The sequence below is a fragment of the Hyperoodon ampullatus genome (genome assembly GCF_949752795.1).
Source record: "Hyperoodon ampullatus genome assembly, chromosome: 17".
Lineage (NCBI taxonomy): Eukaryota > Metazoa > Chordata > Mammalia > Artiodactyla > Ziphiidae > Hyperoodon > Hyperoodon ampullatus.
In genome coordinates, this window is record NC_136930.1 from 62,408,077 (window position 1) to 62,552,255 (window position 144,179).

At 40.5% G+C, this 144,179-nt stretch overlaps 2 protein-coding genes across 4 annotated transcripts; one reads left to right on the forward strand and one right to left on the reverse strand.

The window, feature by feature from the left end:
- Positions 1 to 7,690: 7,690 nt before the first annotated feature.
- ATAD2 (ATPase family AAA domain containing 2) lies at positions 7,691 to 75,642 on the reverse strand (the record flags this gene model as incomplete). Of its 3 annotated transcripts, none has more annotated exons than XM_079722617.1 (28): positions 7,691 to 7,797; positions 8,583 to 8,711; positions 9,575 to 9,708; positions 11,410 to 11,802; positions 12,980 to 13,123; positions 13,245 to 13,367; positions 15,796 to 15,955; positions 16,495 to 16,691; positions 17,829 to 17,964; positions 24,046 to 24,231; positions 25,156 to 25,342; positions 25,692 to 25,824; positions 26,168 to 26,482; positions 27,540 to 27,630; positions 28,732 to 28,891; positions 33,301 to 33,389; positions 34,265 to 34,439; positions 41,395 to 41,510; positions 41,752 to 41,860; positions 44,638 to 44,745; positions 52,487 to 52,604; positions 53,254 to 53,403; positions 54,122 to 54,209; positions 54,464 to 54,563; positions 55,188 to 55,353; positions 57,331 to 57,377; positions 63,653 to 63,801; positions 75,460 to 75,642. In XM_079722617.1, the coding sequence occupies 28 exons, from the start codon at positions 75,625 to 75,627 to the stop codon at positions 7,753 to 7,755; spliced, it is 4,116 nt and encodes a 1,371-aa protein (XP_079578743.1). In that variant the 3' UTR covers positions 7,691 to 7,752. The 3 variants fall into 3 exon arrangements, with proteins under 3 accessions (XP_079578743.1, XP_079578741.1, XP_079578742.1); XM_079722615.1 differs by having other exon boundaries at positions 63,653 to 63,783; positions 75,460 to 75,627; XM_079722616.1 differs by lacking the exon at positions 44,638 to 44,745 and having other exon boundaries at positions 75,460 to 75,627.
- An 11,102-nt stretch (positions 75,643 to 86,744) lies between these two features.
- Positions 86,745 to 99,903, forward strand: NTAQ1 (N-terminal glutamine amidase 1; the record flags this gene model as incomplete). Its single annotated transcript, XM_079722203.1, has 6 exons — positions 86,745 to 86,833; positions 88,450 to 88,549; positions 89,334 to 89,384; positions 93,795 to 93,943; positions 94,565 to 94,689; positions 99,794 to 99,903. 6 exons carry the CDS (start codon positions 86,745 to 86,747, stop codon positions 99,901 to 99,903), a joined length of 624 nt encoding a protein of 207 aa, XP_079578329.1.
- Between the last annotated feature and the right edge of the window lie 44,276 nt (positions 99,904 to 144,179).

Genomic DNA, 144,179 nt, shown 5'->3' on the forward strand with positions numbered 1-144,179 from the left:
TAGCCTAAACATGAAGCTTCCAGATTTTTCCTCTTAAAAACAGAGTAAAAACATAATTGAACATTGCTACAAGATAACTAAGATAATCTTTAAAATGGGAAGGAATTTGAAAATAAAATTGTTTAGGCTATCACAATAAATATTGAGGAAATTAATGTTGTTTTGTGAGGTTCAATAATAGTTGAGAAGACTAAAAAAATTTTATAGCTATTGTTGGGGCATTTCACATTTTTCTCCTTTACTTTATAAATGGAGCGAGTGTCTTATGTTGGATTCTTCCTAAAGCAGACTTGGAGTAAAGGCTGTGGGTAAGTGGTTATTTGGGAGGTGATGCCAAGAAGTACAGGCAGGGGAGTGAAGTGAGACAGAGAAGGGAAGAAAGCTAACAGAGTCAGTTTCAAGCAGGTTATTGCTCTGAGACCTAGGGCTCAACCTCCATGGAGAACTTAGAGACAAAGTGTAGAACACACCTCAGAGTTGTCCACCCAAGGGGCAAGGGAGCTGGGGTATTATTCACTGACTCCTACTTCTGTCTGGTTGGCAGCTATTCCCAGGGATGTTAACTTCCTGTCACTTCCAGCCTACATCCAGCATGGATCATGACAACACCCTCAGGTGGGGTTATAGATATTTGCAGGTTGCCAACCATGGCATATACCAGAATGTTGAATGCCAAGAGCCTATGAGTAGGGCACCTACAGTATGTGTTCAGGGAAAGTGATTAAGAACATGGATTTCGATCAAACAGACCTAGTGGAGTCCTGCTTCTCCCACTTACGTGTGAAATTGAATAAATTACCTAATCTAAGCCTCAGTTTCTTTATTCAGTTTCTTTATTCTGACTATGCAAAGCTAAGAATATACAATCATTAATTAGACAGGTTTCAATCTCACTTGAAAATCTGAGATTTTCAAGTGAAAATCTGTTCTTTTTATAGCCTTGAAATTGCATAAATCTAACAGAAGCAGCTTCTAAAAATCTAAACATGATTTTATCTTTCTAAAAATTAGATGCTATTAGCTAGATCCCTCTCCTTTTCTGAAGTGTAGGCTTCCCCTTACCGTAGCCCCCATGGGCCTCTATTTCTAACAACTTCATATCTTCCTATTCTGCTCTTTAATCTTCTGCTCTGCTTATCCATTACACAATCATTAAGTCAACTGATTATTTATTGTCAAACATGAACCTATTATGTTAAATGCTAGATCTATAATCATAAAAACAAAACAAACATAGCTCCTGACTTTAAAAAGCCTATGATCTTGTGGTGAGATAAACATTAAATAAACATTAGAAAATATACAGCAAAAATTGTAAGTGTCATGTAAGACTATTAGAGATTAAATGATAGATTAACATAGGAAACTGCATTTAGATTGAGGGGGGTCAGGAAAACTTCTCTAAAACAGTTACTTTCATGCTGAGAAGTAAAGGATAGGAGTAGGAGTTAGACATGCACTGGGGAAGGGAGGGGCATTCTAGACAAAGGGAACAATACATGAAAAAGCCCAGAGGGCTTCCCTGGTGGTGCAGTGGTTGAGAGTCCGCCTGCCGATGCAGGGGACACGGGTTCGTGCCCCTGTCCGGGAAGATCCCACATGCCGTGGAGCGGCTGGGCCCGTGAGCCGTGGCCACTGAGCCTGCGCGTCCAGAACCTGTGCTCCGCAACGGTAGAGGCCACAACAGTGAGAGGCCCGCGTACTGCAAAAAAAAAAAAAAAAAAAAAGCCCAGAGGTAGGAAAAAAGAAGTGAAAAAAGTCTAACTGTGGCTAGAGTGTCGTGAGCCAGGGGAGGAGTGGAGAGAGGAAGCTGAGAGGCAGGCAGGAGCCATAACAAGGATCTGCAATGGGAAACATTGAGTATGAAAAATGATGGTATCAGATTTGAGTTCCTTAAAAGAATATTTTGGCTACTGAGTGGAGAATGGATGGCAGGGGGCAAGATTAGAAGCCAGACCAATCAGGAGGCTCTTGCAGTAGTACAGGCGTGTGATTTCAGTGGGTTGAGAGAGCTACTAGAGGAAGTGGAAAGAATTGAGAGATATTTGGGAGGCAGACAATCAGGACTTGGCAATGGACTGGAAGCTGAAGGGGAGGGAAGCTTGAGGTTTCTGGCTCTGGCATTTGGATGGATGCTAGCGGCATTTATTGATAAAAGGAACTCTGGAGGAGCAGCAGGTTTCAGGGAAAGATCAAGAGATATTGAACTTTAGTTCAGAAAAGTGATACAGCCTGGAGATATAAATTTGGGAGTAGCTGGTAGTATACAGGTGATATTCAAAGCCTTAAGAGCAAGGAACACCATGTGGAGAAAGAGTGCAGAGTGAAAAGAGAGCCTGGGACCAAGCTCTAGAGAACAACATGAAGACTAAGGGTGGAGAAAGAAGGCCACCACAAGGGAAAAAAAAAAAAAAAAAAAAAGGAGCAGCTCTGGAATCTGGAAAGAAAACCACATGGGTGTAGTGTCCAACAGGCAGGAGAAAAAAATTGTTTCAAAACATATACATGTTCTATCACATAGAATGGTGCTGAGAAATAGAGTAAGAAAAAGACCAAGAAGTGCACATTTGATTCAGCAAAAAGACAGTTACTAGTCCCCTTAGTAAGTGCAGTTTGAAGAAGCATTTTAGCAGCCAGCTATGCCCTATTCCAATCATGCCCTTCTCCCTGAACAAACATTTTTTTAAAAAGCAAAAACCTCCTTCCTTTTGCTTTGAAACTTGTAGCACTCCTATTTCCAAGGTGAGAAATTCCCCTTCATATAAAATTGATTCAGAACCTCTTTAATTTCCTTCCTCATCCTACTCTCATATGACCACCTCATCTTCTGAGGAAGACTCATCTCAAGGGGAGATGAGTTGTTCTTTCTCACCATCATTTTCTTTTTTTTTAATTCTACTTTAGTTTTGGCTGCATTGGGTCTTCGTTGCTGCGTGCGGTCTTTCTCTAGTTGTGGCGAGCGGGGCCTACTCTTCATTGAGGTGAGCGGGCTTCTCACTGAGGGCTTCTCTTGTTGTGGAGCACAGGCTTACATGCTCCGCAGCATGTAGGATCTTCCCGGACCAGGGCTCGAACCCGTGTCCCCTGCACTGGCAGGCGCATTCTTAACCACTGCACCACCAGGGAAGCCCCTCTCACCATCATTTAATTATAACTCCTACAATTTTGGAGGCAAGAAGAACAAAATCAATATCACTAGGCCAAACTCAAAATGTTGGCAGGGCTGCACTCCTCTAGAGGAAGGAGGGGAGAATCTGTTCCTTGCTTTGTCTAGCTTCTGGTGGCTGGCTGCCAGCATTTTCTTGCTTGTGGCCACATGATGTCAATTTCTTTCTTTTTTGTTTTTGGGATGCGCTGGGTCTTCATTGCTGCACGCGGGCTTTCTCTAGTTGCGGTGAGCAGGGGCTACTCTTTGATGCGGTGCGTGGGCTTCTCATTGCGGTGGCTTCTCTTGTTGCGGAGCGCAGGCTCTAGGCATGCGGGCTCCAGTAGTTGTGGCACGTGGGCTCAGTAGCTGTGGCTCACAGGCTCTAGAGCGCAGGCTCAGCAGTTGTGGCGCACGGGGTTAGTTGCTCTGCCGCATGTGGGATCTTCCCGGACCAGGGCTCGAACCCGTGTCCCCTGCATTGGCAGGCAGATTCTTAACCACTGTGCCACCAGGGAAGTCCCTGATGTCAATTTTTGACTTGATGGTCACACTGCCTCCTCTTTAAAACCTGCCTCTGTCTCCCTTTCATCAGGATACATAACTGCATTTAGGGTCCACACAATCGAGAATAATCTCCCCATCTGAAGATCCTTAATTATATCTAAAGAACCCTTTCCTTTTTTGTTTTGCCATAGAAGGAAACATTCACAGGTTCCAGGGATTAGGATGAAGATATCTTTCTGGTGGCCATTTTTCAGCCTACCACAACAATTATGTTCAAAATATGGACTATAAAGACTGTACTCTCTTCTGCCTCCCCATATTACCTGAAAATCAAAATGTTTTCAATTGTATTCAACTCATCTCTGAAACTGGCAACTTTTCTGAATTACTATGAATATCCCCACCAATCTCCAGGGGGCTTAGGTATACTACTATGGAATTATCTTTAATATGTACTGTACTACTAATCAAGGTCTTACTAAGCCTTTACAAATATGCCTTCTAAGTCTTTCTTTTGACTTTCCTGCCTCTAGCCTGTCACTTTTCTAGACCACCTAAGAAAAGCTTTCAAGTCCATTTGACCATGCCACTTGTGTGCTCAAGGACTCAGTGGCTCCTTACTTTTTCAGCTTTTACTTCCTATAAGCAACAAGTCCTGAATTTAAAAATATTATAGTCCCTGAATCTTTCCATCTTTAAGGTCACCTCACAGTCCAAGATAGCTTCTGGAATTCCAGCTATTTCCTTTCTCCCTCCCTCTCCCTCTCTCTCTCTCTCAACAAAATGGGGCCATGTGACTAAGTTCCAGCCAGTGAGATAAAAAAGGGAAGTGTGCACAATTTCTAGGAAAGATCTCTGGAAGGAAAGGGGTGAGAACATTTTCTGCCTTTCTCTGCTTATATATATATTTAATACATATAATAATATATAAATATATTTTAAAACTATAAATATTAATTTTTTCCAGGCACCAGGTAAAAGGAAACACAGATGTGCAGAAATATATGTATAACTGAATCACTTTGCTTTACACCAGAAACTAACATAACATTGTAAATCAACTCTATGTCAGTAAAAAATAGAGTTTTTACCCCCACATATAGTATCTCTCAGCAAGTAGTTACCTTACACTCAAGTCCTAATAAAGTCCCTCTTATTATGGGGAAATCTCTCAATTGCATTACTTTGAGCAAAAATGTATTCTGTGTGTGTGTTATGTGGCAGGGAGGTTGTACTGAAGAGAAGGTAAGTGAGACTGAAATAATCTCAGTTGATCCCATGGTGTACACTTATAGGGATCCCTGATAGAAACAGTAAAAAAACAAAACAAAACAAAACAAAAAAGGCGAAGCGGGAGTGTAACTTCTCGTTCCTTAAGTCTGGGCTCTATACAGTGATCTTCCTCCAGAGCTCAGTACCCAAAGAGTAATTTTACAATGGAGAAACCTGAGAAACACTGCTTCTGCCAGGTGATCAAGGTCAATCAACAGTCATAACTCACCATGATAGTAAGTAACCTTGATATGATCACTTTACTTCTGTGATCTTCCTCCCCAAAACCCATAATCCCAGTCTAATCATGAGAAAAACAGACTAATTCCAACAGAGGGAGATCTTCCAAAATATCTGACCAGTACTCTTCAAAACTGTTAAGTCATCAGAAACATCCGTTGCTGGATTGTCTTTTTCTTGTTGAGTTTTAAGGTAGTATCATATTAAATTACATAATTATATAATAATTATAGTATAGATACTATCTGCAGAAGCACTATGAAGGTTTTTAATTTTGATGAAATACCATTTATCCAATTTTCCTTTAGTTGCTAGAGTATTTTTTGTGCCATCTTCAAGAAATCATCGCCAAATTCAAGGTCATGTTTTCTTCTAAGGATTTTATAGTTTTAGCTCTTAAATTTGTCTGTCCTTTATGCCAGTACCACACTGTTTTGTGAATGTAACTTCGTTTAAGTTTTGGAATAAAGAAAGTATGAGTCTTCTAACTTTCTCTTCTTTTTCAAGATTGTTTTGGCCAGTCAGGGTCCCTTGAAGTTCCGTTATGAATTTAGGACTGACTTTCCCATTTCTGCAAAAAGGGCCATTGGGACTTTGAAAGTATTGCACTGAATCTGCAGATTGCTTTGGGGAACATTGCCATTTTAACAACATTAAGTCTTCCAATACATGAATACAGGATCTCTTTCCATTTATTTAGGTGTTATTTAATTTCTCTCAACAATATTTTTTAGTCATGAGTGTACAAGTTTACACTGCCTTGGTTAAATTCATTCCTAGGTGTTCTATTGTCTTAGGTGTTATTGTAAATGGAACTGCTTTCTTAGTTTCCTTTTTGGATCATTCATTGCTAGTACACAGAAATACAACTGATTTTTATGCTGATATTCTATCCTGAAACTTTGCGGTATTTATTGGCTCTAACCGATGTTTTGTGGATTCTTTAGGATTTTCTATATATAAGATCATCTGTGAATATGCCTTTTATTTCTTTTTCTTGCCTAATTACTATAGCCTGATTGTACTTTTAAGCAAAAAAATGAGAAAAAAAATTCTAGGTTTGCAATTTCAGCATGGTTTTGAAAGTCTACATAGGACTGTAGATATATTACTTCCCACGTCTGCAGACAGTATGTCATGAAAAGGACAGGAAGCAGATTAGTCTTTGTAGCTTAAGAATACACTTTTCAGTGTCAACAGCATTTTAAATTATGCACAGTAATAAAACAGATTTTTGCAACTGTTTTGCATTGAATTATTTTAAAATAATTAAGAAACAGAAACAACTTTGAGAAGCAATTTTCACCTTTAAAATTTATTATAGAAGCTATACATATAAAATAAAATCCTAGTTACAAAAAATGCATCTAGAATAAGTTATAATAAACTTCACTAAAAATGAGTACGTGTGTGTGTATGCGAATCCAGGAATATACAGATACTTAAATGTTTTCAGTGACTCGCATTGCATCACGCATTACATAAGACAGTATCTACTAATTAAGGTATCTGAGTTGAGTTTTAAAAGCCTTTAAATACAATATCCAGATAAAACGACAACGAAAGGCAGTTTAACTCAGAAACTGTATTAGAATCCAGAATCTCTCATATGAGATCATTATCTCCTATTCCCCTCAAAAGAAGTTTCCAACAGAAGCTGTTTCACAAACTAATAGTAGAATGTCTCCTAAAAAGAAAAAACATGGGCGGGGGGCGGAAGGGAGTGAATATGCATGGCAGTCAATGTTTTTATTGCTTTAAGAAAGAAATTCATTTTTGGTATCATTAATACAAAATTTATAATATTTACATAACTGTATATAAAAGGTATCTATAGAATACAACCTAAACACATTTAGAAGGATATAAATAGTTTTCAAATATAAAAATTTCATGCTATTAAAAAGATGTTTAACAAAGTAGTCATTAATACATTTGTTGTATATATAATCATAAAAGTAAACCAAAAAATATTTAAAATTTTTATTAATCCAAATGAGAATTATAAAAAATGTTTATCTAAAAAGCATTAATTTTGACCTTCAAGTACAAAATTGTGGTGCAGCTAGAAGTTGTTCAAGGGCCCTCCTGCGAATCACTACTCGAACACTAGCTTTTAAGTGAACAGGCGGGGACGCTAAAGGCAGATGGGCATTGAAGAAAACAAAGATGACAAAGGATGGCAAAGAGACAATGGTTAAATAAGTTTCTAGTCTAACACAATAAACTATTTTTAGGAAGGATAAAATTAAAAGTGCTTAAAACAAAAGAATGTCAATGTCACTAATTACTCTTAAGTGCCATAAACATTAGTTATCAAAATAACTTTATTAAGAGTTGGCCACACTTTAACTACTGATAACCACAGGAATACTATACTACAGTGACTCAATGAAAATTCCAATATTTATCAGTTATCTCTGTAATTTATCTTACACATGTACATAAATACCAGAAAAGTTTAAATATTATTTACTATTTTAATCTTTTCCTTAAAGATGCAGGATTTCATCCTGCATCAGTTATGCCAGCATGACAAAGGTGAATTAAATAGGAATGGAATATAAAGAATATTTGGTACCATGACATTATGATCTGGAACAACTGAAGTTTTCTATCTCTTGCTCCATTTTCTAGATAAAGGATAGGAAGGAAAAATAGTAAGTTTTAATATGGAAAAAATCAAAGAAACATGACTCCATTGCTGGGTTTTTTTTTGCAGTAAACAACCTTAAGGATATTATTATCCATGTATATATCTGATAGTGAAACAGAAACTTTGTTCAGTGTTTATGACTATCACATAGAATGGTATCACTGATGGGACTTCATTATTTAAACCTCTTTGAAGTAAGTCTGAGATGCTTTCATCTTACATTAAACTCATACAGTTATTAATCAAAGCACTGGTGTACATATAGATATTAATACTTTATATTTTGTAGGTACTACTGTTACATATATATTATTCTGTATAGGTACCATAGTATACTTTATTAGATATACTAAATACTATATATATTACATGCTAATGGGTATATAGTAGATACCAGTTATAATATATATATATATATATATATATAGTACTATATAGGTATCAGCCAAACTCTATTTTTAAACATTAGTACTTGAATCCCCACTATAAAGCAAGATTAAGTAAAGACAAATAGGTCTATGTTAAGTCTGTCTTAAAAAGGAACTATATATCTTCATCAATATACACACAAAATAGATTTTTCATAGTTTACAGATACTACAGTGTTCCACTGCTTATTAAAGAAACACAAACTAATTTAAGTGCTAGATTTAAAAAAGCACAGAACACAGTTATACCTAGAAATAATCCATAATCCACACATTAAAAAATGGTATTTAAAAGTTTTCATAATGTGTTAACTTCTCATATATATTAGTTTACCTGAATAAGTGTTGTTTTGTCATAATCCCTGCGATGCTGATAAATACATTGGCTGATTACAGCATACAAATTTTCCAACTGAAAAATATTGTATTCTTGACTTTTTCTAACAACAGTCTTCAAAAGATTCTAAAAGAAAACGTAAGTGTTACATATGTGAGAGAAATTCCCTGAGATATTTTAATTTTGAAGATGTGGGGGCATTTTTAGCATATAAGCCAGAGAGAAGGCAGACCAAGTCATCTAATGAGACACTGCAGCCTCTGATAGTGACTCTGACATTCAGCTGTAAGTTAATGTTATCAACATTCTATGACTCTGGCCTAAGATCCTGTATTCTATGACTCATCCTAAAAACTACAGCTGAGGAGGTTGCCAATTTCAATTCTAGCCATACATCACTAGAGACAAATTAAAAAATAATCTCAAATTAGACTAACAGGAAAAAAGGCAACATTTTTGCAGAATATTTTATGGCACTATGAGTACATTATAATCAATTCTGTTATGTGAAATAAAAAGAGACAGTGCATAAATGATGAACTACCTCACAACATCAGGGTTCTTTTCTTACAAAAAGGAATTTCCATCCACTCAGTGTTTTTTTGTCATGACTGAAATGGACTTACTGTTGATAAATTTCTGTGATTCTTCAAGTCTGGTCTTACCTTGATATTCCATTACCTCATAGTTAACCACGGTTGCATGTTTTTATTAAGTAAAAATCAACTAAAATGGCCATATGTAATGGTCATAAAAACAATGTATGGGATCAGTGACATAGACAAGTATGTTAAAAACAATAATATCAACATACTAGCCATCTCCAACCACTGCCTTTATGAAAGTTATTCTATACCAAGTTTATCCTTTCATAAAAGATCATTATTTATTACATGCCAAATTTATACAATGTACTATTACAATCCCTCTTTTGGTGGGTTATGTTTCTAATCTGCACAATGAAAGCATTATGATCTCAATTTACATACTTTTAATCGTTCATGGTCCACAACAAGTGAGGGTGTAGGCTGAGAAAGAATTGCCAAAGCCTTTTCAACACTGACGAGCTGCTGTTGCTCTACTTGGGAACGTCTAGCTCGAGTCATTCGCAGAACACACATTTCTAGAATGAAAAAATAAATAACTATTATTTGTTTCATAGACATTTTATAATACCTAAAATAAATATTAGGCAGATTAAATAGCAGGTCATATTTACTTAGACACAAACCCCTGTTCTGGTTTATTGACTCTGCTGTAAGATTAAGATGCTGCCATTTACACACTCAAAAATTAAGGACAGGGAATTCCCTGGTGGTCCAAGTGGTTAGAAGTCTGAGCTTCCACTTCAGGGGGCACAGGTTCAATCCCTGGTCGGGGAACTAAGAACCTGCATGCCGCATGGCACGGCCAAAAAAAAAAAAAAAAAAAATTAAGGACATTTCAGAAATATTTTCTCAAATAGAGTATTTCAAGGGATCCTCAACAGATTAGACTGTCTCCTACTTAGGCATAAAACTCAGAATTTAAGAGCTGGAAGGGGCTTCAGTAATCTCGAATAGGAGTTGCAAACTACTATGCATAGGCTAAATCTGGATTTAATTAATCCATAATTAAAGTTTTCTTAGAACACAACCATGCCCATTTTACATATGTGTGTCAATGTGGCTTTTCCAGCAGGGTTGAATAGTTGTAACTATCTGGTCCTTTACAGATAAAGTTTGCCTATCCCTGATCTAGAACAATCTACTCACTGAGAGATGAGAAAAATGAGGCCAAAGAAAGGTGAAGACTTTTCTATGGTCAACATACCTACCTGTTCTAAGAGCCAGGACAAGAACCCAAATCTCCTGACATGTAAACAGGTACCTGCCTCACTAAATAGTGTCCTTTTAAAAAAGATAATGATAAAAGAAAAAATAAACTTTGAACCTAAACAAAACATACTAAATTATACAGCCAGAGGATTAACATTTAAAATATCCACGTTGGAAAGGCTATATCCTAGACCATTCTAAGATTACTCAAACACACGAAACTCATTTTAAGGAAGTCCTTGGAAAAGATTTATCTACAGCATATAAGCCACTGAAGAAAACCAGTCTCATTAACTTAGTCAATACTTGTTTTTGACCAAAATAAAGTTTTGACCCTGTTACCCTTTTTTTGCTTTGTAAGACTAAATAATGTTTGGCTTTTCCAAAAACCAAACAAATCTAATGCCAAAGGTCCAGAAAGGTGCAGACAGGAAACAATTCTACATGAAAGACTTTGGGAGCAGGATCATTAGAATAAATATAAATAACCTTGGGCTAAACCTACAGTAGGGATAGAGGAATGATGGGGGTGGGTAACAGTTGTTCTACATCACTCAGCAAGAAATCACAAGATAAACTGCTTATCTTGCTTAAAAATGAGAGGGTATCCTGCCAGCTTTTAAAAATTGTATAGCCAAGCACTTTGCTACATGCTTTAGATGAATTACTTTATTCAATTCTCAGAATATCTTATTACCCAGCAACTATCTACCCCAATTTTGCAAATGAGAAAACTGACGCTGATGGGTCAAGAATCTTGACCGAGGTCACAAGCTACTAAGCAGTAAACTAGAGGCTCAAGTCCAGGTCTGTTTGATGCTATAGTGTGCTTTTAACAACAGTGATTTACTAGCTCAATAGTTATTAAAGATAATGCTATTTTCCCTAATTAACTCCTGTACTCTGAAAGACAAGGAAAAAGGAGTAAACTGAGATGGTAATTGACTGTTTAAGGACTTTGAATGAAACATCTTTTAAAATTAGTAAGTTCCTTGACTGAGACTTACCTTTTGCTTCATTTTCATCAGAAATATCTGTTATCTGAGAGCCAGAAGCATCTCCATTGCAAGTGATCTTATCTTTCCTCAATTCTGTACATGCTATAGTCTTTCTAGATCCTTCAAGTTGATTTTCAAAACAAGTACTTGAATTATTATTTCCCAATTCCATTTTGCTTTCAGAGGCATTTTGCTGCTTTTCATTTTCCTCCATTGAAGACTCCCCTGTGTTTCCAGCCTCATTGTGGTCTACACTTGTATCTTGATTTTCCTCTGTATCACTCTCAATTTTGTCATCTACGACATTTTGGCCATCATGTTTTGCCTGTGAAATCCTCCTTCGTTTGGTTATGGTGCCTAAGTACCATTTCGACTTTTTGCGGACTTTTCTCTTCAACTGAGCTTCAAATAATTTAAAGAAAAAGGGTAAGAGAACATTCAACAATTTTTTAAAGTCTAAGTAAGTGGGAGAAAAAAATACCTCCTGCGATATTAAGAGGAGAATCTGAGATATAACCATAGTATTGTATGGTTAGAATATACAAACAAAAGTAGAGAATTCTGTGAGAAGGTAGAAAGTGGTCAATGACCTGTCATTCTAAGGAATTTGGATTTTATCTTGAATAATTTTTTAAAAAATCGAATAACTTTAAGGAGGGCAATGACATGAATTGTCTGATGCATATATTACAAAGGTCACTTTGGCAGTAGTATAAGGAATGAACTGAAGGAAGGACAAGACTAAAAATAGCTTACACTTACTGAGTGCTTACTGTATAGTAGGAACTCTTCTAAGGCCTTTATATGTACTAACTCACTGAAATTCCACTTTAACCTGATCAGGTTTGCTACCATTATTGACATCATTTTACAGATGAAGAAACTACAGTATACAGAGATTCAACATTCTGCCTAGATTAGACGCAGTATAACCACACTGCAACCTTATGTTTGGGAGACTCATCCATACTGTTGTATGTAGTTGAAGTTTAATAATTTTCACTTTTGTATAATAATCCGTATTTTTCATTCTACTGTTGACCTGCATTTGGGTTGCTCCCAAATGAATACTGTCTCTATGAACATTCTGTTTAAAAGCATTGAGGAATTATGGCACCAAAATCTGGGAAAACAAATGAATAGCTGAGAGGCTAAGAAGCTGAGGACAGTCTGAAATTCATGGAGCTTAAAGAGCAAAAACTGGAATTAAGAGCTTGCCAAAGAGGAGAGGCCTCAGGAACCCCGCAGGATTTGGGTTGGTACTCCATGGAGTTATACTCTAAGAATAAAGAGGAACAGGAAACAGACTAGGATTTATAGGAAATAAAAGTCAGTTTCAAATCAAGTCATACCACAATTAGATTGTGACCTGAGAGGTGAAAGGTGAACTGGGATTGCAAGTGGTACTTTATTGCAAGCCTGGATTTATTTCAAGAATGAAAAGTTGCCTTACTGTTAATGAAATCAACATAATTCGCGGCATCAATATAGACAAAGGAAACTGATGGAAAAAGTAAACAGCATTAGAGGAGAATAAAGGCTATAGTTTCGTAAGTAAAAATTACATAAGTGCACTTACCAGGAGTGCTGCAAGCCATAGGAGTACTGGGGGTCTTCAGCTTTTCATTTTTCTCTGGATCTGGTCTTCTATCACCAGCAGGAGTGGAACTTTGCTTTGGCATTACATGGTAGTAAGATGGGGCATATTTGGAAGAGCTACAACCTTATAACAGACATGTGGAATATCAAATCAAATTTTCAGATTTGAAAATTACATGAACAATTAATTAAAAGGACTCAATACATCTAAAGCATCTTTTTCTGATATCAAATCATTTTCCTACCTCTCTTCTTCCTAGATTCCTGAATTTCTTCACAAAGCCGCTCAAAGTCTTCATCAAGTTCTTCTTTAATTATTGCATAGGCAGTATCTCTTAAAGCACAGGCTCTATGTCTAATAAGACGATCTATGGAATGAATAAAGAATTTTAAAATGTTTTCCATTTGCTAATGTAACAAAAATTAACACCATATGTTGGGCTAAGATTATAGCCATTACAATTCCTTTTTTACTTCCACCATGAATAGTAAAAGTTACTGGAATTGTGTTATTTCTGTTTTTGATGTTAATCTAATGTTCTGGACATCTGATTCAACATGGCAGACTAAACCTAATTTCATTGCCCTGTCTTATCCTATCCAGATCCCTTTGAAATACCAGAGGAAATATAAGAATCAATCAGTAGCAAAACTAAACAACATAATGACACAAAAACAGCAAGGAAGGCTATCAGTGTCATGAGTGAACCAGGGATGTAAAACAATTTTGGAAGAGATATAGAGGATGTTATTACATTGACAGAGAAACTAAACAAAGACAATGAAACAGCAACCCTACATAGGAAACACTAGAAAAAAATCCAAAACTGAGCCTAAGCACTGTAAACTGGAAAATGCCTTGAGGCAACAGGCAGAATTTGCTTGAACGGCTGGACTAGTCCCCCTCACAGGGCAGTAGGCTGCAAAATTCACACAATATTCAGTTTATAGTTGACAGGAACAGCTATAATAACAGAAGGGATGTTGCTGGGGACTTCTAACATGGCCTGAAGAAAGGCCAGGCAAAGTTCATTGGTTCCTGGAGTGTGGCAGCATGGGCAAAACCTTGGAATTTGTCAGAATGCACATCATTCTCAGGCCCTGCATCTACAGAATCAGAAATTGTGGAGGTGAGGGCCAGCAAGCTGCATCTTAACATGTCCTGTAGGAGATGCTGATGGTAGCTAAAGTGTGAACACCACTGCTCTAAAGTAATTTTAGATTGTCACAGAGGACGAAAAGGGAAACAGCGGCAGTATGACTGCAATGAAACAGAAAAAGCCCTCTTTCTCCAGGATAAATGCTTCCTTCTTTCTACAGTTAAGGGGTATTCCCAACTTGGTAGGCTGTTTCCCACTGCTTACCTCCAGAACTCTGAACTACAGAATAAAGTCTAGGGAAGGTGTGGGCCGAAGACTGCCGAGGGAAGAACAGTGAGCTTTTAAATTGTTGAGGAGGGCTTCCCTGGTGGCACAGTGGTTGGGAGTCTGCCTGCCGATGCAGGGGACACAGGTTCGTGCCCCGGTCTGGGAGGATTCCACATGCTGCGGAGCAGCTAGGCCCGTGAGCCATGGCCGCTGGGCCTGCGCGTCCGGAGCCTGTGCCCCGCGACAGGAGAGGCCGTGGCGGTGAGAGGCCCGCGTACCGCAAAAATAAATAAATAAATAAAAATAAAAATAAATTGTTGCGGAAACTCTTAGTGGTGGAAATCAATCTAATTTATAAGCGCTACAAACTTAAAAACAGAATGCCAATGTACTGGAGGAGAGAGCCAACGCAGGAAATAGAACTATTAAAAAAAATTATCCACGAAGACAGTTAAGGGCACAGCATCCATAAAGCAAGAATAGGAAGCTAGGAAAAAGCACCTGAGAGAATATTTTTTGGAAATGAACACGTTTATAACAAACATATAGATATTTGAATATATCATTATAAATATGAACAAATATATTGCTTAAAAATCCCTTACTTTATACATTTTATTCAATGGACTGGGTATGTGAGGTAGAACGTGAATGCATTCTACGCATAGAAAAGGTCTGGAAAGATAACCCCAAACTTAACAGTGTCCACCCTCGGAGAAAGGAAATGGGTGACTTAGTTTTTTAAGTATTACTGTTAGCAAGTATTATGCTATATTACTTTTGTAATAAAATTTATAATGGTCTTAACTAAGAAAATCCTTTCAAACTTATTTTATTACAGAGAGCATTAATTTTTCTACTTTGAGAAAGAACATTGATAAACAAAGGAAACAAGCTAAGTTGTTATGCAATTTTGTGTTTCATTAGAGGCTATATCATATAATTGTTTTGGAGCGAAAGAAACCTGCATTTGAATTCTGCCTCTGCCACTTCCTGATAGTATGACCTTGAGTAAGTTTTTGTTTGTTTGTTTGTTTGTTTTTTGCCGTACTCGGGCCTCTCACTGTTGTGGCCTCTCCCGTTGCGGAGCACAGGATCCGGATGCGCAGGCTCAGCGGCCATGGCTCACGGGCCCAGCCGCTCCGCGGCATGTGGGATCTCCCCGGACCGGGGCACGAACCCGTGTCCCCTGCATTGGCAGGCGGACTCTCAACCACTGCGCCACCAGGGAAGCCCCTGAGTAAGTTTTTTAACCTCTCTAAACTTCCATTTTTCTCAACTGTAAAATGAGGATATCGTTGTTGAGGGCTGAATGGCACTGTGAATATAAAATGTTTATTTAGCACCTAGTATGAAATCACCCGCCACTAAGCATTAGCAGCCCCCATTCCACCCTCTGAGGAAGAAAAACAAAACCAGTAATGCTCACCTCCAGGATCTCTATCTGGATTGTATTCTAAAGCATTACTACAGATTAGATCGATATCACTCAAATAGTCTTTCACAGTCAGATACTTGTGGAGATCAATTTTACTGATTACAGATGAAAGGTCCATTGGTTGCTTTATTACAGTGACATAATCAGGAACCTAAAATTCAAGCAAATGACCAAATCACTAAATTAACTCTGAACAGTAAGAACTTTGAGTCAAGTTTTTCTACCAGGCAAAATAAAGGAGAGAGAATAAATACATAAGATATAATGAAAATATATTAATACAAAACTGTGACTCTATTTAAGGCGAGTTATGTTTTGTATTCATTCTTATTCTTGGGCACCTATATCTCCAGTAACATCCTAAACCTCTTTCCTCATCCAAATGCCACCCACCCTTCAATGTCAACTTAGGACCTCATTCTTAACCGTGTAGGTCACAGTAATATCACGTAGCATTAAGACATTCTCAAAATTACTTCTACAACATTTGAGTTGGGCAAAGTTAATTGTCTACACTCTGCAGGAAAGGAAAATGCTTTACATGGCTCTTGAAGCCTCTATGTGCTTAGGACACTACTTGGTATGTTTCCAAATACAGAAAACAAGATCACAGTATACAGAGGGAACCACATTAACTAGTCAAATAGTCTCTAATTCTGAAGCATTTTGATCCAAAGATTAAATTAATACCTCATCAGGGTCAACAGGTTTAGTAAATATTCTGAATCGCTTGTCAATAGCAAGCCTATGTGTAACATTTCTTAAAAAAATCCTTAGTTCTCTAAATGTATCTTCTTCTTGTTCTTCTAGTCGTTTCACTTCTTCTGCTGTCAATGGTCTTGGTTCAGGTGGTGGTGCTACAGGGAGTACCTCCAAGGCCTGCAAAACTTTACATGAATGGAAGATTTTAGTTACCACTCTCCCACCGTATCAAGGGTGACAAACGATTCAGTACACAAAGTAGACAAGCTCTCAGGGATTATCCTCTTTGTATTTGCCAGGAATCAGAGGATTTGGAATACTAAACAGCTACCATAATCTCGACCTCTACACCCCCCCACAAGCAATAATTGCTAACTTGTAATTTGGAGTGCTAATTCCTAAATCATTACCATTTTAAGATCATTTAAGAGGCTATTAAAATTTTGAAAATGCGTATTTCCAAGACAAGAATATTCTAATTTTTTAAAAAGTCATTTTTACTAGTTAATTTTTAAACTAACGAAAAATTGTGGTATGTTTCAAATATAACAAAAATTTAATTTTGTTTAAACAGATATGCACTAATAAGTAATAAGGATAAAAAAGGGAATATGAGAGTGCTGCCCCAATAAGTTGGCAATCAATTAAGGGAGTAAGAGATATAATTATAACATCACTGTAATATCATATTAGTAGTATGAAAAAAGTACAGTGCATCATAAAGGTAATAAATTAATTTTGTCTAGATGTTAGGGAAGAAAGAATAAGTTATACTAGAAAGAAGCATGAATGAAATTATGAAAAGACACAATATGCTGTATATGGTTTAAAGATAGAGTGCTTTGGAAGGAAAAAGGTGGGGGAGAGAAAAGTGCCAAAGGTGCGCTTGGAAAGACAGCTTGGGGCTATGCTATGAATTCTAGCCCCAATTCCACATAGATTAGGGCTATACTGTGAAAGGCCTTGTATGCTTTAAGAACTTTAGTCTAGGGACTTCCCTGGTGGTCCAGTGGGTAAGACTCTGAGCTCCCAATGCAGGGGGCCGGGGTTCAATCTCTGGGAACTAGATCCCGCATGCATAAGGCAACTAAGAGTCTGCATGCTGCAACTAAGACCTGACGTAGCCTAAATAAACAAATAAATAAATAAGAACTTTAGTCTATTTTAATGGGAAACATAGGGATTTTAAGAAGTAAGTAAGAGGTATCAACCTCAACTGAGGTTTTGAGCTTCTGATATTAGAAGATGGCAATGCCATTAACTGATATTTTATTTCCACTTTCTCAAAATTATTATATATTAACTTTGATACAGGAACTAACCTGCTTTCTTTTTTGATATAGGAGGCTTAGCAGCTTGCTTTAGAATTAAATCTTCAAAAAAGTGTGCCCGTTCTTCTTTACTAGGCAACTGGACATTAAAAATTTCTCCATAATCATGGATAAATAATTCTTGTACCTTAAAAAAGAAAACAGATGCATTTTATACACATATGTATGTATACACACACATTACTATGTATCAATCATTCAATGCCACAGTAGGTTACTGTACACGTTTTTAATGACAATCTAAATTGTGTAATAAAGAAATAATTTCTTAAATCTTTTACTTGCATTGAATTTATGTATTATATAAACCATGTATGCAATAGATAAGGAACTAAAAACATGAGATCTTCTTTAGAACTCAAGGCTCCAAACTATAATTCATACAATAACTGATATGGTAATGTTTTACTTAACGGGTTTTGTTGAGATCAAGTAATTCACCTTCACAACCCAAAGTGAGATATGAGAATGAGTGGTTCTTCAGTAAGAATAAAGGCTGGAAAATAATAAGTATTGGTAAGGATGTGGAAAGGTTAGACCCCTTGTGCTGGTAGGAATGTAAAAGGGTGCAGCCACTGTAGAAAACAGTATGATGGTTCCTCAAAAAGTTACAAGAAAAAAATAAAAGACTCAACAGATACTTGTATACCAATAATCATAGGAGAATTATTTACAGTAGGCAGGAGGTAGAGACAATCCAAATGTCCATCACCAGATGAAGAGATAAACAAAATGTGGTATGTACCTACAATGGAATATTATTCAGCCTAAAAAGGAATGAAATTTGAACACATGCTACAACATGGATGAACAATGAAAACATTATGCTAAGTGAAATAAGCCAGTCACCAAAGGACAGATACTTTATGTTCCACTTATATGAGGATACCTAGAATAGGTAAATTCAAAGAGACAGAAAGTTACTAGAGGTGTCCAAGGGCTGGGAGAGGAAGGAATGGGGAATAATTGTTTAATGGATACAGAGTTTCTGTTTGAGATGATGAAAAAGTTCTGGAAATGGATAGTGGTGATGGCTGCACAACATCATGAACGAACTTAAAGCAATGTACTTGATGTCACTGAACTGTACACTTAAAAATGGTTAAAATGGTAAATTATGTATATTTTACCACCAAAAAAAGAATAAAGGCAAAACAGGTCTCAAAAGGATGTTTCTAAACAAACCTCTAGATCTTTCCAAGAATTATTAGAGGATAATAATGTTTATTCCTTGTATGATGTTTGTGTACTTGGTTCAGCCTACCTCTGATACAGAGAAATTTACATTCACAGCTTTTGCATTTTCTGCTTTGTAGGTTCTTCCATGCTCCAAACTTATGAAACCTACATACACAACATCATTTATGAAATAAGTCTCTCCTTTTGCTAATCCATTTACTAAACTACTATGTATACAAGAGTCTACTAATGAACTGTATTACATTAATTTGTCATTTCTGGCCCAAATTCACATTTTAATTACTAATGTTGTGGTATGCTTTACCATATTTGGTAGGCTTTTTCAAAATTTTCTTGGAAATTCAAGAACTTTTTTTTTAGCCATGCCACGTGGCATGCAGGATCTTAGTTCCCCAACCAGGGATTGAACCTGTGCCCTGTACAGTAGAAGCAAGGAGTCTTAACCACTGGACCAGCAGCGAAGTCCCTCAAGCAGTTTTTTCTTCTACATTACATTTTAGAATCTATTTTGTTGATATTTCTATTGAAATTTGTACCTTTTCCCCCTTTCTGGTGGCCTGGAAGTTGTATGCTGTATTTCTAGTCTTTTATTGTTACAAGTTTTAACAGACATATCTCTAAGCTTCTTTTCCTACCAAACTGTGAAGTTAATCAATATCTACATATCAGATACAAAATCTGAATGTGCTTTTACTTCCTCATTCTCCTTCACTATGTCTTTCCTGCCATTTTGAGTTCAGAACCAAGATTAATGTAGATTTACAGTCCTTAAAAAAATGTTACTAGCACAGTTTTGTGACGAGTTTTACTGTTTTCTTTGCTCACTGCTTCTTATATGCAACTTCTGCAAAAAAAAAAAAAAAAAAAATCCAAGAGGAGAAATAATCCCTTAATAATTATTTCAGTCAGGGCTTTATGGGTAATAGTTTCTTAGGCACTGCATGTTCAAAAATATCTTTATTTTGCTTTTTCACTCAAATGCTAATAACTTTGCTGGGAAGAAAATTACAGGTTCAAAATTACTTTCCTTCTAACTTTGAAAATATTGCTCAGTTGCCTCCTTAGTAGCTGGTATTATACCAGTGAGAATGTAGAAGCAATTTGATTTTCAGTCCTTTCTAGTGATGTTTTATTCTATTGGAAGATTTTTAGATTTTTCTCTATACTTTTGGAATTCTGAAATTTTATCTAGATGTGGGCCTTTTAATACCCATCAGTTAGAACAGGGGACCTTTTAAATCTGAACATTATGGTATTCTTTAATTCTATGAAATGTTCTATTATGTGACTATTTTTCTCTTGTACATTTTTCTCGTCCCATAAATCCCATTAAACAGATGTTAGACCTGAATCTATGTCCTCTGTTTCCTTTAACTTCTTCCTCACTTTTCAAAACTTTGTCTTGTTTTTATTATTTACTATAAGAATTTCTGATCTCATGATCTTCCATCTTGCTAATTCACTCTTATCTGTGTCTGCTTCTTTTTAGCCCTGTGGGGTTTTTTATTATATTTGGGGGGAGTTATTTCATTTATAATGTCTTCAGTTGGTTCTTTTCCACAACAATCTGTTGCTGATGCATGGATATGATTTTCCATGGAGCTGTCCTTCCTCAAAAGCTTATTTATAAATTTATCTTTGCCTTTGAAATCTTCAACTGTCCACAGATGCCTTTTCTGTTTATTCTAGCTTCTACTTCCAGTGATTATGAAAGAAGCTTGCCTATATTAGACACAGAATGTGCCTGTAATTTGTCTTCTGGGCACAGGACCTCCCTACTCCTCCCATTCAGTACCTATACATAAGTCACTGCTCTGCCACACTAGTCCTTGGGCCCACCTTCACTGCTCTAGCTGAGGACAAACAACTCAGCTGACTGCTGTCTGGCATGGCCAGAAGTGAAGAAAGCCAAAAACTCCAAAGTTGTCCAAAGGCTCTTTCAATTCCCTCCTAGCACTGAACCAGAGCTAGAAACCACTCCCATCTTTCAAAGCAGTCCTTTCATGAACATGCTTTAAAATGTGGTTACCTGGATCAATCTAATCCCCACTGCTTGTCTTTCACGATTCATCAAAGTTTCTAATCCACTAATAACTTTCTTTCTCATTTTTCCATACTGCTGTGTTGTTAGGGTCCACTAGTACTCACGCATATAGATACTCTGACTGCAGTTTTGAGATGGACAAACTTTAATGTAGCTAATAATGGTATACACAGTACTTCTCACATATTATAGTCCAGTGCTATATAGACAATATCACTGGATCACTAAGGACTACATAGACTATATAAGGCTCAAAGCGGACTTGCTTATTTGTATCCACGTAGACTATTCATTTTATAAAATTAGCAATTCCTGGTCCAGTGCCCATTCCACCCTACAGTACAGTGTGATACTGGGATACTTTACTTAGTTTACAGTGATATGCTTAGGAAATACTACCATGAGAAAACAAAGAAGCTATCTTTAAAAAAAATTTTGAGTACAAAATTCCCACATTCTTGATAAAGTTGTCCAAGATTAAACTGATGACAGCTTTTCAACCTCCCTACATCTTTATAAAGTTGGGCTAGTTTGCCTTACTTATTACCAAGAGTATAAACTTATCTTTGTTTTAAACTTTGAAATAATTAACAAAGTTTCAATTGACAGTGAGTACAATAAATCAATGGTTAATGTGGCTACTAAATAGCAATTCTTCTTTACTCTGTTAATCAGAACATTGCTAGAGTACTTAATTCATTCTGAGTACAGCCTTTCAAAAGGAATATAAAGAGAAAGACATTCAAGAGAGTGACTAGAATTTTGAAGAAACTAAAAATATGTGTGACATGTAGCAGAGCCTGCTATTATCACACTCCATGCTCTCTTCCTTTTGGGCACACTGCTATATCATATTTCCTAGTCTCCTTTGCAGTTAGGTACGGCTACGTGAGTTTTAGCCAATGGAATGTGAAAGGAAATGATATGTATCACTTTCAGACCAGGCACAAGAAGGCCAATCCTTTCAGCTGGGTGGAATGAAAGTAACCTGGAAAGCCACATGATGAAAATGAGAAAGCTCTCTCAGCCTGAGTGTCTGGTATGACTACATGGTGGAGGGTGGACCCGCCAATCTAGTCATCTGCCTGGTATTGTTAAGTGAGCAAGAAATAAACTTTTATTGTATTTAATATTCCTAAGGAATATACCTTATCATAGAAGAAGAAATTTTTAGTGTGAAGAAGACTGGGTCAGAGTGAGGAGATAGAAATGAACACAAAACCATATTCAAACATACAAAGAGCTTGTCATGATGAAGACAGAATAGACTGGCTCTCTATTTTATGTGGGAAACAAATGGAGATTAAGAAATGGAAGCCTCTCAAAATAAGTTGATTTTTCTTAGGAGTCAGAACTAACAAAATGAATTGTGAAGGTGTTCTACACAAAAGAAAGACCTAGAGTCCAGAACTAGATGACTAAAGTAGAAAACTTCAAGGACTCTTCCCACCCTAAGAATCTGTAATTAATATATACTTAATGTTCACTTCCCAGTTTGTTTAAGTTTTAGTTGAAGAATTCACAACTACAAAACTGCCATCAGGGACACAGTCTGGCCCTTTGATAACTCCCTGACATCATTTCCTTCTACTCTGTCCTTTACTCACTCTGTTCCAGCCACTCTAGACTTTCTGCGATTTTTCCAACACACCACACTTTTCCTTCAGGGCTTTTGCACTTGCTTTTCCTCTGCCAGGAACCTGTGTCCCTCAGATACTCAAATGGGTCACTACCTTACCTTTTCCAGGTATTTGCTCAAATGTCATCTTCTTGGTGAGGCTAACCTAGTGGATTAATAAACACTGTGACCCTACCACACTCTTTTGGCATTGCTTAGCTAAATTTTTCTCCATACTGGTAGGTTGGTATTATATTTTATTTTTGTTTATCTCTCCCTCAACTAAAATGTAAGCCCTAGGAGGACACAGATTTTTCTCTATATTGTTCAATGCTATATTCCCAATGCCTATAACCACGTCTGTCACAGAATAAGTGCTCAGTAAATATATTTAAAATAAAATATTTGAATTCTCTTCCTACTAATGTTCTAAAAACACACACACAAGACTACAACATGCTTATTATGTACTCTGGGGACACACAGGTGGAAAAATGCCCCTGATTTCATGTATTTTACATTCTGCTAGTAGAGATAGAGTCAAACAAATTAATATTTAATGTCAAGTAGTGATAAAAACAAAGCAGAGTAAGGGAGAAGAGAGTGATAGGCAGGGGTGTTACTGCTGTAATTGAGAAACTGATCAGGAAGACCTCTGAGGTGATATCTAGGCAGAAATCTAATAAAAATAAAGGATCACGCCTTTATTTTCTATGTATCTAGGAGAAGAGTATTACAGGAAGAAGCAGAATGAACTTTGTCACTGGTAGTTGTCTAAATTGGCACAAATTTGAAGGACAGTAATGTGGTACTATCAAAAATGTCAAATGTGCATACTCTTTGGCTAAGCTATAGTTATTCCACTTCTAGGAATGCATGTTAAAAAATCCACATAGTAATGCTCATATAGCTTAAAACCCAAGAATGCTCACTGTAGCAGTTCAACAGGAAAAGAACTGGAAAATAACTAAAATCCTATTAATAAGGATTTGGATAAATAAATTATGGTATATCAAGAAAACAGAAAAGGCTATGCTGCTCTTAAAAGAAATAAGACTTATGTATTAAAAAACACATAAGATATATAAAGTAAGTTATAGAATAGTATGCATCATATTCCATTTAGAGAAAAAAAATTTACAATATGGTCTTACAATATACATACACATATACATATACCATCCTGCCCAACAAGCACATGTATCAAATAGCTAACACTGGTATCTTTAATAGGAAAACTTTTCCTTATAATTTTATTCACCTCTGTAGCATTTGGAATTTTTTCCATAAATTCTTATTACTTAAGTATATCTCTTTTTAAAATATAATAATTTCTCCCAAATTACCTCTTCTGGTAGAGTGGAATAGAGTTTGTCAGAAGTTGCAAGTAGTAAAACTGGAGCAAAAGAAGGAATATTCTGTAATAATGTGGTAAATGTGGCTTTAAGTGTTGGTCCAACTATTTCCCACCACAAGTGAATATGAGGAACATATACTATACTTGGTGCTGTTTTCTTAGCTTCACGAATCATCTAGTAGAGAGAGAAAAAAATTACGTTCAATTAGAGAGTCAGCACATTAGTTATATGCTTTATTAATCTGGAACAATGTTTAATTTCCTGGAATTGTCATATAAAACCCTCAAGTTTTAAAAATGCTTCCCCAATCCCACAGTCTTGTTTTTAAATGTTTTATAAAAGTCTCATTTTTAGAAAAACATAATTGCTTCAAGCAATTAGAAAACAGCTCAAGAAATCTAGAAGACTTTTCTGTTATGGCAACCAAGGTTAAATATAAAAATACAAATATAAAACACTTTTACATTAAAAAAATTTTAATATAGCAAAAACAGAAGCAGCAAGGTTCATATGGTTTTTGGAAACAATCAACCCCTACAGATTTTTAGGAATACTTTATACAGTATAGTTTCTACCATCATGACAACTGTAACAACAAAAAATTTTCTAATATTTTAACTTAAAAAAAAATCAATTAGCTGGCATCTTTTATCTTTTCAAACATCATTTCATTTAGTTTTAGGGAATTTACACACAAAAAATATATATATACTAATTTTCAAGGGAAATGTACCTATTCAAATGAAGAAAATTAAAATTTTATTCTGCATAGCAGTCACTGTTTTAAGTATTTTACTCATTTCTCACAACAGCCATACAAGGTAAGGACTATTATTATCTCCATTTTGCAAATGGGGAAAATGGGGCAGAGAGGTCTAATAACTTTCCTAAGTCACATAGCAAGTAAGTGGTGGAAAAGTGATTTAAACTCATACTCTTCAATAACTAAGCACTTATGCATAGTTCTATTTTGAAAACCTGAAGTTAGAAATCAGAAAGACAAAAAACACAATACAAAAAGAATGAGGCAATTCTAGATTTTGTCTTTGGAAGACTACTTTGACTTACAGCTTATTTGTCTGGGCAACAAGGAATTACCTGGGCACATGTTTCTTCAGGAGATGTAGCACTGACTCCAAAAAGAACAGGAATGTCTAATGTGTATACTGCAAATTTTTCCAAAGCATGGATGACAGCTGGTGCTAAATGAGAACCTTGCCCAAATCCTGGTTCTCCTACTATCAATATTCTTGGTCGAAAAGACATAGGTTGACAACAAGCATTTCTGAAAGAAATGAATAATAACCTATGATTTAGGAAAAAAAGTTTAAATTTCCCTCCCAATTACCAACTATGAACTTTAGAAGTCAAAAGTTTTGACAATATGGCCAGTCATAACATCATGGTTCATATCGTTTTTGGAAACAATCAACCCCTACAGATTTTTAGGAATACTTCATACACTATAGTTTCTACCATCATGACAACTGTAATAACAAAAAATTTTCTAACATTTTAACTTTTAAATAAAGTCAATTGGCTGGCATCTTTTATCTTTTCAAACATCATTTCATTTAGTTTTAGGGAATTTACACGAGAAAAAATATATATATTAATTTTCAAGGGAAGTGTACCTATTCAAATGAAGAAAATTAAAATTTCCTTTTGCCTTATTAAAGGATTTTTGAGAAAGTCCATTTTCATATACGGATGGAACATCATCATCACTGTATGCCAAGTCACTTTCTAAAAGAGGACAAGAAATATCTATAAAGTAAACAAAAAAGTGTGCATTAGTAACTTTTCTGAATTACAAAGCAAATCTTCATGTAATGCCTCAGTTAGCAAACCAAGGAACTTCAATGACATTTTTTTTAAGAATCAAAAATGTTTGTGTAGATATAAATAACAAGTAAATTCAAATAATGCATTCCAAACTTAGATTAAGTCTAGGGCAATCCGTGAAGTAAATTTCTTTCAAATATCTAGGCAAAGCATGACCAAATTCCTTTCAAGAGGCTCCTTTATAAAGAAACATTACTGTACAGGGATGTACAAACCATTTAGTTTTACTGATTATGAAAACTAAATGGTCAATCAAGTCTCATACCTGAGTCTAATGCCTTTTTAGTTCTGATTTCCGCATGTGGAAATACTCTCTGCAGACCTTCTAAGATCTTTTGAACAGTGTTTTGCAGGAGTGGTTTCACAATGGTGCACAGTGCCTGGCCAGGTGATGTCACAGCTCTTTGGGAGGCTGGTATCATCTTTTGCATAGCTACCTCGAAGTCCTTAGCTGAGATATTAATTGAAGAGAGATCCAACTGAAGTTTCTCACTGGTGGTATAGATCTGTGGGTAGCGTCGACGCAGAGCACACAAAGCAGCCTCAGAACATATTGACTTAATATCTGCACCACAGTATCCTATCCAAGGCAACCAAAAAAAATTTTTTTAAGTAAACCACCACCCTATTAGCTTGACCATGGTTAAAAGAAAATTAAAAATCCGCCTAGCAATATAGTAGCAAAATATTTAGGAGTAATAAGGCTAAAATGTCTCTCATTCCCCCAGTGAACTTACATGGTTGACAATAACCCTTAACAAATCAATCAACTTTTGAGAGTGAAATATGCAGGCATGAAGTAGAGCACAGGGGTCAAGAGCACGACTTTTAAAATCAATCAGGTTCAAATTCCAGTTTGTCATTTACTAGACGTGTGATCTTTAGAGATTTATGCTCTCTTTATTCATTTATGATCTCTCAGCCATTTCTACATCTGTAAAATGGGGATAAAGCTACCTACTTCGCAGGACTGGTGTAAGAATTACCTGAAATAATACATGTAGAACGCTTAATAGGATAATTAGGAAAAATGTGAACAATTAGTAAAAGATCTAACTTCATTCTGAAATTCCCTGACAGCCAAAATATCAATTACCTCTATGTAATATCTAGGATTTTATACGAAGAAAACAGGACTTCCCTGGTGGCGCAGTGGTTAAGAACCTGCCTGCCAATTCAGGGGACATGGGTTCGAGCCCCAGTCCAGGAAGATCCCACATGCCACACAGCAACTACACCTGTGTGTCACAACTAATGAGCCTGTGCTCTAGAGCCTGCGAGCCACAACTACTGAGCCCACGCACCACAACTACTGAAAGCCTGCACGCTCGCATGCCACAACTATTGAGCCCGCATGCCTAGAGCCTGTGCTCCGCAACAAGAGAAGCCACCGCAATGAGAAGTCCGTGCACCACAACAAACACAACAAAGAGTAGCCCCAGCTCATTGCAACTAGAGAAAGCCCGCGCACAGCAACGAAGATCCAACACAGCCAAAAAAAAAGAAAACATGCCAGAAACTATAAATAAGAAACAAATATAATTTGCATTTCTTTAAACATAACCTTGGCAAAACTACAACTTATTCCGTCTTTGAAATGCATTAATATTTCTTTTAATGCTTAAAGCAATGTTTACCAACACAGTTTTCTGCTAGTTCTTCTAGAAATATGTCCAGTGGTTTAGGATTCCAATCCCTTGTGTGAATCTTTAGAATTTCTTTTCGAGCCTACAAATAAAAACAGTTAAATTTTTCTATAATAACAAAGCACTATTCAGATTAATTTCAATTTAAAATAATTTATCTAAAATTTTAAAGATTTTAATACCTAATATAAACAGAAATATGAAACAGTAAAAATGAAGAAAAAAGATGTATTTGTAAGAGCTTGAGGATTTTATGTTAAACAGATCTACATTTATAGCTCAAGCTCTGGTCATCATAAATGTGAATGAGAGATATTAAGTAACTACTGGACTATTGTTTATTCTGGTACATATTAAGAACTGTTTTTAAGAGTACTGACAGCTCTACCCATATTTTCTACTTGGTTCTCAAAATATTAGGCAGCTTTAAAATAACTGCATAGGATTATATGGTTGTATTGTGAAAAAAGCCAAGGCTAATGAATTGGCTGAGGATTGACTGTTAGGCCACGTGCTCTGAATCAAAATAAAGCTGTATAATTAACATGCAGAGGTTGTGCTCAAATTGAAAGAATTTTAAGAGTATTTCTAGGGAGGCACTATTTTATTAAAAAAAAAAAAAAAGGGGGCATGGGGTGGGGAGTTCCCTGGTGGCCCAGTGGTTAGGACTCAGAGCTCTCACTGCTGTGGCCCGGGTTCATCCCTGGTCGGGGAACTAGCATGCCACAAGCCGCGGGAACCAAAAATATAAAAAAATAAAAAAAGAATAAAAAATTATCCAAGTTATTTTCTTTAAATAAAATAATGCCTCCCTAAAAATACATACATACAGGGGCTTCCCTGGTGGCGCAGTGGTTGGGAGTCCGCCTGCCGATGAAGGGGACACGGGTTCGTGCCCCGGTCTGGGAAGATCCCACATGCCGCAGAGCGTCTGGGCCCGTGAGCCATGGCTGCTGAGCCTGCACGCCTGGAGCCTGCGCTCTGCAGCGGGAGAGGCCACAACAGTGAGAGGCCCGCATACAGAAAAAAAAAAAAAAAAAACATACATACATATTTGAATGTTAATCATACAACTTCGTTTCAGAACATACAAAACTCAATCTTCAATTTTTCCCTGTACCAAGACTTGTTCATGATAAAGGCAATCAATTTTGTCAAAATGTGAGTGATGTTAAATTCTTACATCTTTATCAGGTAGGCTAAAAAGGAATTCTCTGTCAAAACGACCAGGCCTTCGTAAAGCAGGATCGATAGAATCCAGTCTGTTGGTAGCACCAATGATGATCATTTCTCCTCTGCTGTCCAATCCATCCATAAGAGCTAGCAGGGTGGAAACAATTGAACTAAATTTAAAAATAAGAGAGAAGAGATTAATTGTATGGAAGCTGAACACATCATTTCTTTTTTTTGCTAAGATTTAATACATTAACTGTGTGACTGAATTTTCTCAGAGCATTCCACTACTTTCAATAAGCTTTTTAAAAAGAAAATCTGTAAAATAACATACTACATGGCACATAGACATTTAAAGTCAATGGAAAACACAGTTTTTAGAATGCTACAAATGGATCCTGGAAGCCATTTCATAAAGCATAATTTCACATAGGAACTTTAGAGTTCTCAAACAGGGATACAACAGCAAAAAAAATACAAGTACTAGGCAGACAAACAGAAAGTAAAAATCATAAAATGGTTCATTGTGTACACATTATCAAAGGACCCCCAAATAAAACAGAATATACATAAAGCATAAAAACATAGGATTTGGACTTCCCTGCTGGCACAGTGGTTAAGAACACCCCTGCCAATGCAGGGGACATAGATTCAATCCCTGGTCCGGGAAGATCCCACATGCCGTGGAGCAACTAAGCCCGTGAGCCACAGCTACTGAGCCTGCGCTCTAGAGCCCATGAGCCACAACTACTGAGCCCACGTGCCACAGCTACTGAAGCCTGCATGCCTAGAGCCCGTGCTCCACAAGAGAAGCCACTGCAATGAGAAGCCTGCGCACCACAACAAAGAGTAGCCCCCGCTCGCCGCAACTAGAGAAAGCCCGTGTGCAGCAATGAAGACCCAACACAGCCAAAAATAAATAAATAAAATAAATAAATAAATTTATTTTTTTAGAAAGGGTTTTAATTATATTTTAAACTTTTCATTATGGAGAGAGAATAGTAAAACAGTCTCCACATCTTCATCACTCAGTTTCAACAATTATCAGTATTCCTTTTTTGTCTTCACCCAATAGCTTTTAAAAAAAACCACCAAACAAAAAAACTCAGATCATTTAACCCATAAATATTTCATGTTAAGTACTTCACATGTATATTTCTGAGGATAAGGACTTTAAAAAACTCCCACAATACTATGTCACCAATGTAAATGACACTAATTCCAATTTCCCTGATCGTCTCAAAATATCTTTTTACATTTGATTTGTTCGAGCCAAGATCTACACACATTACACTTGGTCAAACATCCCTCAAATCCATAACAGTTCCCCATCACCCTTCCCTCACTTTTTTTTTCTTCCTCCATGCCATTTATTTTTTGAAGAAACTGGTTCATTTGTTTTGTAGAATTTCCCTCCCACATCTGGATTGAGCTGATTGCTTCCTGATAGGCTCATTTAACTTGTCCTCTAGCTTTCATATTTCCTGTAAACTGGTAGTTACATCTACAAGCTTAATAAATATAGATTAAACTATCTGGGATAGCATATTTCACAGGAAGATACCATGTATTTCCTACTGTATACCTCAGGAGGCAAGTGATACCATATTTTCATTTTTAAGATCAGTAGGTTGGGTTTAGTTGAGGTGTTATCAGCTTACTCCACTCATCATCAACTTTACTATTAACGTTTTCACCTTATCTGCTTTCATAGCAGCCACTGATAATTATTGCTTAGATCAAGGTTTCTCAATCTTAGCACCATTGACATTTTGGGCCAGATAATTCTTTGTTGTGGAGAGCTGTCCTGTCCACTGTAGGATATTTAACAGCATCCATGGTCTTCACCCACTTGAAGCCAGTAGAGCACCCCCCCCCCCAGTTGTGACGATCAAAAATATATCCAGATGTGTCCTCTGGGGGGCAAAATCACTCCCAGTTGAAACCCATAGGTCTTGATCCACTATTTCATAAGGGGTTGCAAAATGGTTATTTTTCTAATTCAATAATTTCCTTTGTGTTTATTAACTGTGATTTTTCCATAGAGAACAAAGTTCTCTTTATCATTATTATTAAATTACTCTGAATCATGGTTACAGGACAGGATAAAGAAATGGTTGATTCATTCTCTTCATCAATTTTCAGAGTAATGAGTCACTGTCTTAGCAACCTTTGGAGTGACCAATTAAGTTCTTTTTTTTTTTTTTTTTGCGGTACGCGGGCCTCTCACTGTTGTGGCCTCTCCCGTTGCGGAGCACAGGCTCCGGACGTGCAGGCTCAGCGGCCATGGTTCACGGGCCCAGCCACTCCGCGGCATGTGGGATCTTCCCAGACCGGGGCACGAACCCGTGTCCCCTGCATCGGCAGGCGGACTCTCAACCACTGCGCGACCAGGGAAGCCCTAAGTTCTTTTTTTAAAAGAGATCATTAAAAACTGATGATTTCTGTGTACTTGATACACTTCAATATACTGAGTCTCTTAAATATGAGACTCAGTATACTGGGTCTCAAATTGTCCCGTCTTTGGCCAATGGAAACCCCTTCAAACTGGCTATGTCACTCTGATATGACCCCAGTAGTCTTTGATTGCTTCTTCACTTCCAGGAATTACAATATGTTCCAGGCTTGTCTTGCTATTTCCCATCTCAGTTCTGCCTAACACCTCCTCTGCTAAAGAATCCTAGTATTTAGAGATCACACTCTGAGTGCTAAGGGTATGAATTGCCGCTGGATTGTGATTGTTTCTAGGCCTTTTTAGTGCCCAGATATAGGAATCATTTTTTTCTTTACAAATAAAATTCATCATAAGTTCATACTGGCATTTCTAATTCAAGTAAAGGTTTGAGGGGTTTAATTTAACTTACTTTATATTTGTATCCTCTTTTCTTAGGCTAAAAATCTTATTTTCTAATGCATTCACATAATACCTTATTTGAATTATCCTACAATTATTACCAACAATAAGATAAAGAGGATAGTTTAATCATGTTCAATGTGCTAACTTCTAAAAAAAGCTAAATTTGGACTTCCCTGGTGGCGCAGTGGTCCACCTGCCAGTGCAGGGGACATAGGTTCGAGCCCTGGTCCAGGAAGATCACACATGCCACGGAGCAACTAAGCCTGTGAGCCACAACTACTGAAGCCCGCGCACCTAGAGCCCGTGCTCCTCAACAAGAGAAGCCGCCGCAATGAGAAGCCCACGCAACACAATGAAGAGCAGCCCCTGCTCGCCACAACTAGAGAAAGCCCGCGCGCAACAACAAATACCCAACGCAGCCAAAAATAAAAAATATAAATAAATAAATAAGTTAAAAAAAAAAAGATTTACTCTCTTAAAATAAATAAATAAACAAATAAGCTTAATTTAACAAAAATGTTTTTCTCTCAGATTTTTTAAGTCTTTGGAAAAAACAAAAAACTAAATTTCTCTTTAAAATATATATTTGAAATGATAAGTGCTTGCTAAAATTATTCTATATTTCTTGTTAAAATTTCTTCAATCCCTTTTAGAACTGTTCCAAAATACGGTAAGTAGTCAATTACTTGATTGCAAAGTGATGGTCATATTGTTAAATATATTTTTCCCTATCAACACAATGAATACAGTATGGCTGATAATGAAATGTGTCATATATAAAAAGTGTGTATGATTATTGGTAGGGTATGTGCACACACAACTATTTTTACCATATAGGAGTAAACATTTTAATTTACTCAGAACAACAAATAAAATTTTATAGTATCAAGTCAAAGAAGGGGACCAGAATATAGTAAATGTTGTTAGGTGTTAGAAAAGCCAAAGCCTACCTATCACTCATAATTTTATGTCTCGTTTCTCTTTTATATTATCTACAATAAAAAACAATACTGGCATAATGAAAACATGCAAACATTTGCTTTTGGGTATCCCAAATTAATTAAATAATTACATTTAAAAAGAAGCTGTGAAAAACTGAAGATGAACTAGGATTAAAATGAATTTAGATTCAAGTTGAGTCAGTGGTACTAGGGAAAACTGCTCCCTTGGGTAAGCAATTATCACAGGGGAGATGTAACTTTGCCATTCTGAAAATCAGGAAGTTGGGCTAGTACTAGGGGGGAAAAAAGCATCTGAATTAGTTGGCAACATCTAAAAGATATTCAACACAAAAATTTGAATATAAAATTTAAGAAAGAAAATTTATTTTTCAAGTCTGAGTCAGCTTTTGCACTTCAGTAATAGGCTGGAGCTAAAAACAATTGGCTTTGCTCTTCATGATTGGGCACTCAGCCACATTTCCCAGACCCACCCTTATCACTGGCCTGCCTCACTCATTTTATTTGCCTTACCTCACTGGCCAATGGGCATTTAACTCTGTATCACAAGTTAAATCTATAACCAATACTGTGCTTGAGAACACCCTACCCTTTAGAACAGGTTCACTTTTTCTTTTTCTTCTGTACTATACATTGGTTTCTACTACCAAACAACACTGGTTTATAAACTTTCTTTCACCATCTAACATTCCGTCCCTCATGCAACATCAATACTGCTCAGAATATAGGAAGAAAGGCAGAAGTACCATCAAGCAAGTTTTACCTGTGAATTTGATCTTGCCTGCTTGACCGTACTGGAGCCAGACCATCGATTTCATCAAAGAAAATAATTGATGGGCGCATCTGATAGGCCTAGGAAGCAAGTCCAGTGATTGCATGTTATCATGAAAAGCTTCAAATACACAGAGTTAATATAAACCATTTTAATCCATTTTCATTCCTACTTGCTTATAAGAAGTTTTTAAAAATATAAACTCAAGAACTATGTTTTAAGGATTCAGACATAATAAATTATAACAGCATACAATTTAAGTTTATTTGCATTTTCAGCTGGAAACATTCAATATACTCCACTGGTTATATCCCTCAGATTTCATACAGCTACAATTATTGGGACACAAAAAATATCTACTGAAGACCAATTGTCGAAACAAGACAAAGAATAGAAGACAGTGACATAGCTTTCCTCCATGTCAGGATGAAAAAAACATTTAATAAGATGCCATAGTTTAAAATCTATTTCAGTAAAGTCAAAAGAAAAAAAACCTCAGTGAATCTACAAAGAGATATAAAAGCATTTGCAAAAATATGCCTCAGTAGCTAAGAATGTTATTATCTCACAACTTACTGTCAATACAATTGGGATATGAAACTGAAAGCCGCTCTAGGGCAGAGCTAATCTTCAGCTCGTATACTGAAACATAACTCACTACTGTCGTCTCTTTTAAGTGTGAGACTACCACTCTGTCTCTAGTCTTTAGATATGAGACCTAAGACTCCAAAGAACTTAGACCCAATTATTCCTTCCTCTTTTTACTATAAAACTGTTCATCATATGTTGGTGTAATCATGACATGACAAAGGAAAATAATCTAGGAAGAGTATATATTTGGTATAATTATTATGAGTTTATTTCTATGAAAAGTGATTAAATGCAAGGTTTATCCAATCCTTATACTCAATCTACACTGATTACAGATCTATATAGGTAAATTTTAATATCATACCTGATCAAATAGCAATCGCAGCTGTCTTTCAGATTCTCCTACCCACTTACTCAGACAATCAGCACCTTTCCTCATGAAAAATGCTACTCTTTTATCCCCTTGACTGCATTCATTGGCAAGTGCTCTAGCAACCAGAGTTTTTCCAGTTCCAGGTGGACCATAAAACAAACAACCTCTGTAAAAGAATAAGTATTATTTTAGTACTACACTGAAAAATAGACCAAACAAAAAATTAGAAACCAATTTCATGAATACATTTAATGAATAAGAATGTAAGTAAGACAAGTGAAATATCATTTCAATCCACAAAGCACAACTTAAAACCTAGGAATTAATATTCATACTATAAAATTAATATTGAAACTAAATAAAACCCTTTATGTGAAACATATTTTCTTTCATTCATTCATCATGCTCATCATATTATCTTATCTTGCATAAAAGTTATGATTGAAAAGACCTGACTGTTTAATTTTATAACATATCAGGGGAAAGAATAGCAGATTTCATGTATAATCTTCGGTCTGAGCACCAGTAACATAACAGCAAAAGTTTTGCAAGAAAACAGTGGGAATGAACACAAGAGAAAATAAGATAAAAGAAGAGAGAACTTGAAGTAGTGGCTGGGTGACAGGGACTAGGACAACACAAAGAAGTCAAGATAATTTTTGGCGACATCACTGTATTGTCATAGGGTAATGTACAGCTTTTTCACATATTTCCAAAGTTATTCACTGTTCTCAGGACAGAATTCTGAGAAAATGGGTTATATTCATAATCTTACTAGAAATGATCATCAAATAACTGCTCTTGAAAAGTTAAGGAAGATCCCAGAAAAACAGAAATGACAAAATAAGAATGGCAAAAAAAAAAAAAAAAAATCACAAGTGATGGATACAATCTATTCAAGGGCTTCCCTGGTGGCGCAGTGGTTGAGAGTTTGCCTGCCGATGCAGGGGACACGGGTTCGTGCCCCGGTCCGGGAAGATCCCATATGCCGTGGAGCGGCTGGGCCCGTGAACCATGGCTGCTGAGCCTGCACGTCCGGAGCCTCTGCTCTGCAGCGGGAGAGGCCACAACAGTAAGAGGCCCACATACCGCAAAAAAAAAAAAAAATCTATTCAAAGTCAAGAAAAAAATAAAAGAAAAATAAGGGAATTCCCTGGCAGTCCAGTGGTTAGGACTTGGCGCTTGCACTGCCAGGGCATGGGTTCAATCCCTGGTCGGGGAACTAGTATCCCACAAGCCGTGCATCGCAGCCAAAAGAAAAAGAAAAATAATAAGAAACGAACATAATCAAATGCAGATGGTAAAAAAACAAAGCAATTGTTAAGAAAACAATCAGACAAGTAAGTGAAATAAACCAGAGATTTCAATGTACAAAAGTCAAGACAGAAACAGATTTTTAAAAATATATCTATGTTTGGGCTTCCCTGGTGGCGCAGTGGTTGAGAGTCCGCCTGCCGATGCAGGGGACACGGGTTCGTGCCCCGGTCCGGGAGGATCCCACATGCCGTGGAGTGGCTGGGCCTGTGAGCCATGGCCGCTGAGCCTGCGCGTCCGGAGCCTGTGCTCCGCAACGGGAGAGGCCACAACAGTGAGAGGCCTGCGTACCACAAAAAAAAAAAAAAAAATATATATATATATATATATATATATATAGTTTTTTAAAAAATATATCTCACAGTAATCTTATTTGTGAGACGGTATCTTAAAGAAAAAACTTAATGATTCCCATAAAGAGGAAGCAATGAGATGTTCATGATATTGACATCTGTGATAAAGAAAACAGGAGAAAACAAAATAGCCAAAAATAGCAGAATCAATTAAATAAAATGTGATACATCCACAAAATGGAATATTATTCAGTCATTAAAATAGAAAGAGAACATACCATATGAAAATAGTTTAATGTAGTCATATATTGATTTTTTATGAGCAGAAATGTAAGAAAGGGGAAATGTAAGGAAGGGGAAATGAAGAGAAAAAATTGAAGGAATCTGTTGTTTAATTTTTTTACTTTAATTTTTAAAATTCAAGTATAGTGGATATAAAATATTAACTAAGCTACAGGCATACAATATAGTAATTCACAATTTTTAAAGGTTATATTTCATTTATAGTAATTAGAAAATATGTGCTCTATTCCCTATGTTGTACAACATATCCTTGTAGCTTATTTTATACCTAATAGTTTGTACCTCTTAATCCCCTACCCCTATATTGCCCCTCCCCAATTCCCTCTCCCCACTGGTAAGCATTAGTTTGTCCTCCATATCTGTGAGTCTGCTTCTTTTTTCTTATATTCACTAGTTTATTGTCCTTTCATATTCCACACATAAGTGATATCATACAGTATCTGCCTTCCTCTGTCTGACTTATTTCACTCAGCATAATGCCCTCCAAGTCCATCAGTGCTGCTGCAAATGGCAAAATTTCATTCTTTTTCTATGGCTGAGTAGTATTCCATTGTGTATATACATACCACATCTTCTTTATCCATTCATCTGCTGATGGACACTTAGGTTGCTTCCATAACTTGGCAACTGTAAATAATGCTGCTATGAACATTGGGTTGCATGTGTCTTTTTAAATTAGTGGGTTTTTTTTTTCAGGTATGTACCCAGGAGTGGAATTACTGGGGCATATGGTGGTAGTTCTATCTTTAGTTTTTTGAGAAACCTCCATACTGTTTTCCACAGTAGTGTACCAATTTACACTCCCACCAACAATGTATGAGGGTTCCCTTTTCTACACATTTTCCCCACATTTGTTATTTGTGTTCTTTTTAAAATAAATTTATTTATTTATTTATTTTTGGCTGTGTTGGGTCTTTGTTGCTGCATGCAGGCTTTCTCTAGTTGTGGCAATTGGGGGCTACTCTTCGTTGCACTGCATGGGCTTCTCACTACAGTGGCTTCTCTTGTTGCGGAGTACAGGCTCTAGGCGCATGGGCTTCGGTAGTTGTGGCTTGTGGGCTCTAGAGCGCAGGGTCAGTAGTTGTGGTGCATGGGCTTAGTTGCTCCATGGCATGTGGAATCTTCCTGGACCAGGGCTCGAACCCATGTCCCCTGCATTGGCAGGTGGATTCTTAACCACTGTGCCACCAGGGAAGCCATATTTGTGTTCTTTTTGATAACAGCCATTCTGACAGGTGTGAGGTGATATCTCATTGTGGTTTTGATTTGCATTTCCCTGATGATTAATGATGCTGAGCATCTTTTCAACTGCCTGTTGGCCATCCGCATGTCCCCTTTGGAAAAACATCTATTCAGTTCTTTTGCCCATTTTTTAGTCAGGTTGTTTGTTTTTTAATGTTGAGCTGTATGAGCTGATTATATATGTTGGATATTTACCCCTTATCAGTCAGTCATATCATTTGCAAATATTTTCTCCCATATGTTGTCTTTTTGTTTTGTCAATAGTTTCCTTTGCTGTGCAAAAGCTTTTAATATAACTAGGTCCCATTTGTTTATTTTGCTTTTATTTCCTTTGTTTTAGGAAACAGATCCAAAAATATATTGCTATGATTTATGTTAAAGAGTGTTCTGCCTAGGTTTTCCTCTAGGAGTTTTATGGGTTTTGGTCTTACATTTAGGTTTTTAGTCTATTTTGAGTTTATTTTTGTATATGATTTTAGAGAATGCTCTAATTTGTTGTTTCTTTTAAAATTCACTAAATCAGTTTTTTTTTTTTTGGCCACAACCTACAGCTTGTGGGATCTTAGCTCTCTGACCAAGGATTAAACCCGGGCCCCCAGCAGTGAGAGCTTGGACTGCCAGGGAATTCCCTAAAATTCACTAAATCACTTTAACTAGGTACTTTCAACATTTCCTGTAAGCAGTAGATTCTATTATTTATTATTCATATCTTTTACATTTAAAAAAATTTTTTGGAATTTACTCAATGTTTAACTGTAATTGATTTATGGTACATAACTTTTATAATGGAAAAGGGGAAAAGCCTACTAATTTTAAAACGTTTACTTAGGGACTTCCCTGCTGGTGCAGTTGTGAAGAATCCTCCTGCCAATGCAGGGGACACATGTTCGAGCCCTGGTCTGGGAAGATCCCACATGCCACGGAGCAACTAAGCCCATGAACCACAACTACTGACCCTGCGCTCTAGAGCCTGCATGCCTAGAGCCCGTGCTCCGCCACAAGAGAAGCCACTGCAGTGAGAAGCCCACGCACTGCAACGAAGAGTAGCCCCTGGTTGCTGCAACTAGAGAAAGCCCACGCACAGAGCGTAGCAATGAAGACTCAATGCAGCCAAAAATAAATAAATTAATTAATTAAAGATAAAAGTTTACTTAAATCAATGTTTCCATAGAGCCTGATTCAGGGAGAAAAATTATATAAGGAAAAGGAAATCAGGGACTTCCCTGGTGGCACAGTGTTCAAGAATCTACCTGCCAATGCAGGGGACACGGGTTCGAGCCCTGGTATGGGAAGATCCCACATGCCACGAGAACCTAAGCCCATGCGCCACAGCTAAAAAAAAAAAAAATTCCACAAACAAGAAAAGAAAAGGAAAAGGAAACCAGGAGCTAGGGTTTAAAAACTGGTTGGTAAGTAAGGTATAAAAACTAGAGGAAAAAGGAAGGGGATAAAAAAGTATGGTGATATAGAAAGTTCAGGAGTGGACTTCCAGTTAAACATGACAGACTGACCACATGGTTTTATCTGTGCGCTCTCCATTAATTCTGCTAAAGCACATAAAACAAAGTGAACAACAAAAACAGATGATAGTACTTGAGATACCCCAACAAAATTTTGTAAGTTAGAATGCAGATGACATTAGAGACCTGAAAAAGCTAAAAATCTAGAGAAGCACCCAAAAAGAAAGCTAATTTGCAAAACCCCTTTCACAATTTAGAGGCAGCTTATCTCAAGGCAGGAGTGAAGGGTGGGGGTGAAAACAGGAGGAAGTAAAACATTCTTAAAGAACAGTGAGACCACCCTGATCTCCCTTTTCCGTACCCTGTGCAGGCAACTTGCTTGGATGGTTTACTTTGTAGTAGAGGACAAGATGAGCTGCTGCAGGAATTAACTGTAACACGTCATACTTAATGGTGGAGACTCCTAACCTGTGCTCAGGTCTACTGCTAAAATGCTGGCAGTCAGGCGTCACACAGAAAACTTGAAGATGCATCTCTTGGTGGGCGGATGGAGGGAACCCTCCTAGATATAGACTTTGAGAACTTCTGGTAGAAGAAACATCCCCACTAGTTACCCTAAGGAGAGGCCTACCAGTTAAGCCCAACTAGCAAGCTTTTAAAAATATGCTTCAGGGCTTCCCTGGTGGCGCAGTGGTTGAGAGTCCGTCTGCCAATGCAGGGGACACGGGTTCGTGCCCCGGTCCGGGAAGATCCCACATGCCGCGGAGTGGCTGGGCCCGTGAGCCATGGCCGCTGAGCCTGCGCGTCCGGAGCCTGTGCTCCGCAACGGGAGAGGCCGCAACAGTGAGAGGCCCGCGTATCGCAAAAAAAAAAAAAAAAAAAAAAAGCTTCACTCTTAAACACCAACAGAGAGCTAAGGGTTACTAGAGATTTAAGGAAAGCCTCTAACATCAAGACAAACCAAAATCAGAGAAAAAAGGTAAGAAAAGCAGATTAATTTAGAAGGTCTAACGCTAAACTGATATGAAAGGGAAGAGGAAAAACTGGAGTGAAAAAATTACAAAAGAAGTAAAAAAAAAAAAAAAAAAATTCCCAGAAATCAAAGCCATGTTTTCAGATCACAAAGGCACAGCACAACAGCACAAGGGGTGTGTGGGGGAGGAACATCAACAGAGTGTTGGTTACATGACCATTCTCAAAAATAAAATAAATAAAAATAATCTCCCATGCACTCTTTTCCTCAGGCTATTCCTAGAATGTGCTCTACCAAAACACAGCTATAAACCAAGAAGGTCTTAGTTGAATCCAGGAAGCTAGGAACCCAGCACTGCGAGAAACACAAAGGAAATCCCATGAAGATGGTAATGGGAAATCCCAAGACTTAGCTGTGCTACAAGACTAACAGCAACCAGTCCAGAGGGAAGCAGAAGAACAAAGGCTCCAGGAAGATGTTTCTAGAAAAGTAAGGAGGAGCCAATAATTATCTGATATCTTTAACTATACTGAGAAGAGTTTTACAGCTCTAGCAATAACTCTGTGGGTGAAAGGATAAGTATATATAAAACTAAGTACCAGGGCTTCCCTGGTGGCGCAGTGGTTGAGAGTCCGCCTGCCGATGCAGGGGACACGGGTTCGTGCCCCGGTCTGGGAGGATCCCACATGCCGCGGAGCGGCTTGGCCCATGAGCCATGGCCATTGAGCCTGCGTGTCCGGAGCCTGTGCTCCGCAATGGGAGAGGCCACAACAGTGAGAGGCCCACATACCGCAAAAAAAAAAACAAAAAACAAAAAAACTAAGTACCAAGTCCCTACCTCCTCGCCGGCAAAAATTAAAGTTGGTGGGGAGAGGAGAGATATAAAAGAGGAAATGCAGTTATATAATACATGGCTAAACTGCAAGAAATATTTACATAGTCATAAAGCAAACAGTGAAAATCAAGTTTATCTATATATAAACAAACTACTGGAAATATTGAAGGGGGAAAAATGTGTGTGTGTGGAGGGTGGGGAAAGTAAGAGTCAAACAGTCATTGTTCACAGAAGTCTATATATTATGTCTAAAATAGAAAAAACAGAGAAGGGACTACTACCATTTTTTCTTTGTAAAACTTATAGTACTATTTAACTTTTAAAATTACATATAATCAACTATACTTCATTATAAAATAAAATAAAGAATATATTAAAAATTACATACATGTATTACTTTGACATAAATTTAAAACTAAATTACAAAACTGAAAGAAAAAAAGTAAAGAGTATGTATGAGAGGAATTCTACTAAATGTATGAAAAGCCATGGAAAACGATTTTTTTTTTAATGGAGAATCAATTTTGAAACCATTTTTCATGTTAAACATTAAGAAAGTAAAAATACTCGAAACACCCAGGATGTTGCAGGGCAAGTATAACAAATTACTGTAGACTGAAAATTTTCAACAGAGAAGCATTATCTTTCTGGACATAGCATAGCTCATGTTTTGGCTAAAATAAAATGTATAATTAAATTACCTTGGAGGTTGAATTTTGAATTTTTCAAAGACTTCTGGATAAAGTAATGGAAACAGCACCATCTCTTTTAGAGCTGCAATATGATTAGCCAAGCCACCAACACTATCAAATCGCACCTGGTAATGGAAGGGAAACATTGATGTTCTTAAATTTGGAATCAAAATTAAAATCTTACTCCATTCCCAAACTACCCAAGCCACACACAGTCAGCTGAGTAACAGGATCTTAGTTGTGGCCTAAAGATTAAAAAAAGAAAGAAAAGAATCTATAAAGATTAAAATTTCTGATAAAACAATTGATTTCTTTTTTAACTTTAAACTGAAACAAAAAAGATAATACATTTCAGACTGTACTCACTGAAGAATCTAGTTGCATTGGATCAACATCAGCAAGGCTTCCTCCAATTTTCATTCGATCTTTATAAATACCTTTTAATTCATCTTTCCGAAAATTTAGTGGGAGGCACCTATTTTAAAAAGATTAAAAAAAAAAAAACCATTCATCGACCCCTCTTCCTTCCCCAAATTCCATGTTAGAATATAGACATTTTTCTTAAGAATTTAAAAAATTTCAAATGGGGAAATCATGAGATTATGTGTTTCAAGTTCCTCATTTTCTTTAGAGGTTGAGAACTTAAGTGTTAGAAATATTTATATGTGAACCTTTATTATTAAAGATATACAATCAAATGAAAATGCCAGTTTTCAAGATACCACAGGAACATAAAGTAATTCATGGTTCAGAATTCAGAAAGTATCAATATACATTATAATAATCTTGTCTGACCTACAGAGAGTTTACCATTTGCCAAACACTGTTTTAGTTTAGGTGCTTTACATGTATAAATTCATTAAATCCTCACAATATTCTTATGAGGTAGGTATTATTATTTCCCCAATTTTAAAAGAAAACCGAGACACAGAAAGGTTAACTGTAATGCCCAAGATCACGCAACTAGTAAGTGGCAAATCTAGGAATCACATACAAGCAGCATGTCTCCAGATCTGCAACAACTCTGCTACTATACCTCTCAGCAAAATACTCATAGTCCACCAGCACCTGGATCCATATCAATCCTTTCAAGCAAGAATGAATCACTACTTTCCTAATTACTTTCAAAAACAGTTACGGTAGGTTACAAAAAATACACCTAGAAAAACCTGCTTGTTTTATAGCTGGAAGAATGAAAACACTTATGTTAAAAGTTAAGATACTTGTAGCAGAATGCCTAAGCAAAAAATGCCTGCTGCAACTGAACACAAGTAAAAGCACACCATGCTCACCCCAAGTGACAATTCTTGCTAGTCTCAAACTCCACCAGGAATTTATACTGCAAAGTCTAAGATGGAAAAGTTTTCAGCTGTGGCTTTTAAAAAGATATTTCTTAAACAATTCTTAATAGAACTGCATAATAATAAAAACCATAGGATTGGGACTTCCCTGGTGGTGCAGTGGATGGGACTCCGTGCTCCAAATGCAGGGGGCCTGGGTTCGATCCCTGGTCAGGGAACTAGATCCCACATGCATGCCACAACTAAGAGTTCGCATGTCACAACTAAGAAGCCCTGGAGCCACAACTACAGAGCCAACGTGCTGCAACTAAGGAGCCGGCGAGCCGCAACTAAGGAGCCTGCCTGCCACAGCTAAGACCCAGGGCAACCAAATAAATAATTAAAAAAAAAAGCCATAAGGTTAGATGCACATTTTTATGAAATGAAGGCAAAGTACATAGCTTTAGAATGATCTCATTGCTGTCCAATAGATATGAAATGCAAGCCAAAAATGTAATTTAAAATTTTCTATTAACCACACTAAACAAAGAGTAAAATTAATTTTAATAATGTATTTTATATATCCCAATATATCCAAAATATTATCATTTCATCATGCAAAATCAATATTTAAAAAATTAAGGTATTGGGGCTTCCCTGGTGACGCAGTGGTTGAGAGTCCGCCTGCCGATGCAGGGGACACGGGTTCATGCCCTGGTCTGGGAAGATCCCACATGCCGCAGAGCGGCTAGGCCTGTGAGCCATGGCCGCTGAGCCGGCGCTTCCGGAGCCTGTGCTCCGCAACGGGAGAGGCCACAGCAGTGAGAGGCCCGCGTACGGCAAAAAAAAAAAAAAAAAAAAAAAAATTAAGGTATTGGACTTCCCTGGTGGTGCAGTGGTTAAGAATCTGCCTGCCAATGCAGAGGACACGGGTTTGAGCCCTGGTCCGGGAAGATGCCACGTGCCGCAGAGCAACTAAGCCTGTGCGCCACAACTACTGAGCCTGCGTTCTAGAGCCCGCAAGCCACAACTACTGAGCCTGCGTGCCACAACTACTGAAGCCCACGGGCCTAGAGCCCATGCTCCGCAACAAGAGAAGCCACCGCAATGAGGAGCTCACGCACCACAACGAAGAGTAGCCCCCACTCACTGCAACTAGAGAAAGCCCACGCACAGCAACGAAGACCCAAGGCAGCCAAAAATAAATAAATAAATAAATAAGGTATTTTACATTCTCTTTTTTGTACTAAGTCTTTGAAATCCAAGAGTGCATTTTTTACAAAAACTGATAGTATATCTCAATTCAGATGAGCTACATTTGAAGTGCTCAATAGCCGCATGTGGCTAGCAGCCACCATATTGAATGGGGCAGAGCTAACATGATGAAAAAAAGCAGCATAGAACTTAGGATACAAAGAATGACTGGATTGCATGCCCCTTCGATTATTATGACCCAACTGCTTTAACAAGCGTTGTCTTCTACCCTAAGAATATTATATTAGAATCCAGGCACTGCATTTTTCATTTACCCACCCATGTTCGTAAAATGGGAATAATCCTTGCCCTGTTTCTATAATTATTGTGAAAATCAAATGAGTTGATTTATTACATGTGAACTTACACTACGAGGAGTTGTGAAATGAGTTAACCTTTCAATTTTCCTTAAGAGTTCTACAATCAGAATTTATTATCATTATACATGGAAAAAATATATTTTCAATGAAAAAAATAGTTATTTCCTCAAGTCAGTGCTTACCAAGCACCATTTTGGTTTTACAAGAAAACATATGTTCTAACCTATTATTAGTTTCAACAGCAGATATTTCAAACAAGATGACATTCTGGTTTATATATTAACCTGGCATATAATTTTTTAATTCAGCCAAGTTGCACCTGTTCCCAAATTATTCATCTTTCTTTACACTTAAAAAAAAAAAAGCTGGTAGCTTTAAAGGAATCAACATGCACTAACCTGTTGATAGCTCTACTGCGGCTCCTTTTTCTTCGCCTCTCAAAGTGTTGTTCATCTTCAGAACGGGAAGATGAAATAGAGCCACTACTGTGGATTGCATGCCTTCGCCTAAAGAGGAAAACTGAAATCATGATGGAGGAAGGCAGGAGAAAAAGGGCATCTTAGGGGATGTAAACATTAGAAATACCTAATAATCCAAAAATGTGTATCATAAAATTAATACATTTGCTGAATCAATGAAGTAAGCTTTGTTGGTTGAATCTTTTGAAGGGAATAAAAGACTTAAACAACTGAAAAGGGAAAAAAAGATAGGAGGCTGTGGTAGAGCTGACAATCAAATGTTCATTAAGACAAAACATGGTCCAAGCAGGGTGACTTCTTATTCTTAGTCTTAATATAAATCAGTTACCCTCAAAGAGAAAGGCGGGAGAAAGAGGGTTTTAGAATCTTTGTGACTGTAATTTTAGAAAGTATTTTCAACATTATACTACATATAATTTACACTTGGAAGGGAATCACCTATTTTGAAATGTCAAACAACCTTAAAAGGAGAACAAGAGAATTTTTATGTAAACCAAAGGGGATCAAGAAGGGTTAAAAAATGCTAAGAAACTGTGAGAAATGAGATGGTCTTTTATCTATAGTATATCCTCAACTCTAAATTCACAACTGCCATTTAACAGTTGTGTAAATGTGGATGAGTTAACTCAACCCATATAAGCCTCAATTTTCCCACTTAAAAAAAAAAAAAAGACTTCCCTGGTGGCACAGTGGTTAAGAATCCGCCTGCCAGGGGGCTTCCCTGGTGGCGCAGTGGTTAAGAACCTGCCTGCTAATGCAGGGGACACGGGTTTGAGCCCTGGTCTGGGAAGACCCCACATGCCGTGGAGCAACTAGGCCTGTGAGCTGCAGCTACTGAGCCTGCGCGTCTGGAGGCTGTGCTCCACAACGAGAGGCCACAATAGTGAGAGGCCTGCACACCGCAATGAAGAGTGGCCCCCGCTTGCCACAACTAGAGAAAGCCCTCGCACAGAAATGAAGACCCAACACAGCCAAAAATAAAATAAATAAATAAATAAAATAAAAAAAAAAAAAAGAATCCGCCTGCCAATGCTGGGGACACGGGTTCAAGCCCTGGTCCGGGAAGATCCCACATGCCGCGGAGCAACTAAGCCCGTGCGCCACAACTACTGAGCCTGCGCTCTAGAGGCCGCGAGCCACAACCACTGAAGCCCACGTGCCTAGAGCCTGTGATCCGCAACAAGAGAAGCCACTGAAATGAGAAGCCCGCGCACCTCAATGAAGAGTAGCCCTCACTCACCACAAGTAGAGAAAGCCCGTGCGCAGCAACGAAGACCCAACACAGCCAAAAATAAATTAATTAATTAAAAAAAAAAAAGATAAAAATAGGGCTTTCCTGGTGGCGCTGTGGTTAAGAGTCTGCCTGCCAATGCAGGGGACACGGGTTCGTGCCCCGGTCCTGGAAGATCCCACATGCCGCGGAGCCGCTGGGCCCGTGAGCCATGGTCGCTGAGCCTGCGCGTCCGGAGCCTGTGCTCCGCAACGGGAGAGGCCACAACAGTGAGAGGCCCGCGTACCGCAAAAAAAAAAAAAAAAAAAAAAAAGATAAAAATAATCAAAATCTTAGGCTGGTTGGTAGTATCGAATACAATGCTGATATATGTGGAATCTAGAAAAATGGTACAGATGAACCTGTTTGCAAGTCAGAAATAGAGACACAGGGCTGCCCTGGTGGTGCAGTGGTTGAGAGTCCGCCTGCCGATGCAGTGGACATGGGTTCATGACCCGGTCCGGGAGGATCCCACATGCCGCGGAGCGGCTAGGCCAGTGAGCCATGGCCGCTGAGCCTGCGTGTCCGGAGCCTGTGCTCCACAGAGGGAGAGGCCACAATAGTGAGAGACCCGCATACCGCAAAAAAAATAATAAGAGAGACACAGGTGTAGAGAACAAACTTATGGACACCAAGGGGGGAAAATGGCGGCTGGGGTGGTGGTGGTGGGATGAATTGGGAAATTGGGACCGACATATATACACTAATATGTATAAAATAGAAACTAATAAGAACCTGCTGTATAAAAAATAAATAAAATTCAAAAATTCAAAAAAAATACAATGTTGAGTGTTGCAAATACTCAAAAAGTTTTAAAATCACTTCTGCCTTTGGACAGTTGCAAAGACCCACAGAATAAAAACAGAATCTGGCTGGGAAAACCTTTAATCATTCTACTGGCTCAGGGTCTAGAGCATTTCCTGAGTCAGAGTACAATCATGGTTAAGTAGGCATGTCCAAAAATATAAAAGGTTCACAATCTATTAGCTGCAAAATTGAGGTCCAGAATCTTATACCTAAAAAAAAAACTCTGAAAACAACTTTTTCCATTATTCACTTAGCAGCAAAACGTGACCTGAAATGTCGTAAAGGCAATTCAAAATCTCTATTTGTCCTGCTTACTATGATTATTCATACATTTTGCTATAAAATTAATATATCTGAGTATACAGTGCTGGCCCAGACACACCTACAAATGTTAATATTGCACATTATATATGTTGTATGTTTTCTTTGTAAATCCCCCCCCCATCTGAATTCTGAGATATAAAGCAGCCCCAGGGTTTTGATCAGGGGTTGTGGAAACACAGATATAAGTGAGAAAATAATCCTTCACCATCTACCCACTCAAACACGTCCAAAGACCATATTTGTGATCTGCCTGTAAAACCACCAAGTACAAGTCTGCAGTTTTATATGAAAGACTAACTTATTTAATACTACATTAATATTATAAATAGAATCTTACTTATAATTATGTAATATACATAATTGTGTGTGAATTCAGTAGGTATTCACATAATTAAGACTAACAATTAATAAAAAGGACGAACATTTACTAAGTGTTTCTTGTACCAGGTGGCTGACATATTATCAAACTTAATCTTAACTAAAACTGGACAAGTACGTATTAGTAGGCTCATTATACAGTCGGGGCCAACGTGGCTCATAGTTTAAAGAACTTGCTTAAAATATAAGAATTAGTCAATGATGGTATAATTCAAAACCTTTGTCTATTTTTTTAAAAATCCACGTTCTGTACACTACCACACTGATGATCTCTAGTTGTTTATTTCATAAACCAATAAAGTTATAAGCAAACAACAAAACCTTGTGGACTGACAAAGTTTCCAACGTCTGATGTGCAACGTAGGGATTATTTTTGAACATTATAGTTACAAACGCATATAGAACTTAACATGTGCCAGATACTATTTTAAACATTTTATAGGTATTAACTCACCTAATTTGCACAATACTATGAGATAGGTGCTACTGTCTCCATTCTACAGATCAAAAAACTAAAGCATGGAGAGGATAAATAACTTGGAAAAGGTCACTAATAAGTAAGTGGTAGAGCTGAACTCACAACCTAGGCAGTCCTAGTTCTTCAAAATTACACTGTAGAAAGGCCATTATTTCAGTTAAAAAAAATTCTAAATACATATACCCACATTCACTTTTTCTTTTTTCCATTTTACTAATAACTTTTGAAAAATTTGGCACAGACAGCACTGGACCAGCACTTTGAACCCAACCAGAGTGTCTAGAGTTGCCAGTTCCAGTTCCTTGACAACCAGTAACATGTACTTTGTAATACCGGTGAAGCAACTGTGCTATTTATGTTACCTTCTTGTTTAAAGGTGCTAGGCTTGTTCCAGAAACTCCAAACTGAAGCTAAAGAGTAAACCTTAGATGACTAGAGGTTAGCAATCACAAGAAAGAAAGAAAATCCTACTTAAAGGCAGCATTTCTGAAGTTCTGCTATGTAAGTATGCCAAAGACCCTTCAAAAATCCTACACTGTGGCTGCAAGTTTCACTAAGAGCAATGTTCAAACAACTCTTTGGATGTGTGCTTTCTTCCCCTGCCTAAGTAGGATATAAATGATAAACAGAAGCTGGTCTCTTCAAGAAAAAGTAAAAAGACTAATAAGCCAAATGACTACCATTAAAGTTGTTAGAAGGAATGAGATGTTAACTCCACCATGGTGAAGAAATTGGAAAAAAAAAAAGGTCTAAAGGGCTACATTTAAAAGATCAGGTAATAACAAGTGTTAGTAAAGGTGTAGAGAAATTGGAACTCTAGTACATTGCTTGTGGAAATGTAAAGTGCAGCAGCCATTTTGGAAAAACAATCTGGCAATTCCTCAAAACATTAAATATAGTTAGCATCTGATCTAGCAATTCCACTTTTAGGTACATACCCAAGAGAAATGAAAACATTTGTCCACACAAAAAGTTGTACATGAATGTTCATAATAGCATTACTCATAATAGCCAAAAAGTAGAATCAACCCAAATGTCCATCAACTAATAAAGGGATAAACAAAGTATAGTATATTTACACAATGGAATCTTATTTGGCAATAAAAAGGAATGAAGTACTAATACATCCTACAATGCGGATGAACCTTGAAAATGCTATACCAAGCAAAAGAAGCCAGTCACAAAGAATTCCACTTATATGAAATACCCAGAATCTATACGGACAGAAATGAGAACAGTGGTAGGTTAGGGCTGGAAGGATTGGCGAGTGATAACTAAAGAGTACAGGGTTACATTTCTTTTTTCTTTTTTTTTGGTCACACCGTGCATGTACGGGATCTCAGTTCCCCGGTCATGGATGGAACCTGTGCCCCCTACATTGGGAGAGCAGAGTCTTAACCACTGGACCACCAGGGAAGTCCCCAGGGTTACTTTTTGAGGCAAGAAAAATGTTCTAAAACTGTGGTGGTTGGGATTTCCCTGGTGGTCCAGTGGGTAAGATTCCACTCTCCCAATGCAAGCGGCCCCGGTTTGATCCCTGGCAGGGGAAATAGATCCCGCATGCATGCTGCAACTAAGAGTTCGCATGCCACAACTAAGAAGTCCACATGCTGCAACTAAAAGATTCCACATGCTGCAACAAAGATCCCGTGTGCCACAACTAAGACCTGGTGCAGCCAAAATAAATAAATAAATAAAATTAATATTTAAAAAATAAAACAAAATTGTGGTGATAGTTGCACAACTCAGTGAATAAAAACCATTGAATTGTATACTTTAAATGGGCCAACTATATGGTATGTGAATTATATCACAATAAAGTTGTTATCAAAAAGTTTAAAGGGAGTTATCAAAACCAACACCAAGGTAATTAAGTCAAATAATGTGACTCAGGGTACAGATTAAATCTCTTGGTTCATAGTTTAAATGAGTCAGAATCCTCCACTAGTCCGAGATCCAAGGGCAGGAATTCTGACTTAAGTCATTTTTATATCCATAGTACTTGGCACATAGTAGTACTCAAACATTTGTTAAATAATAGGAGGGGGAAAAAAATCCTGTACGCAAGGAGCTATGCAATAACATGAGACACTCTCCATAGAGAAAGAGTATACCCTGTGAACCAAATATGGGAACTCAAGCACCAAAGTGGCAAAAAAAATTCCTACCTACTGCGATATATCGTAGGTGGTTATTACAGAAGTAAGTCAATCAACAAGCATGTTAATTCCGGAAATATAAACACATTAAATATGGGAAAAGAAATTAAATTTCAAAGTAACTGCCAGCCTCTCACTTCTGTGGGATCAAACATAGGCCTGTTGGGCTTCCCTGGTGGCGCAGTGGTTGAGAGTCCACCTGCCGATGCAGGGGACACGGGTTCGTGCCCCGGTCCGGGAAGATCCCACATGCCGCGGAGCGGCTGGGCCCGTGAGCCATGGCCACTGAGCCTGCGTGTCTGGAGCCTGTGCTCCGCAGCGGGAGAGGCAACAGTGAGAGGCCCACGTAACGCATAAAAACAAAACAAAACAAACAAACAAAAAAAACATAGGCCTGTTTTGTGAGTCAGTCAACCGAGACAGCTGCCCTGGGCCCTATGCTTGATGGGGACTCCAGGGAGCACTACACCTTACTCTCCTTTTCTGAAGATCATTAAATTACACTATCAAAATATTGGTCTTTAACAACATCCTATAGGACCTATGAAAAGTACCGACAGCATGGCCTCTTTTCTTTTTTTTTTAATATTTTATTTATTTTGGCTGCACCGGGTCTTCGTTGTGGCACGCAGGATCTTTGTTGTGGCACGCAGGATCTTTGTTGTGGCACGTGGACTTCTTAGTTGCAGCACGCAGACTCTTAGTTGCGGCATGCATGTGGGATCTAGTTCCCCGACCGGCTATTGAACCCAGGCCCCCAGAACTGGGAGCGGAGTCTTACCCACTGGACCATCACGAAAAGTCCCTGGCCTCTTTTCTTTTCTTGTGTGTGAGTTTAACTTTTTTTTTTTTAATTGAAGTATAGCTGATTTACAATGTTGTGTTAGTTTCAGGTGTACACACAGTGATTCAGTTATACATACAGATATATATAAGAATATGTATATATTCTTTTTCAGATTCTTTTCCCTTATAGGTTATTACAAGATATTGAGTATAGTTCCCTGTGCTATATAGGTCCTTGTTGGTTACCTATTTTATTTTATTTTTTATGTATTTATTTTTTTTAAATGTATTTATTATTTTTGGCTGCGTTGGGTCTTCGTTGCTGCGCGCAGGCTTTCTCTAGTTGCGGCAAGCGGGGGCTACTCTTCGTTGCGGTGCACAGGCTTCTCACTGAGGTGGCTTCTGCTGCTGTGGAGCACGGGCTCTAGGCACGCGGGCTTCAGTAGTTGTGACTGGACTCTTTTCAAGTGCAGTTTATCTTGGGCAGCCCTGACAGGTTTTCTTTCTGATTCTCTATGCTTCTGGGCTCTGGTTGTGTGAAAAGGGATGATGAAACAAGAAATCTAGACCGTACACTTGTGATTTTGAGACTCTGAACATCAAATTAAAAGACCCCGGGACGCAAGCAGTAGTTCATATTTTTCCTAGAAGAGAGGAATTTGTCAGTACCTATAGAGGTGTTGCCTTCCATGGCCAAAACATGATCAGATAGAGTCTGCTTCTAGGAGGAGGCCTCTAAAAACTGTTCGAATAGTTGGAAGTCTCATAAGACTTCAGTCTTACTTCTGAGCACATTAATAATATTAGGAAAAAAGCACCATTCCCCACATGAGTGTCATTTTTTTCTGCCTTTTTAGGCTTCACCCTATAAGCTTTCTCATTCATGAACTACTATAATGCTACTATTACCCAGAAAATTCTAATGCATCAGAAAATCTTTTATTACTCAGGAGAATGAAGAAATAACAAGAATTACCTCTTTAGACTTAAGTATGACAGACAGGCAACAAGTGTTAGGATGTAGAAGGAAAAGAAACCCACAAATAATTTGAATAGTCATAGAAAATTAATGTTTCCCAGTATGTAAGAAGAGCAAATTTGAAAAATATATCCAAAAATGGATGGTCACAGTCATAAGTCTAGAAGCTATGTAACTTAGAATTTGTCACGGTAAGAAAATATATCTAGGACAGTATGTGAAGACAAGACTAAACCTTATACTCTAACTTAACGTGAAAATTAAATGAAACAATCTACGTAAAATGCTTAACACCAAGCCAGGAATACAGTAAACACTGAAGCAAAGGTAGCTCTCTATTATTAGTGTGGAACAATGGAATAAACTACCTTACCATGGTAGTTGTTAACAATTCCTATCAGTGGAAGCAAAACCAAAAACTAGTTAGTGGTAGTGGGGATTAGAACACTAAAGGCATAGAGCTAACTCTCCCAAATATACAATTCTAGAATTCTATCCTGATACACCTAATCCTAAGACTCTAGAATTCTACCTTAACATAGAGACAATTATGTTTTCATAAATCAGTCACTATTTCAGAACCAAACCTGTTCATTCGTTTACAATAAGGACTTCTTGGTCCCGTAGAAGATAATCGATATCTTGGTCTTGTGGGAGAAGCTGGGCCACTATAAAATATGTTGGGCTTTCTCTGATGACGAGGTTCTAAGAAAAAAAATTATATGTATGTGACATATAAATATGTATAAAGACAATTTTGCTCTTCACCTAAAAACTTACAATGATGCTACCTTCCATGAAAATACTAGTATGTACCTACTGTAGAATATTTTACTGTTCAGGTTTTAAATCGCTTACGCCTGCAACATTGCTGTTGAATATATACGTGTAGCACAGACACCAAGCAACCAAAACACACACTGGTCATAAACACACTGGTCATAAACACACTGGTCATAAACAACCATTATGATTATACTGATGCATAACAGCTGATTATCAGCTTTGCATATATACACTCAGATGTATTGAGGTACAACTTTAAATAAATCAAAAGTGGTCCTATTTATACTAACTTATAAAATAAAGTACAAAGCTGTGAAAACTAAAATAATTAAAGACAGACATGAAATTTCAAAATAACCTAATTATTTACTTTCATCAAGGCTAACATTTAACTTTCTTTAGAAGAAATAACTTCTTGCACATCTTGGGGAAGTTATGAAAGACAACAGCCCTGAGTATTCTGCAAAATGAAAACATGAAAAATAAGAATGACAGAAGAAAGGCAGTGAAGATAAAGGAAACCTGATTACATCTTCTCCTGGAAAAAAAAAAAATAGATAGCACTTACTTTCCAATGGAGCCTGATAGTGAACAGTAGCTTTTCTCTGTCTAAGATAATATCGTTTCTGATTATCTTCTTCTCCATCCTCTTCATCTTCATCGTCATCATCTTCATCATCATCTTCATCTCCTTGGTCTTCACCCTCTTCGGATGACTCTACAATTAAGAAACATTTACTTTCAGGCTTCTCACCCAAATGCTAACAATTTTTAAAATAGGGGGATAGAAAAAGACTCTCCTTTTAAAATTTATTTACTTCTAGATTGTTCATAGAAAGAATCTGTAATTCTGCAACATCAAATGAAGATTTTTAAAAAATGAAGTAAAAAACTATAGAATTAAAAACAACTAGGGGAAGGAAAAAAGTAGTTCAAAGGCTACTATCAGTACGTACCAAACTAAAGTTTATAGCGTTACTGCTAATTTCATTAATATAGTGGACTTCTGGCTGCCACTGAGTTACATGCCGTATAACTCAAATAATCTACTTAAGATAATGTAAAACACCCTCACCAGATATTTAAAACGCATTTCGGAAAACTGATTTTCATTCAATAAAAGTTCTAAGAAATTGCAGCAATAAGTCCTAAACAGAATAGTAAAACTCAACTTTAATTAACTTTTAACTCAAACAGGTAGAGATATGCTGTCTGTAGATGTATTATACAAGCAAACCAGTTTCATTTGTTTTAGCATGTTTAAGTACTTTCCCAACAAAACATATTACCCTTTTATCTCCCCTGCCTTCACTTTTTCTTTGAAACTATGACAACCCTAATTTATCATAAACTACCATAAATGTCACAGATTCTGAATAAAAAGGCTATATTCTGCTAAATAAAACCCAGAAGATAGAACAAGAGAAAAGACTAACCCACACTGCCTTCTTGATTGTCAGTTGTTTCTTCATCAGTTCTTTGAATACCTTTTTGTTTTCCTCTTGTGTACATATTAAGATTCCCCTAAAAATGTTTAAATAAAATCCATTAATGTTTAGTATGTTTATTTAAAAAAACCCAGTAGGGCCTCCCAATCCTACTGAAAATGAAGATATTTCCAGCTATAAACTCTTAAAACTCCAGCAGTAACTAGTGACTGATCAAACAAATGCTGAACAAAATGATAAATAATTTAACCAAAAAATGGATAGGTTCTAGAGAAAAAAGGTTAAACTGGAGATTACTATATCATCCCCTTAATGGAAGAATATATTTACTTCTGTTTCATTAAACATTCCCAAGTCTTCAAGTTCTCTCATTCGCTGTCTACGCATCTTCTTCATAACATCCATTTTTTGAAGTACAGCTTCAGCAGTGCTTTAAAAAAATGATATAAAAATAAGCTAAAACTGTAAAAGAGTAGTATATTTTAGGACTTCCCTGGTGGCGCAGTGGTTAAGAATCTGCCTGCCAATGCAGGGGACACGGGTTCAAGCCCTGGTCTGGGAAGATCCCACATGCCGCGGAGCAACTAAGCCCATGCACCACAGCTACTGAGCCTACACTCTATAGAGCCCACCCTCTGCAACAAGAGAAGCCACCGCAATGAGAAGCCTGCACACCACAACGAAGAGTAGCCCCAGCTGGCCACAACTAGAGAAAGCTCGCATGCAGCAACGAAGACTCAATGCAGCCAGAAATTTATTTAAAAAATAAAAGAGTAGTATATTTCTAAAAACTTAATTTTTCTTCCATTGTATTCTCTGAGTGCTGGGATTTTAAATACCCTTATAAGAAGCACTGATTTACTAATGTAGAAATATTTCATATTCTTTGTAAGAATTTAAATACACATACAGAATGATTACAAAATCCTCTAATAATCACTCTCCTTTATACTTTACATAAACTGAATGCATTAAATACTCCTGCTAGTCAAAACGTAGTCCCCAACAAAAAGTTTTTGCCAGCTAAATAATCTTGATCTAAATTTTTACTTACTTTGTTATAAGTTTGTCAAATAGTACAGACTGGTTCACGCTACCATAACGACTTCTAATCCTGCAACTTCGGCGAACTTCAACATCACCATTCTCTTCATGCAAGCGTTCTGTCTTTTGAACTATGTTTCTAGTCCTCAATGACCGAGTAACCGTAATTACTTTGTCTTCATAGATGTGTACATAAAAGCAAGTAGAAAGATTTGAAATAACAGCATTTATAAAACAATTCTAAAATGAACAACTGAATAGCTACACTTTCATATAATGAAATTTTAGTTTCTTGAACTTACCCTTCTCAAAAATACTAGAAAACAAAAATAAAGTTACAACATACACCTACCATAGGTCCAGCCATACCACTCTCAAGAGAAAATGAACGCTATATATATAATACAAAGACTTGTACACAATGTTCAAAGCAGTTTTGTGACAGTCCCCAAATGGAAACAACCCAAATGTCCATCAAAAGATGAAATTGTGGAAAACAACCTAAGTGTCCATCAATAGGTGAATGGATAAAGAAGATGTGGAGTATACACACAATAGAATATTATTCAGCCATGAGAAAGGACATCCTGCTATTTGCAGTAATATGGATGGACCTTGAGGGCATTATACTAAGTGAAATAAGTCAGAGAAAGACAAATACTGAATGATATCACTTACATGTTCAATCTAGAAAAACCAAACTCATAGAAACAGAGACTAGAATGATGGTTACAAAGGACTGGGAAGTGGGAGAAAAAGGGGAGACTGTTAGTCAAAGAGTACAAATTTTCAGCCATAAAATGAGTAAGTTCTGGGGCTCTAATGTACAGCAGTGGCTATAGTTAGTAGTGCTGTATTGCAGGGGTCCCCAACCCAGGAGCCTGTTAGGAACCAGGCCTCACAGCAGGAGGTGATCAAGCGAAGCTTCATCTGTATTTACAGTCGCTCCCCATCACTTGCATTACCGCCTGAGCTCCGCCTCCTGTCAGATCAGTGGCAGCATTAGATTCTCATAGGAGCTCAAACCCTACTGTGAACTGCTCATGCGAGGGATCTAGGTTGCGCGCTCCTTATGAGAACCTAATGTCCGATGAGCTGAGGTGGAGCTGAGGCAGTGATGCTAGCGCTGGGGAGCGGCTGCAAATACAGATTATCATTAGCAGAGAGGCTTGACTGCACAGGTCTCCATAATAAATCAATTGCTTGCCGACTCATACCAAAACCCTATCAGTGAGTGGCAAGTGAAAACAAGCTCAGGGCTCCCACTGATTCTGCATTATGGTGAGTTGTATAATTATTTCATTATATATTACAATGTAATAATAACAGAAATAAGGTGCACAATAAATGTAATGCTCTTGAATCATCCCCAAACCATCTCCCCAACACCCCTGCCCCCCGGTCCATGGAAAAATTGTCTTCCATGAAATTCGTCCCTGGTGCCAAACAGGATGGAGACTGCTACCGTACTGTATACTTGAAAGTTGCTGGGACAGTGGATCTTGAATGTTCTCAGCACAAAAAAGAAATGGTAATTATGTGACATGATGCAGGTGTTAGATAAAGCCGTGGTAATAATCATTTTGCAATATATAAGTATCAAATCAACAATGCAATGTACTCCTTAAGTTAAGGCAATGTTATATGCCAATTATATTAAAATAAAGCTAAGGAAAAAAATTGTGATATATCCACATAATGGAATACTACTCAGCAATAAAAAGCAACAACATGGATGATACTCAAAGTAATTATGCTGAGTCAAAGAAGCCAAAGAAGAATGCATACCATATAATTCCATTAATATAAAACTCTAGACAATACAAACTCACCATACTCTACAGCACTCTGTAGAGCGCTGTAACACTCTACAGTGACAGCAAGCAGATTGGTGGCTGCTCAGGAATCTTGGGGCATGGAGAGGAGCTAGAGGAGCCAGGAGCGATTACAAAGGGGCCTGAGGAAATCCTGGAGGGTGATGGTTATCTTTACTACCTTATCGTGGTGATGGTTTGACGGCATGCACTTATATCAAAACCAAACAAACTGTACACTTCAAATATGGACAGTTTATTGTATGTACCACAATACGCCTGTAAACAAAATACTAAATACATGTTTTAAAAAATTTAAATGCCTTTAACATTACTTACCTTCTTTGCACTCTTCTTTTTTATCAGCCTGCTGTCTGGCCAACTGCCTATATGAAAAAAATATAGTAAATAATTCAAAATAATTGACATAATTTTAAATCCTATATTTTATAATACTACAAACTAGGACCAAAATTAAATCAGCTTGGAGGGTAAATACTTAGAGTTACCTAAAAACCAGTGAAAAAATAGGGTGAGAATACCTATGCTTATATATTGTTATGGCTAAACAAAGGCTGAGAACCCTGTTGTGAAATTCAATGATATACAGCTGTGTCTCAGTAACAGCAGGGGATTGGTTTCAGGACCCCACATGGATACCAAAATCCGAGGATGCTCAAGTCTCTTATATAAAATGGCATAGTATTTGCATATAACCTCTGCCCATCCTCTTGTTTTTTTGTTTTTTTTTTTGCGGTACGCAGGCCTCTCACTGTTGTGGCCTCTCCCATTGCGGAGCACAGGCTCCGGACACGCAGGCTCAGTGGCCATGGCTCACGGGCCCAGCCGCCCTGTGGCATGTGGGATCTTCCCGGACCGGGGCACAAACCCATGTCCCCTGCATCGGCAGGTGGACTCCCAACCACTGCGCCACCAGGGAGGCCCCATCCTCTTGTATTTTATTTGTTTTAATAAATTTATTTATTTTTGGCTGCGTTGGGTCTTCGCTGCCGTGCGCGGGCTTTCTCTAGTTGCCGCAAGTGGGGGCTACTCTTCATTGAGGTGCGCAGGCTTCTCTTGTTGCGGAACACAGGCTCTAGGCACGCGGGCCTCAGTAGTTGTGGCACGTGGGCTCAGTAGTTGTGGCACATGGGCTCTAGAGCGCAGGCTCAGTAGTTGTGGCACATGGGCTTAGGTGTCCCGCCGCATGTGGGAATCTTCCCGGACCAGGGATTGAACCCGTGTCCCCTGCGTTGGCAGGCAGATTCTTAACCACTGTGCCACCAGGGAAGCCTGTCCTCTTGTATACTTTAAATCACCTCTAGTTTACTTATAATACCTAATACAATGTAAATACTATGTAAACAGTTGTTGGTGAACGGTAAATTCAAGTTTTGCTTTTTGGAGCTTTCTGGAATTTGGGGGGAGGGGATATTTTCAATCCACTGTTGGTTGAATCTGCACATGCAGAACCAGTGGATACAGAGGGTCAACTGTATGCATGAACTCTTAGCTAAACAGAATTAATCAGAACAAAGTATCTTACTTAAAACAAGAAATGAAATCCTTAGCCTAAGTATTTAGGTATAACTGAACTAATAAGCACTGAGTAAAAAGAAGACAATGTGTTTTATACCACAGGGATCTAGTGGTCCCACATCCTTGAGGACCTATAAACATGTTACAGAACTTAGTGACATGTTCATTTCCTTCTAAGAACATTTGCTGGCTACAATCTTTACATGACACGCATTATCATTCACATGTAGAAAGAGTCACATTTGTGAATCAGATATCCCACCTACAAACTGGTATACAGAATCTGTTGAATTGCAAAGAACACCTTCCAAAGCTTAAAGAAAGTATCCTCCTCCCATCTTTTTCCCCAAATCCACTGAGCAACAAAGCAGTATGTCTCATTAACCTATTTTTAGGGACTCAATTTTCCATACTTGGATAGGCTATATCTATTAATCAACCTATGAATCAAGCAATATTTGCAAGCGTGCTGGTTATACCCATGGAGTATCAAATGGGACACTTTAAAATAAAACAAAACCATCTTATCCAGAAGAGCTAACTCATGTGTCCTCCTAACAATGTAAGTCATCATTAATTCCTTATCTCTTTTGGAACACAGGTAAGAACCAAGAACAAAATAAAAAACCTTTCAGCAATCCATCTACAGATCAAGGTCTAGTTTGTTCACAAACTTTTCTCATAGAGTAGACCCTCCCTCCATACCCTGTAGGTCTACACTTTTATAAACCAGACCCCCTATTAGATGCTAGGGATACAAAGACTAAAGCAGTGGTTTTTTTCTGGGTTTTCTTTTTCTTTTTCTTTCTTTCTTTTTTTGTGCCTGTAGGGGAAGGGAAGCACTTTTTACCCTTGCAGGGGTTGCTATACTTGTTCTTAAACAGCTAGATAATAAATATTTTTGGCTTGTCATTTTCTGTCATAACTACTCGTACAACTCTAACAGTGAAGCAGGAATGCAGCCATAGACAGAAGTAATGGGCATGACTGTGTTCCAATGAAACTATTTACCAAAACAGGTGTCTGGACTTTTGTCAACTCCTGTGAACCTGATGAAAGCTATGGATCTTTTCTCCCTAGAAAACTGCATATACACATACAAGTTTAAACATTACTTCAGAGGTTTCATATGCCCCCTGGAAACCATGATTACTGGACCTAGTTAAGAACTCCAGGACCAGACAAATATATATCCTGCTCTCAAGGCACAGTTATTCACATCTTTATTATTCTAACAGTCTTGGTCCCCTGGTCTTTGAGCCCCAAATAGATTGACAATAAAGGGGTGAGGGGTAAAGAACAACACAGAAAGGAAGTAAGAGATTTTACTATAGTCAACGTGGCCACAGCAAAAAGGGTCACCATGATAGGAAATACAGAAAACTACGTAAGGCAGAATTCAAAACTACTACAGACCACTTTCTATGTCTCATAGAAACAGATCCTGGTGTTATCACTATATACAATTATAGTCTTTGTAATAATGATGTGAATACAGGGAGTTCTTTTAAAGACAGGAATTCTTCTTTTAAAGATCGGAAGAAATATAAATGGCCAGCCAATAAGCACATGAAAAAATATTCAACATCATTAACCACCAAGGAAATGCAAATGACAACCACAATGAGATACTTCATACCCACATGGCTAAAACCAAAAAGACAGACTATGGCAAGTGTTAGTGAGGATGTAGACAAATTGGAATCCTCATACATTGCTGGTGGGAATGTAAAATGGTACAGCTGCTTTGGACAGTGTTAAAACAGAGTTAACTGTTTAGCCCAGCAATTCACTCCTAGGTATATACCCAAAAGAACCAAAACCCTATGTTCACACACAAATTTGTACACCAATATTCATCAACTAATGAGTGGATAAACAAAATGTAACATATTCATATAATGGAATCTTACTTGACAATAAAAAGAATGAAGTGATGATAGATACTACAATATAGATGAACCTTCAAAACACACCAAGTAAAAGAAGCCAAACACGAAAGAACATATGTCGTATGATTCCACTTGTATAAAATATCCAGAATAGCCAAATCCACAGAGGTAGAAAGTAGACCTGTGGTTCCCAAGTGGCTGGGGATGGAGGGATAATGGGTATGGTGTTTCTTTTGGGGTGATGAAAATATACTGAAATTAGATAGCAGTAATACTTGTACAATACTGCAAATATTCTAAAACCACTGAATTATACACTTTAAAGTCATGAATTTTAATGGCACGTGAATTATTTCAATAAGTTATTTTAAAATAATTAATAAAGATAGGAATTCAATAAATTTCAGAAGCAACCTCATTTAAAAACACCAAGTCACTCATTTTTAAAAATAATATTATCTTAAAAATATTTATTTATTTATTTATATTTTTGGCTGTGTCGGTCTTAGTTGCAGCACACAGGATCTTCATTGCGGCATGTGGGATCTTTGTCGCAGCGCGCAGGCTTCTCTCTAGCTGTGGCATGCAGGTTCTCTCTCTCTAGTTGTGGCGCACGGGCTCCAGAGCACGTGGGCTTTGTAGTTTGCAGCAAGCAGGCTCTAGTTGCGGTGTGCAGGCTCAGTAGTGGCGGCGTGCAGGCTTAGTTGCCCTGCGCCATGTGGGATCTTAGTTCCCTGACCAGGGATCGAATCCGAGTCCCCTTCATTGGAAGGTGGATTCTCTACCACTGGACCACCAGGGAAGTCCCACCAAGTCACTCATCTTTAAATCAAGATTAAAAAAGCACTTATTTTAATACGTTCCTTTAATACCTAACACAATGTTTCACAGACCTGAGTAACATACAGAGCCTTTTAAAGATAAAGACTTTTGAGGATTTCCAATATTAAGTTTTTTATGATTATGTACAAGCCAAACTAGATATAAATAAATTCATTTAGGTTTTATACAAATGAAACTATAAAAACAACTACCAACAAAAATATTAACGGAATACATTGGAGGTTTTGCTGAAACAAATTAGCCATACGCTGTGTGAATGTGGTTCAGACTGCTATGGGTTTCTCTTGAGTTTGGCATGTTATGTATCATGTTTATTGTATAACATGAAGACTCAATTCATCCATTTCTCTTTATCTGAAGTGCTCCAAATCTTCATTTGAACAGCATGTCATGACATCACATCGTGTGGCTTTCTCTGGAAGCAGATGCATCCTTTATGTATTAAGGTTAGACTCAGTTCTTTTTTTTTTAATATTTATTTATTCATTTTGGTTGTGCCGGGTCTTAGTTGCGGCACGTGGGACCTTCGCTGCGGCATGTGGACTTCTTGGTTGCAGCATGAGAACCTGTTGGTTGCGATATGCGGACTTCTTAGTTGTGGCACGCATGCAGGATCTCGTTCCCCGACCAGGGATCGAACCTGGGCCCCCTGCATTGGGCGTGCAGAGTCTTACCCACTGGACCACCACAGAAGTTCCCAGACTCAGTTCTTATCTCCAGAACCCGAGATAACTAAAGCAGTACTACTTGGTGCCAAATGTAAACATAAATGCAGGGCCTGAAATTTTATGGCTATTCTCTATGAGGTAGCAATTTAGATGAGTCAGAATATTTTTTCTTCAGATCATGAAATAATCTTTAAATTTTCATAGAGAATTCACAGAACCCACCAACCCAACCCCACCCCAAGAAGACTTCAAGTTTCAGAAATACTGGGGTAGCTTAAATTGTATTTCATTGATTCTAAAAATTGTACATTTCCCCCCCATTTTAACATCTCTGAAATTGGGATATATCTTACTACTGATGGTATGTCATAGTTTAACTTTCAGTGTTTTTTTCTTTCTTACTGTCTCATAAAATAATGTTGTGTGTTTCAATTGTTGCTAACTTGGATTCCATGAAATACAGTAGGTATTCCACGAATAGTGGATGAAACAAGATGCAGATTTAAATATATACAATAAAAGGCCAAGTATATAATTGACAAAAATAACAGTACCAAAAAGGAACTTAAAAGGGCACAACCTCACTTATCTGGAAAATCTGCTACACAAAATAAGAATCAAGCCAAAGCAATCTTGCAGGGGAAAAAAATGGAGCTGGAGGAATCAGGCTCCCTAGAGCCCGCACTTTGCAACAAGAGAAGCCACCACAGTGAGAAGCCTGCGCACCACAACGAACAGTAGTGCCCACTCACTGCAACTAGAGAAAGCCCTTGTGCAGCAATGAAGATACAACGCAGCCAAAAATAAATAACTAAATAAATATATTTTTTAAAAATTCTATTTGAGAGTAAGATGGTTCTAATTTTCTACGTCATTATGAGTAAATACTTTGTGAGAAGAATTAATGTAAAAACAATTATTTCATCAAACAAATTTTATTATAATTGGCACCCCTCTCCCAATTCCTGTTAAGCCCACTAAAATGGGGACAAAAGTGAAGGTTTTGAGCTAATTAAAGTTAGGTTTAAATTTGCCCTAGACCAAATAAACCCAAATTCCATGAAGTACACACTTCCTAATTCACTGAAATTAATTCCTTGAGTATTAAAATGTAATTCATGCCATCTACCTCAGGGTTCTTGAGAAATAAAATATAAATATGTATAAAGCACCTAGTCAAAAAACCATTGAACCATTGAACAAGTCAAAAAACAAAAACAAAGCCATGTTCTGGCCTCTTATGTGAAGAAAGCCTTAGAAGCATACCAACAGAGATATTCATAAATGACTCAGAATTGATGAAAAACTTGATAGTAAGCAATCAGAAATATAAATACTATTTTGAATAAAGGCTTTTTACAGACTATGAAGCAGAACCACATATCATAAGCAAGTTATAGTCATAAAGTCTCTTTAGATTACTCAAGTACCCAGAACTGATCCTGTATCAACCATCCTGTATCAATCAGCCTCGTCAGTTGCACTCACACATATCACAGATACCATCTTTGAACAAGAAAATAAAAACAAACCTGACCTGAGGACATACTAAAATTTTAATTCAATAACATTCATTTAGTGCAATTTCATCTCAAATAAATTACATTTTACAATCTGGACTCTTGATGACCAGTCAAGAACACACTTAAAAATTAAATACAAATCCTAAATTATTACTTTAAAACTATTTTGAATTAGCATTTAAGCATCTTGTATTACCTTGTAAAATGCCTGCCATTAGTATGTTTCTCCGTTATTTCCATATTCTTATCAAAACTAGAATCTGAAGAATTCTGTGCATTTTTTCTCAAGGACCTTAAAGCACGTGTCCGGTGGTAGGTTTCAACTTCCTTAACTGAAGACCCATCCTTTAAAAAAAAATTAAGAAACATCTAAGTTTTTCTTCAGTCAAATCCCCAAGTTAAACCCCTAAGATTTGTCTCTGATTAAAAGTTCTAACAACTGCTTTTGGTGCACAGTATCATTTTTGCATCTCCCCAAGAAACTAAAATAGTTAATATCTAGAATAATCATTTTACAATAAACAAATATGAGCAATGTCTATGGGGTGGCTAGTATAAGATTTATTAATGTTTTATAGTTCTATTTCATAACAAGTAGTCTCGAGTGAAATTTTCTACCACTGATAAAAAGTTGTAAGCCTTTATTTTAAGGCTACGGAAATTAGAAAGATACACATACACCATGAAACCAATGGAAACAACCTTAAAATAACTGGACTATCAGAAGGGTAATTTTGGCTTGGATGACAAAAAGGAGTTATTACTATGTCACACAATTTCACCCACATAATGTAAAAAATGAATTTAGAGACTGTTTATGTACATTAATTTCTTGTAAAAACCATAGAGCTCTATTTAACTTTATTTTTGCTCAACAGACTACAGGCTCTCTAAGTTACTGGGTTGCTTTATGAGCTACAGAGGTTCTGTCATAAAGTATTCAAAATTTCATACATGGCTTTGAGAAATCATACAGAGGATACTTTTACGTTAGGATAGAAGGCAAATGTACCTAACAACTCTATAATCCTATGTCTTACTACCCTAAAAACTTATAATTTTAGAAAAACCGGCAGTGTTTTTTTAAAAAATAAAACATCAGTGCCCCCCTACCCCATGCGCCTCAGGCTGGCTTTACCTGGTCATTTCATTATATTTTATTAGGATATTTTGTCATTTAATTTTGTTTCAGGAAGAATATTTGATTGGTTCAAAGGTAAAGTAAGGATATTTAAACCACAAGGATCTGTGCAAGAATTAGACAGGTTCTTAAAGGCACGAGAGGACAATTAAAAAAATTAGACAGGTTCTTCATAAGGTATTAAGTGATACGTATGATTTGTTACTTTTATCAGTGTACCTATATTTCAGGATGTTTCAAAAAAGAATAGCTATACATTTAGGTAGGTGTATTATTTTTTAAATGAATACCTACATCTTAGATGGGTGTAGTGTAACATAAGACTTTCCAAGGGAAATTGTAAGGGTATCTATTTCCACTCTCTCAACTTCCATGTGTAATTTTTCTTAAAATGGAGCTAAGGGCTTCCCTGGTGGCGCAGTGGTTGAGAGTCCGCCTGCCGATGCAGGGAACACGGGTTCGTGCCCCGGTCCGGGAAGATCCCACATGCCGCGGAGCGGCTGGGCCCGTGAGCCGTGGCCACTGAGCCTTCGCATCTGGAGCCTGTGCTCCGCAAAGGGAGAGGTCACAACAGTGAGAGGCCCGCGTACCGCAAGAAAAAAAACAAAAAACAAAAAACGGATCTAAGAAGGCATCTTAACACAAGGCATCCTCTTTCATTCACCTCTCTCCCATTTCACAGAAGAAAGTCGTAACTCTCACTCATTCTGAATCTTACTATTGTAAGGCTGCTTCAAGGCATTAAAAACCTTCCTAAAACCAAAGAAAAACACTAATGTAGGTGTTAAGAGAATGAATGACTAAGCTAGGCAACAAATCCTTTCCTTTGTTAGGTGGTTTCCAATTCTTCTGCTTTTAACAAAATTGAAAGGAGACCTAATCAAGCTAAGAGACCATTAAAAATGTTTGGCAAGTGACTTCCTGCTTATAAGCCAGAAAAACTGAGTGGCACTGCAAATAAACTTCCCTTTATTACTATCTACTTATTTATATGAACAATGTTTCTCAGTGCTTACCTTTATAAAAACAATGGAACTGATGACAAAACACTCTTTAGCAATAAATAAGATTCATCCACAGATACTTAAACTAACTGGGTGGGTAGGGAGACTTAAACCACATGAAATCCTAATAAAATATTACTTCCTATGTTTAATCATTTTTAATCAAAATAGATACTTTTTTGTTGTTTTGATCAATTGAATGTTAATAATGATAATTCAATACACAAAAATTTTATTTTTTGGAGCTCTGTCATCATGGAAAAGTGGAAAAAATCAAACTTTTGTTTTATAAGTATGAAAGGATAATTAATAACTGACTTTCAAGCATGAAAATATATCAAGATAAAATGCTGTGGGTTAAGTGGATTGAAAATACAAATTAAAAGAGGAAAAAAAAAGAAGGTGGGCTTCCCTGGTGGCGCAGTGGTTGAGAGTCCACCTGCTGATGCAGGGGACACGGGTTCGTGCCCCGGTCCGGGAAGATCCCACATGCCGCGGAGCGGCTGGGCCCATGAGCCGTGGCCGCTGAGTCTGCGCGTCCGGAGCCTGTGCTCCGCAACGGGAGAGGCCACAACAGTGAGAGGCCCGCGTAAAGCAAAAAAAAAAAAAAAAAAAAAAAAGAAGGTAAAATCTCTGACTACTAAAAGAACTTGTTCATGTATTAATTTTTAATGTTTCAAGACAGGTATCAAATAACTATAATTTTTACATTCCAGTGGATACTTATAAAAGTGTGATGTAATAGTTTTATTTTTTAATGTCAACCTTAAAAAATGACAGAAATGATCCCTTTGTAACTACTTAAACCTATGCGGGGGGCGGGGGAGACCTTACATCTAAGATCAGCTTAAAAATGTAAAAGCAGGGACATCCCTGGCGGTCCAGTGGTTAAGACTTCACCTTCCAGTGCAGTGAGTGCGGGTTCGATCCCTGGTCAGGAAGCTAAGATCCTACATGCCTCAGGGCCAAAAAACCAAAACATAAAACAAGCAATATTGTAACAAATTCAATAAAGACTTTTAAAAAGATGTGAAAGAGATTATAGAGCTAAAAAACTTTAGAAACGCAGGGGAAAACTTTCATGACGTTGGATTTGGCAATGATTTCTTAGGACACCAAAAGCACAGATAACAAAAGAAAAAACAGGTAAGTTGAACTTCATCAAAATTAAAGAACTTTTGTACAAAGGACATTATCAGTAGAGTGAAATGGAAACTCATGGAATAGGAGATCATGTTTGCAAATCATGTATCTGACAATGACAAAGGACTGATATCCACAATATATAAAGAACTCCTATACTTTTAACACCACCAACAAAAAAAGATAAAAATGGGCAAAGTATTTAAATAGACATTCCTCCGAAGAATATACACAAATGGTCAATACACATGAAAAGATGCTCAACATAACTAGTCATAAGGAAATGCAAATCAAACCCAGTGAGATACCACTTCACACTCATTAGGATGGCTATTATCAAAAACAAAAAAAGAAAAAAGAAAATAAGTATTGGCAAGGATGTGAAGACACTGGAACCCTTGTGTACACTGTGGAAAATGATATGGCAATTCCTCAAAAAATTCAACATAGAATTACCATATGATCCAGCAATGTTGCTTCTGGGTATATACTCAAAAGAAGTGAAAGCAGGGACCAGAAGAGATATTTGAACGCTCATGTTCATAGCAGCATATTCACAACAGCCAAAAGGTGGAAGTAATCCCAATGTTCATCAACAAATGAACGGATTTAAAAAAAACATATATATATCTCTATATATATAGTACCTACAATGGAATATTATTCAGTCTTAAAAATAAAGGAAATTTTAGGGCTTCCTTAGTGGCGCAGTGGTTGAGAGTCCGCCTGCAGATGCAGGGGACATGGGTTCGTGCCCCGGTCCGGGAGGATCCCACATGCCGCGGAGCGGCTGGGCCCGTGAGTCATGGCCGCTGAGCCTGCGCGTCCGGAGCCTGCGCTCCGCAACGGGAGAGGCCACAACAGTGAGAAGCCTGCGTACCGCAAAAATAAATAAGTAAATAAATAAATAAGGGAAATTTTAAACACACTGAAATAACCTGAATGAACCTTGAATACATTATGCTAAGTGAAATAAGTCAGTCGAAGAAGAAGTAGGTTTCCTTTTATGAGGCTCCTTGCCAGGGGCTGGGAAGAGGGAAAATGGTGGGGGGAGGGGGGAGAGGGAGGGAGAGGGAGAGGGAGAGAGAGAGAGAGAGAGTGTGTGTGTGGTGTTGGGGTTTTTTTTTTGGCGGGATCTCTGTTTCCCGACTAGGGATTGAACCTGGGCCATGGCAGTGAAAGGGCTGAGTGCTAACCACTGGACTCCCAAGGAATTCCCAGGGGAGTTAGTGTTTGATAGGTACAGAGTTTCAGTTTTGCAAGATGAAAAATTCTGCACACAGAGGGTGGTGATGGTTGCAGAACAATGAATGTACCTAATATTACAGAAACTATATACTTAAAAATGGTTAAAATGATAATTTTGTTATCTATATGTTATTACAATAAAAAAAAGAAAGTAAATGTCACTATATTCCTGGGGATTAAAAGAAAAAGAAAAAAAAGGTTTCTTTCCATAGGAAAAAAGGAGGGAGTTGCTAAATACTGGGAAAAAGATTCCCTGAGAAACTTAGAAGATTTAATCTTATAAGTGAAACTTTGATTTGCATAGTGAGTGGCTTAGTTCATCGTCCCTAAATAAGCACTAAGCATCAAGAAAGGCTCTCCTTAACAGCATGGAGAAAAAAACAAAACAGGTTTTTTTGGGAGTCACCTATATAAAGGCGCATACTGGGGAATTTAAAAATATAACTTTCAAAAATGGTTTTTATAAAAGCAATATAAAAATAAAAGCAATACGTGCCCATTATAATCAGAAAAATGAAGAAATGTACAAAGATGAAACTGTCACCCTTAATTCCAAGCTACGCACAGATAACCACAGTTAACCTTTTGGTGCATAAACCATTCTTTTCCTTTGCAAACACATTCACACAATTTTTAAATTGCGATATTATTTATTCTTTGCTACTTTTTTCTAGTAATACAACCATTTTCCCATGTCATAAAATCTATTCTAAAAATCTTTTTACATGAATGAATAGTATTTCAGCCATTACATGAATTTAACAAACTGCTTAATGTATCATGTATAGGTAATCTGCAATCTTTTGTGTTATAAATACCTCTAGATGAATTATCTTTTGAACATCTGATTTCCTAAGGAAACTAGCACAGTTGTTAAATCAAAGTCACATTTTAATACAGCTAATCAAAATAATTCTCAAGAGGTAAGTTAAACACCAAATAGTAACAGTAATTAACACTGGATGATAGAAATGGGGACTTTCACTATCTATTTTTTACATTTTTGCAACATGTATTACCAGAAAAAATTTTCCTAAGAAGTGAAAAACAAAGAAAACATACTTAATCTGAAAACTAAACCTAGAGATGTAGTGTCCTCATTTATTCTTTCGCTAAAATCTACTTTTTTTTTTTTTTTTGGTTGGGGGGGTTCGTGGGCCTCTCACTGTTGTGGCCTCTCCCGCTGCGGAGCACAGGCTCCGGACGCGCAGGCCCAGTGGCCATGGCTCACGGGCCTAGCCGCTCCACGGCATGTGGGATCTTCCTGGACCGGGGCACGAACCTGTGTCCCCTGCATCGGCAGGCGGACTCTCAACCACTGCGCCACCAGGGAAGCCCTAAAATCTACTTTAATATTGAGAGTACTGATCGTTCTTAAAAGTGAAGTTTAAAAGGAGAAAAAATATAGTTCATTAGATTTTAAGTCTGTTATAATCTTGCAGAATCAGTAAGTTAGAACAGGGAGCATGCAACAATAAGAAAAGTTTTTTCCCCAAAGTGGACACAATTGAGAAACAGAAATATTCTGATGTTATCTTTCCACTAAAGGTCCAGCGTAGTAAAGCTTTAAATTAATAAAAAATATGTATGGGAGTCATATTGGTTGAGTTAATTCAAGTTATCAATTCAACAAATGAAATTTAAACAGGATTTTTAAGATCACAGTTATATTACTGACATGAAACATATTCATCCAGACTTGGGGCTTCTTGAAAGCCTAAAAAGCAGTGTATTCTAATGTATAACGGTACACACATTATACCCACATTACATAGTTGTGACAGCCCTCCTTAGCTTCATCTTTAAACACTGGTGTGGTCAATTACTCATCATGGACCTATTTCACAAGTTCCAGCAATTTGCTTTCTAACCATACAGCTCTTCCAGTAGATCTAAAACTATCTCCAAATAACTAAATCCAATGGCCTTCTCTACCTCATTCACTTCTATGATCACTCTGTTGTTTGCTTTGATCCTTTGTTTACATGATACTTTTTTTTTTAAACCTAATTCATCCTCTTCCCACCCTTAAAATAAAGCCATTGCTCCAGATCTTAAATATTCTTGTGTTTTGCTATGCACCTTCAAGGATTCAACTCTCAGCTCTACATAGGTGACTCACAAAGAAAAATAGTCCTTACCTCTCACCAAACTCTGGCGTCATATTCCCAAAGATGTACAGCTTACCTCTTCAGCTGGAAACAACACTGCCTTTCCTCCCTCTATCAGACTCCTTGCAGTACTTTTGGACTTTTTTTCTCCGTGCCTCTTAATACCACCTTAATTTAGGCTCTGGTTTTCTCTCTTTTGGTCTGTTGTGATAATAATGTACTAATTAAGAGCCCAACCTTTTAAAGATAGACTGCCTACAACTGATTCTCTGCACGTCACTTAGAACTGTATAATCTTCTCCAAGTTACAGAGACCTTAGTTTCCATATCTGTAATGAGGATAATAATACTTTATTTGTAAACTTTTAAATTACTATACTTCACTTTAAAAATTTAAAAACAGGGACTTTCCTGGTGGCACAGTGGTTAAGAATCTGCCTGCCAATGCAGGGGACACGGATTGGAGCCCTGGTCCGGGAAGATCCCACATGCCACAGAGCAGCTAAGCCCGTGTGCCACAACTACTGAAGCCTGCACGCCTAGAGCCTGTGCTCTGTAACAACAGAAGCCACCGTAATGAGAAGCCCGCGCACAGCAGTGAAGACCCAACATAGCCAAAATTAAAAATATAAATAAATAAATTTATAAAAGTTTAAAAATAATAATTTTGGGAAAACAAACAAAATAATAATAGTTACTTTACAGGGGAAATATGTGTGTGCATATTAGGTACCTTGCCTGGAACACAGCAAGTGCTATGTAAACGGTAGCTATCAGTATTATAATCTTTTAGCTGGTCTTCCAAACTCCAGATTTGTTGACTATAATCCATCCTAAACACTATCTCATCAGATCTCTGTTCTAAAAGCTGAAACTTCTAAGCCTAAAATCAAGAGCCAGCACAACACAAACTAACAAAAATGGACAATAATGGACTATTATTGTCACAAAACAAGTACACTCTCTCAAATGCACAGCAGCCCACTCCAGGGAGCAACACTCATCGCCACTTGTCAAAATCTCCCTCTCCATGCTTTGACATACTTCACTGAGCTGTACGCTTTTCATTTTTGTGTTGTGATATGCTTCAAGTTTTAAAGTATCTCCCATAGGCTGTACGTATCAGTGTCGAGTTTGGGATATTTTTCCAGGCTAAATAAACATACAATTAAAAAAAAACAACCGAAAACAGTACCTTCCAAATACTGCAGTGTTTCATTTTACCTAAAAACATACCGAATAAAAACGTACATAAACACAACCCAAAAGTAACGTACAATCATCACCAAGAAAACCCCTACTACCCATGCTTAAGTGTCTCTTCAGCATGAGAAACAACCCTAGATTGAATGAATCAAAGAGCCTCAGACCTGTGAAAGCACAGAAATAGGCAATGGCTAGCCTGACTCTGGAGGAAAGGGGCATCCAAACTTATAAATAGGAAGAAAATAAAAGCTTAAAAACCAAAGAAACAGATTTAAAACAACAACAAAATATTTTCAGGGAACCCATACAAGTCGGGGAAAAAAAACTCTTAAGCACAGTTGAGTGAGATCATATTCAAAATGTAAAAGTAAAATGTGGTTGAAATTTCCCCGGCTGTCCAGTGGTTAAGGCTCTGCACTTCTACCTCAGGGGGTGAGGGTTCGATCCCTGGTCAGGGAACTAAGATCCCACGTGCCATGCAGTGCACCCAAAAACTTAAAAAAAAAAAATGTAAAATGTGAAAATGTGGTTAATAAATAGGTAACTGTAGGTATCTTCAGAACTTGAAGGTCAGCCTCCAAGATTAGATGAAGAAAAATGCAAGTTAATAAATTAATATGAATAAATCCAACCATCTTTAAAAGGAACCTACCCTAAGAAATGCTGTCAATAAATGTGTGAATGAGACGAGGAAATACCCAAATACAATGAGGGTGGATCAAGGAGTTAAGTTTCTGAAATGCATGATTGATGTAAAAAAGCAAGCTATAGTCAAATCAAATGTATTGAATGTAAAGAACCCTAATTAGAAAATATTCCAATCACAAAGGTATGTTTCATTTTTGGTACTGGTGGACTTTGTCAGCATGAATACATTACCCCTGAAGACCCAATCCCATGCTCACTAAATAACACTCTGATTACAATTTGTTCTACGGAGGATTTGAGAGAGGAGTACTATGTCTCAAAAAGATATAATCCCTACTGGAAATGCTAGTCTGGAAAAGAAACTTTTCTACCCTACAACAACCAGGTGAGTGCTAATTGCTCAACCACCACATACCACTGATACAGCAAGACAATCAACAACAAAATATTTATTATGCACCTACTATGCTCTAGGTGCTAGGAATACACAGCTGAACAAAAGGTCAAAATCCAAACCCCTATGGAGTTACATTCTGATTTGGGGAGAGATAAAAATATTTTAGAAGTAGGAAATTATAGGATATTTAGAAGGTGGTAAGTGCTGGGGACCATAAAACAGAGCAAAGGGGCCTGTCAATGACTGATTTGCAATGTTAAATAGGGTGGTTAGGATAAGCATCATTGAAAAGGTGAAATTTAAGCAAACACTTGAAAGAGACTGTTTCATAGGTTCTCCTAGGTAGGACTCACAGCTCTATTGCTTACTATAAAGGTGAATTGAGCAACTTATTTAAGTCTCTGTGCCTCAGTCCTCTTACCTGCAAAACAAAGATAATCCATCGCACCTACATTATAAGGTTATGAGGATCAAGTTAATGTTTGTAAAATTCTTGCAACACATTAAGCACTCTGAGCTCTGAGGGTTTTTTTAATTTTTTAATTTAAAAAATGTAAAAGGTAAAGAAATAGCTCATGCAGATATCCAGGGAAAGAGTATTCCCAACAGAAAGCAGAGCAACTGCAAAGGCCCTGGGATTCAAGGAGCAGCTAGGCCAGAGAGGGTAGAACAGACTGGGTTTCGCAAAAGGGAGAATGGAAGAGGATGTCATCATAAAGGGAAGGGGGCAAGGAGGTATAGGGCTGCTTCTCAACTTTAAACTTTTACTCTTATACAGGGATTTTTGAGCAGAGGAGTGATCAACTGTCTTGACTTTTTACAAGATCACTCTGTAAGCTATACTGCGAACTGACTTTCAAGGGAGGAGGGCATTACATATAAGGGTGGCAAACAGGGAGGCTAGTCAAGAATCTATTTGAATAATCCATGGGAATTCCCTGGTGGTCCAGTGGTTAGGACTCGGAGCTTTCACTGTCAGGGCCTGGGTTCAATCCCTGGTCAGGGAACTAAGATCCCACAAGCCACACTGCTAGATCAAAACAAACAAACAAACAAAACCAAAACAAACCAAAACACACACAAAAAAACCAAAACACTATTTTAATAATCCAGGCAAAAGATGATGGCTTGAACCAGCATGGTAACAATGGAGCACCTGAGACGTGGTCGGGTTCTGACAAAATTCTGAAAGTAAAGCCAACAGAATTTGCTAATATGAACGGAGAGAAGAGTTATGGATGATTCTAAGGCTTTTAGCCTGAGGAACTTAAAAGATGGAGTGGCCATTAAAATCGACTGTGGTCTCAACAGCTGACAATGACTGAGTCCTAACTATCAGCCAAGTGTTCAGGTAATCTCCTTACATGCCTGATCACATTTAATCCTCACTACCCTTGTGGTGGGTATCACCCCCTTTTAAGTATAGAAACCTGCTGATATTGGTAAACTGATATTCATAACTAACAGTTGTTTTTTTTAATTAATTTTTTATTGAAGTATAGTTGATTTACAATGTTGTGTTAATTACTGCTGTACAGCAAAGTGACTCAGTTATACATATATATATATATATATATATGCACATACACACACACACACACACACATTGTTTTTCATATTCTTTTCCATTATGGCTTATCACAGGAAGAACTAACAGCTGTTTTAAGCACTCTTAACCAGTATTCAATACATCATTACAGTCCCAGGAACTAGCTTTGTCCTGAAGATAATAAACACTCAAATATTTACTGAAATAATTAGCTGTTTCTGAACATAGGTTAATGAGTCCAGTGACTGAGTTCATTGAAGAAGTGTCCAGCCTCCCCAGATCTCTTAACAACTTCTGCCTGTGATTGAGAAACAGATCCTAAAAGTCAGGAAATTGTTTTTTCAATTCAGAATCACAATTTCAGAGACTGACTGGACCATTTCATTCCCCTCAGTAGAGGAACAACTCGTATAGGACCTCTACAAAAGATACCACTAATTTCCCATCGGGATCTCTCTCTTACCTATGGTTTGTCTCTCTCTCTCACCACAGGTTACCTCCCCTTGGCCTCTCATTCTGACTTCCCGGTTCTAACCCTCTCTCTGGTCCTAGTTTTCCCACCCCCATGACTACCCTCCCTTCAACAGAACTAGACTACTTCCTGCTGCCTTAACTTTCCTAACGTCGCTTCCTCAATTTCTCTAACCCTTTGTTAGCGCTGTCTCCTCCACCTGTGTCGCTTTCAGCAGCTGGGGTGGGGAGGGGGAAGGAGAAGCACTTTTTTCAGGAAGACCTTAGTATACTGCTGCACCTCCTTGGAAACCTATAGACCTTGCTTATAACCGTAGCAGGAAGTAACAGAAAGGGAAAGGTGGTGGCGGCAGAGAATCCAAGTTCCAATTTTCGATCTACCATTTACTGGTTAGCTTCTTGAGTCTGTTTTTTCATCTGTAAGAGACATATCGTAACTATCCATTCTCATGGAGCTGTTATGAGGCTTAAGTGAAGAACACGTACATGAAACGCTGCTCTCCATCTCTCTACATTATGCAACCTGGTATTATTCACTGCGTTATGGTTACCGAACCCCTCTGGATCGTAAATGAAGGTCAGGGAACCTGAGTTACAATCTTTCTATCCCCCGCGGCCCCTAAAACACTTGTTATGCATACAAGAAGCGCTCAGTAAATACGTGTGGCTCGCAATCGCTGCAAACCTAGGGCGGGAGCCCGGGCGACTGGACAGGGAGGTGTGTGAGGTCGGGGGCGGGGCAGCCCCAAACCGAGATTCGGCCTCCAGCTGCACTTCGGCTGCGGAGGGCTCCGGTTTCCTCTCGAGTAAAAGTGGGTGGTAACGCACCGCTCACCCTCCCGCAGTCAGTCCATCTCTCCACCCGACCCACACCCCTCCGGGGCTCGGATCTTGAGAAGCCTTCCATTTTACTTGTCCTCGACAATACTCCTCCCAACCTACCTCCCTCTCCTTCCTCCACCCCCAGCCAACTGTCACCCGGACCGCCGGTCCACCCACCCCACCATCCTGGGCCCCAGCGGGCAAGAGGCCGCCGGCAGTCCCCCAGGCCCGGCCCGAGGGGCCCGCTCCAGGCCGGTACTCACGCCGACGGCGGCCACGGTGACGGCGGACTGCTCAGCGGCGCCGGCCGAGCGGAGCCGCCTCCGGCCGATCTGCTTCAGGCTGAGGAACTCGCTGGACAGGTCCAGAGAGTCCGTGGCCGAGGCGGCGGGGTGGCTGTGCAGCTCTAGGCTGCTGCGGAGGACCACCATCTTCTCTCCTTCTTCCCCTGAGCGTCCACGGCGTGGGACGCACCCGATGCCCGGCAACAGCCGCTCAGGCTCTTCCGCGCTCCGAATTCTGGCGCCACAAGCCCCGCGCCGACGGCCGCAGCGCGCGCGCTCGGAATCCCTCCGCCGCCTGTCCCTCCCACTCCGCCACCCTATCACGGCGGGCTCGAAACTTCCCTCCCATCTGTAGAGCGAAGGACTTTGGGCCGAACTTGAGGAGAATCCACACCGACAGTGTCGAGGACCCAAGCGGACAGTGACGTGAGAGCACTCTCTCCTTTTTCTTAGATAGTGCCGGCTCGCAGAGCTCGGCGGAGGGAGACGGCCGGTAGTGGAGCGCGGTCCCGTTTGGAATTTTGGCGCGTGGACGCCGTAGGGGGAAGGGAGGCTCCCGGCCGCTGTGATTGGCTGGCGGGGCCTGGAGGCTCCTCCCCGCCCCTCCCGACACCTGCCCTCGGCTTCCCGCCACGCGGGATTCAAATGCGAATTACAGAGTCCTTGACTGGAGGGGGAGAAAGCACTTGGGCTTTTGACAGGTTTTGACTTTGATTCTTAAGAACTTAACCCAAACAAGTTAAGCGAAAGAGAGGTAAAAGAGAGCGGGCAGAGTATTATAGTTAAAGCGCAGGTTCTGTACCCAGCCCCAGCAGATCCCGCTATCTTGAGCAAATGATTCACTTCGCCGGGTCTTAATTTCCTAATCTGTGTATTACCTCTAATTACAATACCTGAGGTTCTAAGATTTTATTATACCTTAGAACCGTGTCTGCACATAAATGTTTGCCAACATTACAGAATTACAGAAGATGGCTTCTCTAAAAAATTAAAACAGTTAACGTGACTACTTTGAAATAGATAGCAACATGCTGAATGATCAGAATGTGAGAGGAGCCCTAGTGAAACAAACAAAAGCTATTTACTGATTTGGATAACTACATTTCCTTAATTCGACATGTATTAAATATTGATTGAGCATCTGTTATGTGTCAGGCAGTATTCTAAGCACTGGGGATGCAGCTGTGAACAAAGAGAGCAAAAATGCCCTCATGGAACTTAAATTCTGGTAAAAGGAGAAAGACAACAAACTAAATGATCCGTTTGTTAAAAGGTAGTAAGTGTTAACAGAGAAATACAGAGTAGGGAAGGTGAAGGGAAGCGTGCAGTTTTAAACGGCGATTAGGGAAGGTCTCACGAAGTGTAAACAAAGACCTAAAGGAGGTTAGGTACATCTGGGAGAAGAGAGATGCAAGCAGGGGGAAGGAGAGGACAGTGGGCCGACGAGATCAAAGAGGAAAAAGCTGCTAGGAGCCGATCCTGCAAGGCCTCAGCTTTCAGGCTTTTGCTTTTTATTATGAGATGAAAAGACATCACAGGGTTTTGAACAGAGGAGTGACTTATTCTGACTTTTTGAAAGAATCCGTCTGGCTGCTGCATGGAAAATGTAATATTGGGGACAAACTTATGCTTAAAAAAAATTGTTGTTAATCTGAAATTCAACTTTAACTGGTTGTCCTGTATTTTTATTTGCTAAATCTGGCAACTCTAGTTAGGAGACCACTACAATTATCCAGGCAAGCGATGACATGACACAGACCAGTATGAGAGCTGTGGAGGTAATGAGAAATGGTCAAATACTAGGTATTTTTGGAAGAAAGAGCCCATAAATTTGCTAATTAATTGGATTTAGGCATGAGGGAAAGAGAAGAGTCAAAGATGACTCCAATAGTTGGTTGCTTGTTTGTTTGCTTGAGCTAATGGCAAGATGGAGCTGTACCTAACTTAGAGAAGGCTCTGGCTAAAGCAAGTTTGGAGGGAATATCAGGAATTCCTTTCCATGCACATTTAAGATACACAAGTTACTATATATTCAGCACTTAAAATTTGGCCTGTTAAGAGTTTGAAAAAATTATATTTACCTCAGCATTATTTATAATGTCAAAAAGCTGAAAACAACTTGAATGTCCCTCAGTGGGACCTTAAGAAGAATTGTTATTAAAAATTATGATGCAACTCTGTGTTAATTTAATTATATGGAAAGTTGTGCACAGTGCATTGTAACTTGTTAAGAATGTACAAAGAAATAGATACCATACAGTTACATCTTCGTTTAAAAAAAAGTATATGTGTATACTTGCATTGGAAAAACCCCCAAAGAAACTACAACAAAATGTTAATGTTTAATTTCTGGATGGTAATAGTATGATTGTGTGTAGTTTCTCTGTACTTTTCTCAATTTTTCCGTTTTTTTTTTTTTGCACTAAATATGTATTACATTTACAATAGGGAAAAAAAGCTTTAAGGTGATTCTATAGGGGGATGGTGGTGGTGGGATGAATTGGGAGATTGGGACTGACATATATGCACCAATATGTATAAAATTGATAACTAATAAGAACCTGCTGTTTAAAAAAATAAATAAAATAAAATTCAAAAAGAAAAAAGTATATGTGTACACTTGCATTGGAAAAACCCCCAAAGAAACTACAACAAAATGTTAATGTTTAATTTCTGGATGGTAATAGTATGGTTGTTGTGTAGTTTCTCTGTACTTTTCTCAGTTTTTCTGATTTTTTTTTTGCATTAAATATGTATTACTTTTACAATAGGGAAAAGAAAGCTTTAAGATGATTGTTTAGGGGGATCGTGGTGGTGGGATGAATTGAGAGATTGGGACTGACATATATACACCAATATGTATAAAATTGATAACTCATAAGAACCTGCTGTATAAAAAAATAAAATAAAATTCAAATATATATATATAAAGATTGTTTACCCAATATAAATGAAAGCAGAAAGAACAATATTTAAAGTAGCATAGTCTACCATTATGGTATGTCCACTTTTCTTTAAGCATATTATACATCAATAAACATTTATGGAAAGAACTTCCACCCAAAAGGCATATACATTTGTGATTTTGTTATATATTACCAAATTGACCTCCACAGAAGTTATAGCTGTCATTTTGGTTTTTAGTTTAGTTGTTTTGTTTTAGGATGTTAGAAATATTTTATAATATCTTTTTTTTAACATCTTTATTGGAGTATAATTGCTTTACAATGGTGTGTTAGTTTCTGCTTTATAACAAAGTGAATCAGTTATACATATACATGTGTTCCCATATAGTTTTTTTAAATAAGCAAAGAAATAGAAATTTCAGAACACCAAGAGATGGAGCCAGCCAAATGGTTTTCTTTGCTCCTTTACTCTCTCCAACAACATTAAGAATTACCATACTTGCTTCAGCCTTTAGTTGTTATAGTGGGTTGATCTGTGTACCTCAACAGGATACATCCAAGTCCTAAACTCTGGCGTCTGTAAACATGACCTAATTTGAAATAGGGCCTTTGCAGATGTAATTAGGATCTTGAAATGAGATCATCCTGGATATACGGTGGACCCTAAATCCAAGTCTGGTGTCATAAGAGAAAGGAGAGGAAGATCTGACACACAGACTCACAGAGAAGAAGGTCATGTGAAGATGGAGGCAGAAATTGGAGTGATGCATCTGTAAGCCAAGGACTGCCAAGGATTGCCAGCAACCACCAGAAGCTTGGAGAGAAGTATGGAACATTCTCCCTCAGAACCTCCAGAAGGAACCAGCCCTGCTGACACCTTGATTTCAGGCTTCTGGTCTCCTGAACTGTGAGAGAATAAATTTCTGAGTGTGTGTGTGCATGTGTGTGTGTGTGTGCATGTGTGTGTGGCAGGGGGGAGGTTTAAGCCACCCAATTTGTGGTAATTTGTTACAGCAGCCTTAGGAACTTATAGAATTGGTCTGGAATTGGTCTTTGGCAGGTCATTTCTTTCTTTTGCTGAAGTCTTAGCTATTGTCGACAGGAATGTCTTGATGTAGGAAAAGAGGGGCAGTAGAAACTGAAGTTCTTTCCCATACTCGCTGCCTTCCTAAAGAGGGTCAAGGGCTTCCCTGGTGGCGCAGTGGTTGAGAGTCCGCCTGCCGATGCAGGGGACACGGGTTCGCGCCCCGCTCTGGGAGGATCCCACATGCCGCGGAGCGGCTGGGCCCGTGAGCCATGGCCGCCGAGCCTGCGCGTCCGGAGCCTGTTCTCCGCAACGGGAGAGGCCACAACAGTGAGAGGCCCGCGTACCGCAAAAAAAAAAAAAAAAAAAAGAATACTCCTAAAGAGGGTCAAGTGTTCTTACCTCACACGTGACAGAAAAGAGGCCTGAAGTAAGAGCTAATCATAATTCATTACCTCATTTGAGATGAGGTCATAGGTGGGTCCCTTTCTGTTTAGTAACGAAAATAGAAAGTAAACATCAGTTTGACCAGGATTTCTTTCAAAAATGTGGTATATCTGACCTTACTTAAATTTGATAGCTAATCTCATTGATTTCACATGAAAGAGGAGAAAATCATTAATCCCATGGAGGTGGGGGTCATAGTTGACATTTTCCATTTTTTAGCTACTCTGAATTTAAACAGACACCTCTCCTACCTGAGAGATTTTCTCTTTGAGTGGGTTTGGGTTAGGCAGGGCCCACCTCTTTCAGTGGAAATCCTACAGGGACGGATACTTCATTTCTCTGTTAATCTGGCAACTAGGGCTCAGGCATGTTACCTCATCTCAATCAGTAGGTTGCTCCCACCTGGGACATGCATTACGTCTTGAAGAAGTGACCCAAAGATGCAGGGGCAGAGATTATTCTTGGTGGCAGCAGCAGAGGGTACAGAGGCGGGAGCATTTAATGGTGGCATTCTCACCAGCTGATTTTTGGATTGTTGGAGCATTTTATCAGTGTGACCTGGCTGTGCTTCCTCCCCCCCAAGTCCTACCCAGACTCCCTCCTCCCCATTCTTCTAGTAAATTTGACTTCCTGTTTAAGTTAGCCAGAGATGGTTTCTGTTGTTTACAGTCAAGAACTCTATCTAGTATAGAGGCTTCAGGTCAGAAAAGGGAGTTGTACCAGTGGTTTCCTTTTTTGTTTGTTTTGTTTTGGTGGCGTGCGGGATCTTAGTTCCCTGATGAGGGATCAAACATGTGCCCCTGGCAATTGAGGTGTGGAATCTTAACCACTGGACCACAGGTCCCTTACCAGTGGTTTCCTATAATGGACACTGCCATGTCAGACAGATACCCCTATCAGATCTGGAGGATGGAGGACCAGAAGAGGGGGTATGTTGGCACAGGAAGTGAGCCAGGAAGACACATCACAATTTTATGATGTGGTTTTCAGACTTTCCCTCTTTATCAGCCTCCCCTGAATATACTTCCGTTTCTCAATTTTCCCATGTAAGGTGTGGTACACAGCCCTCAGTCTAATACCACAGGCATGGGCCCTGGGACTATTGCCTCCCTCCCACTGCATTCTAAGTAAGATTAGTAATCATAGTATTGCATTCCAACCCAGCCCAACTCCCCACCCTCAATGATGAGGTGCTTCCTCCCGCCGCCCCAGAGCTCACATAGCACATTGCTGCCTTAGCATTTACTGCCTTATGTTGAAGTTATCCCTTTAACACGGGAAAGTAGTAATCAGATAAATGCAAAATAAAATAACAATGGGAATGCCAGGTTTTTTGCCTATATTTTTGTTTTTTAATAACAATGGGATATTGAGATATACGCTTGTTTCTTAAAAGCAGTATAGCAACATGTATCAAGAGACCCGGAAAATATTTAAAACCTTTGGCCCAGGAATTCCACTTCTAGGACTCCCTCCAAACATAAATAATTAGAGGCATGGACCAAGATTTATGTACAAAGATGTTGACTGCAGCCTTATTTATAATAGTAGGATCTGAAAACAAACTAAATGTACAACCGTAGGGGAAAAGTTGAGTGAGCAATAGTCTGTCCATGTAGCTTTTTATACTGATGTTGATAAACTTGATTTTTTAGAAATGTTTTATTAAAAAATTTGTTATTAGAAAGTAACCCATGTGAAAAATTCAAGCAGTACAGAAATGTAAAAAATAAAGGTACAAGTCACTCTGTGTGATTGCCATGAGGAAAAAGAAGTTTTCTCTTTCCACTAGGGTTGTCAAGCCTGGAAAGAACAAAATGGGGCTGCCAGCAGCCATCCTCCCACAGCAAGAAGGGAAGTGACCTCAGAATGAAGCCAAGCACTGAGAAGCAGACAGAGAGTGGGGAGCAAGAAGGCCTGGGGAAGTGAGTTCTGCTTCTGGTCCCTTGAGACCCTGGTTTCCGCAGCTCATCCTTTTACTGTGAGGGCCACTTCAGTGTCCTTCCCGTTCAATGGGCTAGTAAACAGCCTCTCTTCCCTTGACTTTTAACTTATTGAGTCATGACTAGTATAACTGGGACAGCTGCTTTGTGGGAATCAAGTTATACTCTGTTTGTGCTATAATCCTATTCTAACGATCAAATAATTCTTCCAGCAACATGAAATGAGGTCCATTTGGCATGAAGTGGGCTTGGCAAACCAGTAGAGGCCTCTAAATAATCACCTTTTTTTCATGGTCACAAATCATCCTGGGACTAGACATCAAGTTCATCAGGGTATACTGTCTGGAATATATGTATTTTTCCTTTTATGAAACTGAAGACAGCAACTATTCATATTTAGTCTTATGTTATCTCTTCCAACATATTTTCTCAAAGATCCTTAAGAAAGGCTTTGGGGTCATAATCTAAAGCACTATCAGTATGCTAGAATGTAACTCATTTGAGTCTAAAGATTTTTAACCCATTTAAGGCAACTTGGTGATTTCTACCACCGCACCTATCTTGGCTTTTAATTTCTTCTTACTGCTATTTTCTTTGTTCTTTACAGCTTGAGGATCATTTTCTTTGATAGAAAATGCAAGCAAAATAGACAGACATTGGGTATTTCTGTGTTCTTTCAGTTGTCTGATCATTATCGTATCATGTGGTCTCAAGCAGTGGGATTATCTTTCTTTTTCTTCTAGCTCTTAATATTGATCATAAAATACCCCCTCCCCCAATAAAAAACAAAAGCCCTTTTTGCTATTAAACCTGACTGTATTGTGTGCTGTAGACTTCCTGAATCTCCCCTTTCACATCCATGGTCCTTTTTAATATTTTCCTTTGTTATGTGTTCCTCCTCCAAACCCCTGCCCTTTAACATCCTGATTTCACTGGATATTGGCTTGTGTGAGTGCATCTCTTATTTCTTCCACATCCAGATCACTGGGATTTGTAGGTCAGAATCTGGGTCTATGCACCTCCTACTCCTCTGAAACCATATCCTTTTTTATAGTCTTTACCATGAAATTGTATGTATTTTAAAAATATGATCTATTTTTTTCCAATTTAAAGAGTAATCCCTGCTTATGAGACAAAGTTTAGAAGCATAAAGAAAGCACATGATGGCAGAGACTGCTGGCTCTCTCAATATTCATTCCCTCCTTCTGCTTGACATACTCAGATGTTAGCTGGGCTGCCCAAAATAAACCCTACATTTCCTAATCTCCCTTGCACCTGGGTGTGACCTTGTGGTTATCTTTTAGGCAGTGGAATGTGAGCAGAAGTGATGCGTACAACTTGTGGATTTTGTTCTTAAACCTTCCGCTCCTGCTTTTTCCTGATTTTGCTGGCCAGCATGCAATTATAGCACATATGGTGGTGAGCATTCTTGAAATATGTGGACCAGGGCAACACTCTAGATACGGCTTTCCATCCAAATCTCAGGAGCCTGTGTAACAGACACTGTGGAGACACTACATCAGCTCTGGAATGTAAATGTTCAGGGTGTTATATGAGAAATGCATTTGTATCTCATTTAAACCACTACATTTTTGAGTTTCTTTGTGACAGTAACCTCACTTGTATCCTAATAAAACAAAGTCATTAATTCAACAAGGATTTATCCCAGGCACAGTGCTTATTCTCTGTTCACAGAGAAATATAATAATAATCATAACTGCAAAACTCTGTAGTTGTTTGCTACATAGGGTACTTTTGTTGTGCCAGGCACTATGCTTTTTGCACAGATTAGTTTATTTAATGCTTGCTACAGCATCATTAGGTAGACACTCGACTTTTATTATTCTCATTTTACAAAGAAACTGACAAACAGAAAGGTTGGTGACTTGTCCCAGGTCATACAGGATAGTAAGTAGCTGAGAAAGGATTTGAGCTAGAGACTCTGGAGCTATTATTTTGTCTCACCTCTCAAGACAAGACCGTGTCATGGAACTGCTCATGGCAGAGGTAGAGTCAGGTTGAGTTACTTAAGATGATAATAGTATTGAAGACATATGACTAAAAAGTCATGACAAAACAAAAAAAAAAAGCTGTGCAAAAATGGAAGGCAGCAATGAACTTCCCTGGGAAAAGCTGCAAGTAAGGAAAGCGAAAGAGCACACATTAGATAGAAGATATGTATACCTTTTGCAAAGTTTTAGTGTCTGACGAGTAGTAAGACACTCATTGACAGGAGTATACGGTGTATTGGAGATAATGGAGTGAAATTATACCACAAATTGTGGTTGCTAACATTTTTTTTAATTAAAAATATTATTTATTTGACTGTGCCGGGTCTTAGTTACAGCAGGTGGGCTCCTTAGTTGTGGCATGAGAACTCTTAGTTGCAGCATGCATGTGGGATCTAGTTCCCTGACCCGGGATCAAACCCGGGCCCCCTGCATTGGGAACGCAGAGTCTTAACCACTGTGCCACCAAGGAAGTCCCAGCTAACACTTATTATGATGTGTCAGCACATATTCTAACTGCTTTATATATATAAATTTAGTCAACCCTCATAACAACCCTATGAGGTAGGTGTTATTATCATTAACTTCATTTTAGATGAAGAAATTGAGGCATAGAGAGGTGAGGTAACTTTGCCCAAGGTCACACAAATAGTAAGTAGTAGAACTTACCTAGTTTGGCTTCAAAGTCCTGCAGTAGTCTGGGTCCAATAAGAAGAAACCACATGGTAGGTTAAACAAGGGAATTTGAAGGTCAAGAATTAACTATGATAAAAGTGAACTGTAAGATAAAAGGAAACTATATGGTAACTAGGGCTGAGGGAGAGTATTCAAGGACAAATTTGAGAGGGGTCTGGATCTCGTTGGGTTGGCTACCAGACAGCAGAGAAGTTTGCTGGTTTAGCCAGGCTGCAGGCAGTCTGGAGTTGCTAGGCAAATGGCAGAGAAGCGGGTGGAGGCGAGCAATCACCAACCGGCCCTGTGGGGAGCCATAGGAATCTGGGTGCCAGCAAGGACAGAAGGCCTTCAAGAGGCCTGGGGGGAATACTGGGGTGGGGGGGCGGAAGGACTGCTCCGTGTGTGACCCTGCCCCCAAAAGTCTTGCTGAAGGACAATGGGCAGGTGGTTGCCTGCAGGCCTCGCGGGGCTCTGGTTTCTGTGTCAAGAGGGCTGCATACAGGTTATTGCCAGGCTGAAGCTGCAAGGTCGCAGAAGGACCGAGTTTGGGCCTGTGGCTGGAGCAGACCCTACTGGATGTTTTCATGATCACACTCCTAACTCTGGTCCGGTCTCTCCTAACCACACTCCTAACTCTGGTCAGGTCCCAGAAACTGCAGGAAGCTTCTTCCTCCAGCGAACTTAACTGAGAAGGCTTAACATCGTGCTCACTTTAAAGAAGAAATGCTTAAAGGAATTCCGTTTTTTATCACAGAGCCTATGTTGAAGTATGTATTTGGACCTGAGAGGCAATACACTGATAACTGACACAATGACTTATGTTCAAAGTCTTTAGGACTTTTGGGCTTTACAATTCATGAGGCTGGGAGAATCTAAAAACCAATAAAATAAACTAACAATTTAAGTTTTTATAATGGGAAATACCCTGATCAGCTATATATGTCACTTGCAAATTTAAACATTCAGAAGGATATAAGTCTAAAGTGAAAGTCCTCCATGCCACTCATTAACCAGAGATAAACATTTTTTTTTTTTAAGTTTTTTCTTTTTGGCTGGTTTGGGTCTTCATCGCAGCACACGGGTTTTCTCTAGTTGTGGTGCGCGGGCTTCTCATTGCAGTGGCTTCTCTTGCTGCAAAGTGCAGCATCTAGGCGCGCTCGTGGGCTCTAGAGCGCAGGCTCAGCAATTGGCGCACGCAGCGATAAACACCTGCAACAATCTGCTGTCTTTCCTTCCAGACTGCCAGCAAATAAACAAATATATGATTAACACAAAAAGGATATCATGAGAACCCTCTCAAAACTGTTCTTACTATGTTAAAAAAATCAACATACCTTTCTGAGCCAATATATTTGGAATTAACCCCCCAATCATCCTCTCCGCTTCCCCCCCCCCAACCAAACTCAAACTAAACCTTTGTTTTTCACACAGAGGTCCTGTTATTTCACTTGCACACGTGGAGTCTTCCGAGTCTCATCTGCCACAGCCGGCAACAGGTTACAGGGTCTCGGACTCCTCGGAGACTCATGAAGCACCGTTTACCAACTCCAAGCGCTCCCCTGACTCGTGTCTCAAGCGGCCAGCCGGTGACCCCCTTTTCCCCCACGCTGACTGCAACCCAGCTGTTCCCCAAACCTCCAGCAAGCCTGGCGCCACAGCCGCTCTAGGACCACGTGCCTCCCCGCCCCGCCCCTGGCCCCACCCCGCCCCGCCCCTGGCCCCACCCAACTGGCGGGGCTTCGCCCACCAGGAACCATGCAGTCCCCCTCGCCCTGGGCTCCGCCCACTGTGAACCCACGCCGCTCACCCAACCCCGTATCCGCCTACGCCGCCCTGGCTCCACCCTCACGGTACCCCCACTGCGCGCCTCGAGCTCCGCCCACCTCGTCCCAAGCTTCGCACGCCGGGACTTTGCGTCGCTCGCCCCGCCCAGGCTCCGCCCAACAGGACGTGCCCCACCAACCCAGGGCAGCTCGCGTCCGCCCACTGACCACGCCCCCCACCCCCGCCCCGGCTCCACCCTTCCGGAATCTGCAACGCGCGTCTCAAACTCCTTGCGCGGGGATCCTACGCTTTCGCTCGCCCAGGCTCCGCCTACCCTGCCCCAGGCCCCACCACCCGGGGACGCCATCAGCGGCCTCGAGCTCCGCCCACTCCGCCCCGCGAACCCGCGTTGCGCGTAGTGCGCCGACGCCTTCGCCGAAGCTCGCCCGCGGGGCTCGTCCAGTCCGTCTGCCTCAGGCGTGTGCCGAGGCCCGCCATGGAAGGGGACCTCTCCGCCGCCGCAGCCGCCCACTACCAGCCGGCCAGCCCCCCGCGGGACGCCTGTGTCTACAACAGCTGCTACTGGTGAGGGGGAGCGAGGGTGGCTCCCGGCATCTCTCTGGCCCGCTCGGCTGCGGCGTCGCAGCCGAGCCCCGCCTCTTCCCGGCCCCTCCCCGGGGCCGCTCTGGGCCTTGGCTGGCGCGTTTTCCGGTTTGAGGGGAGGAGGGAGTGGGAGTGGCAGCCCTTGTTCCTTGAGTCGAGCGTGGGCGTTTGGGTGGGTGGGTGGGGGGTATTCGCCAGGAGTGGTAGGGTTGGTGGTGCGTTACTTCTGCCCGGCTCCTTTCGCTTGGACGTTTGTCAGCAGATCTCAGGGCTTGGGCGGCCAGGAAGGGGAGTTGGAGGCGGAGGGTGGACCGCAGAGAGCCTTTGGAAATTATTCTGCTGAAGCCTCCGTGGTTTCACACTGATGTGAAGGTCATCTTAATTTTGGAAGAGAATGAAACGGCAGAGATCTTACAGTAGCATTCCCAAGATCACCCAGCTAATAGCAGCCCGGAATCCAATTCAGGCCCTTTTGTACCAGAAACCAGGATCTGATCCGCCGTGTCGTCATTATAATAGTGGTTACATTTACACCTAGCACTTGATATATGCCAAGAATTGTTCTGAGACGTTTATGTAAACGAAGTCATGTGAGCCCCACAGTTACACGAGGAGGTCGGTACTGTTGTCCCCATTTTAAAGGTGAGCACGTTGGAGCACAGAGGGATGCAAGTAATTTGCCTAAGGCCACATAGCTTGTGAAGGAAGGAATGGGGATTTACACGCAGAGTTTGGCTCTGGAGTCCACCCACTGTAGCCCTGTTCTAGGCCACCTCTCTGGCGGAATCACCACTCTTATCTTGGTCCTTTTCATTCCCACACCTACCTTTCCCTTGCTTGAATAATGACTTCTAACCCCACTTTCCAGCCCCTGCACGAAAAACCTTAGGGTCCTCTAAAACTGCCTTTCCTTCCTTCACATGGTCACCAAAGCGATGCTAGGAAGAGCTCACCATTTGTTCAGCTCTGACTGCTTGTCAGGCCTAGTGCCAAGTACTTCCATCCATGCTTAGGAGATAGGTCTTTTGTTATCATTCTCCTCATGAAAAGACTGAGCCACAGAGAGGCCTGTTGTTTGCCCAGGGTCACACATCTAGCCAGTGGTGGTTCTGAACCTGGAACCTCTGTAATGGTGGAACCGTGCTTCTTCTGCACTTTACTCCTGCCCTGTCTCCCACCTCAGTCCTGTTAGTTCTTGTCCGTAACATCCATTCATTGTTTTTTTTTTTTTTTTTGCGGTACGCGGGCCTCTCACTGCTGCGGCCTCTCCTGTTGCGGAGCACAGGCTCCGGACGCACAGGCTCAGCGGCCATGGCTCACGGGCCCAGCCGTTCCGCGGCATGTGGGATCTTCCCAGACCGGGGATCAAACCCGTGTCCGCTGCATTGGCAGGCGGATTCTTAACCACTGCGCCACCAGCAAAGTCCCTTGCTGGGGATGTTTTTGAGACGGTTCAACTGTTAGCCAGTTGTTGGATGAGATGGTGTTTCAGGTCTCTACCAATTTTTTTAAATGTCATTATCAGTCTTTTGTGCAAATTTGAAAGACATAGAGTGTTCTTGTTTAATTATATTGATTAAACAATTACTTTATTTCAGTGAAGAAAATATTTGGAAGCTCTGTGAATACATCAAAAACCACGACCAGTATCCTTTAGAAGAGTGTTATGCTGTCTTCATATCTAATGAGAGGAAGATGGTAAGTTGGGGAGTGATTGTGGAAATTTAGGATTACGTTAGAAGCTAAATAGACCATGGGTTTAGCACTGTTCTAAAATGTGCCTTATAAAATACAGCAACATTTTAAAGTTTGTTTTTGAATGAGATTTTTTCCCTACCAGGACATGGTTGAGTTAGTAGAGCTTAGTCCCTTACTTGCAGGTAAGGAAATATATGATGGTATGTTTATGCAAATAAAATCCCTTTTCTTTAGGTATTAAGTTAGAGCTTTTTAAATTAAACTTAATTTTTAAATTAAGTTAGAGGCACATATTCTCAGGTTTGAAGTAAAGGTTTCTTTGTTTCTGGAGTTTTAATGGAACTGTAGTAAACTTCTATGAAGTATTAAGAAAAGTAAGCCCTTAATATTTTGTAAAGCACTTTTGTGAGCATCATCTTGTTTGATCCCAGTGGAAACCCTGTGAAGTAGTCCAGACAGCTGTCTCCGTTTTATAGATGAGGAAATACAGACTCAGGGAGGTCCCATGAATAATTAAGTGGGAAAGCAAGATTTGAACTTGCCAGGAATTCCAATTCCTAGTTTAGGTCTCTTTCTACTCTCCAGAAAACATCTTGTAATTAATTATTGCTCCTTCATTGTTAAGGACACTTGGAAGGATTTGGATTTCTTCTTATCCATTCATTCTTTCACCTTGATTGTTGGTTGCCTAGAAGTATTTTATTTTTCATGTATGTATTGCTTTAAAGAATTTAGTAGTGGTTTAACTGAAGTTGTGGCTTAGGAGAGTTATTGTATTTTGTAGATACCTATCTGGAAACAACAGGCAAGAGCTGGAGATGGACCTGTGATCTGGGTAAGATGGTCAACACAGACAGCTTCTGATGCAATAGTACTTGTAATCCATGAGTGGTCTTTATGTTTTGGTAGAGCAGGAATAATGGGGCAGTAGAGAAAGACTATGATAATTATTAATAATTTGACTTCTTGACGATAGATGTTATTTGGTCTAAGGTAGAAGCACTCATGGGCATGTTTTCTTTTAATTTTGAAATTATTATAGGAATGATTTTAAATGGCTGATGTAGCAGATACATTTGTTATCTAGACTCTTGTCTATTTAGCACTGGAAGGAACTTGAACCTTATCTAGTCCAGCTGCACAGTAGAATTATCCAGAGATTGTGAAAAATACAGGTTTCTGGGAATTCCCTGGCAGTCCAGTGGTTAGGACTCAGGGCTTTCACTGGCAGGGGCCTGGGTTCAATCCCTGGTCGGGGAACTAAGATCCTGCAAGATGTGCGGCATGGCAGGAAAAAAAAGAAAAATAAAAATACAGGTTTTTGATCTAGTCGATCTAGAGGCTCAGGAATTAGCGTTCTTAGTAAACTTCTGAGTGAACATGACTGGCGTTTGGAAAACATGGACCTGCTCCAACCCCTTCATTTTTCAGGTGAAGAAACAAGCCAAGAAAGGCAAAGTGAATAGCTCAGGGTCATTTAGCTGATCATTGGCAGGGCTGGGTCCTTTCCAGTACACATCCATATGTCACCTTAAACTGGTCCCCTGAAGAATGGAATTGTTTATGCTAAGAAACATGAAGATAAAGTAAAACTCCATTCATGATAATGCAACAAACATCAGGTTTCTGATGCTTATTTAGAATAAGATATCATTTGAATTGGCTTCATTCATTTACTTAACATATATTTATTGAGCGCTTCTTATATGCCAGGCACAAAATAGACTGAAAACCTTGGCCTCATGCTCTTGCTTCCTCCACCAGCAGGGGATCCGCTGCTCTAACATTGAAGCCCCAAATCCAGCAGTGTTGGGTTAGGAGTGCAGCCTGAGTCGGACACATCGGGGTTAAACCCCAGTCCTCCCATTGGTGGGCTGTGTGAGCTGGACAGGTTATTTACGCTCTTTCTTCGGTGTCTTCCTCTGGACACTGGAGGCTTTGGTGAGATAATGCATTTCAGGCATTGTCCTGGTATCTGGTACCAGTGCTCCAGAAGAGTTAGCTATTATTGTTAGCAGAGCTACAATAACCCCAGTTGCGGACTGTCCATCTGCCCTAGCAAACATGCCCATTGCTGAAGTGCTCAGCTGATTTTGAGTCACGATCTTGCTTCCTGTCTTCAGGAAACTCGCAGGGAAAGGACCTGTCCCCCTTTACACAGCAGCTCATGGTGGCTCAGAGTGGGGAACCTTGTTTCAGGAAGTCTCCCCACAGATTTTCTATGTGGAGTAAGTCTCTGGCAGATTGATCTGGGCCTCACTGCTGTTCCGTTGCAGGGAATGGGTAGGCTTCCCTAAGTGGGTAGAGGCACGGTCCCCGAAGGAACAGGCCACTTTCTAAGTGGACGTCTCTGCCTCTAGCCCCACTGGGTCTTTCCCAGGCATTTGGACAAGCTCTGTACCCAGCTCAGAGAGTGAGGCTATTGCTGGAATCTGCATTCCTTGGTTCCCCATCTCTGCCGTGAAGGTGACTCCTAGTTGAAGCCTGCTTTCCCTCTCGAGTTCACCAACCATCTGTTATGTAGGAATATGGAACCAAGCTAGCCAGAAGGATATTCCTTGTTTATGCCTTTTTCTTTCTTTTTTTTTTGGGCTGCGCCTCGTTCCCTGGTCTTAGTTCCCTGACCAGGGGACGAACACACGCTCCCTGCAGTGGAAGTGTGGGGTCTTAAACACTGGACCACCAGGGAAGTCCCTGTTTGTGCCTTTCCACAAGTTGTGTCCTCCTTCTGGGAGGCTCTCCCCTTCAGGCAAGAGGCAGTGACGGCAGCCTTTCCTCAGTGAAACGCTCCTTAACAGTTGCCTGCCTTTTCCTCCCCGTCCACACACCACCACCCCCCCGCCCCGCCTTGGTTGGCTTTTTTTTTTCTTTTTTGTGGTACGCGGGCCTCTCACCACCGCGGCCCCTCCCGCCGCAAAGTACAGGCCCCGGACGCGCAGGCTCAGCAGCCACGGCCCACAGGCCCAGCCGCCCCGCGGCATGTGGGATCTTCCCGGACCGGGGCACGAACCTGTGTCCCCTGCATCGGCAGGCGGACTCTCAACCACTGCGCCACCAGGGCAGCCCTTGGTTGGCTTTTTATAAGGCTGATTATTTACATAGTAGTCTCATTAATTCTCTCAGTCATACTGTGAGTAATACTGCGAGGTAGACACCACAGTTATCTCCGTCCTATAGAGGAGGAAGCTGGCTAGTGGTGGGGCTGAGGCTGAGCCAGGTGACCCCGCTTCAGGCGCTGCACCCTCTCCCACCTCCGCTGAATTACCTCATCATTTCACCGTTCTGCAGCAGTTGACTTGTGTTTCCCACTCGCTTCTCTAGGAACTCCTTGAGGTTAAGGACCTATCTTTCTCATCTTCGTATCTGTATTTTCATAGCATGGTTTCCCACAAAAAAATAGGGAGTACATATTTCAAAAAAACCTGTAATATAGGGTAGAAGATGTCAAGAGAGAAACAGATTTTGGATACGGCGGAGACTGCTTCTGGCAGGGGTGGGAGAAGATCAAAGATGGGCTCATGGGGAAGAAAGCATTTGAGCCGGAGCTTGAGTGATAGACGTGGGGAGAGCGGAGGAGACGGTGGTGCAGATGGAGCCGAGTAACGTGAGCGAGCCTGGGGGAAGGGGGTCGTGGACTGTTAGCGGGGGAGCAGCGCTTAGTTCAGGTATCTGGAGGGTAGGATGCATTAAGGGGAGAACAGGGAATACGCTTTCATTTCTGATGCTGTTCTGCTTTCTAAGATAGAACTGGAGCCGAAGGAAGCACTTTCAGCTCTGATGGTACAACATCTCCTGTCTCAATTACGTTCCCCACCTCACAGGGTCAAATGAAACATCGTTTGAGAAAGTGCTTTGTAAGCTCTGAAGTACTAGAAATGTAAGATGGTATTTCTAACATCGTATTGATGTGATTGAACTTTTTATCTCTCAGTGCTGTTCTCTGTGAGAGCGTTTTTCTTCTGAGGAGCTCTAAGCATCACACTGCCCTCATGTCCATTGATAAACCTCCCTGACATCCCTTCTAGCCCTTAGCTGGTTTGGGCAGTGCCCCGTGTCCGGGAGTGAGAGTGAGAATTCACATGTGCGCTGGGACCCAGCTGTGCAGGAGAAGCTCTCTGTATTCTTCTTCCTTAATGGCTACAGATTAGGGCTTGGCTGACTTAAAAACAATAACAACCACATTTTAAAGTCCTTCCCCTCTCCAGGCTCACCTCAAGCTGTCCCCTTTGTTAATGGTTTGGAGGATATCCTTGTAGACTTTTTTCTCTGTACTCATATGCATGCATGTGTACTTCTGAATGCACACGTCTGTCTTTATATACCCATAAATTTAAAAAATAATATATAATACATAATCTGCAATTTGCTTTTTCCATCCAACTGTGTAACATGGACTTCGTCCAATTTCCACAAAAATTTACCTACTTCTCTTTAGCAGCTGCGTAGGACTCCATCTTATGGCTGCATCGTGGTTTGTTAACCATTCCCCTCTTGGTGGACTTCTGGTTGTTTCTGAATTTTCAGTGTTATAAACAGTGCTGCAGAGATTTGCTTTGTTTATATACCTTTACATGCATGTGGCCATTTTTCTATAGGCTGGATCCCTAGTGGTAAAATTGCTGGATCGAAAGGTGAACATTTAACGTACATAAACATTTCCACTATTTGACTGTTCCCTGTCGCTGGACATTTGGTCTGTTTTCAGGGTTTTGTGTTTGCTTTATTTTGCTATTATAAGGAGGACTGTCTTAGTCTTGTATATGGTTTTTTGTTTGTTTTTAAGCCTTCAACTTTATTTATTTTTTTTAATTTATTTTATTTATTTTTGGCTGTGTCGGGTCTTAGTTGCGGCACGTGGTATCTTCGTTGAGGCGTGTGGGATCTTTTGTTGGGGCATGCGGGCTTCTCTCTAGTTGTGGTATGCGGGTTTTCTCTCTCTGGCTGTGGCGCACGGGTTCCAGAGCGCATGGGCTCTGTAGTTTGTGGCATGCAGGCTCTCTAATTGAAGCGTGCGAGCTCAGTAGTTGTGGCGCGCGGGCTTAGTTGCCCTGCAGCATGTGGGATTTTAGTTCCCTGACCAGAGATTGAACCCGCATCCCCTGCATTGTAAGGTGGATTCTTTACCACTGGACCACCAGGGAAGTCCCTTGTATCTGTTTTTGATGATATATATGCATAATTACTGTAACCTTGGAATATACCATCATAAGGTAACCTGGTTAACTTCAGCAACTTTTACTTCTAGGATTACCATGTTGTCTTGCTTCATGTTTCAAGCGGAGGACAGAGCTTCATTTATGATCTTGACACTGTCCTGCCATTTCCCTGCCCCTTTGATACTTATGTGGAAGATGCCTTTAAGTCTGATGAGGACATCCATCCACAGTTCAGAAGGTGAGGAAATTCAGGTGGATTTACCTACTTTCTGAAGTTGGACCTTGACAATTAGAGTTACTTTGTGTGTTTGTTTTTGCATTGGTTTAGTAAAGATCACGTGTCTTGTCTTCACCATTGTGTTGACGTTTGAGAATCATGTGCTCTACAGAAGATTCAAAATGTTTTAATGTTTTAAAGGTTGTCCATTGTATAAAAGGTTGGCAGTCTTTAAAAATTTGTGTGATGAGATCCAGAACATTTTCCAACAGTCATTTTGGGCATTTCTCTCATACTCTTCGTTTTGGGTGGGTGGTTGGTTGGTGGCGGAGCTGGATGCCTGGCAATGACAGAAGTCAGAGGGCTGTGACAGCAGCACCTGGACATTACGCCTCTGCCCCTCGTACATACACTGAGCAAGTAACAGCAACCAGCTATACTTCCATGCCTTTGTAGTTTGGGATTTCAGCTGATCATTTCTCATGGCGTCTTTAACAGGTATTAAAGCTACATATATATTTGTGTGTCACTAATAGTACAGAAATGCCTGTCTAGTTTTGTGCATGTCATAGAAAATGAGTCTATATGAGAACTGAGTTAGAATTTCAACTGTGATATAAACGAATGTTGGTTTATGTACAGGAAATTTAGAGTGATCCGCGCAGATTCATATTTGAAGAACTTTGCTTCTGACCGATCTCACATGAAAGACTCCAGTGGGAACTGGAGAGAACCTCCTCCATCATATCCCTGCATTGAGACTGGAGGTGAGCCGAGGACGCCCTCTCAGAGGGGTTTCCCATCACTGTGCAGATGAGCGTGTTCCCTTAACCGAGGACAAGAAGTGCATTGTTCTTTGGGTAAGACTCCCTGAGTGGTAAGAGGTAAGAGGGAGTATAGTTCTTATATTTATCAGATTCAGAAATTAAGGCACAGAGAATGGGACCAGAAGGCACCAGAACTCATGGGAGAGGCAAGGCGTGAGGGAGCCGAACCACGACCCCGTTGCTGGAATGTTGGGTGTACCTGCTGCTCGTGCCCTGGACTTGGGGAGATCTGCGTGTTTGTGCCGCTTAACGGTGGGACTAGTAGCGCCTTGCCGTGGTGGGTGTCGTGTGATGGTGAAGGAAGTCCCCAGTGCATCTTTGGGATGTGTGAAATGTTGTTTCACTGGCTCTGTGACAAAATCTGCATTAGAAGGAGGTGAGAGCTAGCAGGTTGTATTGCCCCACTCATCTCATTTATGTGCTTTCAGTCCAATTACGAATTTCTCGAGACTTAAGTAGGTAAAGGATTCTTCACCGTGTTACTATTGTTTGGCATTCACCTGAGTTGGAAACATTATTTATGGTGGGAATTAATTTGCAACGTTGCCATTTATTGGTGAAACATCCCCTCACAAGGATGATACCGTCTGAGTCAAAATGCTCTGTAAGCCGTGAAGGATGCCAGAAAAATAGGACATTAGTGTTCAGAGTTCAGCAGGGGAGAAAGTAAAAAATATATTTGGTGTATTTGAAGTGAGTGAACACTGAAAGAGGATTCCAGCTCTGATTTTTGAGGCTCTCTGTGAAAAGCTCTCATGATTTTTAAAGTTTATATTGGAGTTTCTTTGGGTTCACCAACCTGGTTCCCAGCCTCAGCATTAGATTTGGGATAGCTCAGGTCAGGAAAGGGCATCATGGTTCTTGCTTTCAGTCTCACACACCCTGCTGCACGGCGTGGTCTGGACAATGCTTGCACGGCTCCCCGTTTCTCTTCTACACGTGAGCACTAACACACAGCCTGACATGTCGTGAACCTTCAGTAAACACCACCTTGTCAGCCCCGGTCGTTCCTTTGGGTTTAATGACTACTTCCTAAGAGGTGCCTGGCAAAGGTGCCAAGCTCAGTAGTTGTGGTGCATGGGCTTAGTTGCTCTGCGGCACACGTGGGGGGTGTGCCAACCCCTTCTATGTAACTAGCTCATCAGAGGCCTCCTGAGGTTGACATTGGAACTCAAAAGAATCTGCTCTGAATGTGGGGTAAACATACTGGTTTCTTGTGTAGTAATTTAACCACATGTTCATGTTCTCTCATGTGGTAAATCCATTACTTCAAGCCCTGTATTTATCAAAGGAATGTATTTGAAGTTAGGAGACAGGGGAATTACCTTTAGCTAATTAGTATTGCTTTATTTAAAAAAAAAAAGGTTAAAAAAGAAAAAAAATGGTTCAAGAAGACATCAAACTTTAAACTGATGCAGCTTTGTTTTTTTCATAGCAGCTTTCCTTGGTCCCCTGCATTTAGTTATGGAATTGGCCTTTAGGGCTTAAAATTTAGTACATTTGATGTGTTGCACATTACAATTAAGCCTATACATTTAATAATTTTGGTGGTCATGTGTCTGCAGGCCCACTATTTTCAATTCAGCATTTAGTGTATTTTAAATAAAGGAACTCTTTTTTTTCCCTCCCCTCCCTGAAAAAAGAAGGAAACGGAGATTCACAGTCTTGCAGCCTTGCTCTGAAGGCTTAATTCCAGTACCAGCCACAGATGGTTCAGTTCTTAAGGACATTTCCCAAGTCTTGGGCTGAGTTATAGGGTCTACCATATTTGTCCCCTTCTCTTTCTGAGCCCTTTGCTACCTTTTGTCCGCATTTACCTCTCATCTCCTTGTCTCAGATGACGTGTTATAGTAACACTGGCTAATTTGAGCCCAGCTGGAGGACCAGTGTTATGTAAACAGAAATGTTGTAGTGCCTCTTGGGGAGATTATAGGCAAGTGCTGATTTGTTATACATTGATCTTTAAAAATTAAAAAAATTCTTATTTTATTTTTATATGTTATTAGGTAATGAATGCCTGCAGATCGTAATCATCTTTTATTTACTTACATTAAAAAGCCCTAGAAAATGAATACAGTTGTATTTCGGAAGTTGAGGTTTCCTTTAGCCATTTTTTAAAGATTTTAGCTGACTTACATGGAGTCTGGCATCTACCCCAGGTAAGCAAGAACTTTTGCCCCATCTCTCCTGGGAGACGCCTGTTTTTCCTTTATTTTGGATTCCTTGGTCATTGTGCATCCCTGGCTCTCTGATGACTTCAACAGAAGTCCTGCTTTTGCTGATTATCTAGCTTTTCTTGTTGTAAGGGTGGGAGTGACTCTGCTTCTAGTTTTCTGTATCCTAAGTGCTTACCTTCATTTTGAAAGATATATTTGTTGGGTAATGTATGCTGGTTTTACATGTTTTTTCTTTCAGTTTGTTAAAGGTGTCTCTCTCTGTTTTCTGCTTGCTTAGTTTCTGATCAAGGAGCATGCCATTGTTCTTGTGTTTGTTCCTCTAAATGTAGTGTGTGTTTTTTCCCTGCTCTGGCTGCTTTTTAAGGTTTTTCTCTTTATCTCTCCATTTCAGCAATTTGGTTATGATGGACTGTAGCATAGTTTTCTTTAGGCTTATTCAACTTGAGGTTTGTTAAGATTCTTAGATTGGTGGATTTATAGTTTTCATCGAATTTGGAAACATTTGGCCATTACCTCTTCAAATATTTTTTCTGACCTCTCCCCCTTTTAAAAAAATTCTTGTCCGTCCCCTACATGTATGTTAGATGGCTTGTTACTTCTCTTAGGTCAATGATGTTCATTTTTTTTCAGACTTTTTCTGTATGTGCTTCATTTTGAGTAATTATTTTGTCTGTAAATTTATTGATCTTTTCTTCTTCATTAACTAATTTGCTGTTAATCCCATCCAGTGCTTTTTTTTCTAAATTGTACATATTTTATTTTTTCATCTCTAGACATTCCATTTGGGGCTGATTTAATATCTTCCATTTCCCTCTTTGTCATGCTCATGTTTTACTCTACCCTTTTGAGTATACGGAGCATGTTTATAATAGCTGGTCCTTGTCTGCTGATTCTGTTATCTCTGTCGTTTCTGTCTGTGAATGTTGACTGATTTTTCTCCTGGTGTTGAGTCATATTTTCCTGTTTCTTTGTGTGATTTGTAATACTTGGTTGGGTGCCGGGCTTTGTGAATTTGAGGTACTTTTAAAAACAGTGTTGGAGTTGGTTCTGTCATGCACTTAAATTCCTGGGGGTCAGCTGGATCCTTTCAGGGCTTGGTTTTAGGCTTTTTTTAGTGCAGGTTCAAAGCAGCCTTTAACCCAGGGCTAATTTAGCCGCACTGCTCTGGTGTGACCCTTCTGAGGATTCTACCAAATGCCCATGTGTTATGAGTTCTCTCTACCCTGGCTGGTGGGGACCATGGAAGTTCTGGGAGCTATTAGACTGACTGCTTTATGGTGCTTCTTTCCTGGCCTCATGAGATTAGTCCCTAACCAAAGACTTAGGGGTAGAGGAGTGGGTTCCCTCTGCAAAAATCCGGGACACTCTCTGCGTACTTCTCTCCTCTCCCACACTGTGTCCCTCACGTGTAGCTGCCAGGCCCTCCTGAACTTAGATCTGTGTCTTCCCATCGGCGGGAAACTCCCATGCTGTTTGTGTCCCTGCCTCGGTGCTGTGGTCTAGAAACAGCCCCCCGGGCAGTGGCTGGAGGGATCCTACAGCTCCTGCCCTTGTTTCTCTTTTCTTAGCAGTCAGTCGTGTGTTGCCCATTGTCTGGTGTCTGGAAACAGTTGCTAAATATATTTTGTCCACTTTTCTGACAGTTTATGGTGGAAGTGCAGTTCCCATAACAGTTCTTTGATGAGTAGAAGCATCTCTGTATACACTTAAAAATTTGTAATATGGAAAATTTAAATCATATACAAAACTAGGCAGAACAGTGTATTAGACTTTCAGCAGTTATCAGCTCATGGCTGATATCCCATCCACTTTCCCCCTTCCTGTATTATGTTGAAGCAAATTCCAGATATTATATCCTTTCAACTCTAAATATTTCAGTATGAATCTCTAAAATATAAGGATTAGTTTAAAAAATATATGACCACAATGCCATTATTACATCTAAAAAAATTAACAATAATTCTTTAAAATCAACATATATCTCTGTAGTCAGTGTTGAGATTATCGCAGTTATCTCATGAAGTCATAATCTTTTTTCATGTAGTTTGTTCATGTGAATCAAGGTCCACATAAAACCCCCCCATCGTGCTTGGTTGGTATGTCTCTTTAGAGTCTTTTTTAATATGTAGACATTCCTAGTCCCACTTTTTTTTTTTTTCTTGTAATTTATTTGTTGAAGAAATGAATCTGGGAGAAACGGCCTGGATTTTGCTGATTGTATCTCTTTTGTATCCTCTGTATTTCCTATAAATTGGCAGCTGTATCCAGTAAACTGGCAGTTTGCTTATTTATGCATTTTTTCATTTAACTTTTTATTTTGAAATAACTTTAGACTGCTAGGGAATTGGTTACAACAGTACAGAGAGCTCCTGTATACCTCTTACTCAGATTCCAGGGGGATCTGAGAAAACCATAGTGTAATTATCTAAATCAAGAAAATAATAAATCAGTATGAAAATATTGACACAGTACTGTTAACTTATAGACTTTACTTAAATTTTGCAACTTTTCCCCCTATTTCTGTTTTCTGGTCCAGAATCTAACTCAGGATATTACATGTAGCTGTCATGTCTCCTCATCTCATTCTCCTTCAATCTGTGACAATTTTTTTTTTTCTTCTTTACAACTTTTACCCTTTTGAAGGGTACCGGTCATTGACTATGTATAGTGTCCCTCAGTTTGGGTGTGATGTTTTGTCATGATTAGATTGATGTTATACATTTGAGACAAGAATACCAGAGAAGTGATATTGACCCCTTGTGAAACATTTGAATAATTTTCCCTACTTTTGGTCTTCTGGGTTGTTTTATTGCTGTTAAGCCAGAATTGTGCTTTCAAGTGGACATTTCTTTCATGTATTTTTGTAGATTCCAAAATGAACCTGAATGATTTTATCAGTATGGATCCTGAGGTAGGATGGGGAGCCGTCTACTCACTGTCTGAATTTGTACATCGGTTTGGCAGTCAGAACTACTGAACTTGACCTCTGGATGTAGTGCCATGGAGAAATTCTAGGACGTGAACAATCCACCCCTTCATCTGAGAGAGCAAACGTTATGATGGTACATTTGGCTTGGAATTATGCTTTCCTCTTTTAATTCAATTGAGTTGAAGCATAAGTGAACAAAAGAATAGATAGAAACAATTTTTTTTTGGTATGTCAGGTTGAAACTTGATGTAGTTGCTCAGATATTCCTACTGCTCATTTGTTAAAAAATGTGAAGACTTACGCCAGTAATTGCTTTTGTTATGATAAATGTGTGGAGTTTGTGTCTGTTTTGGATGGTTCATGTCTCTCCAGTTATACTGTAAGCTCCTTGAGGGCAGGGCTGTGGCCCGTTGCTCTGTGAATCTCTAATGCCCATAAAAGGTGCCCGTAAAATGTTTGCTAGTGACTGTGCTGCTGCCTGAAGAGGGCCGACGTTGTGAGCTCAATCAGCAATAAGTATTAGTCTTTCTGGACCATTCATTCTGTTCTTGGCAAAGATTGCAGCCTTCTCAGGCTTAAGTGTTGTTTGGCCTATTTATATATGTTTTTAAATAAAATTGACCTAAATTAATTTTGTTTTGAAGATTTTGTGTCCCTCTTTGATAATCTGGGATACCCGAGAATGTCTCAATTATAGATGGGAACCATTGCTTTAAAATACATTGATCAGTCTTCTTTCCTGAAGATGTTTTGGAAATTTGGCTTTCATCATATAATTCCAGATAAAAGATGTTTGGCATTAAACCAGCGTATAGCACCAGCTCTCATTCACGTCCTCCATGGTTCTGTTGTAAAAATGAGCAGATTTCTTCTCATAGGGCTGTGCAAACTTTTGCTCTTAGATGAGTCTTCTGCTTACTCAGAAACTTCCATTCAAATCCTCTGCCTTGTGCTCTGGAGGGACACCTGCAGTCATTTCCTCAGGAGTCAGTCAGTCAGTCAGTCAGTCTAAGGAAAGACCATATATCCATTTGGCTCGGCTGACCTGGAAGATGCTGGGAGAAAGTGAATCAACTTTGGTAAGAGGAATACAGATACAACCTAAATTATTTTTGTAAGTTAGAGTTAAATATAGACCCTAAACTTAGATAACTTTGTTGAGTTTCAGATGGTCATTTAAAAAGTATGTGACTACAATAAAGAAGATAGATTTAGGCAGGTTGTACCACAGAAATACTTTGCCCTGAGCAAAAAGAATTCAGAGACCCCAAAGGATTGTGATCTGATTTACAAATTGCATTTTTTGGAGCTGTTTTTTTTTTCCTCCCCTGCCAGTTTATGAGCAGGTTTCCAATCTGGTATTCAAAATTATGTCTAGTGCAGACCAGTCAGACAATCTTGTGTGTGTAAGCTTGAACTTTCCAGCCACCTTGCCTTGAAATTGAAAACCCCCTACTTCTAACCAGTGTGATGAGCAAGGTTTATAGTTATGTTAACGTATCCAGTGGCTGTTGTCATGACTCGTTAGAAGCAATAGAGGACATCTGTTATTTCTGCCTACCACTCCTACAGTGCCCTTTGGGGAACTCTTCTTTGTGTATATCATATATCATATATAGTCCTAGTGGCCCATAAATAGAGGCATGTAGCCTAAACCAGGCCAGGGTTGGACCCCACCCCTGGACAAGTCTAGGAATAGCCTGTCACAGTGTTCTCTGGAATTGCCGTATTGACATTAAGAGAGGATAATTCTCTGTCCATCAGGACTGCTGGGCTAGGGCCCCTGGGAGTTTGGGGCTGCTGGTGGGTATCTTGACAGGCACAGAAGAGAGGCCTGCCTGCATAATGCGCCCAAGCAGAGCGGGAGCCCCAAGGGCATTTCCGAGTGCCTGGATCTTTCTTTGCTTCAAACCAACCCCAGTTTTCGAACTTGCCTGTTATACAAACCAGTGGGTTCTTTTTTCTCTTCAGTTTGTGTGAGTTGGATCGCTGTCATTTTTAACTGAAAGGTAAGCTCCCTTGCAAGATTTTTCTTCAGAATTGTTGATTTTATCAGGAACTGTTTCTTTTGTCTCTCTGTGCTTAATCTTTCTCTGAGGTCAGATTTGCTTCTCTTTTTATACTCAGTATGTGTGAGAGAACTGAATAAATACTGATAAATGCTGTTTGGAAAGAGGAACTTTCAAGAAAAGCAGGGGACTAAAATAGAATTTGTAGTTGACTATGAAAATAAGAGAAATAAGGTATCTCTGAGAATCTGACGGAAAGCAAATACACAATATAAAATGGCTCCCAGGTCAATAGAACTGACTGTACCTGATTGTGGGTATTACCGTGGCTTTTACAAGTGATTGTGTCTTCCAGAGGAAGGGTTTGTTAGCAGTGGAAGTAAAGACAAATGCTTTTTTGTGTGTGGTTTTTCTCAGTTTAATTTTTAATTATTTAAAAATAGATGGCACATGCACATTGTACAAATGCAAAAGATATAAAAAGGTATATAGTGAAAAGTACTCTTCCCTCCCATTCTTACCTTCAGTTTTCTGATCTCCCTACCCAGAAACAACCTGTTTTCAGTTTCTTTTCTATCCTTACAGGAATTTTTTTATGCCCATGGAAGCATATAGCATTATGTATTGAATTCTGGGGTTTTCTTCTTCCCACAAATGGTTAACACTCTAAAAGTATTGTTCTGCATTTTACTTTTTAAAGTTAATATATTTGGATATTTTCCAGTCAGTACATGTTGAGTTTCCTCTTTCCTTTTAAGGGATACATTGTATTCTGTGGTGTGCATGGTCCATAATTGAACAGTCCTGAAGTTGTTGTAGTCTTTTGGTATGATCCCCCCCCAAAAAAAGGTTCCAGGAGTATTTTTGGCCATGTGTCTTTATAGCAATTTCTGAGATAGATTTTGGAGGTATAGACTGCTAACTGTCTCACCGAATCCATTCTCCTTTTTTTTCTAGAAAAAGGGATACAAATGTTTTCTATAAAGGGCCAAACAGTAAATATTTTAGGCTTTGCAGGCTATAAGGTCTCTGCTGTAGCTGCTCAGCTCGGCCTTTGTAGCTGGTAAGCAGCCATAGACGATATGTAAATGAATGGATGTGGCTGGGCTCCAGGAAAACTTTGTTTATAAAATGTGGGGGCTCAAGGATTTGACCCTTGGGCTACAGTTTGCTGTCCCTTGTTTCAGAGTCACATAGGTGCAGCTGGCCTTATGGCTGCTCTGCCAGGGACTACATTTCCCAGTGTCCTTTGCAGCTAGGTATAGCCATGTGACCAGGTTCTCACTGTAGGAATGTAAGGGAGGGGTGTGTGTCACTTACAGGGCTGACGTGCGGGACGTTGCCCACCCACTCCTTCACACCTCTCCCCCCTTTCCTACTGGATGATATGATGGTGACTAGAATGACCTTGGAAGCCACCCACTGAAGATGGCAGAGCCACCATCAACCTGGGTTCCTGAATGACCCTATGGAGCCGAGCTGCAGGCCTGCCTGAAAAGTATATTGTAGAGCTGTTCCATAAGAGACACACTTGTGTATTTTTTTAAGTCACAGAGTCATTGGTGAGTCTTGATTCTGCAGTTTAGCCCTCCCTAGTTAATACAGTGCCCATTCAGGACTTGTCACAGGGTATTTCTACTGGGTTGGAAATGAGACTTTGTGATATTCCATGTGGAGTTAGATCTGCGGTGTTTTTGTGTAAGCTGCCCCTTAAGTGTCCTGGAGTGTTTGTGGGCTTATTGCCCTTTGCAGAATGTTCAGGAACACTGAACGCAGATATCCATCCATACCTCTTATTTTGCATGAGGTTCAAGAGCCTTGTGGGAAAGAAGCCAAATGAATCCTGTCCTCATTTACAGTTCAGACATGTGTGGGCCTATCTGATGGGCTAGGCGTCCTCAGAGCTATCCTAGCTAGAGGAGAGGAAAACGGATTCCTGAGGGAAAATCACTCTTGAGTGAGGAAGACACCTGGCTGAGTGGACCAGACCTGGCAACGAGGCCTGGTGGTTAGAGGGACCACTGGTGGCAGGTACAGTGTGAGGTGTGCTTCCTCATTGCTCACCCTTCATGCGGTGCACCCCTTTCCTTGCTCTCTCACCCTCTTGAAAGCCCTTTCCTCTGGGAATGAAGGGAAAGAACTGTGTCACTAGGGGCCCAACACGGCTCTGTGGGAACCTTGCAAGTAGCTGGTCTTGGGCATCAAAGGAGAACAGTGGAGGCCAGTGGCCTGAGAGGTTGGAATTCTGGTGGTTGAGTGGTTGGCTCAGAGCAACGGAGCAGAAGCATGATAAAGCCTGAAGGCTGTGGCTCTGAGTTTCTGTGAATCCCCATTTCATCAGGACTTTTTTTTGGTTGCTGTTCAATTCAAATAAACACTTACTGAGCCTATGTTAAATGGGGGCATGGTTAAGAGAGGCCCCTCTTCTGTCTGTGTACAATTCCTGCCACTCTGTTTATCCTCATATGTCTCACTGTTCTTTTACCGTTATTCAGACTCCTATAATGGATGGTAACCTTGTTCAGAAGCTCAGAATCTTCTTAGAAAGTTGTTAGTAGAGTGATGGTCACAACTAGTGGAGAATCTGCTTCATTTTCTGAAAAAAACAAAACACTGATCTGGACTTGTTGCTTCCCATGAAGATGCTGGGCTCATCTGGAGCTTCAGTCATAGGCTCTTTAGAAAAACCAGCAATGACGTCTTCTTTACTCCGAAGTTCTTTACTCCAATCTTTACTCCAAAAGTTCTCTGTGGGAAGAGAATAATAATCAACAGTGGCCTCAGTGACTTCTTCCTCAGAGCTCAGGGTGTTTAATTTCACCTCAGTAAAGCGAAAGTCTGTACGTTATCCAAATGCAAGTCAGTGGTAGTTTCTTCATCTTCAGTGAAGCCTGCCTTGATCAGTGGTCAAGGCTGGTCGGTCAGTGGTCGACTCTAGGTCTGTGATGAATTCCGGGAGTCGTGTGGGGTTGGGCACAGCCAGGGAGAACCAGGCAGAGGGGAGGAAGGCCTTCCTGAGCAGGATGCTGATGCCAGCGGGGAGCACGGGGGCTTGTGAAGGTGAGGAGGCTGAGCGTGTCTCCATCTTATCAGGACTTCGAAATAGAAAATGACCTTATATAGGATTCACAAGCTAGTGGGGGGCTTGCGTACATTCAGTTTATAATAGCAAGCACCCCTGACAATTCATAGAAGTTCTTGGTGAAGAATGCTTATTAAAAAGCTGGACTTGGGCTTCCCTGGTGGCGCAGTGGTTGAGAGTCTGCCTGCCGATGCAGGGGACACGGGTTCGTGCCCCGGTCCGGGAGGGTCCCACATGCCGCGGAGCGGCTGGGCCCGTGAGCCGTGGTCGCTGAGCTTGCACGTCCGGAGCCTGTGCTCCGCCACGGGAGAGGCCACGGCAGTGAGAGGCCCGCGTACCACAAAAAAAAAAAAAAAAAAATGCTGGACTTAGTTTTGGTGAATATGCGCTTAAATCATGAAGAGTTGGGATTACTATAAAAGTGAAAAGTTTGTACTCACTGGTGGTTGGAAGCCTGGGACATACCAGGTACTTACCATTCGGGGAAGGGGAAGTCATAGTCATTTGCCTTGAACACATTTGGAGAACAGAGTTAGAAGTTACAGGCAGGTTCCCTCCCTCCCTCCCTCCCTCTATCCACCCACCCAGCGTGTATTACATGCCTACTGTTTGCAAAGTTAGGCCCTGATGAATAAGGCAGAACTGTCCTAAGAGGAGACATGCAGAGTGCTCAGGTTCAAGGGACAAGAACCTCTGTCCTTTATTATTATGTCTTTTATTACCTCACTTTCATTAGCATGTAAAGCAGAGGGCCAGCCTTTGAGGAGCCTGTTGTATAGAAATCTTTTGGTAAAGACTTGGTACTTAAAGATTGCACTTTGAACAAATATATAAGCCAAAATGAAGGACTTTTCTGTAATTATTTAAAAGGATCTTGAAGGAAGAAGTGATTATTCCAGTACAGAACCAGAAAATTTGGAAACACATGAGCATCCCTAGGACCAGAAAGACAAATTCAGCCTGAACCAGAATTATTCACTTAGTTCCCCTAGTTGGGGGTTACCATCAGACTTATGTTGGCACCATTGCCTCTTCTGTGTAGTAGTTAGTTGTAGGTGTATATCAGTAATATATAGTTGAGTCTGTAGTACTCATTCTGGAGGCTAGTGACAGTTTCTCTGAGCAAGTCCTTTCGCCACCTTCATAGGACACTGAGTGAAAGAAGCTGTCTAGTTATAACTGCGGTGAGCTGTTCAGGCTGAGTGCTGTAAATATTATAGACCAGCTTCTGATACTCAGTGTGGGCAAAAGGTGCTAAGTAGTCCCCCATACTGCATTATCTTTCAGCATGTGGCACACAGTAGATGCTTAATAAACATTTGCTACATGAATGAATATATATTTATGAGGTTCTCTCAGTGTATTTCCATTAGCGCTGCTAGTTATAAAATCGATGAAATGATGTGTAGTTGTGCACATAAAACAGCTGCAGCCAGTCAATTAGGTTGAATTTGGTTGTCTCACAACTGTTACCACCGTTTTTCCTCTTGGCAGAGAAATGACAGAAATGTGCTGTGGGGGAGCTTCTCTCTCAGCCTATTCTTTTGCCCTTTGTCCCACTGTACTCCCTCCCAATCCTGTTTGGACATTATTTGTGCCATTTCTAAGAAGAGGATTCAGAAGTGTCCCAACTAATGAGAACATTTTGTCAGGGTATCTCCTTCCCTGTGTGCCATGACTGAAGAGACAGGGGGAAGGAACAATACACAATACCCCTGTATTTCACCATGGTGAACCGCAGAGTAAATTTAGCCCCTTGAAATATAGCAAGGGTGCTGTGGCTTGAATATTTGTATCCCCCCTACCCCACTCCCCGAATTCATATGGTGTAATCCTAACCCCCAAAGGTGGTGGTATTAGGAGGTGGTGTGTGTGTGTGTGTGTGTGTGTGTGTGTGTGTGTGTGATTAGATTAGGAGGGTGGGGCCCTCATGAATGGATTAGTGGTGCTAGAAAAGAGATCCCCCGAAGCTCCTTCTGCTCTGTGAGGACACAACGAGAAGTCTGCGACCTGTGATTTTACCCAACCATGCTGGCACCCTGATTGGACTTGCAGCCTCCAGAACTGTGAGCAATAAATTTCTGTTGCTGATAAGCTACCCAGTCTGTGGTATTTTGTTATAGCAGCCCAAATGGACTAAGACTAAGGGTTCCTAACCTGGAGTCCTAACACACATTGAGTGTGTATATGAGTATATTTTCCTGGAGAGAGGATACATAGCTTGTATTACCTGTTTATTCATTTAACAATATTTATTATTATTTTTATCTATTGAGGGCCTACTCTATAACCTTAGGCTCCAGGTTAGATGCTGGTAACTGAAACCAGAATAGCTTTTGCTCTCTTGTAGCTTATAGGCTGATGATGGAGACTGACATCAGTCAAAGAATCACACAGATGGCTGTACAATTGCAACTGTGAAAGTGCTTTCAAGGAATGGTACCAGTTCTATGAGAACATGTAATGGGGGAAATTAGCTGGTTAAAGGGGGTTGGGAGGCTTCTTGAGGAAGTATTTCATCCTTTCAAACAAATAGCTCCTACTATGTGCCAAGCACTGTTCCTGCCCTGGTGATTCAGCAGTGAAGAAAACAAGCCCCTGCACTCATAGAGCTCACATTCTGGTGGAGAAGACAGACAATGGACATATACTGTGTGTGGAAGAATGGTTGCTATTTACCAAATTGGAGAAGATTGTGGGTGGAGCACTCCTGGGGAGGAAGATCAGGAGTTTTATTTTGGACATCTTAAATTTGAGATGCCAGTTTGATGTCTAAGAGGAGATGTCAGGAGTTGGATAAAGGAGACTGGGATTCAGGGGAGATATTCAGGCTGGGAATATGAAATGGGGAGACCTCAGTTAATAGATGGTATTTAAAGGCACAGGACTCAGAAGATCACTGAGAGAATGAGTGTAGACAGAGAAGAAGTAGGGGGACATAGCCCTGGGAGCTTTTACATCTAGAGGTCAGGAGATGAAGAGACACCAGAAGGAGGACAGAGGTAGGGGTTGGTCAGGGAGGGAAGAGAAGACAAGGAAAGCTCAGAGAAGAAAGTGATTCAGTAGGGAGAGAGGGCTCTGACGCATCAGATGTTGATGATCAGTTGAGTAAGCTGAGGACTGAGATGACCGTTGGCTTCATCAATGTCTTCAGAGGTCTTCAGAGCAAGTTCAGAGGAGTGATAGGGATGAAAGCCTACTTGAAATGGTTCAGGAGGGAAAGGGAAGAAGGAGGCAGAGTGGTGTGGTAAAAGGAACAGAGAAGTGGGGCAGTACTGGGGGGGCATGGGTCAAGGGGGACAGCTCTGAACCTGGCCGTCACCCAGTTCTGCCTTTATAATGAACAAATTTACCAGTTCTAGCCCTCCAGAGAGACTTCTAGGGACATCAAAGACCTGTCCTCTAGGCCTGTTGTTCTCATGCAGGGCAAACACTGCTCCGTTCTTGACTAGATCCATCCCTTGGTTCATGCAGCCTTCCTCAGCATTGACATGGAGGAAAGAAAGCTGGATGCCCCCAGAGGTATGGTCATCTCTTGGTACCTGTGAGGGATTGGTTCCAGGATCCCCCACGGATACCACGCTCCATGGTTGCTCAAGTACCTCATGTAAAATGGCACAATACAGTCGGCCCTCAGTAACCATGGGTTCCACATCAGTGGACTCAACCAACCATGGATAGAAAGCTGCAGATTGAAATCCACAGATGCGGAACCTGTGGATAGCGGGCCGGCTGTATTTCATCAATGCAATTCCTGTCAAATTACCAATGGCATTCTTCACAGAACTAAAACCAAAAAAAATCTTAAAATTTGTATGGAGACATAGAAGACCCTGAATAGACAAAGCAATCTTGAGAAAAAAAAAATGGAGCTGGAGGGATCAGGCTCCATTACTTCAGACTGTACTACAGGGCTACAGTAATCAAGACAATATGGTACTGGCACAAAAACAGAAATATAGATCAATGGAACAGGATAGAAAGCCCAGGGATAAACCCACGTACCTGTGGTCAACTAATCTATGACAAAGGAGGCAAGAATATACAATGGAGAAAAGACAGTCTCTTCAATAAGTGGTGCTGGCAAAACTGGACACCTACATGTGAAAGAATAAAATTAGAACACTCCCTAGCACCATACACAGAAATAAACTCAAAATGGATTGGAGACCTAAATGTAAGGCCAGACACTATAAAACTCTTAGAGGAAAACAGGAAGAACCCTCTCTGACATAAATTACAGCGAGATCTTTTTTGACCCATCTTCTACAGTAATGGAAATAAAAATAAGCAAATGGGACCTAATGAAACTTAAAAGCTTTTGCACAGCGAAGGAAACCGTAAAATGAAAAGACAACCCTCAGAATGGGAGAAAATATTTGCGAACGAATCAACGGACAAAGGATTAATCTCCAAAATTTACAAGTAGCTCATGCAGCTCAATATCAAAAAAACAACCCAATCCAAACATGGGCAGAAGACCTAAACAGACATTTCTCCAAAGAAGATATACAGATGGCTAACAAATGCATGAAAGGATGCTCAGCATCACTAATCATTAGAGAAATGAAAATCAAAACTACAATGAGGTATCACCTTACTCCGGTCAGAATGGCCATCATCAAAAAATCTACAAACAGCAAATGCTGGAGAGGGTGTGGAGAAAAGCGAACCCTCTTGCACTGTTGGTGGGAATGTAAATTGATACAGCTACTATGGAGAACAGTATGGAGGTTCCTTAAAAAACTAAAAATAGAATTACTATATGACCCAGCAGTCCCACTACTGGGCATATATCCAGAGGAAACCATAACTTAAAAAGACACGTGCACCCCAGTGTTCACTGTGGCACTATTTACAATAGCCAGGTCATGGAAGCAACCTAAATGCCCATTGACAGGCGAATGGATAAAGAAGATGTGGTACATACATACAATGGAATATTACTCAGCCATAAAAAATGGTCATTTGTAGAGACGCAGATGGACCTAGAGGCTGTCATACAGAGTGAAGTAAGTCAGAGAAAAACATATCGTCTATTAACGCATATATGTGGAATTTAGAAAAATGGTACAGGTGAACCTGTTTGCAAGGCAGAAGTAGAGACACAGATGTAGAGAACAAATGTATGGACACCAGGGTGGGGGAAAAGGGGGCGGGATGAATTGGGAGATTGGGATTGACATATATACACTGGTATGTATAAAATAGATGACTAATGAGAATCTGCTGTATGGCACAGGGAACTCCACTTCGCTGTACGGTGGAAACTAACACAACATTGTAAGACAGCTATACCCCAATTAAAAAAAAAATAAAAATAACTTAAGGAAAAAAAAAAGTGCGCAGATGTGGAACCGGTGGAGAGCAGGCCGGCTGTGTTTCATCTGGGTCGTGGAGAAGCCTTGCCACCGCCACTAATAGGTTCCCTGCTTTTTTCCTTGTCCCCTTTCCACCTTTCAGTGTTTTTTGCACAAAGCAGCCAGAGTGATCTTTTAAAAATATAAAGCAAATCATCTCCCTTCCCTTCTTTAAAACCACCAGCACCACCACTTCACACTGGTTTCAACATGTACTTAAGGTAAAATCCACTGTTCTTACTCTGGCCCACAAGGCCCTGCGGGGTCTGAATTGGCTGCCTCTGATTCCAGCTCCACCACTCCCAGCCATTCCCCGTCCTGCCTCCCCTGTGAGGTTTCTGTCTCTGAGCAGGATGCACTCATTCCTTCCTGAGGGACCTCATGTTCCATTTGCTCTGATTTGACCCCTTCCCCCCATATTTTCTCTTGGCTGTTAGCTCCCTGACAGGTCAACTAATCCTTCCCTGGTCATGTGTCGGAAGCTGCCTGCCCCAGTCAGCATCAGGCTACTTCACCACTTTTTTCCTTCATAGTAATTATCACTATCTGAAATGATTTTGTGTATTTATTTGTTTAAACTCTGTTTTCTATTTCTTTTCACCAGCCTTGCCTAGTACAGTGTCTGCCACAGTGTAGGCACTCAACAAATGTGCCTCAAATATTTAATGAAGGAACAATTCCTGTTACTGCAGGGGTCTGGAAGGTCAGGTCTCCTCCCATCCCCCGCAGGATCTCTGGGTAATGCTGGAAAAGTGCTGCTAAATTCTTGCTCTTTGCATTTTTCCCTTTGACTGGATTCTGTTCTTTTTTCAGATTATACTGTCCTTTTGCAAACAGTACTGTTTAGAAAAGGTATATAATTCTCATTTAGGTTGTACTGTCCTTTTTCTTTAGCAGTCTCGCAGGCCTCCACTCCAAGCCCTACTATTCTTTCACCTTTTGGTCTAGAAAGCACATTACAGATGACTTCCAGAGATAGCAGAGATTATCACGAGTTGATTGAATCAGTGTCACTGTCACACTCTTGGTGGGTTCCTCACTCTGGTCACTTGTTGCAAACATATATTGAAAGCACCTTGTCCTCTGTGTCTGGTTGTGACAGTTGGGGATCACACTACTTTTTCCTTCCTTCTTCTAAGCTGACCACATAGCCTGGCATCAGAGAATTAACTGTTTCTTTCACCCTCTCAGCCCAAGGAGAGCATGGCTTTCACCATGAGCTACGGCAGGCATCTGTTAGAGCCAGGCTTTTAATAACAACCATTTGTTAACAAGGGAGCAGTCGTAGCAGAATTTCACTTAGAGTCAGTAGGCAATCTTTCCTGTGGTTTCCATGGGGATCTGGTATTTTAGAGCAATTTCTGGGAAGAACATTGGAAAGAAATTGAGGGGCAAAATGTTAATAATGTCACTGTTCTGGCACACACCGTTTCTAGAACCACGGGCAATGGATGAGTCACTTCCCACCCAAGGGCCACAGGGTGCAGAGCTGTGTGTGACCTCCTTGGGGCCAGGTGTGGAGGAGACCTAGTGCCTGCACTCAGAATACAGGAAAAATCAGATTTGAGTACTTAGTCCCCATTGTAGCTGTGCTTTTGTTAGTCACTTGCTGTGTGACCTTGAGGAAGTCACTTAACCTCTCTGGGCCTTCATTGCTTCACTTAGGAAAGAGTTATTTTGAGGCTCAGATGAGACTGTGTGTGTGTGTCTGAGAGAGGGAGAGGGAATTTTTCATAACTCTGAAAGGTAACATGTTTTGAATAGCTAACACTTACTGTGTGCCTAGTAGGTGCTAGATAGCCCTTCTAAGTCCTGTATGTGTATTAACCCATTTAATCCTTAAAACAACAATGTAAGGTAGATAACTGTTACTCTCCCCATGTTGCAGATAGGGAAACCAAGGCACAGTGAATTAAAGTAACTTACCCAAAGCCACATAGCTAGTGAGTGGCAGAGGCAAGATTTGAATCCAGATAATCCCACGTTAGGACCAGGCTGCCATCATCTTTACCCAGTTCCCAGTTCACCTCCACATTCTGTAAGCAAATTCCAGTCTCTAGAGAGGTGTTCTCTATCGTGGGGCAGGAATGGGGCATCCAGTTTCCCCGTGGCCTGGGCAAAGTGTCTTTCAAAGCTATCTACCTGAATTAACCAACTTTGTAGTTACCGCAAACAATGTTTATCAATTAATTTCAAACTTTGTGAGCTTAAGATTTGCTGGAGAGTTTGTTAAAAAAAGAAAAAAGTGCAGATGCTCAGAACCCTCCCTGAGGGATGCTGATTCAGTAAGCATACCAGTCAGGCTTCAGTTGCAGGTAACAGAAGTCACTCTTGCTGCTTGAAGCCGAAAAGGATTTGATTCAAAGTCACAGAGAAGGGAAGCAAACATTTGGAGAGCAGGGTGATTGGGTGTAGCAGCCAGAGATGCTTCGCTACTCTCCCTTGGTGCCTGGACCCGTGAATTCTGGCAGCACCGTCATGGCTTACTGCATTCTTTAGGACAGGACCTCAGTATCACCAGGTGGTGTCTCCCAGCTGGTACTGTGCCTCAGCCTTCAATAGGTCATTTATTCTACCATCCAGAAGATCAGCTACTTCTGGGTTATAGGGAGCACTGTAAAACCAGAGAATCCTGGGGGCACTGCTTCACTGACTTACTTCTTTTGCTGTAAGTGGATTCGTGATTAGAAGTAATGTTGGCTTTGAGTAAGTCACTTTAACTCACTGTACTTATTTACATGAATCTCCAATGCCAAATTCCAGAGGCTGTGACATTCCATTTCATAGTTTCCTATAATCTGACAGTGGTTGTATTTCCAGATAGATACTTTAATAGTCATCCTGCTTGTTCCTGATGCTATTGAATGTCAAGAGAAATATATCACAGGGATTTTTATTTCAAAACTTGGAATGCAAGATGTACTTCTTAAATATCTAAGGCATTATGCATTTTTTTTAATTAAAAAAAATTTTTTTTTTATTTTTGACTGTGTTGGGTCTTTGTTGCTGCCTGCGGGCTTTCTCTAGTTGCAGCGAGCGGGGGCTACTCTTCATTGAGGTGCGCGGGCTTCTCATTGCGATGGCTTCTCTTGTGGAGCACAGGCTCCAGGTGTGAGGGCTTCAGTAGTTGTGGGTCGTGGGCTCTAGAACAGGCTCAGTAGTTCTGGTGCCCGGGCTGAGTTGCTCCGCGGCATGTGGGATCTTCCCAGACCAGGGCTTGAACCCATGTCCTCTGCATTGGCAGGCGGATTCTTAACTACTGCGCCACCAGGGAAGCCCCACATTAGGCATTTTTAAGTAAACAAAATTACAAAGAAGTGTTGCTGAACTTGATTACATAATTACCTCATTACGGGAAATAATTATTTTGGTCAGTTCTGAACAATATCAATCCTTACAGGAATTAAACCAGAATAAAGTATATACTTGGACTCTTTACTGAGTATTGAAGGAGAAGCCAGGACTTGTTTTATATGATTACCTCAGCGTGAAACAAAAAAGATATTTAGTGCATCCTTTAAAAAACAATGTCACTTTAAAGACCCTTTCACTTTCCCATCCTCTTAGCTCTGTCACTTAAATGATATTGCCACTTATTAAACTTCTAGGCATCTTGGAAATTTTCAAAAATAAAAAAATCAATTTGTTTCAAACTCTATGGAAGGTAATCGAGATAATTTATTTGTAAAAATGACCTATGCGCATACCTTTGGCTTAGTAATTCCCCTTCTAGGAATTTATCTTACAGATATACTGCACATATGTAAGATGATGGATAAACAAGGTTACTCAGTGTAACAACAAAACATTGGAAACCACCTACCGGCTCACCCACTGGGAACTGATGAAATGAATTATAATATAGCTATGGAAGAAAACATTATGAAGCTATGAAAACAAATGAGGAAGGTTATGTTTCTTAAGCTGAGTAGTGTATTAAAAGAGAAAAATTATTTGTGCAGAATATCTGAAAGAATATCTAACATCCAAAACAAACTGGTAATGTTAGTGGCCTCTGGACAGGAGAACTGGGTGGCTGTTGTCAGAGGAGGGAGGGAAACATATATCCCTTTGTGTTTTTTTTGTTTGTTTGTTTTTTTGCGGTACGCGGGCCTCTCACTGTTGTGGCCTCTCCCGTTGTGGAGCACAGGCTCCGGACACGCAGGCTCAGCGGCCATGGCTCACAGGCCCAGCCGCTCCGCGGCATGTGGGATCTTCCCAGACTGGGGCATGAACCCGTGTCCCCTGCATCGGCAGGCGGACTCTCAACCACTGCGCCACCAGGGAAGCCCCTCCCTTTGTGTTTTTAAGAGTCGTGAGCCCTGTGAATATATTACTCATTAAAAATAAAAAATGTATAAACCACACCTTCCCTCACACATTTACCCACATGACTTTTTTTTTTAATAAACACAGCTTTTAACAGGTACAGCCTCAGATGCTGTCTATAGTGAAAGCTGCATTGGCCAGCTGCACAAGAAGCCGGGATGTGTGACACACACCTACAGAGATTGCCGGCAGTGTTCTCGGGGACGAGAGACTGAGGAACGTGGAAGAATTCCCCAAATTGTTTTTCTATTGTACTGCTCTAAGCCTTTTGTCCAGCTGATCTAACCTTTGATTTGGCTGCTGTGAATAAAGGTGAGAGGTTTAAATGACTGGCTGACGAGCTGTTTGTGCACTGGTGAAGGGTGTTTCGGTGCCTTATATGGCTTTGAGCTGCAGTTTGGGTGCAGGGAGGCTCAGGAAGCATGAGCTATGCAGAGAGAAAACCTTCTTAATAGGTGTCTCTTGATTTCTCTTAATCTTAAAATTACCCCTTGCGGGAACCCATAATGATAGCCAACATTTATTGGGCACTCATTTTGTAGCAGGCACTGGTCAAAGCTACTGATTGTGTATAAAATGATTAATCCTTGGACTTCTCTGGTGGCGCAGTGGTTAAGAATCCGCCTGCCAATGCAGGGGACATGGGTTCGAGCCCTGGTCTGGGAAGATCCCACATGCCGCGGAGCAACTAAGCCCGTGCACCACAACTACTGAAGCCCACGTGCCTAGAGCCTGTGCTCCGCAACAAGAGAAGCCACTGCAATGAGAAGCCCGTGCACCACAACAGTAGCCCCCGCTCCCCGCAACTAGAGAAAGCCTGCGTGCAGCAACGAAGACCCAGTGCAGCCAAAATTAAATAAATAAATAAATTTATTTTAAAAAAAGAAAAGATTAATCCTTACAACAGCCTTATGAAGTAGGGATTATTATTATCTCTGTTTCTCAGATGAGGAAACAGCTGTGGACAATGTTTCCAAAGGAGCACAGTTACTGCTCAGACGAACGTGATCTGAACCTGGGTCTGACTCCAGAATTAGTCCCCTAAGATGACAGTCCAGTCACATTGGAATAAATCCAAAGGTGAAGTTAGGGCACTGCTTCTCAAGCTGGTCTCGGGACTGAGATGCTGGGTGGATTATAGAAGTGAGAGCCTAAGGAAGTAATGGGGTGGTCTGTCTTTGGAATGTGGGGTGTCTTTACTGCATGAGAGCCTCGAACCTCAAGATGAGATTCAGGGCTTAATCTTGTAGGAAAAAAAGGGGCCACAGGGGCAAGCTCTTAAACAGGGGAGAGATGTAGGGAAACTAGCATTTTGTAGGGTGTCCTTGAACTGTGGTTGTCAGGTGGGGGCTGGCAGAGGGGAGACCAGAGGGAAGAGGCCTCTGCATGCAAACAGATGGGGGTCAGGACTATGGAGGCCGTCATGGAAATGGGAGGAAGGATGGGTCTGGGAGATGTTGTTTTGAGGATTTGGTCGGGCTCACACCAGTTGAAGGTTGATGAGGAAGCAGGAGATAAGAGCATGCTTAAGATGCTCTATCATGCAGGGGTGCATAGAGGAGATGCTTCATCGTACTTGTACATTCGGGTGCGTTTAATGCATCCGCCACATACTCTGCTCAGGGCTTCCCGAGTCTCGCGTTTATCCGCCAATACAGTTCTTCTAGAAGGTGTAGCAGATGCTGTCAATCCCTCCCTCCCCTATAGTGCCCATCTCCCCTTACTCTTCCTCACCTGAGTGAAGCCCTTGTGCGTCCGTGAAGGGCTTTCCCTGGTCCTAATGCACTTGGCCCTGGCTCAGGCCGGCTGGAAGCAGGGAGGACTTAACACGCCCAGAGCAGCCTTCAGCTGCTGATGTGCTGGAGCTGGTGGATAAATGCTTCTGCTTTTTTTCTCCTCAAAGGGTAGAGCTCTGAGTGGGGTGCTGCACCCTCTCCCAGGGGTCCCCAGCAGGGTCGAGCCCCTGCTAGCCACTCAACACCTGCTCAGCAACCTGCTTCCTTGCCTCTCCTGACTCACTTCCCCACTCCTTGCTGGCGCTTCCTGGGATCCCCCATCTCAAGGTCTGCTTTGGGGGAACCCAGCCTAAGGCTGTTGACAGATGATACTAGCTAGGCCCAGAGAGGTTATTTCACTTCTTCAAGCTTACAAATCCCGTCTGTAGGAAATCTAGGATTTTAATTCAGCTGTCCTAAACCCAGTGGGCTCCTGATGTTATTTTCTGCTAACCCTGTTTTGTATCTGCTGTAACAACTCCCTGAGTCTTTTTACATGTCTGGCTTTCCTACTAGAGGCTGGCCAGTTAGACTCCAGTATAAACTAATAAAAGACAGAAACTATGATCCCGATCATTTTGTAACCAAGATCAACAAGAACAGCGTCTTTCACAGACAGCTGCTCAGTGAGGATTTGTTGAAAGGAAGAGACGGAGCGAGAGGAAGGTGGAGGCAAAGGCAGGTGGGCGCACAACATTGGAGCGAGGATTAGAGTCTCCAGGCATCCTGGCCTGGGCCCTGAGGGCGACTTGCCTCGAAGGAGACCATGGTGAGAGGGTCAAAAGCAGAAGACCCAGAGGAGGCACAGCAGCGAGCAGAAAAATTGGTGGAGAACTAAAAAAATACTTTTTCTGGAAATCACTTACGAGGAAAGATAAACCTAACGAAATAGTCCTTTACAGTGCATGTAAGGGGAGTTTTTTTTAAATTTATTTTTTGTTTTTAATATGAGATGAGTAATCTCAGCTTTGTAGGAAAAACATAAGATGGGTTCTCACCCAAGAGTAAGCTCTACAAATCAGATACTCCAGGGCAGTATTTTCAAACTGTGCTTTACAAGGCAGTAGGACTTCTAAGGATCTCTCAAGAAGAGGTTAGTAGATCATAAAAATTGATTAATACTTACTGAACTTTAATTAGACCATGGACCAAGCCCTAGGCTATGTCTTGGGCTGCATTATGGCATTTAATCCTCCCAGTTACCCTTTGGTAGGTACTGCTATCATCCCTGCCTTACAGATGAGGAAGCTGATGCTCAAATTGGTCACCCAGCTAGTAAGTAAACCAGGTGGGATTTAGCCCCCAGGTTATTTGACTCTGGAGCCCATGACCTTCACAGGCAGGGCTGTAGGTACCCTCCTCCCCACCCCTTGGCCAGCCACACTCTCCCTCCACCAGAACTGAAGCTCAGATTTTGACACATGGACAGCAAGCTGGGGAATGGGAACTACACTGCTGGTTAGGGGTTTGGAGAGAGTGCATTAAAATGTGCCACACTTTGATTGCCTTCTCTAGAAGTCTTGGAGCTTTGCTTTCCCACTGTGCAGGGGAGTTTTAAAATGCATTTTGATGAATGCATTCTGCTCTCTTGGTACACAAGGGGGAGCATTGAGCACAGGAATGGGAATAACATTGCTACAGGGAGTGAGTTCTTGCTCTTTACCGGAAAGAGTTTCTCTCTCTTTCTCTTTCTCTCTCAATAGGATTTCCTAAGAACAAAACCAGTTTTCTGCCTAATCACAATACTATTATTATCATGTCCAAGAGGCTAATATTGATGAAACCATATTATCTAATACACTGTCTATATTCAGATTTCCCCAAATATTGCCAAGATGTCCTTTATTGCTTTTTCTTTTTCTTTTATTTTGATCCAGAATCAATTTTGTATTCTCTTAATATTAGATCATGGTCATTTTTCTGAAATATTTTGGGGCAAAATGTTCATAATTTTTACTGGCTATTTACCATCCCATGAAGCTGATTTGTCATGATTTATTAATAAATTTCTCTTTGGTTATTCCTGTTATAAGCATAACATGGTGTTAAGCGGGGCTTTTCCTTTCTCAATTTTGACTCAGGCACCAATTCAATAGATATCAGGTTGCAAAGTGAGAGTGAGACTGATAATCATATATGGCATTCACCAAGTGTCACAGGTCAGGTTCCTTGGAAAAGCCTCCTGATGGAGATTTTTGTACAGGAGGTTTATTGAAGAGTGTTTGGGGATCAACACCTATGGAGCAATAAAGGGAGTGGCGCTGGAAGAAGGAATAGTTGAACTTTGATGCAGTCACTGCAAAGGCCTCAGCTGGCCCTCTGCTAGCTCTGGAGCTGAGATGGTCTTACAGAATTGTTCCCTATTGGAGCAAGGAGGTTGGGTCCTTTTACCTCTACCCAGACCAGTCATTGGATGCAGATTGCCCCTGGGAAGTGACCATGACCTTGGGTGAGATAGCTAGCTTAGACCAATTTTCAAAGAGACTCAGGGTGGCAGTGAAGGCCTCAGTCCTGTGGGGAGATCTGGGCAGAGACCACAGCATCCACTGCACCAGGGGAATTCTCATGGAACTGTTGTCTAAGTCCTGGATCCCTGCAGCCAGACTGAATACACAAGTGGGCGTGTGGAAATGGGCGGAGGGTGGAGAGATGCTATTGGAGAGAGCCTTGCATGTTGGGACTCCTCCCTCCCTCCCCAGGGGAAAGGCCAGGGTGCTACCTCCTTATCTGAAAGTGTATGATGGGGGCTTCCTCAGGACCACATATTGAGCTTGAGATGTTTTTTTCTACTGTTGGGGGCAAAGAGAAGTGGCTAGACTGGCCTGCGGCAGCAGGACACAGAGGGTGGTGTTTGGTTCTGCCCTCCCAAGGTTTGTTGGGGCAAAGGATGAGAGAGTGTTTCCTAGGATTCAAATGTGAGTCACTTGGGAGAGAGAGTAATAGGCTAGAGCTATTTTTAAAAATATATTTTAAAAAAGTCCTCTAAGACTCACAAGAAGTTGCAAAAATAAAACAGAGAGTTCCCGTGTGCCCTTCACCCAGCTTTCCCCAACGATAACATCTTACATAACCATAGTGCATTTTCAAAACTAGGGAATTGACATTGACATTGGTACACTGTCTTGGTTTTTATCATTTTTTACATTCACGTGTGTATGTATTACTATGAAATTTTATCACATGTATAGATTTGTAGATTTATGTAATTACCACCACAGTCAGGATACATAGTTGCCCCATAACCAGGAAGAAACTCCTTCACACTCCCATCTTTGCAGTCAGACCCTCCAGCGGACCCTATTCCCTGGCAATGACTAATCTCTTCTCCATCACTATAATTTTATCATTGGAAGAGTGTTACATAGTAGAATCATGCAGTGTGTAACCTTTTGAGATTGGCTTTTTTCACTCAGCAGAAATAACAGCCTTGAGTTCCAGCCATGTTGTTGCACGTATCAATAGTTTATTCTTTTTTATAGCTTAGTAGTATTTAATCGTATACCTATATACAGTTTATCCAGTCCCAGTGGGAGTCATTGTAAGTCCTGCCCAGCAGACTTTCTGGGAGGGTGAGAGGAAATCAAATGATGACGTCTGAATGGAGAGGATTGCCAGGGAGCCCGGGGCAGAGGGGGTAGTGGCAGCTGGGAGGGAATGCTTCTCCTTTGTCCTGAGAATTAAAACTGGAGCAGTCCCCAGAGATGGGGATCTCCAAAGATCCCATGAAAAGTGCACAAGCAAGAGGCAGTTTTTTATAGCTTTGAAGCCTGGAGAGCATGAAGTCGGCTTACGACGGTGCCAGTCACAAGCCAATTAAAGTATTTCCAGACGTAACCATTTACCTCTTCACCATTGGTACTTTGACATGGGATCCAAAACAGCAGCTAGTGAGTGGGGGAGGAAATGTGAAAAAGTAGTGGAAGAGAGAAGAAATGGCGTATGAGACCCCCTTCCCCGCCGCCCCCGACACCTCTCACTGAACTGCTGGCTCTAAGCTGGGAAGGGGGAGGAGAGCGTTGGGATGAAACTGAATTGTTGATTAATATAATGACCTGACACATTGAATTACTCTTTTAAGACCATGTTTGTGACTTGATGTGACATCAGACTGTCATTACTTGGGAGTGACCAGAGCAGGCAGGGTCCTGCAATAGTTGTCGTCTGGAGTCAAGGACAAGCTCCTTTTTTCCTCCTACTGGCACTCCCCCTCAAATGGATAAATTTTTGGAGGGATGGTGGGAGAAAAACAAAGTATGTTTTGATTATGTCCACCAGCAGTTACATAAATAACTTGGAAATAAACATCCTTTATACATAAACCTTTTTTTGTTTTATAGTATACTTCGAGCAAATTCCTGGAAATGGGGTTAATAGGTTAAAGGGCATGGATATTTTTATGATTCTCAAAACGTATTGCCAAGTTACTTTTCTAAAGGTTTGTACCAATTTACATTCCCACCAGATAATGCGTGGAAGTTAATATCGTAAGATTGTTAGTATAATGGGGTTTAAATGCTATTTCATGTTTGGAATAATTTTTAAAGTGTTTTTGTAATATGACACTTTTTGCATTAGGTATTTTATCAATCTCTTTAAACTTGACATTAATATCTTGAATGCAGAATATTGTTAAGGGTCTGATTTAATAAGTTGATTACTGGCTATTCACATTCAGCTTCCAGGGGGTTCCCTGGCGTACTTAGAAGACCAAATCCTGTAGGATTTGTGGGTAAGAAAGAAAGGGAGAGGTAAAGGACAGATGACCGGTGAATATAAGAGACAGGTTCAGTGGCTATGAGTGAGAGGTAAACAAATGAAGCAAGGGACCAGGAGCAAGGAGATGGCCATGAGGTCAAGAGATGGTGTGGAAATGGACCTTGGGAGGCAAAGATTTTAGCACAGGCCTCAAGGAAATATGCGTTCCCCCCAACCCCCAAATATCAATGAATTCAAAATTTATTTTGTTTTTTTTTACACTTTCTTGTGCACTTGTGATTTTATTTCTCTGCAACAGAAATCTGACAGTGGAATTACAGGTTATCAGGGTACAAACATCCCCTGCTGAATCCTAAGTATAGATTCTCCCTGGCCTGCTCCCAGTCATTTCCTCTGATTCTCGGGTACCACATCTAAATCACCAGCTTCCTGCTCCTAACTCCCCACTGAACATCTCTACCCAGAAGTCCCTCAGGTTCCTCAATCCTATATAGGAAAAAACACCTTCTCTCCCCATGGCCCCCTCCTGGTGTACACGCTTATTCTCCCAGTTGCCCAAACGTGTAAACCGTAATCATGGTTCTCTCCTCTCTCCCCATTGTCTAATGAGATGTCATATCTCGTGGATTTTATCTCGGTAATGTCTTTCAGTTCTCATTTCTTCTCTGGTTACCTTTGGCCAGGATATTATTTTAACAATCCCCTAATAGTCTCCTTGTTCCCTTATGCAATGCATCAAATTTATCTTCATAAAACACAGGTGATGTCATCCTCTTTGGTTGGTTCCCCCCACTATAAAACACAGTAGGATCGCCTTGGCTTGCTCTTCACAGATTGCTACAATCTGGCTCAGTTTTCTCCCTCTAGTTTTTATCTCTTCAGATCCCTCCTCTTTCACACTCCAGGCACACCGATGCCCTTGCATTCCCAAATGTGCCCGTATTTCTTGCCTCCAACACTTTGTTTCTCTGTTTCCTCTCCTAGAAGTCTCTCTCCTAGCTCTGCCTATTGAAGGTCTACCATTCCTTCTAGGACCTGCCAAATACACATTAAGGATGTGGGTTCCAGGGTTCTGACACAAGTAGCCAGTTTCTTAACCTCTCTAATCATCCATTTTCTTCCCTATAAAAAGGACATTAACACCTTCCAGATCTGTGGGGAACTTTTAGTTAGATTATGCATATAAAGGACTTAGCACAGTGCCTCCTAGAGTAAATGCTAAATAAACCTTAACTCTTATTGGCATCATGCTTCTTTTATAAAGCTGTGCTTGGTCTCACCATTACAGGGACTTTCTTGCCTTCCTGGGCTCTCTTTATTCTAGTGGGCATCTAGTCATTCAGTTTCTTATGTCTAAGTCTGTCCTCACACCTGATAATGACCCCCTGAGGATCAGGGATCCTCTAATTCTTTTTTTTTTTTAATAAATTTATTTTTGGCCGCATTTGTTGCTGCATGTTGGCTTTTCTCTAGTTGCTGCGAGTCGGGGCTACTCTTCATTGTGGTGAGTGGGCTTCTCATTGCGGTGGCTTCTCTTGTTGTGGAGCACAGGCTCTAGGCATGTGGGCTTCAGTAATTGTGGCACGTGGGCTCAGTAGTTGTGGCACACGGGCTTAGTTGCTCCGCGGCATGTGGGATCTTCCTGGACCAGGGCTCGAAACTGTGTCCCCTGCAATGGCAGGCAGATTCTTAATCACTGTGCCACCAGGGAAGTCCCTCATTTTAAAAAAATAAATTTATTTATTTTTGGCCGTGTTGGGTCTTCGTTGCTGCACACGAGCTTTCTCTAGTTGTGGCGAGCGGGGGCTACTCTTCATTGCGGTGCGCGGGCTTCTCATTGCGGTGGCTTCTCTTTGTTGCGGAGCACAGGCTCTAGGCGTGCAGGCTTCAGTAGCTGTGGCACATGGACTCAGTAGTTGTGGTGCACAGGCTTAGTTGCTCCATGGCATGTGGGAATCTTCCCAGACCAGGGCTCGAACCCATGTCCTCTGCATTAGCAGGCAAATTCTTAACCACTGCACCACCAGGGAAGTCCCTTTGATTCATTTCTGCATGCCTCAGAGTGTCCCCAGCACAGTACCTAGACCTGAACTGAATGTAAGGAGAATGCCAATGTCAATTTGGAAGTGCTGTGAAGGAAAGGGAGCCAGCTGTATGGAACCAGAAGAGAGCTTTGAATTCCACGTTGGCACTCACTGGTTGGTAAGAATCCATACACATCACCCAGTTTCCATATCCATAAAATGAGGAAAATACTACCACCAGCCTCACAAGGTTGGGGTGAGCTTCTGTGTGTCAAAGAACTTTCTTTCTTCCTTTTTTTTTTTCTTTCCTGGGTATCTCCAACTTGAGATTTCTCTCTCCACCATCCATGGTTCTTCTCCTTGTTCCAATTGGTAGATCACAGCAGGCTTGGTGGTTTTATATCCTGGGACTTGGTCATTTTCTGTAACCCTTGGGTGAAGGCAGAGATCCGCGCCATCTTCCTCTGCACGGCGCACCTCCAGCCCCGATCAAGGCCAGCCACCAAAATTTATTTTTTTTTAAAACTATAACATTTACTATCTTAACCATTTTAAGTATACAGTTCAGTAGTGTTAAGTATATTCACACTGATGTGAAATAGATTTGTAGAACCTTTTCATCTTGCAAAATGGACATTTTTACCCATTGAAGAACAACACCCTTTTCCTTTCTCTCCCCTGCCCCTGGTAGCCACCATTTATTTATTGTTTCTATGAGTTTGACTACTTTAGATACCTGATATAAGTGGAATCATGCTATATTTGTCTTCTTTTGTGACTGGCTTATTTCACTTAGCATAGTGCCCTTGAGGTTCATCCATGTTGTATAGCACTTGACAGAATCTCCCTCCTTTTTAAGGCTGAATAATATTCCATTGTATGTATATACCATATTTTGTTCATTCATCTATCAATTGATATTTGGGTTTCTTCCATCTTTGGCTCTTGTGAATAGTGTTAAAGCATGGGTGTGCAAATACCTCTTCAAGAACCTGATTTCAATTCTTTTTTTTAAAATTTCAATTCTTTTGAAAATATATCCAGATGTAGGTTGCTGGGTCACATGGTAGTTCTATTTTTAATTTTTTGAGGACCTGCCATAACTGTTTTTTATGGTGTTTTACATGTTTTTTACTGTTTACAATCCCACCAACAGTGCACAAGTGTTCCAATTTCTCCTCATTCTCACCAACACTTGTTATTTTCTGTTTTTTTTTTTTAATAGTAGCCATCCTAATGGGTGTGAGGTGGTATCTCTCTATGATTTTGACTTGCATTTCCCTTAAGATTAGTGATGTTAAGCATCTTTTCATATGCTTGTTGGCTGTTTGCATATCATCTTTGGAGAAATGTTTATTCAAGTCCTTTGCTCATTTTAAAATCAGGTTATTTGATTTTTTGTTGTTGAGTTGTAGGAGTTCTTTTTATATCCTGTATATTAACTCCTTATCAGATTCATGATTTGCAAACATTTTCTCTCTTCCATAGGTTGGCTTTTAACTCTATTGATGTGTCTTTTCATGAACAAAATTTTAAAGTTTGATGTAATCCCATTTGTCTACTTTTGCTTTTGTTGCCTGTGCTTTTGCTGTCATATCCAAGAAATCATTGCCAAGTCCAATGTCATAAAGCTTTTCTCCTGTGTTTTCTTCTGGGAGTTTTACAGTTTTAGATTTTTAAGTCTTTAATCCATTTTTAGTTTTTGTGTATGCTGTAAGATAAGGTTCTAACTTCATTCTTTTCCCTTTGGATATCTAGTTTTCCCAACACCATTTGTTGAAGAGACTGTTCTTTCCCCTTTGATATTAGCAACCTTGTCAAAAATCATCAATTGTGGGCTTCCCTGGTGGTGCAGTGGTTGGGAGTACGCCTGCCTATGCAGGGGACTGGGGTTCGTGCCCCGGTCTGGGAGGATCCCACATGCCGTGGAGCGGCTGGGCTCGTGAGCCATGGCTGCTGAGCCTGCGCGTCCGGAGCCTGTGCTCCGCAACTGGAGAGGCCACAACAGTAAGGGGCCTGCGTACTGCAAAAAAAAAAAAAAAAAAAAATCATCAATTGTTATTATTTTTTAATCAATGGAAAAATAATAACAAGATCACGGAATTCTTCTTTTGTGACATATATTTGGGACATATAGTGACTATTTGAATGAGGTGGAGAGGTCCAAATAAAAAACATAAAAATGTGAATAAAACTTTGAGACTGTTGGATGGGGACCTTGTACCACCTTTTCTTAAGATGTCATCAGTGCCAACGGGCAGCAGTTGATTGATAAACTAATTAATTCGCCAAATAAGTGATTATTGAGTGCCTACTATGCAGACACTAACCAGGCAAAGGGAATACAGGTGTATATAGGAGAGAAGTCCCTGCTATGTGTGTTTCTGTGTAGAATCTCATTTTCTGTTAGCAGCATCAACAAAAATGTGTGTGCTAGCCCTACCTCTGCAAGGAATTTGGAGAGGTAAAAGAGACTGTGAGATGCTGTCCATGCTCTGAAGGGCCCGTGTGAGCTTATTCTTACCGTGGCCCCAGATACCCTTCATGCCCACTGCTCTTTGCTAAGGGTTAATACTTGATGAGATGGACCCACTTTGTAGCTTGGAGAATGAAAGGGATGAGGGCTTAAAGGCTGGGGCTTATGTCCAGATGTCTGAAGGAGTCTGTGTTCCATCTGAAGCTGCTCTCCGTAGGGCTATTTCTCAGGGTCTCCCCAGACGTATCCCACTCTGGTTGAAACCAAAGGTTCATTTCAATAACCTAAGTGCTCCATTCAAGAAACACAGAAAATAGGGTAATGTCCCTTTTCTGTTCTACAGTTCAGTTTAGGATACCGCCACATTGAATTAGTTGTTGTGTCTCTTTAGTGTCCTCTAGTCTGTGACAGTTTCTCAATCTTTCTTTGTTTCTCATGACCTTGACAGTTTTGAGGAGAACTGGGCATGTATTTTGTAGAGTGTTGGGCCCAGTCACTTTAAAAAAATTTTTTTATTGGCGTATAGTTGATTTATAATGTTATAATCATTTTTAATGCATTATTTTGTGGTCTTCCTAGAGCCCAGAGTTAAAGCACTTCTCGAGTTATTCATAAAGGTAGTTTTCTAGGTTGGATAGACCTGAATGGACCCTTGTAACTCATACAATAATTTAAAAAATTCCATTGCCCAGAAGGGAAAACTACAGGTATGAGTCACCCTGACAGAGTCCAGCATTGAGCAGGTTTATATCTGTTTGGTTTTACATTATGGCCGATCTGTTAGTCAGGGTCTTGGAAGGAAAATCTAAGGTACACTCCTCCAGGATTTTGAAGACAATTTAATGAAGGGACTGTTAACCCAGGTGAGTCAGTGTCTTAGCTTGAGCTTCTATAAAAATATCATAGATTAAGTGGCTGAAAGTACAGTTGTTTATTTCTCACAGTTCTGGAGGCTGGGAAGTCTAAGACCAGAGCCTTGGTGAGGGCTCTTTTCCTGGCTTGCAGATGACTGCCCTCTTTCTCCTCGCATGGAGGCAGACGAAAGCTCTGGCCTCCCTCTCTCTCTTTTTTTAAAAAATACTTATTTATTTATTTTGGTCGTGCCGGGTCTTAGTTGCGGCACATGGGATCTTCGTTGCGGCATGCAGTATCTTTTAGTTGCAGCTTGCAGACTTCTTAGTTGCGGCATGCAGACTCTTAGTTGCAGCATGCATGTGGGATCTAGTTCCCTGACCAGGGATCAAACCCGGACCCCCTGCATTGGGAGCATGGAGTCTTACCCACTGGACCACCAGGGAAGTCCCTCTGGTCTTTCTTTCTCTGCTTAAAAGGGCACTTATCCCACTATGGGGACCCCACCCTCATGACCTAATCTACACCTAATTACCTCCCAAATGTCCCACCTCCAAATACCATCACATTGTGGGTTAGAGCTTCAACATATGAAATTCGGTGGGGGGATAGAAGCAAGCAGCCCATAATAGGCAGGGATAAAAGGAACCAATAGGGGTGTTGAGGCTCTCAGGGACTGGCAGCAGAGGGAAGCTGTTCCACACCAAGGCCTGAAGGAGCAGGGGAGGAAATTGTATCATGGATCTCAGAGCTGCAGATGGCAGTTGTGAGTTGGGCAGGGGGCCCAGCAGGAGCTGTAGTAGTAGAGAGATGAAGACATTGCCAGAACACTGCGGCAGGGAGAGAGCAGGAAATATCCAACCTTCCATATCCTTTCCTCCAGTTCCCAGTTGTTGTCACCCTTTGGCCAAACCCAACCAGAAGCTAAGGGCAAAGGAGCCTGGACATCGCAGTCCTTCAGAATCAGCCCCTCCAGGCCACACAGAAGGGTAGGGAATGGAGGAGAGTGTGTGTAAATGGTGAATAACTAGCACAGATACTTAAAAGTGTACCTATGTTGACTCTATTTATTTAGTAATGCAAACTTTCAGAGGGCAGAAACACGACCTTTTTGTAAACTTAGCCTTGTTAAAGCAATTGTATACATTTACTAGGGCTGCATGCATAACAAAGTATCACAAACTCAGTGGCTTAAAATAACAGACACAAATTCTAACAGTTCTGGAAGCTTGAAGTCTGAAATCAAGGTGTCATCAGGGCCACGCTCCCTCTGAAACCGGTAGGGGAGAATCCTTTGTTGGCTTTTCTAGCTTCTTGTGGTTACATTCCTTGGCTTGTAGATGCATCATTCTAGTCTTCTGTCTCCAGAGTCACATTGTCCTCTCCCTGTGTGTTTCTGCTTCCTCTTCTTCTAAGGAGACTAGCCATTTTGGGTTAAGGGCCACCCTACTCCAGTATGACCTCATCTTTTTTTTTTTTTATAGTTTATGATGAGCAAATCTTACTGTTTTCTTTGTTGGTTTTTTTAAAATTAATTTTTATTGGAGTATAGTTGCTTTACAATGTTGTGTTAGTTTCTGCTGTACAGCAAAGTGAATCAGTTACACGTATACGTATATCCCCTCTTTTTTGGATTTTCTTCCCATTTAGGTCACCACAGAGCACTGAGTAGAGTTCCCTGTGCTATATAGTAGGGTCTCATTAGTTATCTATTTTATACATAGTAGTGTATATATGTCAATCCCAATCTCACAGTTAATCTCCCTCCACCCCCGGTATTCATAAGTTTGTTCTCTACATCTGTGTCTCTATTTCTGCTTTGCAAATAAGTTCATCTGTACCATTTTTCTAGATTCCACATATAAGCAATATTATACGATATCTGTTTTTCTCTTTGTGACTTACTTCACTCTGTATGACAGTCTCTGGGTCTCTCCATGTCTCTGCAAATGTCGCCATTTTGTTCCTTTTGATGGCTGAGTAATATTCCATTGTATATATGTACCACATCTTCTTTATCCATTCTTCTGTTGACGGACATTTAGGTTGCTTCCATGTCCTGGGTATTGTAAATAGTGCTACAATGAACATTGGGGTGCATGTATCTTTTTGAATTATGGTTTTCTCTGGGTATATGCCCAGGAGTGGGATTGTTGGGTCATATGGTAGTTCTTCGTTTAGTTTTTTGAGGAACCTCCAAGTATGACCTCATCTTAAATAAACTAGTTGCATCTTAAGTGACTCTATTTCCAAACAAGGTCAAGTTCTGAAGTTGTGAATGGACATGAGTTCAGGGGGACACCCCACTACACTTACTGAAATTCTTTTTTTTTTTCAGTTGAGGAGAAGGAGGCAGAACAAATAACTTGTCCAGGTTACAGAAAGTGGTTGAGCTGAGTTTAGAAGCATATTTTTAACTATTAATTAGCCAAAATGTCTTCCTCCTTCCTATCTGCCTGCCCTCTTGCCAGCCACCAACCCTGTACTTTCATTACTTATTTTCTCATTTAAGGACAACTTGGATGTTAGTTGACCTTAATTTCAGTGGACAAAAATGACTGGGTTTGATGGCTATTGGGTGGAGGGATGTGTGGGGAAAAGAAAAATCTCTCAGCCTCCTTGAGATTTACTTTTCTTTTTGTTTGTAAAATGGCAAAAATGAAACCTATCTCATTTAGTGGTTGTGAGCATTAAATAAAACCAGTGTGTGAGAAAGTACTTGGCAAAGTCTTCCAAAGCATGCATGCAACCCTGAGGAATTTTATAGACAAAATTTCAGAGAGTAAAGAGGACATTATTCATGCATGTTGTTAATTAATTTATATTCTTGAATTTCTGCATTGTTGACATGCCTTCAAGTCTTAGACAAATGAACAAGAAACAGAAATAGTGTAGCACAGATCTTCAGCATTGCCTATAAGTTTAGGTTGCTATTTAGCCTCTTTCAAACAGTAAGTAATTTACTTTCATCCTCTCTACTAGGCTATAGCAAAAGTTGATGTCATATCTCTTGCTATTTACCAGCAAAATTACTTTGGTCATGTTGCTTAGCTTTATGATCTTGTGTTGTAAAGGTTAAAAGAAAACACACCCACACAGAGGAAGGAACACATACAAGCTCCTACTACAACTCCTGGTACATTAAAGGTGATCAGAAATTGAAAGTTTAAAAAAAATTTTATCACATTATTATTACTATTAATGTTATTAATATCATTGATATGCACAGTAACCGAGTTATAAATAGTTGGCTAATGAACTTATTTTTAACTTTTAAAAATTTGGAACTAATTTTAGACTTAAAGAAAAGTTACAAAAATAGTATAGAGAATTCCTATATATGCTTCACTAGCTTTCCCTAATGTTAACATCTTAACTAACCACAGTATGATGATCAAAACCAGGAAATTAAGATTGATATAATACGATTAACTAAATTACAGATCTTACTTGAAATTGCTTGTTTTCCTGTTTAACTTTCCAATTTCCTATAGCGATCCAGTGAATTTATGAGACGAGACTAGCTTAGTCTTCTCTAATGTAGTTTTTTATTGTGTTTCATGATCTCAACACTTTTGAAAAGAACTTATCAGTTACTTTGTGGAATGTCCTTCAATTTGGGTTTGTCTGTGTTTTCTTTGATTAAACTGAGGTAATGCAGTTTCAGCAAGGATACCTCAGAAGTAATGTTACATCTTCTACCATGTACCATATCAGGAGGTACATGACGCCAATGTATTTTATAACTGGTGTTGCTAACCTTGACCTCTTGGTAAAGTGGTACTTGTCAGGTTTCTCCATTTTAAGTTACTGTTTTACCTTTTGTAGCTAACAAATACCTTGGGGAGATACTTTGAGACAACGAATATATCCTGTTTCTCGTACTTTTGCACACTCGTTCTAGCATCTATGGAGGATTCTTGCCAGCAGCAGTTACTAATGTGGTATTTGCTGACTGGAGATTTTCTACTTCCTTCATGCCTATGTTTATTTATTATTTTATTTATTTATTTATTTATTTATTTAGTGATACGTGGGCCTCTCACTGTTGTGGCCTCTCCCACTGCGGAGCACAGGCTTCGGATGCGCAGGCTCAGCAGCCATGGCTCACGGGCCCAGCCGCTCCGCAGCATGTGGGATCTTCCTGGACCGGGGCATGAACCCGCGTCCCCTGCATTGGCAGGCAGACTCTCAACCACTGCGCCACCAGGGAAGCCCCATGCCTATGTTTATTAATTGGAATTCCTCTCTAGGGAAGAGTTGTTCCTTCTCCCCCACTAATTTATATTAGAATGAGCTTACACACATTTTATTTTATGGGTTATAATCTAATACTATCATTATTAATTTTGTTGCTCAAATTGTTCCAGCTTTGGCCACTAGGAACATAATCAGGTTGACTCCCATATCCTTTCAACATGCTCTATCATTTGTTTGTACCTTCTTACGTTATGGCACTTCCTTCTTTTTCTAAGCTCATCTTGCATTTTCCTTGCTCCAACCCTGTGATCAACCTTTTTTCCAAAAAGCACTAGTTCCTTCTGTTGGAGAATGGATTTAGAAACCACGATCTTGGTGGTGGGTGTGCTCATTGCTACTAGGGTGTCATTGTTTCTAGGTCCTCTCAGTGGACAGAGCTAGGGAATATGTGTATGTATACTAAACACACACACATCTACATTTATTTCAGTATGAATCTGTATAAATATGAAAAGCTATAATGAATATTTTCATTCTAAAGTAAATGCATGAGTATGTGCAAGGTACGCTTCAATTCGTCTCCCCCAAATAAGGAGAACATTACAGTATTGCTTGTTTACTTGAAATAAACAGTCAGTAGTACTTGTTTACTTTCAGTTTTTTTTTTTTTTTTTTGCTGTACTTGGGCCTCTCACCACTGCGACCTCTCCCGTTGCGGAGCACAGGCTCCGGACGCGCAGGCTCAGCGGCCATGGCTCACGGGCCCAGCTGCTCCGCGGCACGTGGGATCCTCCCGGACCGGGGCACGAACCCACGCCCTCTGCATCGGCAGGCGGACTCTCAACCACGGCGCCACCAGGGAAGCCCTACTTTCAGTTTTACGTTATGATTCACATAGCTGAGGTTATTAGAGAAGAGACCTAACCTCAGAGAATTCTGAAAACAGAAAAAAAAAATCATAGAGGTATCCAATTCATGTTTCCTAAACTGGTATTCCATGGGGTACTGTTTTGGGAGGTGTGAATAGGCTCATCAGGATACAAGGGCTCTGTGGTCCAGTGAATTTGGGAAACTTGTCACGGTAGATCCCCCCCACACTTGTGTAACCCTGCTCAGGGATGATTAAAGGAGTTTTTTTAAAAAATATGTTTTCCAGAAAAATTATATTTTATAAACAAAATATCAGACAAACTTTATAGGAGCAGAAGATATAAAAGAAGAAGAAAACGTCAAATTTATATACAATTTTTGTTGTATAAATTTATTTGGGACTTAATGTTGGTCTGCACAATAACGTGAAATTTTTAAAGTAAGTGTGACCACATTCCTTATTAAGAGAAGCTGCTATAAGGTATGTCTTCAGATGGCTTTTAAAATCTATGGGAAAAATTACATTTGCTTCAACAGGGGCAGATATATTCTTTAGAAAAAAGGTGTTCTCTACTCCTGCTTATCGAAATACAGCTCAACAGAACTTATGGAAAAACTAACAACAAAGACAAAATATCCTGTTTCAAAGTAGTCATTTTGCGGGTGAAGGTAGAAACCTACAATCTTTCCCCCCAAGAGCATTTCATATTTAAACCTTCTATTTTTAACCTGATGGTGGGATTCATGGCTAATGCTTATGAGATCTGCGTCTAGACAGTTGAGAAAAACAGGAAATGAGTTACATTGTTGTAGCTTAAGATAATTTAACCTTTTGTCTTCTAGCTCCAAGCTGTGCCTGCTTTAAACAAAAAAAAAAGAACATTCCTTCTCTCCTGAGAATTTTAGGGCATTTAGGGAGCTATAATAATCCAAGACCTCTTCAGGGAGCAGAGATAGCTATTTTGGTGGAAAAGGAAATAAGAACATGGGTTTACTGGGCTTGGCCTATGAAACGAACACAGCCATTTGGAGGAACACGTTGCTCTCTTCTGAATTCTGAGTGTGTGCTCACAGCTGTCTCGGATGGTGTGCTTCGAAAGGGCAGGAACTCAGCCTGGCTAACCCAGTCTCCCTGTGTGCTGGTCGCATTGTGTGATGCTGTAGGGCATACAGTGTCCCCCAGAAGAGCAAGTTAAGAAGCAGCAGCTGGCATCTATAGAATGCTTTCTATGTGCCAGGCACTGAACTAAGCACATTCACATACATGATCTCACTTAATTCTCTCAACGACCCTAACAAGATGTGGCTATTACTATTACCCCCATTTTACCCATGAAGAAATGGAAGCACAGAGAAGTTAAGGAACTTTGCAACAGTAGCAAACCTGGCATTTGAACGCAAATCAATATGATTCTAGAACCTATGTTCTTAGTTGGTATGCTATACTGTAGTAGGGCTGTTTTGAAGATTAAATGAGATGATGTATATAACAAATTTATCACGGTTTCTGGCCCATAATAGACATCGTAACTAATTCCTGCTATTAGTTACACGTGTAAGTAAAATAATACTATTCTTCATTACAAGTAGATGATGACAGGGGACTTCCCTGGTGGTCCAGTGGTTAAGACTCCATGCTTCCAATGCAGCGGCCCGTGTTCGATCCCTGGTCGGGGAACTAAGATCATGCGTGCCCCATGGCGCGGCCAGAAAAACAACAGCAGCGACAACAACAAAACAACAGGACTCGCTGCACTGAGAGGCAGGAACCAGAGCCTCGTGGCCATGAGCCCATCTGGCAGTTTGGAACTCTTTTTTTTTTTTTTTTTTTTTTTGGTGGGGGGTACGCGGGCCTCTCACTGCCGTGGCCTCTCCCGCCACGGAGCACAGGCTCCGGACGCGCAGGCCCAGCGGCCACGGCTCACGGGCCCAGCCGCTCCACGGCATGCGGGATTCCCCCGGACCGGGGCACGAACCCACGCCCCCCGCATTGGCAGGCGGACTCCCAACCACTGCGCCACCAGGGAAGCCCAGGAACTCTTTAATAGAAGAAACGTAAAATAACTCGATGTTGGAGAAGATGAGCACTCTGTTCTGTGGCCGTTAAGTCCGCAGATGCGCACTGGTTGATAGCAGAGGAGAGGCACCGAGTTACACTTGACCTTAAAGCAGCAGGATGGTCGGAATTAAGTGAGAGAGATGCCATCCACAAAGAGTTCTCTTGGGCTTCCCTGGTGGCGCAGTGATTGAGAGTCCGCCTGCCGATGCAGGGGACACGGGTTCGTGCCCCGGTCCAGGAAGATCCCACATGCCACAGAGCGGCTGGGCCCGTGAGCCATGGCCGCTGAGCCTGCGTCTCCAGAGCCTGTGCTCCGCAACGGGAGAGGCCACAACAGTGAGAGGCCCGCATACAGCAAAAAAATGAAAGTAAAAAAAAAAGAGTTCTCTTTCAAAAAGTTTAATCAGGGAACACAGCACTTATCTCCTTATGGTGGTCATCGAGTCACACAGTGGGTCACACACATCCCTGGTCCACCCCCTTCCTCCCATGTGAGGAAGCCAAGTCTGAGAAGGAGAAGTAACCATCCAAGGCATTTGGCTTTATGTCCTGAGTTGCCCTACAGAGAAGATGAATCATCACATGGAGTGGTTCAATGTGTACAACAAGGTCCAGATAATTCTCACATCACATGACTATGGTGGACTGACCAAAAGAGATGTGAAACTGGCCAAGTTTTTATTGAAAAAGGCAGCTGCTTCTGTGTGATTCCTTCCAAAACACATGTAAAATCTTATATACACATCTAGCTCCAATGTATTTTGAAGGCAGTTTACGTGAACAAAGTAAGCTGTAAATTTAGTTCACCTTTTGAACTATCTATCACATTTTGTAAAATCAGTGCTTAAATAAAAATTATTTAAACTTGAAAAAAAAAACCCAACAAAAAACAAGTAGATGATGACACTCACTCTTCTCCTTGTAAGATACACAGTGCATAGTGCTTCTAAGTAGCTGTTGAATCGAGTGAATTGAATAGTGATGGTAAGGATTTTTATTTAATGTATTTACTACCTGCAACATTATAGTGGGGCTGGAGATACAATGATGGCATCAGCTGGTCAGGTTAGAGAGTTCGTAAACAAGTAAAGGAAACTGGCTCACACAGCACTAAAGTCTACAATTTTGGCTTTATTAACCATTGCTTCTTAGAGTCTAAGAAATGGCCGTGTACCACACACAACAAATATTACATTAAGGGTCTCTGCTTTGTCACACTCAGAGATGTTAGGGATACAGTATTAGGTAAGACATAATCCTTGTGCTCATGGATTTACAATCTAGTAGAGAATACATGAGAAAAGAAACAGGGACTTCCCCGGTGGTCCAGTGGTTAAGACTCCACACTCCCAATGCAGGGGGCCTGGGTTCAATCTCTGGTCAGGGAACTAGATCCCGCATGCTGCAACTAAAGAGCCTGCATGCCAGAACGAAGATCCCACACGTGACAATGGAGATCCTGCGTGCTGCAACTAAGACCCGGCCCAGGTAGATAAATAAATATTTTTAAAAAGACAAGCAAGTGAAATCATTACAAATTGTAATAGGCGCCACCAAGGAAATAATCGAAGGGTTGAAATATAGAATAATGGAGTTGGGGTGGGGGAGGAAGGTCAGACCCTACTTCGCATGGGGAACTAAAGGAAGGCTTCCTTGAGTAGGTGCCATTTAAGGCCTGATGATAAGAAAGAGCCTAGGAAGAAGAAACAATACAAAGGCTTTGCGGTGGGGAAATAACTTGACAAGTTCAAGGGCTTGACAGAGAGTGAGTGTGGCTGGAGTATAACAAGGAGAGTGGGATGAGGTGAGGCTAGAAAGATAGGCGGGACAGATCACGGAGGGCCTTACCAGCCCTTGGTAAGAAGTTAGGTTTTATTCTAAGTGAGGCGGAAACCCACCAAAGGGTGCTAAATAGACAAGTGACATGATCTGATTTGCTGCTGTGTGGAGAATGAGCTAGACAGGATCAGAGTGCCGTTGGGACCAGGCATCCCTTCTAGGGTGGAGGATGGACACTCAGAGACAGAAAAGGAAGTGCGACGGTGGAAGCAGAGGTCAGGGAGATGTGGGGCTAAGAGCCTAGGAAAGCAGGCAGCCTCTGGACGCTGGAAAAGGCAAAGGAGTGGATTCTCCCTTAGAGCCTCCAGGAGGGACCAGTGCTGCCAACCCATTCTAGACTTGGGACCTACAGAACCGTAAAATAATACATTTGTGTTGCTTTACACCTCTAGGGTTGTGGTAATTAGTTACAACAGGGAGGTGTTGGCAGGAATAAATAATCTGCCTTCCACCCTGCCTCCGCCTCCCGATCTCTGTCTTCCTTCCATTGGCTGGATCTAACTAGAAGCCACAGGCAAGGGATCCACAGATGCTGTTCGCTCAGGTCAGCCTTTCGGGTGACAAAGAGGATGGAGAGGAGTGGGGAGTGGACCTGGAGCAGCCAATGGAAAATATCCAGCCCAGTGCAGGTTGTCAGGCTGAGGGGTTTGCTCCTAATCTGGAGTTTATAATAAAGTAGGACGTTTGGCATGCTGCCCTTGCTTATCTCAGCCCTCTCTTTTGTGAGTTCTCTCTGGCATAGCCTTCGAAAACTTCTTTGGTTTTGCCTCATATCTTTATAGTGCAGATAAATGATGTCAATTCACCTGTTTCTAATATCTGATTCACCCCTCAGTGGGATGCAGCAAGTTTCCAAAGCAAATGATGGAACTAAAAGTTAGTCCAGGGCTTCCCTGGTGGCGCAGTGGTTAAGAATCCGCCTGCCAATGCAGGGGACACGGGTTTGAGCCCTGGTCCGGGAAGATCCCACATGCCGCGGAGCAACGAAGCCCGTGCGCCACAACTACTGAGCCTGTGCTCTAGAGACCACGAGCCACAACTACTGAGCCCACGTGCCACAACTACTGAAGCCTGCACGCCTAGAGCCCGTGCTCTGCAACGAGAAGCCACCGCAATGAGAAGCCTGTGCACCGCAAGGAAGAGTAGCCCCTGCTCGCCACAGCTAGAGAAAGCCCATGCACAGCAACGAAGACCCAACGTAGCCAAAAATAAATAAATAAATGAATAATAAATAAATTTATTTATTTTTTTTAAAAAAGAGTGAAAGTCCCCTTTCACTGCTCTCTTCTTGGTCCATCGAAATCACGCTCCCCCACCCCCGTTCCCCCCATTCTGAGGTAGCCATTGTTAATAGTCTGGGTGATGCATTACAAATTTTATTATGTATGTTTTCAAACCTACTGCTATGGGCTGAATTGTGTCCCCCCCTTTAAATTCACATGTTGAAGCCCTAACCCCCAACATGACTGTATTCGGAGATAGGGTCTTTAGGAGGAAACTAAGATTAAATTAGGTCAAGTGTCTGTCATCCGAGGCCACAGTGAGAAGGTGGGTGTCTGCAAGTCTGGAAGAGAGCAGTCACCAGACACTGGACCCTACCAGACCTTGATCTCGGACCTTCCAGGCTCTGGAAATGTGAAAAAATTAACTTTTGTTGTTAAAGACTGTGTTATTTTGTTATGGCAGCCTGAGACCAGGACACCTACCTAAAATCAGAAGAAGTGGCAAAAAGAATCTTCATTTACCTATTATTCAGATTCGACAATTATCTATTGAATGATTATAAACAGGGAAGGGCTATGATTAGATAATGTGTTCTAGAAAGATCTCTTGGGTAGCAAAGTAGTTATGTTGGAGGGGTTCAGGCTGGAGATGGGGAGACAAGTTAAGCACCTCTTGTAAATTTCCAGGCAAGCGATGCTGAGGGCCTTAGTCAGGGGGAAGGCAGTGCAGAAGGAGAGGGGCTGACCAGGGAGAGATTTAAAAGTAGACTTGATGGGCTACGTGTGTTTCAATCATGAGTCTGTGTTTCATTATATCTAAGATGCCGTGGGTTGTAAGATGCAGCCTGAATTCAAAGATATGAAAAATGAAAAGAATCTTAATCTTAGGATTGATGAAATGCAGTAGAATTGAAAGCTGGGACCACCAACCCCCCCATGGGAACAGTGAACACGAGCTCACAATTTAGTGTGTAAAAGAGAAACAAGAGGGCTTCCCCGGTGGCGCAGTGGTTGAGAGTCCGCCTGCCAATGCACGGGACTCAGGTTCTTGCCCCGGTCCGGGAAGATCCCACATGCCACGGAGCGGCTGGGCCCGTGAGCCATGACCGCTGAGCCTGCGCATCTGGAGCCTGTGCTCCGCAACGGGAGAGGCCACAACAGTAAGAGGCCCACGTACTGCAAAAAAAAAAAAAAGAGAAACAAGATTTCGATATCTGGAATCCTGATGCATAGTGTGGATTAATGAACTTTTTTTTTTTTTGATACTTCTCAAGTTGAACTCTTTTCTTGCTGTTCTTGATTAAAGAACATGTTTGAGGGGTGGGTTTTGTGGCTAGGAACTTTATAGGAGCCTCTCAGTTTTAACAAAATGCTACCCAGATGAGATGATATCATTTACAATGCTACAACCATGCTCAGTTTTGGGGCAGCCAAATTCTGTTTATTTAATAAAGAAGGATGTTTTGAATGGTGGTGCTATTTCATGGATCTTTTCATGGAGCTTTCTTAGGCTTCCAGACAGAGTTTGGATCCCACAGGCAGATGGAGCTATAACCCATGTTTTCTCTCCCCAGTGACAGGCCTGCAAGCCTGTAATTACAGAGTACCGGCATCTCTTGTTTTTGGAGCTGGGATGGTTATATAAACATGGAGAGCAAGCCTAGCTTGTCCAGGCTGCATTTTGAGGACCTGAAATTCCCCTTTGGAGGGCTTGGCACCCAAATCACAACAGGCACCTGGCCGAGGGGCAGCATGCAGCTTTCTGCAGCGGAGCCAGAGGCCGTGTTGACAGATCAGCATGCCAGGAGGGGCCCCAGCCATATCGACCCACGAACTCATGTCTGCATGCACAGGACCCCATGATAATTTTTGCCTTTTCAAATTTAAAATTGGATTAAAAATTTGTGCGAATGTTTTTAAAGAGTCCAGAGCCAGACTTTTTTCATTGCAAGTTATTTTAGGACTACATTTTATCGGTTGCTGTTTTGGAAAAAGTACTTTCGCCTTTGCATTCTTGGAAGTGCCCAGCAAAATCGGCCAGTCTTAACTCCTATGTTACACAGTGAGTGCGGGTTCTGAATTTAGACAGCCTAAGTTTGAATTCCAATTCCACTGTGTGTCCTTGGGCAAGCTGCTCATCCTCCTTTGCCTCAGTTCGCTCTATAAAATGGGAATAATAAGTAGTACCTGTTTCATAGAATTGTTGAGATTAATCAACCATTTAGCACGCTTAGAACCGTGCCTTGCTATTCAGTATAAAAGTAGCAATAATAACTACAGTATTGACTACTAACAAGTGTTCAACTTACCCTGTGCCAGGCCCTTTTCTACATACAATAGCTCATTTAATGCAACCAACCATCCTATGAGGTAGGTGCTGTCACTGTTCCTGTTTTATAGATGAGGAAATTGAAACGCAGAAAAGTCTATTCAGTATAAATATTCTTGTGTCTCTGCGGAACCTCATGTATACCTGGTTGTAGAATATTAAAATTATTGGTTTGTATGCCAGCTCTCCCCCATAAGTATGTGGGCTCCTCAAATACGATGATTCTAGCTGTCTTTTTTGACGCAATAGACCTAGTACCAGACATACGGTAGGCGATAATATTGAATACATTGGAAGTAGCTTAATGGGAAGTGTCACTTTGGGGCATCAACATGAAAATACATATTTTTTCAGTATTGGCTCCCAACTGTTTTATATGGCTCTTTTTGAGGCTTCATGGGAACAGCTTCCTTGATGACCTTTAGGCCAAATTCTGCAGCTTTTCAGTTCCTGCTGGTTATTAGCAGTTTCAGTCCAGTCCTGAGCCTCAGCCTGGTTTCTGTGATAACGTCTCTCTCAGACTCCCTCCGTAGCTCCCATCCCCTCCCCGCCCCGCCAGTGCAGTGGAGGCTGTGGCTGCAGCGGCTGCTTGTTTCCTTGTGGCTGTTTCTCCTCCTGGAGCTTAGGTGGGGGGTAGGAGGGTGGCAATGGGGAGTAGGCAGAGATTTCGCCTTACTTAGCAGCCCAAGACGAGGTTTCCATCCTCTCTACACCGGTGGGTGCTGTGTCTCCAGCTGATTTGCAGCCGGTCCTCTCTAAGGCAGGTGCCCAAAGCTGGGGCTCCCGTGGCGTGTGAGAGCCAGTCCTTTGGAATTCCATTTGGGAGTCTGTCGCCCCACACTTCCCGGCGCGGAGAGCTGCCTCCTGTGCAACCTCTTGCCCTGACCCCGCTTCAGTCCCCGACCCCTCAGTGGCCGCTGCAGGCACTGACGTGGGAGACACCCTCTTAACGAGACGCAGAGGAGATGGCTCAAGCCCAGCTACCTTTGTAGTGTCCACTCCACCCAGGGGAAACTTGCACACCCTAGTATGCTGCTGGGGACATGGCAAGGTGCCTCGCTGCCCTTTCATCTCCCAGGCCAGTGTCCTCTCCAAGTCTCTCTTCCCCTGCCCAGTTAACAGTGGCAGGCCTGTTGCCCAAGCAGCCATCTGTAGGGGAATGAAATGCCAGTCTTGCAGATCACTGGAACTCCTGGGCTTTATGAATGATTCTCCTGGAGTCCCTGCTGTGATGCAGGGGAGGGGATAGGCTCTTTCCATGAACACTGTCTTCCCTTCTCTTCACTCCTCCTATTACACTGATTCAGAGGATGGAGGGAGTCGAGTTGATTTTGGCCTCTCCATAAGCCCTTCAGGTTGGTGGCTGGCTCCAGCTCTTGAACTTAGAATGTCAGGATACTTGGCACCATTTGTCCTCTTCACTGGGTTTTATCCCAAGTTCTGGGACTTCATTGCAGGATTGTTCACAATAGCCAAGACACGGAAGCAGACTAAGTGTCCATCAACATATGAATGGATAAAGAATATGTGAGATATAAATATATACATATAATATATATATTACATATGAAATATACATTTTAATATAATATATTTTAAAATATGTAATGGAATATTATTCAGCCACGAAAAAGAAGGAAATCTTGCCACTGGTGACAACATGGCTGGACCTTGAGGACATTATGCTAAGTAAAATAAGTAGACAGAGAAAGACAAATGCTATATAATCTCACTTATGTGGAATCTAAAAAAGCCAAACTCATAGAAACAGACAGGGGCTGGGAGGTGGAGGAAATGGGGAGCTGTTGGTCAAAGGGTACAAACTTTCAGTTATAAGATGAATAAGTTCTGGGGATCTAATGTACAGCCTGGTGACTGTAGTTAACAATGTATTATATACTTGAAAGTTGCTTGGAGAGTAGATCTTAAATGTTTTCACCACAGACACCAAAAAATGGTAATTAAGTGAGATGATTAACTTAATTGTGGTATCATTTAGCAATATATGTGTGTATCAATTCATCATGTTGTTTTACCTTAACCTTACATGATGTTATATGTTAATCATATCTCACAAAAGCTGGGAAAAAACCAAAACAAAAGTAGGGGCATTTCCAACTTTAAAAAAATCTTCCAGGGATAATATAGGAGGCACAACACTTTATGTCATAAGTGATTCTGTGAAATAGACCACAAAGTTTAATGTGTTTCTTTAATGTATGTCCCTTCACACCTGTACCTATGACTCTGTGAACTGTGTTCAGAAATTAAAGAGTGACTAGATTTTTTTCCCTCAATTATATGCCCAGGCAACTGCTCTTTGAGTTAAGGAATGTGGCCCCTGTGAGAAGTACTTGAAAAAAACAGTTGTCCCCTGAACTAGGAAGTGAGGTAACCTGTGATAGTTAAACTAGTTAAAATTAACTCATAATGGGAAAAAAAAAACCCACAACAAAGTTCTGGGACAAGAGATACTCACTCAACATCCTGTTACTATAATTAGCAAATTACAGAGTAGGGTCCTGTTTTCAGCAGATAATTAGCATTTCTAACCCTTAGTTGTCTCATCGGTAAATGGGGGGATACGCCTTAGGAAGGTGGTAGAAGCGGGACCAGATCCCATCTTGAGATCTCTGTTAGGTTTAATGTCCTTAAATCTATGAAGTTCATGCTTTTAGGGTTGCCTGAATTCAGGGTTTCTCCCGTCTCTGTTTTTTTCAAGTTAAAATTATATTAATTAGGCACAAAAAATAATGAAATATTGCCATTTGCAGCAACATGGATGAACCTAGAGATTATCATACTAAGTGAAGTAAGTCAGAAAGAGAAAGACAAATATCATATAATATCACTTTTGATAATACAACTGAACTTATTTACAAAACAGAAACAGACTCACAGACATAGAAAATAAGTTTATGGTTACCAAAGAAGAAGCAATGGGGAAGTATAAATTAGGAGTATGGTATTAACAGATGCACACCACTGTACATAAAATAGATAAACCACAAGGATTTACTGTACAGCACAGGGAACTATATATTCAATATCTTGTAATAGCCTATAATAGAAAAGAACCGGAAAAAGAATATATATATATATTTATATGCATAACTGAATCATTTTGCTGTACACCTGAAGCTAACACAATATTGTAAATCAATTAGAGTTCAAAAAAAATTGCACTCATGTCGAAGCACTTCAGAGTTGTGAAATGCCCGACCTAGAAAGAGGGGCGCATGCATCCTAACTGGGAGAGGGGACGAGGGGGCTGTGTTCGTCCATAGGAGGGAAACGGATGCAGCGCTGAGCTCTGCATATAATCTCTTCCCGTCTGCTAGGGGCAGGGCTATGAACACAAGCCAAGAAGTCTTTCAGTTATTTGCTGGTAAGTCTTCCTCTAAAAGAAAGACCATTTGGATGGCAAGGCGAATGAGGGTTTAACCTGGAGACCCCGGGGCACCTGGTGCAGGAAATACGTATTTCACAAAGACTCTTCACAAGATATCGTACTAGATGCTGTGTGGGAAAGACAGCTGTAAAGTCCTAAAAGGACACCAGGTTTAGGATCAGATCTGAGCTTTAAACCTACCTCTGTGGTTTAGTAACTGTGTGTCGAGAGTGTGTGATAGTAAATGTTTAAAAATCAGCTCTCTCTCAGAAAAAAAAAAAAAAAGCTCTGATTTGTAGCTCTTGCTGATTTCTGAGGTATAAATATCCCTACTATGGCTGATTTTAAGTTACCAACATGCCACTGAATGTGAGGTTGGAAAAAGATGAATCCATTCAGCTCAGCTCTCATGAGCCAGCTTCAGCCTGCCGCACTGTGTGATACTGAACACATCATATAATTTCTCTGAGCATCCCCAGTTTCCACATTTGTAAAGTGAGGATAATACTTGTATCTACCTTACAGGGTTGCTATGGCAGTTAAAAATGTATTTGAAAGCATTTGGGAAAGAGTAGGATTCAATTTATTATTGATGTTGCATCTGGGCTTCCTTTATTTCTTATTACCTTGGAGTTTATAAAATTTAAAGGACTTTCACCCAAGAAAAATCCTAACTGATGGAGAAGTGTATATGTGCCTGTTGTGGGAGTTGGGAGGGGATGGAGGGAGTGTTGAAGAAAAAAAAACAAGAAATAAAACAAAAAGACAAAATAACACCGTGTCCTCTGAACTATTATATGATTTCCTAAAATCACAAAAGCCTATATGAGCTGAAAGGGACCTAGAGACTAGCTAATCCAATCCACCTGCCTGTTAAAGATGAGGAAACTGAGTCAGAGAACAGAAGTGACTTCCCTGAGGTTCAGCCCTGCTGTGACAGCCCTGAGTAGAAGCTGAGTCTGCTGGCCGGCTGGCCGGGGCTCATCTTGTGAGCCCACCTCTTTTCAGCCTGCATTTGTTGGCTTGAGCAAACAGTGATGGGAATCTAAGGCCTCCATTCACACTGGTCAGGAAAAGTGATTTGGCTTAATCATCAGAATAGCTCATAAACCAGTGGTCTCCAAAGTGAGGTGCTGGAAGGAAAAAAAAAAGAAAACTTTCATTGATTTCTCTATTAAAGAGTAAGAAGTAAAGAAATTATCTATGAGGCTTCTGGCAGGAAATAACCTTGTGTAGTTCCATTGAAGGGACTACTCAGACAGGTGTGGGTGGAGTTAAGGGAGCACAAAAGATGCTGAGGCCCCCAGAGATGAGCAACAAGGAAAATTACTTCTCCCAGGTTTGGGGAGGAGCCTCGTGATGGCTGGAGCCATAAGGAGGGTTTATGTGGAGGAGGGCTGCAGCTTCTGCCAGAGACCAGGGGGGCCAGTCGGGAGGGAGCAGGCAAGAAGAACCCTGAACTCTTGCTCTTTCTGCTCTGGTCTCTGCCAGCACCTCCCATTGGACAAACCCAACCAGATGCCAACTGGCAAGAGAGTCTGGGCGACGCAGCCCTTTGTGGTCAGCCTTCTAGGGCACTGAGCTAGGCAGAGGAGCGGAGAATGGATCTTCGGGGACAAGCAGAGAACAACCAGTGCAAAAGCTTTACAAATGTTTAATGTCTGGATTGACAGTGGCCCTTTCTGTCCATCTATCAGATGTCAGTCAGTACCCAAGGCACCTTGGCCTCAGTGGCGAGCGGAGGCCAGTGGTACCCAAAGTTGATCATTTGTTTTCAGTGTACTGTGACA